Source organism: Lissotriton helveticus, chromosome 3_1, assembly GCF_964261635.1.
Source record: "Lissotriton helveticus chromosome 3_1, aLisHel1.1, whole genome shotgun sequence".
Taxonomy (NCBI): Eukaryota; Metazoa; Chordata; class Amphibia; order Caudata; family Salamandridae; genus Lissotriton; species Lissotriton helveticus.
In genome coordinates this window covers 615,085,012-615,229,190 of record NC_136061.1, presented here as the reverse complement: position 1 = coordinate 615,229,190, position 144,179 = coordinate 615,085,012, and positions in this window count along the sequence as shown.

Genomic DNA, 144,179 nt, shown 5'->3' with positions numbered 1-144,179 from the left:
GTTATCCAGCTCAATGGCACTAATTCTATCGACCTAAGAATGAAAAAAGACTGAGTGGCCACACCAAGATTACAATTTATGGTCCTGACATCAAACACATATTCCTGGAGTGGATACAAATAGTATGCTCAAGAAGGAAAACTTAAAAGAGAGTGAGAAAGGAGGAGAGGTCTGAAGGCAAAGATAGATACAGTAGACCAAGAATGTGAAGCGAAGCGGAAAGCAGAGATGCAGAGATTGAGAGTGCAAGAACACAATGAGAATGAAAAGTGGAAAGAGGAGAAAGGCAAGGGAAGAAAAGCAGACAGGAGGGAATATGTGAAAGGAAAGTGAAAGGCAAAGAGAGGTAGGTGAAAAGTAGGCGATGAAGAGGAAACATGGACAAATGGCAGCCAGTGAAGGAAGAATGGAGAGAAGGAAATGAATGAGGTGTGAAGAGGAGAAAGAAAAGCCGATACAGGGGGAGAGCAAGAAAAGAGTATACCTCTGCTTTATTACCTATAGAGTAATTCATTATGTCAAGTTGAGGGCTTACAGGGCTGTATCATTCTTTGGCTTGTCTCACCAACGCATAACTGTGCTGTCCAAGACACACAATAGCAATTCATTAAATGTGTTAAGGTTTTATGCCATCAAAAGATTGTTTGTGGCATCACAATTGGTACTCCTGCTAAAAGATAAAAGTGTCAGTTAAAGGCCCGAGTTCAGGGCAGAGGTGGCACAGCAGAGCTGTGAGTGAAGGGCCACGGCCCAGCCAGTGAGAACTACGGATCAGGAGAGAGCAGCAGTGGCAGAGACCTGGGGATACGCTGCTGCTCTGGAATTAGCAGAACATCTGTGTTGGTTTATTGTGCTGTGTCTGTCAGGGTAGAACTGGAAGCAGGCATGAGGTGCCTCACAAGAACTGAGCTCGCAAGGTCTTCCAATTTTTTTTATCAGTGTTGTGTAGGTTCCTAAACTGACCTGCAGCATTAGGGGCCACTGATGAGACCAGGACTGCATATCCTGGGCACAGACACCCTCTGAAATATCATCACTTGGTGCAGGTAAGACTGGGCCCCTCCCACCTCTGGGCTTAGGTACATTGCACCGGCAGCACCAATAGCCACTATGGCCCTGCTATCATCCATGAGGTCCACTTTATCTTGCTTCTGTTCCTCACTGTTCTGCCTGCTTGATTCCAGTTCATAATGTGTATTTTGTGAAACGCACGCTCAGTCCTCTATTTCCAACTGAAGAATACTCATATTGTCTACCTAGAGGATGAAAGCCTGCATGGCCTTGCCAAGTGCAATGAATTCATTACTCCACTGACTCACCAGACCCTGCATCTAGGCACTCTCTCCATCATCATATAACTCAGAAATTGCTGACTAAACTGTTATTTTCTCAACAGTGCCTAGAAATATTTTAGGCTAATAGAAATACCAACTCCCTAAGCCCCCTATCTTAAGTGTTTCATCTTTTCTATTACTTCCCTGGGTTTTTGAAACTCACCCTTCCAAAAGTTGAAAGATTTGCAGCATACACTATGTCTCAGTTGCTATGTCTCACAGATTTTCAAAGTTTTGATTATAATAGTAGCTCATACTCCTGATTGGCATGAGCCTTGCTTGGGCACCCTCCACACTGAGCTAAAGACAGCCCAGCAGCCATGGAAAGACTGTATGTAGACCCTCTGCATGACTGGCATGAAAATAAGGAAAAACACAATCTCTACGCGCAGCACACTGACATGGCTGTTGTTGGAAGCTCCCATTGCCCCTGTACTACCAATAAATATCACCACATGAACAACACTATTGAAGGTGCCCGCCATTCAAAATGTATAGCGCTATGAGAATTACATATTTGGCGGTACAGCTTCAAAATTGTGCACCGAAAGTGACATCACACCTTGCATGAAATGGTACCCTGGATTGTACAGCTCCTAAGAAGCAAGCTGTAGTGTCTTAGAAGAACCATGGGCATGTTTTGGAGGATAGGAGGGGAGAGTGGCAATAAGGGGTTCACGTTCAAAACCGGTATCACGTTTTTTTCCCTGCATATATATTTAGCACTATCTCGACTGAAGGTATTGGAGCGCTTTACATAAGTGACCCTGGCTCAGCAAGAATGACCTCCGTGCAGAGGAGCATGCCAGTAGTGAGCAGCATGTAATGCCAGGTGCAAGTGAACAGTTGTGCTGAACGGTTTCAGTTTCTATTCTCTGCCGTTCGCTTCAACTGCATGCACTGTCCAGGGGCACGTAAATGAAAGAATCTCAGACCTGCTGGTGTATGGGATCTGCGCTGAATTAGGCCAGGTAACTGCAAACTTCGGGTAAGTGGAGAGCAGAGCTTGAGTGGCACCGCAGGAACTCACAGCCCAGCTAGTTGGTAGAGCACCTGGCTCTGCCGTCGCACATGTATACATCTGCATGTGCATGGTTATCGGGGTGTCTGTTATTTTGCCTTTGTGCCACTTTTATGGTTGTTGTTGGCCCTTCCAGTACATGACCTCAGCTGCTTTGGTTTAGGTGTTAGTGCTCTGCACACAAAGCATGGGTGTTGCCACTCCTCCTGCCTCGGTGATCCGTTGTTTCCGTGACCGGTTCCTAGCCTGATTAAAAGTAAAAACAAGCACAAGACTTAGCAGAAGAGCCCAAAACAAGACAAGCCCCACATAACGAAGAGACCGTGTTAGATTTGAAGCATTCTGCCTGCATCAGATAGGAATTCCACTGCTGAATGTTTATGAATGTATAATTCCGTCCACCCCAACATAGCCCCGGCCCTGAGAAAAAAGTACCAGTGCTCAGCACCGGAAAGCACAAGCACAAATTAAGCACTGCATAAATGGCTTGTTATCAATAGTGATGTGCATGTGTCCCAGTATTGAACAAACAGCAAAGCAAAGCAAAGCAAAGAATGTCAAACACAAAGCAAGCGCCCCAAAACAATGTAAATAAATATTCAAAATTAAAAAATGGTGGCAAAGAACTGTGAAATCCTGAAGGAATGGTGTATTGAAAAATGGGAGAGAAAGCACATGTTATCAGAATATGGATGTATTCGTAAATTCCGCTGCAAGAGCAGTCAGGTCTAATAGTAGGTCCTCTGCCAACCAGGGGACGCTTACTCTTTAGACTAGAGAACAATGTATGTCATACACAGCATTTAAAAGGCACGCGTCCCCAGGAAATATGCAACAGTGGCAGCAGTGGTGGAGAAATGCGTGACCCTCCAGGAAAGGCATTAATAGAGGGGTGCATGTTATAAAACAATAAGAACAGATAGAAAGAAAAAGCTTGCCACACTCGTAGTAATATACAGAACAGCTGTAAAGTCTTAAGAGGCCAGGGGACTTGCGCTGTATTCATAATGTAGCCATGCAAGGGGAGCGCTGGGTCTGGAGAGACTGCGCTGCCCAACTTACCTGCACAGAGGTTCATGTCCTCCAGAGTGTTGGGGTCCCATAAAGAGGAGAAAACATCGCTGAATAGATCAAGAAAGACGCGCCCAACGTGACGCGGCTATGGGGATGCATCTTCCCGGTGGATCCTGACTGGTGCTGGTCCTTTTTGCTCTCTCCTGGTTTACTATCCTTCATTCTTGATGTTACGGCTCTGTGGGAGTCAAGTATATGGCCTGGCATTTTTGGCTGGAAGTTTGTGCCTGTATAAGCACAGTACAATCCTGAAGCACACCGGGATGGGCCCACAGAAGTCTAATACCTTGTGAGGGACCCGTGGCACACGAAGGGCCGCTAAAGATCAAAGTGAAGAATTAACAGCGCTCCAGATGAAAAATCCAGGCCCTAATTTGGCACCCATACCTCCAGCCACTGAGTGCAAAACTGGGAGCCACTAGACGTTAGTCTATAACAGAGGTGAATATGCAGGAGACTGCTTCAAGCAAAAATGATAGTTATCATCTGGGAATTTGGACTGTACGCCGCAGACAGATACTATCTTTACTTATGGAATTCCTCCAATAAACCTACTGTAGCACAGACCAAGCCAAGAAAGGATCTGGAGCAAAGCGTGGTGCACCTGTTATCCAAATCTACAAAGCTTTGTCTGGCTGACAGGACAAGTAGCCAATGGGCCAAGAGTAGCCCACTCACGAAATGGGTTACATCGATGGGAGAAGTTAGATCAATTATCTCTCATCTATCTGTGACTCTTCTTGGACCTATATATGGGAATCAACACCCTGAAATCCAGGCTCTGCACAGGTGCTCAACCCAGAATGCTGGCTCTTCCTCTAACATATCATCGAGGACAATATCGGGCCACTCTTTCTCACCTACAGTCAAGGAGTCTGCAGGAGTAACAGAAGAGGCTGTACAGGAACAAACTCTAAGATCAATTATGTTAGCCCTGCAGGCTCATAGGACTGAGGCACAGACATACTATTATCAGGCAAGAGTAGACACCGTGCAGTTGCAAAAATGTCAGGAGGAGGTTACAGGCTGGATCAATAATCTTACAGCGGATGTCAGTGAACTGCAGCAAATTGTGGCTTCTAGTGAGGAGACAGTCATTAGGGTCAGCTTAGATTCCTCCAAACTAGGATCGAGGACCTTGAGAATCAACATCAGAGGAACAATCTTAGGATCTTTGGGATACCAGAGGGCAAGATAGGCTCAGATCCTCAACAGTACATGGTACAACTATACAGAAGGGTTTTCCCAGATCTGAATGACTGGCCCTGGGATTCTCAAATACAACGTGCCCACTGATTCCCACTCAATCACAATGTTTCTGGCTATAAGGGCTCACAGTCTCGACCTATGCTGATGTACATTGGAAACTTTCTTCTGCAGCCCGACCAACATCCTTGGTCTCAATAGACGGCATGACATTAGTAGCCCAGTCAGATCCATTCAAATCCATAATGGTCCGGCGATGAAAGCTTCGTCAATTTATAGACCCATTCAAGGCTGCTGGCGCACAAGCTTTCCTACAGGAACCTGCTCGCCTCAAGATTGTAATGGACGGGCTTGTTCAGATATGCTTTTTGGAAGAGGATGCAACACAGGCACTTGCTCGACTAAAAGAAACAAATATTTAACATGTTTAACACTCTATTTACATACTTTCACTGGCACTTGCCGCATTTTTCTTTCTTTCCTTGCTTTCTTTTCTCATTCTTTTACACTTAGAGGGTTTGGGTAGGGGTGGGGTGGGCTGGTGGGGGATCTCCCTGTTCCTTCTTTTCATCAATGACCCTAAGTTGGGGTGATTCCTTCCTTAGGACTAAGGTTGGGTGGGGGGCTCTGGGAGGGTGTTGGGGTAGTGAGTAGTGGATCTAAGCTGATCTATTTGGGGTACCCTCTGTCGGCAGGTGGGTTTAGCTACAGCGGCATGGGGAAGGGAGGAGGAGAAATAGGTCACAATTTACTGATTTCATACAGGTTGAGTTTATTAAAAGATATTCTAGGTTTATGCTGGAATATCAAACAACGGGAACCCATCTGTCTTTCTGGTGTATAGATGGATAAGGCTACGCAAATTCAATGTATGTGTTGGAATGTGTCAGGGATTAATGCATGGGTAGAGTGACAACTGGTCTGGGAGTAGATCGGATATTATGAACCAGATTTGGTGGCATTAACTGAGACGCACTTGACATATAAGGATAGAGCCCTACTTAGGCAGCTGATTTATAACATAGACACCTCTACATCATGACCACATCAATTCGGGGGATAGCTCTCCTTTCCTCTAAAATATTTGATGGTTAAGTTTTAAAAACAGCAGTTGACCCAAGGGGTAGATGGGTATCAGTACAACTTGTTATATTCTTTTAGATTTGTGATGTGTGTTGTTAATGGGCCAAATATTGATGACCCTAAACATTTTTATACATTTTCATTTGAATTATTGGATTGGAAGGAAGAACCGATCTTAATGGGAGACCAATTATGTAATGAATTATGCCATTGATTCCATCAACCACTGGGTGAGGTCTCTTAAACCCAGAACTAGGATCTCTCTAAATGACCTGATCAAGCTGTACGGTATTTGCGATGCTTGGCGGACCCTTTCTCTATTAGAGCCCGGCTACACATATTATTCCCACCTACATAAACATTACTCAAGGATAGACATGGTCTTCACTAAATGCGCAATGCTACATAACATGCAGATGTCAGTATGCCCAAGGGTAGTCTCAGACAACAACCTGATTTATTTTCAGTTTTCATCCAATTTGAAGTGGGACAAGCCAGAAAGTCCTAGGTTTACTTTCCCCCGGCACCTACTAACTAATACTGAATATATACAGACTTGTTCAGGCTTACTTGGGGAGGTTTTGTTCAGTAACAGAGGATCTGCTTCCCTACAAAAGTCTGGGATGCTATGAAAGCTTATGTCTGTGGTATAATGTTCTCTCGCAACAAAGAAGAGGGAACAGGGGTGAGGGCTTTTTAAAGAGGTCCATGGTCCAGGCCCACCTGAGTCATGCTCAACAAGAAGGTTTGGAGCTGTTCCTCTAAGAATAGGGCCACCAAACAGGATTAGTGGTGGATGGTTGGGCTGTAAGGGGAATAAAAGGAGATGTGGGGCAGAGTGAAAGGTGATCGGGAGATCCCGCTTTTGCGGAACTAGGGTCCTCACACACCCAGCAAGCTAGGTGTCAAGATTCATCATTTGGACCTGCTCCTCGTTGGACTGGCGCTACAATGTCCAACGGGCACTCGCGAAGGGGCTCTTTATCGGAGATCTTTTGTTCCTTGGCCGTATGATGAAGTGGGGGTGTTTGGCCCGTGGTAGTGTAGATAGTCAAGTGGTGCAGTGAGTGCGTGGATGATTAAAAAAGGTTAGATCGTCCAAGTAGATATATTTATTCTGGTTGGTAATCCACCTTAGTAAAAAACAAAGCGGAGTGGCAGTTCCCTCGGGGCGGGATAGTCAGTTGCTAGACTGCTCTACTCTCTGGGTCAACATGTTTCTTGCCCTAATGGTTAACAATATACCGTGGCAATTCTTCAGACCGTGATGTGTATAAAAAACAGTGCAAGTGATAAGTAAAATCTACATTAAATGGTGCTTCTAATGAAGTGTTACCAATCAGTTCTCACTACATGTAAACTAATCATGCAGTCATTCTAAAGGTACCTGTGGAGACAAGGAATAAACAAAGAACATAGAGGGTCATATGTGTGTAGTATACCGTAGACATTTGCTCCATGTCTCCCAGGTAATGTACTCCTCTTTTATGTAGTACACAGTAGTCATTAGTGTAAATACAGATTGGGTGTATATAGATACACGATAAACTTTAAAATGCTCTCTCTCTCACTCATATCCCATCCTCCATTGTAGACACTACTAGGTGTCCATCCACTCTCAGTGTGAAAATAAAAATAATACGGTTACCCCGGTTGGTTCTGTACTATCTATAGGTAACAAGTGGTTAAGACACTCACCTCCCATATTGGTGAGGGGTGCCTCAACAGGGGTAAGCAGGTCTTAACGGCGCCGCAATAGTCGGTGCCCTGCAGGGGGAAGCAAAAGTAGGCGTTAGAGGTGCCCAGTCCACCGTTCCTGAGAAGGAAAGGCTGAATCCCAGCGCCTAGATGGTGGCAAGTGCCGACACAAATCCCCGCATCCAGCGGCCGCACTAGTGCAGACCGCTCGAAAACGCCGGCATCCGCGCCCGCCCCACCAGCGTTAGTCACTGCTCCACCCACTCAGCAACAATAGCAGCAACTGTGGTTATACCCTCGGTTGATGGACCGTGTCCAGAGCTAGTGTGGAACTTACTTGTGCCTCCTGTGGTCCAAATGATCAGATCTACCCAGCTGCCAGCCCCTGGGTCGTAGGTGCAGGAGCTGCCTATGAGGGGCCATATAAAAGGTGGCCGAGTGCGTGTCGGAAACAAATTCCGCGCGTCTCTGAGGGCATGGCCTAAGACGCGAACTTCCTGCTGAGTAGTTAAGGACAGCAAAGGGATAGTCCCGGTCGTTCGTTGTGGCGGCCATATTGTAATGTATGTGTAATAGGTGGAAGATGCAAAGTACACTAGGGCTACTCAAATGATGGCTAGGAACGGTTAAGTAAGCCCGTTTCAAGGTCCACACTAGTTAGGTGGTATAGTGGAATACAGGATAGGAAATAAGTACCTATTATTATTAATGAGACCCCCATAATTGTATTGTAGTGGATGGGGGAGGGTACGTGGGGTGGCATTGTGTGGGTGCATACAGATCTAATTGCACTCATGTCTACTTATTAGAGAGACCAGTATATTGTCCAAGAGACCTGTATTGGGATGTAATCACAATGCTAGTGTGGTGTGATGTCGGCTAGGCATGGACTTCGTGTAGTTGGTCCCTATTCTCTGAATACCCCGGTGTCGCTTGAGCTGCCTAAATGGCGTGGGTGGTGTCCCAGAGTGGTATGATGTTATGTTGCACCTAGGGGCTATTCCAATGTTATCAATGTGTTATTCAGAGAAGGGCCAGTGCGGTCCGAGGTGCGAAGCACTCCAAAATCAGTGGTAACTGATTAATACAACAGTCATCCCTATGTAGATGTATGGAAATTAATGGTGGTACATACGGTTCATCTGTTGTTCAATGATGACCAAGGGATGTCCTCATTGAGTCCATTGGTTGATGTGGATAAACGGTGTATCCATCGCTGTTCCGTTCCGAAAAGTGTCTGTTGTGTGCTACCAGGACGGTGTTCAAGGATCACCCAATAAAGTGAATCTGGGGTGTGTCCTTTTTCATGGTTTTGAGTGTATAACTTGGTTGTAAGCCTGTGGCTCCTGATGTTACTTTTGTGTTCTGTAATTCTTGTTTTAACTTGTCTCATGGTCATCCCTATGTACATATCGCCACAAGGGCAGGTGATTAAATAAATGCACCTGGAGGTGTTGCAATTCGTGTGGTTCTGTATAGTCCAGGTGAAATTGTCAGCCAATTGGATAATTTTGGTTACTTGTGTCTGTTTACAGACCGTGCAACCACCACAAGGTAAATGTCCTTTGACGGTGGGCAAGCCCCAGAGGGTTTGTTGTTGGTTACCCTGTTTAGCTTGAGATCTTTTGTGTATCATCATGTCTTTTAGGTTCTGCGTTCTCTTGAAAGCAAATCTGGGCACTGGAAGATTTAGTGTGCCAGTATTCAGTATCCCCCAAGGTGTTTCTTGATTATCCTTTTGATGGGTGTCGAGTTTGGATTGTATGAGGTAACACAAGTTAGTGCCTCAATCTCCTCTCTGTTTGACTGCTGAAGGAGTGTTTCTCTGGGGTTGTTGAGGGCCCTTTTGGATGAGTCCCTGACCAGTTTATTTGAGTAGCCCCTATTCCTGAGATTGGACTCTAGGGTTTTAGCCTCTGTTTTGTACTCATTGGTGGAGCTGGTGATACTTCCGGGGGAACCATCCCATTGTGTGGGGTGAAGGTTGATGGATTTCTGAGATCGGAGTCGTTACTCTCTTCAGGGGGAGACTCGCCGAAGAAAGCCTTGAGGCAGATCTTTCTCAGAAAAACCTGAATTTCACAATTGTCCCTGAATACATCGGTTCCAGGGGTGGGTACATAGCCCATCCCTTTCTCTAGTACCTTAGTTTCAGTATCTGTTAAAGCTCTGGATGATAGGTTGACTACCAGGGTCTTCAATTCCGTTTCCCCCTGGACCGGCTCCTGGTTTCCATCGGTGGCACTGTCTGATCTTGCCACTGTATCCCTTTGAGGCCTCAACTAATAGAGGATACTCGTCGGATGATGGCACTGACGGGAGTAGGAGAGGCTCGAGTGACAGCAACTCCAGCTCTGAGAATAGAGGAAATAACAATCAGAAAAGGAACCGTCATTACCCTAACATCAACTACTCCAACACACCTCAATATCTGGGACCGCGATTACCTGCACAGGCAAATACCCATGTACCCCCAGTGTCCCCTGCAGTATTACCCCTTTGATAACCCCACTTTTTTAGGCAGAGGTTGGGTCAGAGGAAGAGGGCGCAACAGAGGAAATCCCAAAGGGATACAGTGGCAAGATCAGACAGCGCCACCGATGGAAACCAGGAGCCTGTCCAGGGGGAAACGGAATTGAAGACCCTGGTAGTCAACCTCTCATCCAGAGCTTTAAAAGATACTGAAACTAAGGTACTAGAGAAAGGGATGGGCTATATACCCACCCCTAGAACCGATGTATTCAGGGACAATTGTGAAATTCAGGCTTTTCTGAGAAAGATCCACCTCAAGGTTTTCTTCGACGAGTCCCCCCCTGAAGAGAGTAACGACTCCGGTCTCAGAAATCCATCTACCTTCACCCCACACAATGGGATGGTTCCCCCGGAAGTACTTACATTTGAAAAAGCAGTGCTCAAAGACTTAGGGGTGCTCCCAAAAAAACGACCTTACGACAACCTCTCCAAAGCAGAGCGAGCGGCAGCCATATCTCCAGCGGAGGACACTAGCATAACTATCAAGCTAGCAGACAAAGGGGGTGCAACGGTCATTCAGTCAACCAACGACTATGACCAGGAATGCAGACGTCAACTTACCAACAACAAATATTATACATTCATCCAGTCAGACCCCACACAAAGACTTAGAACCGAGATCATGAGTATGGTGGTGGAGGCTAAAACCAATGGGTGGATATCTAAGAAAGAAGCTGACTTTTTGATCACTAAAGATCCCAAGACCCCCTACTTCTACACGCTCCCCAAAATCCACAAAGGCACCACTCCTACGCCTGGGAGACCGATCGTGTCTGGAATAGGGTCACTCCTTGAGCCATTATCCAGATTCTGTGACTACTTCCTCCAACCAATAGTGATAAAAACACCAGCATACATACGAGACACCACAGACATTCTCAACGTCATAGAAAGAACAACTGACACATCCGAAATTGATCTACTAGTCACACTTGACGTAGAACAACTTTACACCAACATACCAGAAAGAGAGACACTAGAAGTGGTAGACAGTTGGTTAAGGAAGGAGGATTGGACTTCACCAACTCCAATCTCCTATATTATGGGATGTGCCACCATTGCCCTTACCGAGAATTTCTTTGAATACAAAAATCAGCTCTTCCACCAGTCCCAATGAACATCTATGGGGAGCATTTTTGCTCCCCGTGTGGCCTGCCTCTATATTGCCCATTTCGAGGAACAGGTGATTATGGGTAACAACAACCCATATATCAATAACATCATCCTATGGAGACGGTTTATCAACGACATCCTGATTTTCTGGAAGGGTGACCGTACGACCTGTGAAGCATTCTGCTCATGGGTTAATACACAAAACCAATACCTCAGGTTCACACACACCATCTCTGAAACCAATATACCATTCCTAGACCTTGACATACACCTAGCAGAGACAGGTCTGAGCACTATATTATACCGTAAACCAACAGACAGACACAGTCTGTTACTCTACCAGAGCTATCATCCCAAAACCCTTAAGGAGAACTTACCTTTTGGGCAGTTTCTGTGCCTCAGGCGCAACTGCAGCTCCACCAATAAGTACAAAACAGAGGCTAAAACCCTAGAGTCCAATCTCAGGAAGAGGGGCTACCAAAAAAACTGGTCAGGGACCCATCCAAAAGGGCCCTCAACAACCCCAGATAAACACTCCTTCAGCAGTCAAACAGAGAGGAGATTGAGGCACTAACTTGTGTTACCTCATACAATCCAAACTCGACATCCATCAAAAGGATAATCAAGAAACACTGGGGGATACTGAATACTGGCACACTAAATCTTCCAGTGCCCAGATTTGCTTTCAAGAGAACGCAGAACCTAAAAGACATGATGATACACACAAGACCTAATGCTAAACAGGGTAACCAACAACAAACCCTCTGGGGCTTGCCCACCGTCAAAGGACATTTCCCTTGTGGTGGTTGCACGGTCTGTAAACAGACACAAGTAACCAAAACTATCCAATTGGCTGACAATTTCACCTGGACTATACAGAACCACACGAATTGCAACACCTCCAGGTGCATTTATTTAATCACCTGCCCTTGTGGTGATTTGTACATAGGGATGACCATGAGACAAGTTAAAACAAGAATTACAGAACACAAAAGTAACATCAGGTGCCACAGGCTTACAACCAAGTTATACACTCACTACCATGAAAAAGGACACACCCCAGATTCATTTAATTGGGTGATCCTTGAACACCGTCCTGGTAGCACACAACAGACACTTTTCAGAACGGAACAGCGATGGCTACACCGTTTATCCACATCAACCAATGGACTCAATGACGACATCCCTTGGTCATCATTGAACAACAGATGAACTGTATGTACCACCATTAATTTCCATACATTTACATAGGGATGACTGTTGATTCAATCAGTTACCGCTGATTTTGGAGTGCCTCGCACCTGGGACTGCACTGGCCCTTCTCTGAATAACACACTGATAACATTGGAATAGCCCCTAGGTGCAACATAACATCATACCACTCTATGACACCACCCACACCATTTAGGCAGCTCAAGCGACACCGGGGTATTCAGAGAATATGGACCATCTACACGAAGTCCATGCCTAGCCCACATCACACCGCACTAGCATTGTGATTACATCCCAATACAGGTCTCTTGGACAATATACTGGTCTCTCTAATAAGTAGACATGAGTGCAATTAGATCTGTATGCACCCACACAATGCAACCCCACGTACCCTTCCCCATCCGATACAATACAATTATGGGGGTCTCATTAATAATAATAGGTACATATTTCCTACCCTGTATTCCACTATACCACCTAACTAGTGTGGACCTTGAAATGGGCTTACTTAACCATTCCCAGCCATCATTTGAGTAGCCCTAGTGTACTTTCAGGCATCTTCCACCTATTACACATACATTACAATATGGCCGCCACGACGAACGACCGGGACTATCCCCTTGCTGTCCTCAACTACTCAGCAGGAAGTTCGCGTCTTAGGCCACGCCCTCAGAGACGCGCGTAATTTGTTTCCGACGCGCACTCAACCACCTTTTATATGGCCCCTCATAGGCGGCTCCTGCACCTACGACCCAGGGGCTGGCAGCTGGGTAGGTCTGATCATTTGAACCACAGGAGGCACAAGTAAGTTCCACACTAGCTCCGGACACGGTCCATCAACTGAGGGTATAACCACAGTTGCTGCTATTGTTGCTGAGTGGGTGGAGCAGTGACTAACGCTGGTGGGGGCGGGCGCGGGCGCCGGCGTTTTCGAGCGGTCTGCACTAGTGCGGCCGCTGGACGCGGGGGTTTGTGTCGGCACTCACCACCATCTAGGCGCTGGGATTCAGCCTTTCCTTCTCGGGAACGGGGACTGGGCACCTCTAACACCTACTTTTGCTTCCCCCTGCAGGGCACCGACTATTGCGGCGCCGTTAAGACCTGCTTACCTCTGTTGAGGCACCCCTCACCAATATGGGAGGTGAGTGTCTTACCCACTTGTTACCTATAGATAGTACAGAACCAACCGGGGTAACAGTATTATTTTTATTTTCACACTGAGAGTGGATGGACACCTACTAGTGTCTACAATGGAGGATGGGATATGAGTGAGAGAGAGAGCATTTTAAAGTTTATCATGTATCTATATACACCCAATCTGTATTTACACTAATGACTACTGTGTACTACATAAAGGAGGAGTACATTACCTGGGAGACATGTTATTGACTTGGAGCAAATGTCTAAGGTATACTACATCTATAAACAAAGGGAGGAGGACCCCACACAGGCTTGTAAGGGACTGGGGGGAAAGATTAGTGTCAAAAGCAAAAAGTCCCAATTACAAAATGGACATCAGAGAATATATCCAGGTTCAGTATTAATACTGAGGGTATCTAGCTATAGACAGCATGCCAGTTTAATAGGCGGGAAAGGCAAAGATACAACAGGACATAGGGGACAAAGGTTCAACGATGTACTTCAGGCTAAAAAGATATCTGAGACATATCGCAACAGAGAATATTTCAGGCTATAAACATATCTGAGACATATTGCAACAGATGTTTGGTAAAACTATTGTTTCAAATTTATTAACAAAATCAAATAACACAATCAATTATTATTCATGTACAAAATTAAAAACAATTAAAAAACCATGTACGCCGAAGGCCTTGCAAGCAACGATTGATGGCAACCCTTTACCCACAGGGACACATCCCTGCAGTGGTTGTGTAAACTGTGCAAGTATCATCAAAGGGAATAAAATCACAGTAAATGATAGATCTGTAAATATAAAAAGCTTTATTAACTGCAGGACCAAAAATGTAATTTACTTAATCCAATGTCCCTGCCAGAAATCCTATGTGGGAGAGACATCCAGGGAAATCAGGCTTCGCTTGAATGAACATCGCTCTGCCCTCAGAACTAATAAAACTGGAGCGCCCCTCACTGAACATTGGAGGGCAGCCGGCCATGGGATTGATGATCTGAAATGGTGTGGACTAGAGAGGGTAACTATGAGCAAAAGAGGAGGAAACTGTAATGACAAAAGGAAGAAAAGGGAACAATTTTATATGTCTACCCTTAATAGTGTGAGAGGTGGGCTTAATTCAAGAGAAGATTGGGAGAAAATTATTAAGTGAGCCCTCCAGCTCTTACGTAGACACTTAGAATTGGGAACCCGTGAAACTGCAGAGACTAATTATGGTCCCCCTAATATCTAAAATCATGTTGAGCAACATGCAAAATTAGTATATTAAGAGTAATAAAAATCCCCATGGGTACCATTGAGATATTTTAACTGTGGTCACCATGATACTTCTAAAAAATGTTCATAACGCAGTAAATCAGGATGCGACGAGTACGAAATCTCCCACTGAGATTATCGAGTCTGACTAACTTAATGGTGTCACGCCGATACCTAACGGTAATCAACCTTATACTTTCTTTGTTTATATATACTAAACAGAACTAGTATTGAATAATAATTGAACATCCCTATGGTAACAAATAACAAGAAATACGGCTAGTGTACACGTGAATAAAGAGAACAACATACTCTATGTAAATAGGGCGGTCTAATTAGAAACGACACAGCCTCTTCAATACACAACATTTGTTTAAGATATGGACAATAATTGAACATCCCTATGGTAACAAATAACAAGAAATACGGCTAGTGTACACGGGAATAAAGAGAACAACATACTCTATGTAATAGGGCGGTCTAATTAGAAACGACACAGCCCCTTCAATACACAACATTTGTTTAAGATATGGGGCGTTCTGATTACGTTAAGACACAGTAGAGTGACCACTGCAATCACTCGAGATAACAAAGCGGTAGTATTCTATTTCCAGTATAAAGTATGCAGCAGGCGCGGGAGAAATAAAATACGAGTGCACATCGCTATAGGAACGCATTGGTATTTTTAACCAATGAGAAGCGATAGCCTAAATGTCCTGGACCAATCGTAGGCTCACAGAGCAGACAGTAACAAACATCTCCATAGAAACGCATTCAGTTGCTTAACCAATGTGCACTCACGACGGAAACGCCCTTAACCAATACGCGAGCAAAAGTGAATAAACAGCAGTGACGCGGTGGAACCCTAGCAACAGTATCCATAACAGCTAATTTTTCCACCTATCGGGGAAAGCGGAATGCGCGCCCTAATAAAACACGGCAGACATTTAAACCAGGAAACACGGCGGCAATTATTCATTTCATTTTCGGCAATCGACCGGAGGTGACGGGCTGCCAGGAGAAAGGAGCAGGGAGGCCGACTACATTTAAAACGGTAACAAGGAGAGCAACAAGATTAACCTAACCCAGGGAATATGATTACCTATAGACGGGGCCCTCTGTTGATAGTATAGATCGTGAAGGGGATAAAATAATGATCATAAATAAAACGCGCTGATTTCTTGAGGGGGGCACAGTAAGTTAAATAGATTATCCCTGTGATAGATAAACTAAACAACGCAAGGTAAATCTATAGCAGCTATGATAAACAACATATGATATAATAAGAAGAGCCTATCAATAATATTTGCACTATATATTTACAGAGAACTACACAGTCACGTGATTATTTCCAGTCAAGTGATATGTTGCACGCTGTTCTTCGATCGTACCAAAGAGGATCAAGATAGCAGCGGTGTTTGAATCCCTATTTATCTGGTAAGGGATGTGATGAGAGTTAAGATGATCCCAGTGAACACTAGCAATTCAAAAATTGAACATGTGAGTGATCAATTGAATTTTGCAGGTAAAGAACCGCCCCATTGATAATCATTACGGTGGCTCCTCCTGGCAGCAATACCCAACAAGAATAGAGCAGACCAACAGGTATATGGTTAATTGCACTAACATCTTTTAATAATAGATGTAGGATGATCTATGTAATGACATGCACTAAGGGTAACACTTATGTCTCCAGGTCCATAGACACGTCCTGAAGCCCGCCTATCAATACAGATGGCCATTAAATGAATATTGGGCCAATACCTAAATCAAAGAGGCACGGAGTGATGACAATGCTTATCTGGGAATTATTAACAACCAGGTAGAATAATAATAAAAACACCAAAGGATGGCCGACTAAAAATAAATATCTTTTGTCTAGATTTATCACACCTGTTAATTGAATACGGCAGATGGTGATTCTTCCTTTTCTGATAAACCCTTAGAAAACGTCTGGGATAGTCAGTACCCTCCAGCAGAGCCATTTTTACTTTTCTGGAATAAGGTAGGCTGACTTTAGATAATGTTTTGATAATGAAATTAACAGCAGTGGAATATTGCATTCCAAGGGAAAGGCAAACAAAGTTGAACTGTGGAGTAATGCAAGATAAGCGAGTAAATGTTGATGACCCAAAGGGGAATATGTACATGATACCATGAAAATAACATTTTTTGATGTAAAAAACGAAGGGCTTACTTATCTGGGTAATATGTACAAAACGGTGATAAAAAAGCAGATGTAACTGTCAATACATGAAATGTGATAATATGGAGAACGGAGATAGTGTTGTATTATGATGTATTAATGTGACAATGGATGGTAATTCTGTGTTTCTTAACTGTTTAGAATCAGTCCTGAAGAAGGTGTTCTAAGAAAAAAAACGAAACGCCGCGTCGACTTTTGTGATTCTTTTCGTTTTTAATTATGTTGTATAAAAGTCAAAAACATTTTTTTAATATGAGGTACAATTGCCCAAATTGAACATGGTTTTTTAATTGTTTTTAATTTTGTACATGAATTATAATTGATTGTGTTAATTGATTTTGTTAATAAATTTGAAACAATAGTTTTACCAAACATGTGTTGCAATATGTCTGAGATATGTTTATAGCCTGAAATATTCTCTGTTGCGATATGTCTCAGATATCTTTTTAGCCTGAAGTACATCGTTGAACCTTTGTCCCCTATGTCCTGTTGTATCTTTGCCTTTCCCGCCTATTAAACTGGCATGCTGTCTATAGTTAGATACCCTCAGTATTAATACTGAACCTGGATATATTCTCTGATGTCCATTTTGTAATTGGGACTTTTTGCTTTTGACACTAAGGTATACTACACACATATGACCCTCTATGTTCTGTGTTTATTTCTTGTCTCCACAGGTACCTTTAGAATGACTGCATGATTAGTTTACATGTAGTGAGAACTGATTGGTAACACTTCATTAGAAGCACCATTTAGTGTAGATTTTACTTATCACTTGCACTGTTTTTATACACATCACGGTCCTGAAGAATTGCCATGGTATATTGTTAACCATTAGGGCTACAAACATGTTGACCCAGAGAGTAGAGCAGTCTAGTAACTGACTATCCCGCCCCGAGGGAACTGCCACTCCGCTTTGTTTTGTACTAAGGTGGATTACCAACCAGAATAAATATATCTACTTGGACGATCTAACCTTTTCTAATCATCCACGCACTCACTGCACCACTTGACCATCTACACTACCACGGGCCACACACCCCCACTTCATCATACGGCTAAGGAACAAAAGATCTCCGATAAAGAGCCTCTTCGTGTGTGCCCATTGGACATTGCAGCGCTGGTCCAACGAGGAGCAGGGCCAAATGGTGAAGCATGACACCTAGCTTGCTGGGTGTGTGAGGACCCTAGTTCCGCAAAAGCGGGATCCCCGATCCCCTTTTACTCCGCCCCACTTCTCCTTTTATTCCCCTTACAGCCCAACCATCCACCACTAATCCTGTTTGGTGGATGGCCCTATTCTTAGAGGAACAGCTCCAAACTTTCTTGTTGAGCGTGGTATAATGTTACAATACGTGACTGAACAAAATAGAGCTGCAATTGAAGAAGCAATCACTCTCCGGCAAACTATTTGCCAACTAGAGATACAAAAATTTCTAAGGGTGCTACAGATGAACATCAAATATGTTGACAACTGTCAGAAATGCGATGTCAGGTGGACGTAAATTAAAAGACTGGTAGCGGCCAAATATGTAAAATATAGACAGCTTCAGTATGAAAATGTGGAAAGGGTTGGCCGAGTTTTAGCATGCCAAATCACAGAAAAAAACTAAGGGTAAATTTCAGGTCATCAAGGGGTTGGATGGCAAATTTTATACAAAATCCAAACTTATTTTGGAGCATTTTGCTGGGATTTATAGTAAGGTTTACAGCCAGTCACAGAAGTTCAATCAGCCCAAGTGTAGGGAATATATTCATCAGTTTCACTTACCCTTTCTTGCGGGTGAGAAGGCATACCATTTTCAGACAGGAATTTCAAGTCTGGAAGTTGAAGGGACACTGATGGCTCTACCCTTGGGCAAGGCAGAAGGAGACGGCGCTCTCCAGATTGAGTTTTATAAGATATTTGGGGAGATATTGCGTGTGGTATTTTTCTACATGGTGCAATATATTCAGGCAGGGGGTCTATTCCGTATAGCTGGAATACAACTAACATTGTGGTCTTCTTAAAAAAGGACAAGCAATCTGACGATTTGGGTACTTACAGGCCTATTTTGCTGATTAATGCAGATGCTAAATGGTTTGCCAAAAGTTTAGCCTGCTGGCTTGCTCCACTGATGGAGTTGTCCCGGGTAGAGATACTACTGAGCATTTGGTATTGCCAGAAAATGCAATCTTAATATGGGTATAATACTACTTGATGCAGAGAAGGCATTCGACTCAGTGTTCTGGGTCTGCTTATGGATCATGCTGTCTGCCTTTGGTATAAGCGACAAATTTATTTAAATGATCCAGGCACTTTATATGGCACCACACGCCAGTTGCTTACCTGGGAGCTATTCTGAGATTTTTTGCATCTACTGTTGGACAAGACAGGGGTGCCCACTAATGACCCTTCTTTTTGCCCTCTACATTGAACACATAGCAATCTGACATCCTTTGTGGCATGTCATCCTCGGAGCAGAGACGGGATCCTTCACCATCAGGTGAGGGGGATGGTATTCCTAGGGGATTTATGGCTACATATATATAAATATATATCTATACGCATATACATGCTACACATACAGATCTAGGCTGGGAAACATCCTTTACAACGAAACTTTTACAACGCATTGCACTGGGGGGCGCTCTAGGATAGGGAATAGATTTAATTTACTATCCAACACCTTCCCTACTATCCACGGGGACTGGAGTTGGACTAGTAAATTAAACTATTCACTATCCAGCACCCCGAAGCGCTATGCGTTGTAACAGCATGCGTTGTAAAAACTGTGTTTTAACAGCATGCGTGGTAAAAGCATGCGTTGTAATGTCGTAAATCCATCTAGGCTAGGTACAGTTAGGCAAATTACTTAGGTCACACATTTTTAGGAGTATGCAAGTGCTACTGTTTTATCTGAACTGTTTATGTACATCTTCTTAGCACTATGGTAAAAATGTATCTACTGGTTACTATATTGGTACTTGCGATTTCTTTTGTATGCTTCTGTCTCCTAATTGTCGCTGCAAATATGTTTACACAAGACTGACGCTGGACCAATAAATACATATTGAGATGTCCTTATCGCCATCCTGTGTATTTTCTGAGAATAAGCAAGCACGAATGACTGAGCAAAAAGTACTGTACTGTTTTCCACAGTCCCTGAGGATTCTGGTTGTCATATTCAGTGGTTACCAGAAACTACCTGCACCACTGTAGAGTACAGGGGGGTGGTAGTGGCACTGTAGAGCTAGCTGGTCTAACGGCTGACATATCCTATGGGGAGAACCGGAAGCGGTTTGGACCCTAAGCCCTCAGTTTAGGTCATCCAAAACGCACAGGTCCTGGGGATTCCTAGGAACTCCAAGACAAAACCACCAACCAGGAGGTCGACAGAGATGCTGCACCGCACCCCAAATACAGAACAACTAATTAGATGAAGCGAAAAATTACAACCTTATCAGCAAGGTACGAGAAACAGAGAACTTACCATCACAGACGATTGAAGCATACTTTGACGCATGCTTCGAAGGCAACTTCTAGTTGTAGGAGTTGTCGGAGGCAGCCTGCATCGCAATTGCCTGAGCAGCACATGTTGACACAATGGCGGCAGAAGAGAGCATGAAATACAATGCAGCCGTGTTACTGAAGCCACCACCCCTTTTAGATACTTCTATGAAACAGAACATTAGTGCCAGGTGTGCTGCGTAGATTGAAACATTTGATGACTTCATAGATGTGTAAGAAGATGACAAAAAGATTATGAAATATTTGACAAATCTTGCCGGTGAAGGAGTGAAAGAAGTGTTAAAGAAAATCTCACAGACTAATGTAAATAGTTACCAAAAAGTAAAAGAATCGATAGAGGCCAAGTTCAATCCAATGCCAAATGTCGACTATGAAAGGCATATCTTCAACAGAGCACGACAACAGGTTGGTGAAACAGTGGACGAGTTTGTTGAAAGACTTGATACACTCATTATACACTGCAAGTTCTGTGACTTCACTGACGAAAACGCTATGCGCCTCCGAGTCATTGATGACTGCCTTTTAGATTCATTTAGAAGACGCACGCTGAAAGAAACAAACAGTCTAGAGAATATGCTGATGGCTGTGAGAGCAAAAGAACAAGCAGTCTGACAAGCTGCTGACATGGAAGCACACAATGAATCGTCACGGACTGTGAAAAGCAAGCACAAGCACAAACAAGATACTTGTAGTTGACGCCTTCAACGAAAACAAAACTCTGCTTCCTATATGGATTCTCATTTTCCCATGAAGGTAAATGTACAGCCATAGGACAAGTCTGCAAAGGTTGTGGAAAAGAGTACCATTTCATAGCTGAGTTCCGAGCTAGAGAAAAAACAGGTATGTCACAACGGCAAGAAAAAATGGATGCGAGAACATTCCAGAAGCATTCTAAGCACGCCCCTAAAACCAAAAAGCAACATTAGCTGCGACAAGTAGAATCCAGGCAAAATCAAGCTCAACGTCACTATCGAGTACCAGCGAAGAAGATGGGTGTGCACTAAGGATACAGTGTGCATATTTGTCGTTAGCTGACTGTAAAGGTCTTAGTTCAAAGAAACTACCCCAAACAAATTGACAAACTTCATTTGGACACTATCCTAAAATCCCTATGAAAGTGAACAATCACCCAATAAGTTTCTTCATAGACAGTGGTGCTTTGATTAATATCATGTTAGTGGAAAAGTTTAGTAGCCTATCTCCGTGCCTTGCCTCACACAGTCAAGCACAATGGTATGTACCTGGGCCACTTCTGAGCCATTGCAAAGCCAAGGGTCATTCACAGTGACAATGTGACACAAAAAGACATCAGTGAAAGTCACCATTCATGTTCTACAAGGGACTTTTTGAGTGCACGCTGGCTTCGTTTTGCCACCACTGCTGACATAGGGTTGATATCCCTCAACTAAAATCTCTGTGCTCAGTCTGAGATCATAAGCCGAAAATATAAGTACAGCTTCATATCAATGAAGACATTCACCCTTTTGCTCAGCAGCACTTTAGAGTTGCTTTTCATCTACAAGAATCTGTAGAGAAATAGTTGGAAGCACTCTCAAAACATAACATCATTGAACGCTCCACAAGCCCCACACCATGGGTTTCGCCCATTGTAGTAGTACCAAAAAAGGACAGTAGTGTAGCTGTGTGCATTTTCAGTGATATGCACCAGGCAAACAAAGCAATTGAGATGATCATGCAATTGAACAGAGTCAAATCGTTTTGCCGTCTTGACCTGAATAAAGGATCCCATCAACTCGAGTGAGAGGAGAACTGCAGGTATATTACTACCTTTTTCATTCATGTTGGGTTGCTCAGATAAAGGAGACTGTGTTTCGGAGAATCTTCAGCTGCTGAGATATTTCAGGATGTTATTCACCAAGTAATCCAACATGCTATCAATTACAGTGATGGCATACTGGTTTGTGGAGAACACAGAAAGAACATGGTGACGCTCTTATTCAAGTGTGCCAATTATTTGCTGATGCAGGTCTCACTCTGAATGCTGGAAAGTGTGAGTTTCACAAAACCACATATTCTCTGATGGGAGAAGGACACCAGATGCAGATAAGGTGCAAGCACTGTCATCAACTTGCCTCCCCCCAGGATTTTACCATGCTCTGATCTTTTCTAGACAAGGCCAGTTATTTCTAAAGATACATTCAGAACTTTGCTACAGTGAGTGCCCCATTGAGAGACTTGACAAACCGAAATATACAGTTTCTGTGGTCTTGAAATCCAACCAGAGTTTCAAAGGCATTAAACCTGTAGCTGTTATGGCCTACTCTGACCCCAAGTTACAGACCGAAATAACAGTTGATGCGAGCCTGGTAGCGGTAGGGGCAATCCCTGCTCGCCAAAATGCCCATTCGAATGCTCAGAAACACATTGTGGCCTATGCCAGTTGTAGCCTGTCTAAAACGGAAGGTGAGAGTTTGTCCGTGGTGTGGGCCTGCGAATATTTTCATGTATTCCTCTATGGAAAATGATTCACGGTCATCACGGATCACCAAGAGTTACTTACAGTTTTTGGAATCCTGAAGGCTAAGATGCCCCTTTGCATTGAGAGGTGGGGGTTAAGACTGCCAGAGTACGACTATGAGATTTTGCACAAACTGAGGATATATCAAATCCCGACAGATTGCTTTCATGAGTGCCAATATATTGTTACAGTCGGACATCCAAGACAGCTGAGGCCTGTCTCAACTTTGTTGTGAGATCCAGCACGCCAGCAGCTCTGTAACAAATAATTGCTGCCACCAATGCAGATAGAGACATGACTATAATCAAGGAAGTTATTGCCACGCAATCATGGAGGAGAAGTTCCCAGCTCCTCGCTGAGGATGTTAAATTCCGAAAGTTCAAAAATGTACAGGATGAGTTGGCAATCACCCAAGAAGGTGTAATACTGCGAGGCTCGAGAATCGTCATAACTGAAAGCATAAGACAGTGGGCCACCGGGCTGGACCACGTACAACACCGTGGTATTGTAGCCACAAAAAGAGCTTTAAGAGATTGAGTGTGGTTACCTTGGCTAGATGAGCTAGTCGAGAAGGAGCTGAAGGCATACCACAGTTGCAATTGTTTGTCCCCCACGGTGATGCAGCACCCAGTAACAATGTCTGACCTTCCTGCCAATGTCTGAGAGAGGGTTGTAGTTACCCTTTTTGGACCTTTATGCAATGGACACTGTCTCTTGGTGGTCATAGATGAATATACACATTTTCCTTTGGTGGAAGACCTATCTTTGACAACCCATGACCAAGTCATAGAATGGTTTGATGACATTTTTGCAACATGGGGTATCCTCTAAATCCTCAAATGTGATAATGACCGCCCTTCAACAGTAAAGAGTTCAAAGAATTTCTTGCCTGCCTCTATATCAAACACCAAAAAAATAGCCCCCTCTGGCCCCAAACCAATGGTGTAGTTGAACGATTATGGGCACCCTAAGGAGGATCATTCAATGAGCACCCATGGAGGGGATCAATTTGAAGCAAGCCATGGCCCAGGCTCTCCGGGCCTATAGCAAAACACACAAGATGATGGACGGAATGTTGCACATTGGCAAAACATTCACCCTCAGTCACAGATCTGGGTTTAATCCATCGTTATTTTGCTCACCATGTCACCCCAGTTCAGACATGGCCATATGCAAATCAGTTTCACCCTGTGCCTCATGGGAACAGTCCAGCCCGAACTGCCAAGCCTTGTCTTCCCTGGACCGGAATCAAGCATCCTAGGACCGGTTTCTTGCTATCAGCCGTCATCAGCCAGGATAGCTTGCCTCCAGTGGCGTAGTGAGCACAGGACCCGCGTCTGGGCATACCCTTCCTACATAGGGCGAACGGCAAAACACACAAGATGATGGATGGAATGTTGCACATTGGCAAAACATTCAACCCCAGTCACAGATCCAGGTTTAATCCATCATTATTTTGCTCACCACACCACCCCAGTTCAGACATAGCCATATGCAAATCAGTTTGACCCTGGCCTCATGGGAACAGTCCAGCCTGAACTGCCAAGTCATGTCTTCCCTGGACTGGAATGCAGCCTCCCAGGACCGGTTTCTGGCTATTAGCCATCATCAGCCAGGATAGCTTGACTCCAGTGGTGTAGTGAGCACGGGACCCAAGTCTGGGCATACCCTTCCCACATAGGGCGAACAGCAAAACACACAAGATGATGGAGAGAATGTTGCACATTGGCAAAACATTCACCCCCAGTCACAGATCTGGCTTTAATCCATCGTTATTTTGCTCACCACGCCACCCCAGTTCAGACATGGCCATATTCAAATCAGTTTGACTCTGTGCCTCATGGGAACAGTCCAGCCCGAACTGCCAAGCCATGTCTTCCCTGGACTGGAATCAAGTATCCTAGGACCGGTTTCTGGCTATCAGCCGTCATCAGCCAGGATAGCTTGACTCCAGTGGCGTAGTGAGCACAGGACCCCCGTCTGGGCATACCCTTCCCACATAGGGCGAACAGCAAAACACACAAGATAATGGACGGAATGTTGTACATTGGCAAAACATTCACCCCCAGTCACAGATCTGGGCCTATAAATCATCTCCTGACTCCACAACTGGTGAGAGCCCAGCCCGGCTACAGTCTGAATTCACGCATGAGGTGACCCCGCCAGCAGGTCCGCTCAAGCACCTAAGGCTATGTCACCGTTGTTTGATCAGGGTGGACCTCGATCACCTGAGTCGGCAGACAAGTGCATGTGCATTGACGATTAATAAAGTAATGTGATTTTAGTGATGTCTGCCACTTGTATTTAACAAACTTGGAGATGTAGCAAATTGATGTTATGGGCACTAGGATCCTCATGGTTATTGGCGGACTCTGAACAGGAAGTACGTAATAGGTGGGGAGGTGTTAGAATGTGGATAGTGAAAAATATGTTGTAATGCACAGTGCATGAGTGTATGCTGAAGAATAAAGTAATGCTTGACTGTAGCTCTCGTGTTGCATAATTCATCTGCATGCTCCTGGGCTGGAGCAGACACTACAACACTTTTGTAGATGAGAATGACATAGTGATATTTTTCTGTAATCACAGATTGATTTATGCATAGTAGTAGACCATAATGCTGCACTTCCTAAGTACAAAACAATTTTTTGCACATCATATTAGATTCAGTTTTGACCTTGGTTAATGGTTTTACACCATCTTTATTTTCTTGGTTGGGTTATTTGAGTATATACAAGACACACCTTGTAACCTAAGAGAAATTGAATGCACATCTTTTCCAGCCATGAGGGAGTCAATAGACTAAAATATCCAATGATGGCTGGATGTGTTTTTCATGTAACTTATTAAATGTGATGAACTGAGACTTTATGCAAGGGTCTTGACTTGGATACATCTGAATACTGATGCTATATGCCTTTACTGGCGTGCGCACGTACTTTGGATACCACTCCACATGCTATTTGCTATCCAATCCCTACACCAGGCCAGTGGTGTCTGCAGGGACCTGCTTATTAGTGTTTTACTGCCCTTCCCAAGTCAGGAAGCTTTAAAGGGGTATGGTTGGCTCACTCGACAGGGTTTCATTCATTCTGGAATTTTAAGCCTCTCACCCATCCTGATAATGCCACGAAGGTGTATGTAGGAAAGCTCTAAACTAGCTGCCCCAGTATGTTTCCAAGAATTTGCTGAGCCGGTTAAGACAGAGATTTGGGGATTCAGGCTGCAAGAGATTTTTGACTTTCCGACCCCTTGAACAGGCTAAAAGTCAAGGCGCCTGATTGTAAAACGTTTTTGACTGTCAATATTACATTACATTTCATTAGTGGTAAGCAAAGCAAATCTAGATCCAAACATCTTTAACTCCTATATTATGAAAGCAGATTTATAAAATTAGTAGAGTTGGTAATGTGTGAGAAGAATATGTGTACATATTTGTCGTGCAAGTGATTTGTGGGTTATTTTTATGCGGTTGTATTTTTGTTCTGTATTATTGCAATGTATTATTGCTGTTTTGCACTCTGTTTTGTTTTACCCATTTATGTTTTTGTTGTGTTTTTATTTTGCCTTTTTTCACGAGATGGTATAGTGTTCTGTTGTGTGCTCCAACTAAGGATGTCAAGAAATGCTGCTGCATTTCCAGAGAAAACTAAGACACTCCTTTAAAGTTCCAGGGACAACCATTTACCAATATACATAGTGGTAAAATGTTCCCACTACAGTTCTTCAGTTATTTAAGACAAAAGTCAGCTTAAAAATACGGAATAAACCATGTATTGAATTTGCTCTTTAAGTGATCACTTCATTTTATACCTCACTTTGAGTTTCAATTTCCTTATGTACTCTTTCATTTCTTGACTTTGGATTCGGTTCATCCATTTAACAGATGACTGCAAATTTCCATCATCTTAGATGAAAAAGTTCAAGGGAAATTTGCATTTATTTCAAACTTTTGTAAATAGGCACCATGCTTGCTTTAGAATTCCAATTTGTTTTTCTTAATGGCTATTTTAGTTTTTCCACGGTCTGCGTGTGTTCCATTTTACCTAACGGCCCTAGCATTTTCTCCAAAACCAGCGTTGAAAGTCAGCAAATCTCATTATGGCTGACAGAGGAATATGTTCAGTTTGTCTAAGCCAATCAGGTATAGCTCTTCTAGGCCAATCATACTGCAGAAGTTTGAGAACAGGCCCTTAGCCAGAAGTATATTTAAGGCGGGCATGGCCATCAGCTATAACCAAACCTTAAAGCTGTGCTCTATAGGTGCATTCTCTCCCGAAAAATGGTTGTACTACTAAATAATGACCCCTAGAACATCGTGATACATGAATATCAAGGACGGAATATTGAAAGGCAAGTGCATATAGGAAAGTTCAAATATACTATTCCCAACACCATGTCTACATGCCTGTAAGAAATAGATATATTGTGTAGGTTCATATATGTAGCGTAAGGAATAGAAAAATGACACTTACCTACCTGTTGATATTTTCGATTCGATATTCTGACATTGAAATTCTGGTTTTGACATTCAAGGTGCACACAGTGTGATTCTATGTGAAGGAAAGGGTACATATTAAAGTACACTCAATCGGCTTTTGACAATCCAACATTAGATCCTATCAATTTGGTGGGATTTAGAGTACAAGGATGTAAAGTTGTAAAGTAGGCTGACTGGCAGCTTTGTGTGTTTTAAGCTTAGAAGTCTGCCATGCGCACTAGAAATGAATAATATTGAATTGCAGAGTGATTGTTTGCCATTAATACAGGTGCAGATAAAAGTCAAGCTCCCGAAAAAACATAGTTAACCGACTGCCCTATTTAAATGTACACTAGAAAGCCAAATCACCGCCTTAACAGAACTTCAACTTCTCAGCAAGTAGGTTGTACTTTTTAGGGACTATACTAGCAAAGGTAGACATGGCTGATATGTATTAAAAGAGAAGGTGTTCACACTTCTCACAAAGAGCACATAGGGGCATATTATCAAGGGATTTATCTGCACTTTTTTTACTTTAAAAGCCAAGAAAGCGGAGATAAAATTATCTCCCTATCAGCAACAGGGTGCTAACATGCAAATTCGCATGTTAGCACCCTTTTTCTCTACGCTTCCCCTTGCATCTCTAATGAGATGCAAAGGGGGCGTTCCAGAGAAAAATAATAGGAGAAATGTTGTAAGCGACATTTCTCCTATTATCAAAGAGTTCGCTAACCCTGTTAGTGATAAAAAAAGCAGCGCTAACCGCGGTTAGCACTGCTTTTTTTACACCTGGTATTTTCGTGACTTAGCCATGATATCCTATGGAAGGTGGATATCATGGCTAAGTTTGTGAGCCCCTATTATCAAGCTAACCCCAAACTTCGAGAGATTATCGTTGGTTTTCCAGCGATAACCTCTCATTTGGCAGTCAGCGCAAGGATTTTTATCACTTCTGAGATAAACCTTGCTAATAGCAAGTTATATCTGCGATAATTTCCGGCAATGCTTAGCGTTAAAAAATTCATTGCTAAGCATCGTTAGCGATAAATATCGCTAATTGTTGGTAATATGCCCCATAGTAACAAATACCAAGAGGGTGCCATTGTTAAGCAATTTTCAAAAAAGCAATGTGGGTCAAGTAACCATGGTTAGACATTATTAGAGTTTTAAAGACAACTATGCAAGGTGATTTGTGGACCTTATACAAAGGTACTTTTTGAAAATAAAGTACAAAATCGTGCTTCAAAATCACATTGGGCCAGATGTATTTGACAAAACATGATAAGCTAATGAATTCCAATTAAAATCACCAATCACCTTTTGTCTTTAGGCTCTCTCTTACTTTCTCTTTTTAGCCCCTATCTTCTAATCTCTGCCCTTGCTGCCTCCATCAACCTTTTCTGCACTTCCCTTTCTGTTTGCTGCTGCATCTTTTTTCTCATTCCAGTCTCTCCTGCTCTCTCTTGCATTTTATATTTACTCTCTTTTCTTTCTCTTAATCTTCTCTCCTTTTATAGAACATCTCCTCTCTATCGCCTTCTCTTTCTTCTTTGTACTTCTCAACATTGTCATCAATGCTTGTTGGACAGTACTGTTCCAATTTGGTGGATTTTAACACTCCTTTAAGGCAGATGACCTGTTGACATCCACCACACTACTTTCACAGTGAGATGGACATTATGAAGTCATCCACAGTACTGGGACAGAAAGTGTATCTGGAAAAAACACCAAAACCGTTTTATTTTCTTAAATCAAAGTCGGTACACAAAGGGAATGCTTCCCAAGACTCCTAAGTTTAATTGTTCTTTTGCTGTGTTGCGCAGCATGCTATGCAAACTGATGTTACACAGCAAAACGAAAGTGAAAGCAGATTGCGTGAATGTACTCTGCGGAAATCCACGAGTGGCTGACCACCCAGCATTCCTACACTGCTCTCGATAATAGTAGTACCCCACTTGTGTGACCGAGCAATTACCCCATAAAATGAAAGGCTCCCTAAGGAGCTCTTAAAGAGCTCTCTAAGACACAAGATAGACCACTATTTTGCCTTGCACATCGACCAATTCTGGTGATGTGGATAGTTGTGGTATTTTAGCTAGGACTTGGTCGGCACCGGGTCCAAATATTTGTGAAAAAAAAATACCTAGAGAAGTCTGGGGTGGTGTAGTTTAAGTGGATTCCCATACTTTTTCCTACCCAAAATGGCCTGCAAATTCCAAAATTTTGCTAAATCGCCGATTTGTCTCATATTTCTCTGTAGGAAAGCAATCCCACACTGCCCCCAATAGAAACAAACCCCCAAATGTTGCCTTAATATTTTGAATTTAGTGCATTAGTTACATGGGACCTTATAACAGCAATTTATCTGTAATGACCATAATTAGATCAAGATAAAGCAGAACTTCACAGGATTGAAAAAAGTTCAAAGAGCTAATTACATTATTCAAAAATCAGAATATGTTAGTCGATGTTCTGCAGAGATGTCTAGTGGGGTCAATTATTATAATACAAATTTATTCAGCCTCAAATGCCCTGATTAGGAATTCCATATTACTTGGTCGAAGGAGATGAATCCTTAGTGTGTTGACTTTGGCAGAACCTATCTAATAAAGTTTGATTTGGCATGCAGAAAAAAATGTATGTCCACTTTTAAAGTAGGGAGAGGTATTCAGCGAGGGTGCCTCTTAGCTCCTTTATGGTACTCTTTGTTCATCAAAGCGGTGGATGATGTTCTGCAGTCTTTGCAAGTTGATGCTACCTGTGCCGTTGAGTGCCCCATGCCACTGATGCTATATGTGGACAACGATGTTTTGCTATCTAGGACCCCGGTTGTCCTACAGAAATTGATGAGTGCTTTTGGGAAATTTATGTGATCTAAAACAATGGTGATCAATGAATCCAAAACTTTCACTATGGTTTGTGGGAGACAACCAAAACAAAATGTAGATTGTTCTTTATAGGTAATACCCCACTTGTAAATATAAACTCTTTCTGTTACTTGGGTGTTTTATTTTCGAGTAATGATTCCTGGGCACAATAGATATTTACTGTCAAATTGAAAATGAGTAGAAATTCCCATGGAATTTTCAGGCTATCAGCTAAATTGGGCAGTCAACCAATTAGAGGAATGGTACAGATATATAAGGCCAGAGTGGTGGCTACGGAGTCCTATTGCTGAAATATTCCTTTTCCGCCTTCACCCAAGAGAACACATGACTGTCGTCCTGCAATCACTCCACTGCTACTTATAGCAATAAAGGCAACGTTCAAGGCACTTTTACATTATTCACAGAGCATTCAAGGAAAAGGACAGCTATACTTACAAGCTAAACTTGAGCAATTCAAAGAAATCAGGACACTGTACTCCGGGTTTGCGCCACTTATCATACAACCTTAACTCAAGAAATCCATAGGAGGCACTGCTTTCTCATTACGAGCTGCCAAGCTCCTGTAAACCCTACCAGTCATCATTAAACGCAGTTAGGAGCCTACACATTACAGAAGACCGTTAAAAACATGGCTATTTCTAAGACAACTACACCCCCACACATCCCTGCAACAGATTCGAAATACAGTTGCACACTTAAGCTCAGCTTTCAGCTTATGAATTACAGATCGGAAACAGCACAATCAGCAAACTACTTTTGATAGGCAGGTAAGTCAAGGAGAGCTGACCTATGCTTGGCTGGGGTATTATATAGTTTTGTAAGTCCATACATAATGGTTCTCGCCCTCAATGATACTAATACCATAACACTAAGCAGTCAGCAGCCAACTGTAACTTACACCTCTTTCATTATCTGCTACGAGGGTTGCCAATCACCAATACTGTGCAGCCAATAAACCAGCCATCACTAAAGTCACAAGCATGGAATAACTTAAGAGATCTGTGCACACTGTGGATCAATGGAAATACTTTAATCTAGTCCTTTACGGCAGGTCCCAAATATTCATACACTATGACTGCTTCTTTACATCTCACAACGGCTTTCAAATATGAGATGATAGTAACAATACACACTTCTCTCTCCCTCCAACAATGCCAGATTTGGTGACGAATTACACACTAGTGGTCATATTTACTAAGCATTTGCCTTGGGCTTGCTATACCTTTTCTTTGCTGCAGCCCAACGCAAAATCATTTTTGGTATTTACTAAGCAATGCAATGGCACCTTGTTTCCCTTTTACTCTAGTAAATACAAAGTGATGCAAGGCAGTGCTTTTTGCTGATTTGAGTTACCTTGCATTGTGAAGGCATTTTATGGGTGGAGCATGGTTGTTTTCCTACCTTCACCTACCAAATTTGAAGCATTCCCTAATTTACTAGAGCTTGTAAACTTGGGGGGGCTTCAAAATGGTAATCCTTCCCCAGTGAGGTGAAACAAGGAGAAATGTATTTATTTATTCCTGTTGCTTCCTCATTCTATGTGTGCTGCACTGTTCACCACACATAGAAATAGGTATATGCCTCTATGGATTGTGTTTGTGCAGGAAGATATCCCTTTCTGCACAAAAACAATCTTAATTGCAATGCAATCAGCCTTGCACCATGGTGCAAGGGTACCTGTGTTGGTGCTAGGCAGCAGACAGTGCATCAACATTAGGAGACAGCCGAAATGCGCCATATCTTTGTAAAAATTGTGAATTTCTGCTATCTTTCTTTCACGCTTCACAGTGCAACAAGCTGTTTTGCTGTTTTGAGTTGCATGAAATGTAAACTAATTTGCCCCAGAATGTCTGATTGGACAACGCAGTGCAGTAACCAACTGAGCAGACTATAATATAAAGAAAGACCATACTGGGACCCACAGAGCTGTTCAAAGCTGCAAGTGTACTGAAAAACCATAAATTGCACATCTTTATCACACCTCATCATCCACCACACTCCTACATGCTGCATCTCGAAACATAATAACCACACCTCAGTGGTCATCACATATGGCATGGAAACACATCCCACATGGGGTCGCAAAACAAAGACAACACCGTTCTAGCCACATACCACCCCATTTAGCACAGCTTGCTGCCCATGTAGGCAAGTGTTTCAGTGCCACACATATGGGTAGATAGTGCTATACAAATGCATGTTACAATACAATATTTATCACTTGTGCATAAACAAGATTTGTTTTGATCCCATTAAATTCTTTGTTTCCATTATTTCAGAATTGCAAAACAAAATGTAATACACATTCAGTTTTTCTAACCGCTGGTATATGTTGAAATATTTGCACAGTTCATTTTCAGGTTTTTACATTTGTTGGTGAATTAGAATCAAATTGACATCCTACAGTATTTGTTTTACACAACCTATACACAATGCCATTGGAATTATGTTATTCTGCAGGTGCGGAATTATACCATTCTGCGGCCGTGGTCCTTACCTTGTAATTATGAGTTTACCTAATTTGCCACTTAATCCATCATATGCTGCATCTTCTGCAGATTTTAAGAAACACCACATTTTGTTTCTAGCTCAAACAGATAAAAAAGTTACAAAAAAGTCGCCACCACATGCTGCTGTGCAGTAAAAGGTCATTTGGAAAGGTTGATTGGCCAACTTTCAGTTAGTTACAGTGAGCTGAATTTGGATATGGAACTGGTCCTAATAAAATGAAACCTTTGTCCAGAGAGGCCAACGTGTAAAAATGACAAACATAATGAAGTGATACTATCGAAAAATGTGCTGCATTAAGCTGAATGATTTGTATTTTCTTGCCACATAATTTAGTTAAAATTGCCATATAATTTAGGCCTTCACTGCCGCCTAATTCTTGTGGCCCTGTCTGTCCCACACACAGATTGTCACATAGATCACTTTACAAAATCTTCTCAGTTTGCAGTCGAAGGAAGAAACGAATACGCATGAATTTGTCAGAAGACAGCCTGACATTCATTTAACCTGTCTTGGAACTCACATCAAATGTAACAAGATCAAATTAAAATTCGAATGCATTTTTATTGCTCACCCTCTGAACTCCAGCACCTATATACAGTGCTAGGTGCCTTGTTCCTTTGTGGGGGGCGGGGGGAGGTCAAAGATTCTTATGGAACGGCCTGGCTCCCAAATGCCCCCGATGGACCCCCCTGCTCGTAGCTAAGGTTTGATTGAGAATCTGTTTTTGTGATTCTAAAACCTAGACATTGCCCATAGGAGGTTTGTTTTGTATCTCAACAAACCCGATTTGATGTGCATTCAAAATTTTGTGTTTAAACTCGCTTGAGAACCAGCCTTTCAAGCTGGCAGTGTTTCTTTTTTTTTTTAACAAATGTTAAAAAACAACTAATGCATAGATTTACGCCAAACGAGGCTACGTTCTGTCTTTATGACATGCTTGGTGTCATTCTACCGAGTATTTCTTGCTCTAGTGGAGAGTAAAACATTTCTGTGAGATTTTAAATAGACAACACAACTTCCTGGACCTACTTTCATTTTACACTCACCACCGACCAATTTACATAAAACTTGCATAAAGATTCTGCGGTGGACATGACAAACTGTAGAAAATGTCATGAGGATTTAATAAACATGGAGAAGTTATTACACAACAAATCTGCCTTATGTATACCACCACTCTATTGCCCCACAATAGGCAATAGAACCTGCCCTGTTGGTGTGTTCATTGTGCATTTAGTTTAACATGATAGAAAATCTCAAAATGATTCAGGACTTTCCAAAATTTCAGTTGGTGTACCACATTTGTAGCTGTGAGAGCTCCCCTGGAATGAGACGCAATACCTCAAGGTAGCTAGGGCACAAGAGTTTGCTGTATTCTCAAGACAAGATCGTGATGAAGGATGTCTATTCTGTTTCATAGGATTTCCCTTTGTGTTTCACTCAACGTGCGATATTTTCCAGTGCCAACAAGTTTGCAACCGATTACAAATTTGACGGTGTGGCACCGGGTCTGCCACACAGCTACGCCGCCAAAGCCATGGTCAGACTCCCACCAGATTAGGAGTTTCCTCCTGTCTGGTGGGGTTTGTTTTTGACATTCACACGGCGGTGCCCTGAAAATTGCCACCGCAGTGGGAAAGCCAAAAACAGTTCCTGCATGATATGGACTGAAAAGTGCATGCCATGCAGGAACTGGTGTGCATGTACACAGGGAGTGAGGCACAAGAGGGCCCTCTAGGGTCTCCTTTGTTTAATCACCGCCACGGTTTTCATTGTGGTGGAACCACTATGACAACCGTGAGAGAATATGCTTGGTTGGACCGTGGCACTCCCACCAGTCATATTACTACCTCCTGGCCGCCACAACACCACCAGGGAATGGCGGTTCCCTGGTGGCTCGGCGGGGCTGTGGCAGTCCCACAGCCCACATCGTAATAGGGTAGTCGGGAGACCACCACCGCGGCGTCCCTGCAAGTCTGATGGTCCGTGGACCACCAGACACAGAATCAGTGCCTTTGAGTCAAAACCTCCTGTCTCTCCCACTTTGCAAGAAATGTCTGAGTGAATACAATTAAGACGATAGTCATATCTTTGCCTCCCATTGATTGGCGTAAACTCTCTCCTTGGTACTGGACACACTGAATTACCACGCTCGGAATCTGTTCTTCAAATGCCCACTTTTTTTTTTTTTTAATTGCCTCCACCCAGCATCACTCCTATGTATGGCAGTGGCATAATAGGTGTATTAATGTGCCTTTTGCTCCACACATCCTCCAGTAGTGGCTGTTTCCATATATACTACCCTGCCTTTTTATCTGGGGATTTACATCATGGTGTCAGTGTTTTGCCTTGAGCATCCTTCATTTTGGTGCCTTGGGCAGAGATGTGGGCTCTGTTATAAAGATTTCCCCATTTCTTGTAAGTAACAGCCCTACTGAGTTCCGTTTGCCAACATTTCTGTCCCCATGTATTCTTTTCTGTGGATAGCTCTAACAACTATTTATACAATGAGGAGTTATGTCTCCCATTCTTCAGCCATTTTTAAAAAAGTGGTTAATAGGTGTAGGAAATCTTTTAGGGGTCCTGAAGCTTAACAGGAGCCTAGGTTAGCCAACTATTTCTTGGAGTCACCTCTTGAATCTTGGTTCGAGTGAGGTTCGCTTCCACGAATGGGAACAACAGGCACAGCCATCTGTGCAGGTCCTCGGGTGCAGCAGGTGCAGTCCTGTCTTTGGTCCAGCCCCTGTTTTTTGGGTCCAGGGGCCCAGAAATAATTATTGTGTGCCGGCTACATGTGAGTGGTTTGCATTCTTCTAATATTTAAGTCTTATATCTCTCCAAAGGGACCTTATCTAACTCAGACTGTGTTGCTAGGGGGAGATTTTAATGGTGTTTCAGATTCTGCGCTTAATAGTTTTAACCCGGCCCTGGGAGATCCCCCGGTATCCCGATTGGCTCGGACATTTACTAATTGGCAGAAGGGGGGGGAGGGAGAGGGGGGCTGGTGGATTCCTGAAGGCAATTGCACACTGGGACACGCAACTTCTCTTTTTACAACAGCTTGCATGAACTTCATTTTCATCTTGACACTTTTTTTGTGTTCCCGACTATACATGGTGCGATTCACAGTGCTGAATATTTATGCAGAACCATTTCAGATCATAACCCTGTATTTATCTCCTTGAACTGGGAACGTGCACGCTTTTGCACCCTGATTTGGCATTTACGAGTGGAGGCCCTAGATGATCAGGTCTTTAGATACAACACTGGAGATGCGAAACTGCTTATTTTGAGGATTACGCAGTGACGAGTTCTTAATTGAGTGAGATGCTTTTGATTGATTGAAATCCTTTATTCGGCATTACAACAACACCATAAAAGTACAGATTAAAAAATTCATAATAACATTTCATTAATAGATAAGATAAAATGGTGAGTACTATTTACAACATCATAAGGCTACTCCCCACCCCTGAGTGCGCACAGTTTCATCTGTCAACGAGAGATCTTAGTCTAAAAGCACATCTTAAAAAATTAGTGACACAAAATAAAATTAGGGGCTCTCTGGCTTCTTTAAAAAAAACAAGGGCATGTCTTGCTGATCTTAACTTAGCCTTCTTAAATAGATGTATTAAAAAATGGCGCCTCGGTATCCGATAAAAGGGGCATAAAAGCACAAAGTGAAGGGTGTCCTGCGGAGATCTGTGATCGCAGCCGCAGGGCCCCTTTGCCTCAACTGTATGCGTAAAGCCGTCTGGTTTAGCTAGGAGGTGATGGAGCAAATTAAACCTAAACCGCGTGAGCAAGAACCTATCTTCTGAGTTATAAATTAAGGAAAGATAAGGTTCCATGGCCTGATACGGTTGCATCTCCCTGTAAATCCCATCCGAATATTTATCTTTTTCCATGGCTTCACGGGTCATTTCGTTGTGGTTGCGCAACTTCTCCTTTGTCCTCGCAAGATCGCATGAAGTGATACACCTTGGTTGTGTGAATAGATGCCCATATCCTATGCTCTCAGCGGACTCTTTCACGTACTTCAACCAGGGGATGGTTATTCCCCTGTCTCTGCCTATACAGTCTGCAATTATCAGCTTTGTCAAATTTGCCTCCTGGTTCAGCCAAATTTTTATCCAAGCCAGGAGGTGTTTATTCCTTGCCCTGTCCTTCAGATACAGACAGCCTAATTCTTCATGGACAATGGATGACGGAACACATTGGGGGACTTTCAGGAGCCTCCTGAAGTGCTTATTTTCCAGTGTCTGTAAACTGCTTGAGTCAGACATGCCCCAAAGTTCAGCACCATACAAGGTTTTAGCCATTGTAATCGCGTTATAGAGTGTCAGCATTTGGTCCGGGGCCCAACGGCCCAGTCTGCGGCCGAACTGCATGACCGCCCCTACGCTTGCAGCTAGCCTGTTTCCATGTTCCTCAATCAGGGGTTTAAAATTAAGATTTCTGTCAAATAGTATTCCTAAGTATGAGAAGGTCTGCACCTTGGCCAGGCCAGTTGTACCTATAGTGTACTTAAATTGTTTGACCTTTCGTTTAGGGCCCAACTCCTTGATGTAAGATTTTTTCAGGTTGGCAGATAGGTCCAGCCCAGCCATAAACTCGACAAACCCGTTAATCAGACGCTGCAGTCCCCTTGGCGTGCGCGCCAAGAGCACCGCATCGTCTGCATAGAGCAGTAGTGGTATGGGTCTGGTTCCAATTCTGGGCATATCTACTTTTAGGTTTAGCAGAAAACTTTCAAGCCCGTTAATATAGATGGAGAACAGGAAGGGAGCGAGTATGCACCCTTGCCTAACCCCACTCGTACATTTAAAGGCCTCCGTCTGGTCACCCTCCAGGTTATACCTCACTTTTGCTGTGGTGTTGTAATGCAACCTTCTGAGAATATGGATAAGGCCAGGGTCGTTCCCCAGATCAGCAAGTATTGCCCACAGTTTTGATCTATTCACGCAATCGAACGCTGCGGCCAAGTCCATAAAGGCTAGGTATACGTTCTTCTGGCTGGCTACAGTGTATTTTGCAACCAGGAGGTACAAATTCAAACATTGGTCCGTTGTAGACCTCCCAGCCCTGAAGCCATATTGCACCTCAGTGAGTATAGAGTTCTCCTCTTCCCAGCCCATCATACGATTTAGGATTGCTCTACCCATGACTTTAGCTGTAACGTCAATCAGTGAGATGGGCCTATAGCAACCTGGACTGTCCCTATTGCCCTTTTTAAAGATTGGAACAATTACAGCGGTTGACCAAGAGCGGGGAAGGCCCACAGCTATTGCCTCATTTATCACCCTTGTTACCAACGGGGCCCATAGGTCAATATTGCTCAAAAAGAGGTCAGGCGGTATCCTATCAGGGCCCGGGGCTTTATTTCGGGTTAGACCCTTTATACCTGCTTCTATCTCTTTTAGGGAGAACTCGACTCCCCCTACTAGTATCTCTCTACAGTCAACTTGGTCTTCTGCTGCCTGAGTTCCCCTGTTGTACAGCACACTAAAGTGTTTAACCCACTGATCAGTTAGTACATTTGATGCTATGTTGGGGTTCTTGTTGTCTTGGAAGCAAGGTCTATTGATTATTGCCCAGAACCTCGAGGAATCTCTAGACTCTGCTGCCTCGCGCAGGTCTTCCCATGTTTCTGTTTGGAGAGCTCGTTTACGCCGTCTGACTTCCATTTTATAGTGTGCTCTACATAGGGTCACCTTTGCTGTATCCCTCGGCTTTGTTTTTAGGGCTTCTCTCAGTTTACTCTGGGCAGAGGGGCATCCTCTGTCAAACCATCTGGGCTTATTATTGGTCTCCATCCTTTTCCCTGGGGCTTGCGTTAAACTGGCCACCAGACAACCCAACTCCTCCAATGACTCTACCACCAGGGTCCCCTTAATCTCCCAATCAAGGCATACCTCCAGTTGCTTCCTCCCTTCTGTAACTAGTGATTTATAAAAACTTTCGGGATTGAGCCTAACCCATTTCAATCTTCTGCCTTGGTCTGTGACTCTTTCCATCATGTCTGGATTTGACTGAGATGCTTTTAAAACATTGGTTAGGAGTCGGTGTATTTTAGAAGTGGTTGGAGCGCGTAAAGCATTAGTAAGGGAGGTAGAATCTCAGGAAAAATTGCTCTAGAATCTTGAGCAGCAGAGGGCAGGAAATCCTGCTCTTAAGTCTCCATTACTAGAGGTTAGGGAATTACTAAATGCCCAAACACAGGGCCATATTATCAAGAACGGAGATAACAATATCGCCACTTTAGCGACAGGAAACTGCTGCTAAAGCGGCGATAAGGGGCTTGATAATATGCCCTTGTGAATTATTATTATTAATAATATTAAATTAGTTTTGTAACGCACGCAGCTACCCAAGAAGGGTTTCTCGGCGCCTAGCACACAAATTGCTAGAAAAGAGCAGTCAAGAACCATTTGCTACTAAAAAAGCCAGGTTTTCAGATTTCTTTGAAAACTGAGATAGGACGGGTCATTGTTCAGGGACACCGGAAGAGAATTACAGATTTTAGGGCCAAGACAAGAAAAGGAACGGCCTCCCATTCTTGCAAGTTTAAATCTGGTAATCACGCAGTCTCCATGGGCTGTAGAGCGCAGGGGACAAGAAGGAATGTAAGGATGGATGAGCTCTTGCAGATACGCTGGTGCCACACCTTGTTTGATTTTAAAGATGTAACACAGGGTTTTAAATTTAATTCTTTGATCAATTCAAAGCCAGTGAAGGTCACGTAAATACGGAGAGATGGAAGCATGTTGAGGAACTTGACAAAGAAGGCGTACTGCAGAGTTCTGGACTACCTGTAGCTTTCTCAATACCGTTTGGCAGCTACAGAGATAGAGAACATTGCCGTAATCGAGGTGAGAGGTGATGAGTGCCTGGACTACCGTGCGTTGGGTTGAGGCAGGAAGCATCCAAATGATCTTACGAAGCCACCTCAAGATCGTGAAACAGATGGCAGCAACATTCGCCACCTGTTGTCTCATAGAGAGCCTATCATCAATAATGATGCCCAGATTACAGAAATGGGTGACAGGTAGGGAAAAGGAACCCATTTCCTGAGGCCAATGGCGAGAGCCCCATCGGTCCTTGTGCTTCCCCAGGATAAGGACCTCAGTCTTATCCCCAATTAACGTCAAAAAGTTAAGGCGCTTCCACTCTGTCACTTGCCGTAGGCCGCACTGAAGGGCAGATGTCGTAGCGTCTTTAGTGGTGGACAGCGAAAAGACAAACTGCGTATCATCCGCATACGAATATAGGGAAAGACCCGCCTCTTCCAAAATCTCTGCCAGAGGTCTCACATAGATGTTGAAGAGCAGGGGGCTTAAAATGGATCCCCCTGGGACTCCACATGCTGATACGCAGATCTTAGATGACGCCTTAGCAGAAAAGACTTGAAAAGTGAGACCATCAAGGAATGAAGCAAACCAGGATAGGGCAGTGCCGTCCAGCCCAAGAGACCTAAGGGCGTTGAGCAAGATGTTATGCGACACAGCGTCGAATGCGGCACTCAAATCTAATAGAATGAGTGCCACAGTTTCCCCTTGATCTAAATGCTGGGGCAGTTTCTCCGTGATCCCAAGCAGAGTGGATTCAGTTGAAACGTTGCCTCTGATCCCGGATTGTGAATAATAAAGAAAGCCAACTTTGTCTATGTGTTGTGTCAGTTGAGTATTGATATGTTTCTCCAAAATTTTGGAGAAAACCGGAAGCAGAGATATAGGTCTGAAGTTAGATAGTACAGAAGGATCTGCTCCGGCCTTTTTCAACAAAGGGATGACCATGGCTCGCTTCCATTTGGGGGGTACCAAGGCCTCCCGCATAGAGGCGTTAAGAAGATCGATAAGGATGCCTTTAGATGTGGCAGAGAGCTGACAAAGGATGTTAATAGGCAAAGGATCAAGAGGGGACCCAGATTTAATACTGTTTAAACAATTTTGAAAAGACGTCTCTTCAAATGGGTGCCAGGAAAAAATCTTGGCTATCTGGTCACAATTACTGTGATATGTAGGGTCCAATGCAGAAGTCATACTACACGAGGAAGAGGAAGGAGCAGAGAGTGACTTGTAAATGAGTTCGAACTTCTGGATAAAGAAGTCAGCAATGTTGTTACATTGATTTTCATCAAGGACAGGAGTGGGAGGGATAGTATCAGAGCTAGATAACTTCTTCACTACCGAAAATAGAGCCCGATGACGATTGGATGCCTTAGTTATTGTGTTAGCAACATAAAGAATGCGTGCCTCTTTACATGCCGAATGATAACTTTTAAGAGCAGCTTTGTAAGCATCTTTAAAAGTTAAAGAATACAATCTCCTCCATCTTCTTTCTAGTGCTTTCCATTTAGACTTAATAACTTTTAGATCGTTTGTAAACCATGGGGCAGGGGGGTGATGAGTAAAGCTGCGTTTGGGTACAGGGAGCAGACAGATGCCAATGGCATTGGTTAGCCAGTCCGAGACAGCAGTATTTAATGAAAGCAAAGGTAAAGTGACATCAGGTATGCTAGTAGACAGAATAGTGTTAAAAGACTCCATATTCAACTTGCCCCAAGGTCTGAGACTACCTGAGCTAGTAGGAGGGCCACTACCCTCGATATAGAAGGCTGCAGATTAAATGGAATTATTAAATTATCGGACCAATCTAACCGGAGCGCAGGAGTACTACAGTCATAGCACAGATTAGACAAAATTGGATCCAGAAGGTGTCCCGCCTTATGAGTAGGGCCCTGATTGCATAACCATAGGCTTAGAGCCTCCAGATCAGATAAAAAAGTGCGGCAGATGTTATTCTGATTATCTTCTAGGTGAAAGTTCAGGTCACCTAGAATTGTAAAATTAATAAAGGGAGCGATATGGTCAGGGAAAGTGGAGGCCCAGGGGCCAGGCTTCCCCGGAGGGCGATAAATTAAAATGCCAGACAAGGTCAGCTGAGGGGATACCGAGAGTTTAAACAAAGCCGCTTCAAACTCTGTGATGGAAATAGCTTAAAATTTACAAAAATGAGTAGATTTATAAATTATAGCAATCCCCCCGCCTTTGCCTGTGTCACGATCTTTTCTTGCAATGACATAGCCAGGAGGAAGAGTAGTGGCAATGTCGGAGCCCGAACTAGCATGAAGCCATGTTTCAGTCAGAAAGAGTGCATCTGGAGGTTCAGTACTCAGAAGGTGAAAAATATGCTGCTTATTTCTGGCCAGAGAACGACAGTTAAGGCTTAAAAAATACAAATTCTGGCGACATGCCATTTTGGCAGAGGTGGTGCTGTGACAGACCGGAAGGCCAGTTCTGGAAATGGTGTTTATAAGACGCATAGGACCCAATGTAAAATTGCATTGAATGCAAGTAAAGCCGCTATAAGGAGGAGTACATACAGCGCATTTAGGAGAAATATATTTACTAAGTCTGCGAAGTTGCGCAGCTGAGTATGTAATTTTCTTACTTACAGTGATCGCATTTTGACCATAATTTCTGGCCGCTGAGCGCGGACGGGCGCGCACGGGCGCAGGCGGGCTTGCACCTGGGGCGCCTCCGGCGCACCATTGGCACGCGCGCTGCCCGCTTGCATCTGTCCACTAAAATATAGTCAAGGACCATACAGTGCGGCTCGAATGTCGCTCGAAATGATACCAGCGAGAGGTGTCATAGAGTATGGGATCATTCAGAGCCAGGCAAACAACTACCACAGGTACAAATTAAAAAACGATTTTAAAGCAAGAGCATTCCAAATGAAATACAACAAAAAAGTATATATAGAACTAGGGCCTAGATGTAGGTAATTTCATTTTACCACTTCTTAAATACCGAATTTTACCGATTCGGTATTTAAGAAGTGGTAAAATAGAGGGGGGGGGGGGTAGGTATTACAGAATCGGTAAATACAGAATCGTTAAGATTCGGTATTTACTGATTCTGTAAATTCCGATTCGGTAATGCCCGTTGATTCCTATGGGTATTGAAGCCCATAGGAATCAATGGGCATTACCGAATCGGTATTTACCGATTTGGTAAATACCGATTCCAGCAAGGGTGCAGGGGGTGTCACTTTGACACCCTCTAGCACCCCAAATACAGGCATGTGTGCCATGTGGCACACAGACATGCCCTAAGGGCATGTCTGTCTGTCACATGGCATAGGTGTGCATGCACACATGTGCATGCACACCTGAATTCGGTATTTTACCACCCAATTGGATTGGGTGGTAAAATACCGAATCTGAAAGGCCTTTGGGACTCAGAAGAGTCCCACCTACATCTAGAAGTTACCGAATCGGTAAAATACCGATTCAGTAATTTACCGATTCGGTAAAATTGGCCCCCTACATCCCAATAACCCATTTACCGGTCGGTAACGGCCAAAATCGGCCGTTACCGGCCGGTAAATGGCCACCTACATCTGGCCCTAAGTTCTTTGTGAATTAAAATTTTAGTGTGCAAGTATGCGAAAAGGAAGTTATTTTTAAAAGAGAGAGAACACAAAACTACAAATAAAATTAGCGTTTGACACGCATTTAATGAGCAAAATGTAACTCACACTCACAGACTGCGCGCTTGCATCTGTCCACTAAAATAGAGTCAAGGACCATAGAGTGCGGCTAGAATGTTGCTCGAAATGATACCAGCGAGAGGTGTCTGTGCGGCTAGAGAGGCTGAATGTCAGGGGACAGCCATACCATAGAGTATGGGATAATGCAGAGCCAGGCAAACAACTACCACGGGTACAAATTTAAAAACGATTTTAAAGCAAGAGTATTCCAAATGAAATACAACAAAAAAGTATACATAGAACTAAGTTCTATGTGAATTAAAATTTTAGTGTGCAAGTATGTGAAAATTAAGTTCTTTTTAAAAGAGAGAGAACACAAAATTACAATTAAAATTAGCGTTTGACAAGCATTTAGTGAGCAAAATGTAACTGACACTCACAGACTGAATTCCCATAGAAGCCCAGGTTGGATGTCGTGCACACCAGAACCTGGGCTTCTATGGGAATTCACAACGGCATATTATCAAGCCCCTTATGGCCGCTTTAGCAGCAGTTTCCTGCCGCTAAAGCAGCGATAATGTTATCGCCGTTCTTGATAATATGGCCCTCAGCTGTTTTTATTATAAGGAATATCTGATTAGGATGCATGCTCAGCGTGATAAAAAAGGTCCCCTTTTGTGTAGCTTATTAAACCAAATATCAGACACACTTTGGTCTTGGAGCTAGACTCAGACAGAGGTGAACCCCTATATAGGCCATTATCCATGCTTAATATGGACTGTAAAATTTTAAGTCGAATCCTACTGGCTCACCTTTAACCTCATATGAACTCTTTGTTCCACATAGATCAAGTGGGTTTAATTCCTGGGCGTAATACAGTGATACATTTCAGGAGACTCATCTCTCTTCTGAATGAAGAGTTGTTAGACAAACAGTTGGCAGCTGTAATGGCAAAAGATATTGAAAAGGTCTTTCATAGTCTAAGTTGGGGCTTCTTGTATCAGATAATTGTCAGAATGGGCCTAGGTCCTAGGTTTATTAATTGGATTACGCTCCTTTACACGAGTCCCACTGATCAGGTTCGCTCTGGCAGAACTATAACTGAGCCTAATATTGTGGGATGTGGAACTAGACAAGGGTGTCCATTTACTCTTCTATTATTTGCAATTGCAATAGAGCCTTTGTCTGGGTTAACAGGTTAGAGGGTTATCCCATTATACAGTGTTATATGCTGATGACATGCTTCTGTTCCTGAGGGATGTTGGAGTCGAACTGCCAGGCTCAATAAATGTATTGATGCGCTTTGGGCTGTTTCTGGTCTGAACATTAAGTAGCAAAAATCCCAGTTGTTTTCAATTAGTGGTGATGTTATCCCTCCTCTGAACTTTTGTGAGCTTACCTAGAGCTCTACTTGCATGGTAGCCGCTGTTCAAACAGGGGGTCTCTACTATGTGGAACCTGTTTTCCCAGCATCTCAGTCACGGAGGACTACAGCGCCCACCAGGCATAGCGCGGTAGCGCTACTTAAGGTGCTCGTCAGCCCGCGGCCAGTGTAGCCGCTGCTCAAACAGGGTATCTCTGCTACTTGGAACCTGTTTTCCACGCATCCCGGTCACGGAGGACTACAGCGCCCACCAGGCATAGCGCGGTAGCGCTACTTAAGGTGCTCGCCAGCCCGCGGTGCGGGATGCGCGTGGGCGAAACCCGGGCCAAGGGCGAGCCCGTCCACGCCCGTCCGAGCTCGGAGGAGGCATGGCTGGGCCTATCCTCTAACATCTGTCACTGGGATCCTTACCGAATAACACCTTTGTCTGGATTTACAGGTTAGAGGGTTATCCCACTATACAGTGTTATATGCTGATGACATGCTTCTGTTCCTGAGGGATGTTGGAGTCGACCTGCTAGGCTCAATAAATATATTGACGAGCTTTGGGCTTTTTCTGGCCTGCACATTAATTAGCAAAAATCCCAGTTGTTTTCCCTTAGTGGTGATGTTATCCCTCCTCTGAACCTTTGTGAGCTTACCTGGAGCTCTACTTGCATGGTAGTCGCTGTTCAAACAGGGGGCCTCTGCTATGTGAAACCTGTTTTCCCCGCATCTCCGTCCCGGAGAACTACAGCGCTCACCAGGCATAGCGTGGAAGCGCTACTTAAGGAGCTCGTCAGCCCACGCCCAGTGTAGCCGCTGTTCAAACAGGGTGTCTTTGCTACTTGGAACCTGTTTTCCCTGCATCTCCGAGGACTACAGCACCCACCAGGCATAGCGCGGAAGGGCTACTTAAGGAGCGCGCCAGCCCGTGGCGCAGGACACGCGCGTCCGAAGCCCGGGCCAAGGGCTGGCACGTCCACAGCCATCAGAGCCCGAAGGAGGCTGGGCAGGGCCCATCCTCTAACATCGGTCACTGGGACCTTTACTGAATAGACCTTTGACTGGGTTTACAGGTTAGAGGGTCATCCCATTATACAGTGTGTATGCTGATGACATGCTTCTGTTCCTGAGGGATGTTGGAGTCCACCTGCTAGGCTCTATAAATGTATTGACATGCTTTGGGCTGTTTCTGGCCTGCACATTAATTAACAAAAATACCAGTTGTTTTCACTTAGTGGTGATGTTATCCCTCCTCAGAACCTTTGTGAGCTTACCTGGAGCTCTACTTGCATGGTAGCCGCTGTTCAAACAGGGAGTCTCTGCTATGTGGAACCTGTTTTCACCACGTCTCGTACCCGGAGGACTACAGCGCCCACCAGGCATAGCGCAGAAGCGCTACTTAAGGAGCTCGTCAGCCCACGACCTGTGTAGCCACTGTTCAAACACGGTGTCTCTGCTACTTGGAACCTGTTTTCCCAGCATCCTGGACGATTACAGTGCCCACCAGGCATAGCGTGCAAGTGCTACTTAAGGAGCTCGTCAGCCCGAGGCGCGGGACTCGCGCAGGTGAAGCCCGGGCCAAGGACAGACCCGTCCACGCCCGTCAGAGCCCGGAGGAGGCTGGGCCCATCCTCTAACGTCCGTCACTGGGACCCTTACCGAAGGTATTGTTATAGTTGCTGAAGTACTATAAGCAATATGAGAAAACGCAAGGGCCGTATGGACCAATCAGGGGGAGGGGTAATGGGAACGCTGGACGCCTTCATAAACAGGGCTGAGTCTGTCTTCACACAAGAGATCAAGATAATGGGACGGAAGCTCTCATTGGACCATTTACTCGGCCAGAAGTGCGTTTCAGTTGCCACGATTACTGAGAGCTGTGTCCCCCTCATTAATCCCCGCAAAGTTGCTCCAGCCATTTATGATGACAGAGATAAGTGAAACCTCTCCCCTCAAGCAACTAGGGAACACAGATGGATTACGGGGCAGTCCTCAAACCATCTTCTTAGATGATACCAATTCTGAGCCCCCAGTTAAAAAAAGAAGGGGGTGGTTTGGTCAAACCAAAACCACTGAAGATGACCAAACCTGGTAAAGCGGGCAAACAAAGAGGGAGCGGGGAAGTAGGGCCGGGCCCACCCCCTCAATTGAACTCTACTGACTCGGTCATTCTTTCCCCTCAGGCATATGATGACGATTTTTGGAAGAGAATGGAGACCTTGGTAACTGTCTTTCTAAATCCCCTTCTATTGAAACTCAGTCATATTGAGGAGAGACTCTCTCGCATTGAGGATATGTTTAAGAACAAATCTCGTAGGTGCACTCATTTAGAAATAGGCATGGGTATGGGTATAGCACGTCAGCATGTGGAGCAATGTACATGGGTCCAAAACGTAGAAAAGAACCAACAGTCTCAATGATATCTAACATCTATTTACCTGAATATCCCTATACTGCCTGAGCCCCAAAGAGCAGTCACTTGTTTGCAAGGAAAGGAGCAGTTATTGCAGCAAAGTCAGCAGATAGAGATCACTAGGGTCAACACGAGGGAGCTCACACGCATGCCTAATTCACATCTTAGCATCAGCCTTAACATTAGTACGAGCAGCCCAAAGACATTCCCATGGGCACTAACCAGGGGGGTTGGACGAAGTAGCGAAGTCGAACAACAGATAGTGCCCAAACAGATTGTGCAACATCTAACTCCTAAACCCCTGCACCTTCCCCCGGCCGCAGCTTCGCTCGTTATAGTGTTGGCCAAAGTTCCCACCCTGAAGGAGGGGCAGGTCAAATCAACTTCACAATTGATGGACAAAGCCCTTCATTGGCTATCCCAGCATACTAGTGGATCATCGTGGAGGTGGGTACCTCTTGCAAATCAAATCATAATGGCGAGGAGGATAGAATGGGTGGGGCTCTCACCTAAATCACTGGAAGGGGATTGTATGATAATCAATTTTAATAATTGCTTGGCATCAAGTTCTATTCTAGCTCAATTACAGGGCAACCCTCCAAAAGGCACTCAGTCATTGCTCTCTCTCTACATTGTTTTTATAGGCCATTGTTAGGCCCTGCCCTAGAATTTAGGGTGCATCCAAGGGAATTTAGGGCAAGGCCTGGCACTGTAAATGAAGTAAGGCTCCCCTGTGAGAATAGATTTGCCCCACTCTCTGATTTGAAGCAATGTGATTGACTACATCTCCACTCTACCATGGGGCAGGTAAATTTGGGTGACGAAATATCTGACTCCCCTTCAGTATTTTTTAACTGTGAGGTGAGGCAGAAAAATGTATATAAATTCAAGATAGCATCTTGGAACGATGATGGGCATTACATGTAAATTGGCCACGTTCATTGGGAAAATATCTGGCAGGGACAAGATATCACCTGCTTACAGGAGACATGGGCTACGGAACCGATTTTTATAAATGGGCACAGTTCTTTTCAGACCATGGCATCTCCGTCAGCCTCAGGCAGGGCAAAGGGAGGCCTTTTAACCTATATCCCTAACACAGCCCTATTAACAATAAAGAAGTTTGTAGGGGAAAGCCTATACTTTCATCTTCTTACTCTCGAGCTTCCCACCCTAGGCACCTGCTTGTTAATAAAATATTATAACAACAATTTTGGGAGTAATATGCACCTTGTGGTTGATCAGGTAAATAAGGCAATTGACCAGGCTTCAAACCTAGGTAAGAAAAATGTCCCTTTAAATATTATCTGGTTGGGGGACTTCAATAAATGTCCTTGTAAATTCAATCATGACTGAGTATGTGGCCTGGAGGACACAAGTGGTAACCCGGCCTATCACTTTTCCCATAGCACCTATGGAATGCGTTTGAACCAGATCCTCATCCTGAAAAACATGATAATAATTAGCGAGGTCTCTATTTTGTCAATCTCTCCAAGAAACCATTCAGGCGAGCAACACAGGAATCAATAATTGATTTTATATCGGCCACTACCCCACTGAGCGATAGTTGCAGATATTTAGATGCACAATTTATGACCTATAGCGATCATGCGATTCTAACATGTGAGATCCCCCTTAACCTTAAGGAAGCAATTATTCAACAGGGAATAGACCTGCCATTATTATCCAGATGCATTGGTTACCAATTACGATGGGCTGAGATAGTCAAGCTTAACCCTACCCCTGAAGTAATAAGGTCTACTTATGACAACATCGTGCGATGTCTGGATCTAGGTAATTCCCCTTTAGCCCTGGTATCCTCCTTTACTGAACTTTTAGGACAGATAAAGGGGATGTATGACATTACAACGCAGGCATTTACATCGCATGCCTTTACAATGCAAGTATCACAACGCAGTCCATTACAACGCATAGTGCTTTGGGGTGCTGGATAGTGAATAGTTTAATTTACTATTCCAACTCCAGTCCCCGTGGACACTAGGGAAGGTTATTGGATAGTAAATTAACCTATTCCCTATCCAAGAGCGCCCCCCAGACCAATGCGTTGTAATAGTTTGCGTTGTAATGGTTGCGTTGTAAAGGCTCTGCGATGTAAAAGTTGCGTTGTAAAGGTTGTTTACCGATGAAGGTGGTACTTACACAGAGCAAAACAGAGAAAGCTGTAAAAACCAAGGGATGGTTTGACTCACCCTGTTTGAAAAAGCTGAAGGCTCTCTTGACAGCATTGAGAGCTAAACCCAGAAACCAACCCACAATCATCTCACTTCGAAGTGATTATAAATGTGCTAGAAGGGAAAGGGAGAGGACCATGAGGGAGAAGGCCTGGCTCAAACTTGAACAGGCTTCCACTACGGGCAGTAGTAAAGATTTTTGGGAGGTAATTAACGCCCCTTATTTTAAAATGCAAATGGATTCTACTTTGGATACTAATGTTGGAGAGAACGACTGGGTGGTACATTTTGGAAACATCTTTTCGCCCAGTGTTCCATCCGTCTCACCATCTAAATCCTCCGCTGATTCCATTCCTGTCTATTTAACATTTACGCTGGAGGAAGTGAGGAGTGGGCTAGAGGCGTGCAGTGCGGGGAAGGCCCGGGTCCTGATGGGCTCCCAATAGATCTTTTTCAGGTGAATGAAGGCCTGTGGGCCCCCCTGTTAACCAACACTTTTAATAATATAGCAATAACAGGCCCGTCCCTCTCGTGGTCAACCAGTGTGATAGTTCCGATCTACAAAAAGGCCAATAAGGGCAATCCCAAAAAATACAGACCAATATCCCTCATCGATACTACAGCGAAACTTATGGGACGCCTTCTTCTTGTGAGATTGGAGACATAGACACAGGACAGGGATATTTTAATGCAAACTCAATATGGGTTTCAGCGAGGGATGGGGAACGTAGACCAGTGCCTAAACCTCTCTTTAATTATGGATAAATACACCGGGGCAAAGAGTGGGAAACTGTATCTTGCTTTTATGTATTTATCTTCGGCATTTGATTGTGTTTCCCACTCTAAGCTCTGGTGTATAATGGAAAATATGGGGATTGATCGGGCCATAATAGATTTAATTTGCCAATTCTACTCTAATGCTTCGGCATGCATTAGTTATGGGAAAAATGGTGAATGTACCCGTTATTTTAACATCTCTAGAGGGGTAAGGCAAGGCTGCGTCCTTGCCCCATTTCTCTTCTCTATTTACACTAATGGGGTTGAGAGGGCCCTTGGGGATGCAACCTTGGACTTCCCTGTTTCAGGTTCAAAACGGCTGCCGGTTCTTGCCTATGTGGATGACGCTGTCCTGATGGCCAGAAAAGGGCTAGGTCTCCAGTCCCTTATTACAGCTTATGCTTCATTTATGGCTTTGCTGGATTTAAAAGTTAACCAGTCCAAGTCATTTGTAATGGTCGTCAGGGCTGGTAATAGAGAGGAGCAACCCCATTTTAATATGGATTCTGATCTAACTACTGTGGTTGAATCATTCCCTTACTTAGGGGTATTATTCGGCAATAAACAAGCATGGGCACAGCTGGTCAAATGAAGAGCCTTGGGGATGGAGAGAAGTGTAGGAGCAATAAAATCATTTCCCCAAAAATTGGGGCAAAACCAATGTATTCCAATTAAAAAAATCTATTATGCCAAGGCAAAGTCAGCAGCTACCTATGGAGCTGGGGTATGGGGTATGGCATCTATTGAGCCATAGCAAATTATCGAAAACAGATTTTTTTTAAATCCGTGGTCTCCCTCCCAGAATCATTCTTGAATTATATAACCCACAAGGAACTAGGTCTGTCGTACATTACGGACTTTATCAGACTGGCCCCACTTCAGCTTTGGCTTTCCATCTGGCACAGGGACACAGTGACCCTAACCCAAAACGTAATTAGAGATATTCTAAAGATGGATAACCACGGCAGGATTAGGTGGCTGAAATATGTGAAACAGAAGTTAATCACCCTGGGCTTGGTGGAGCTTTTTGAAATCCCTACAATGTGCAAAAAGATGCCCAAACAGAAGTTGGCAGACACCTTTATGCGCCTAGCTCAATATGTCCTAAATGAAAGGAATTATTGTAAGCAGGCAGCCCTCATGTATCAATTAACACCATCATGGTTAGAGGGAGGATATTTTTACTTAGAAGATATTCCCATTGCTCACCACAAATTGCTCCTGCTGAGGTTCCGTCTAAGCCTAGTACCTTTAATGTTAGGGTTCCCATAGAGGACTTTTAAATATTTGGAATTGTCCCTCTGTCCTTGTGACTTAAAATCCCCCAAAATGACCTCCACATTTTATTTTTTTGTGGCTTTTATCAGAGGCAAAGAAATCATATTATTGTACCCATTTTAAAACAATACCATTTTAAGCAATGTCGGGTTGCCTTATACTTTTTTAAATCCTTGCCTGATCCTTTAGTGTGTTTTCATTAGCGTCATTTTTGTGGGCTTGTAGGAACAAAAGGAGACATGTGCAACTGTAAAAAGGTTATGGACCGTTTTATTTTATTTTGTTTTTTTCACTGATATAGCTCAAAACTTCATTGAAGAATGGATAGTGTGTAAAGGTATACCCACTTGAGAGACAAAGGAATTTTATTGCTTTCTATTTCTCTTTTGCGAAATGTTGATATAACTTTTCATCTGTATCTCTGTGAATACTTGCCATGTACTTTTTTGATCTTAAATGCAAAGTTCGAATAAAGTTTTAGAACGAATGAACGAGCATTCAATATTTAGGAGTTAAAATAAATCATAATCAACAAGACCTACTGGATGGCAATGTGAGAGCAGCTATCCGAGCCCTACGTAATAGTATAAAGCTTTGAATTGCATTTCTTTTATCTGTGGCTGGCAGAATAGTGGTGGCTAAAATGGTGATGTTGCCTAGATTGCTTTATTTAGTTTCAACACTACCACTGTTTGCGCCTGGCCAGCTGTTCCGGGATATGGAAACTATTATTGTAGCCAATTTGCAGGACATGTAGGCCCAGAGTAGCCTTGACTAAAATGCAGCAGCCTATAACAGAGGGTGGCCCAGTTGTACATGATTTTGAGTCCTAATATATATTGTGTGCAATGCATCAAGTTGTAGATTGTCCTGCGTCGCATTGTACCTGCGTCAGGTATGATTTATGCTGGGCAGGTGCTCCCACGTTAAAAGCCACATAGAACTGATGCAGTGAAATTTACAACCTTTCACTGCGTCACTCTACGACTTGTCTACATCAAAATCCCTATGCCTTCTCAAACAAGGCATAACGATTGATGCAGGCCTTCTAACATGGGACTTGCCTCTGTGTTCGAGTTGCGTCAGTCTTCTGACCAACTGCAGCAATGCATCACTGTAGCGCCAAAAGATGCATCAATCTTTCTTACGCATCTGTGAATCCTGTTGCTCTGGAGGTCTTTATTGTACATATTACACATCTACGGCATCATTAGGGCATTTGCTGCAGGTGCAAGAAATCTGACGCATTGATTCCGATGCGTCAGTTCTACTAAATATGCCCTGAGGGTGGCTGAAGCAATGGATGAGTCAAGTGATGTAGTAAAGAGCTCACCAACAATACAAAGTCAAGTTCAAAGTCAAGCTCAAGTTCACAGTTTGAATCCAGAGGCTGTGAAGATTTTGATTTTGAAGCTGGTGAAGACAATGAGAAAAATCAAACAGAAGGAGTGAAGTTTCAGATTAGTGAAACCTCAGATGAACTACCAGAAATTCCAGAAGTCCAGTTTCAAAACAATCATCAGAGTGAACTTTTGTAGTCTAAAAGACAAAAGCTTGTGTGGGCAACAACAAGAGAGTCTCTGATCCAAGCAGTAATAAGTTGTAGTTGAAAATCAGAATTACAAAGGCCCCAAAGGAAAGACAGAGTTTACTGTGAACAGTGCAGACAGAGACAGAGACAAAGATGATCAATGTTCAAATTCAAGTTTGAGTTTGTGCACAAGTCGAAGTATTGCTGAGAATAAAGAGACATAGATAGTTGCTGAAAAAAACCAGTCTGAAGTAGATCTTCCAAGGAAAAGAAATTGTAAAAGGAAGCATTGTGACCAAGAAAGAAAATCGGGGAGACAATTATTAAAAGTTCGACAAGGAAGAAAACATGCATCGCTTGAATGGGTGTATTTAGGTACTGTTTCTGAAGAAGAAAATATGAATATTTATTGGTAAATTCGTGGCAGTACACATTTGGGAGTGAATTAAAGTGAGTTGGAGACAGAAGAACCACAGAGAACTGTTGAATAAAAATAATATTAAAACTGATGATTAAGAAACTTTGACAAAAAATCACAAAATTGTGAATTTCGCTAATCTGAGAATCGGAAACTCAGGTGCAGCTTGATGACATCACAACCAGGAAGTGTGACTACGCATGCTGCACCTGAGTTTCTGAATCACAGAGAGAAGGAGTGTTGGAGAGGGAGCTCTGCAGTGTTTGAAAAAATGGAGGACACAGGAGAAATGCCCAGCCAGGACACCCCCCAGCTGCAGCAGGCTGACAACCAGATGAAAAGAAAACAAAAATTCTCTGAAGCTGAGCTGGAAGTGCTCATTCAAGAGATGGTCACAAGCCATGAAATGCTGTTTGGCAAAAATCTCTCAGGGTGCCTGAGACAAGGAAGAGGCGCATTTGGGCAGACATCCAACAAAAGGTGAATGCTTTTGGGGTAACACACAGGAGTATGGAAGACTTAAGGAAGCGCTGGTACGACATGCGCCAGCGCTCCAAGGAGAAGGTGGCTGCCAGGTTGGGTGAAGCCAGGAAGACTGGTGGAGGGACCTCCACTGTCACTGACTCAACACCTTTGGAGGTACTGTTGGAGGGAACCCTACTTCCTGAAAGCGTCATGGGCGTGGCCGACCTGGACAGCTCTGACCTCCCGGGACCAGGACAAGGTAAGAGGCATGCCATCACACCCCTGGCCCTCCCCCAACTACCCCCACACACCCAGCAGCGACCCAGGGGCAGAACAAAACTAGAAGGCCAGTGCAGGTACACAAGCACACACTGCAATGCATTATTTGAGATGTAGTCACATGCACATAACAGTGGTACATTTACACCAAGCCAATCACTAAATGCTTGTGCACATCATGAAAGGAAAAAACAAGATACATGTAATCCCAAATAGTGATATTTAATAATTTACAAGTGCAAGTCAGAACAGAAAATAAATGTGTGCTTTTACGTCCACAGCATCAACTCCAACACTGCCAACAGCAAGTGAGAGACAGGGCAATTCCCCTACAAGACCAGCGGCTGCGCACGAGGATGAATCTGAGGACGAGCTTAGCCCAGTGAACCCACCCAAACCCCGAAGGTGGAATGTTGTGCGTCCACTACCCCCTTTGGAGGACGAGGGTCAGGACACTGATGGTGATGGCCAAACTGATACCACACAGCCAGAATAACAACAGCACCAACATGCAGAACCAATTGCAGCTGTCCCAATTAGGCACAGGTCCCATGCTCCCAGCAGTGGTGCAGATCCAGGGGATGGGTCCCTTTTTGCTGGCCTGGAACTCAACATGTTGAAGGTACAGCGTCTGCAAGCAAAAAACATCAAGTCACACCAAAGGGAAGTCAGGGCAGGCTTCAGGAACATGACGTGCCATGGAGGCACTGTGTGCCTAACTCAGGGCCGACCGTGCAGCTCGGCATAGGGAGATGCAGTGCCTGGACTTCTATACCCGGGCTGTGAATCGCCTGTCCTCTGCCACCAGTGTATTAGCTAGGCGCAGCATCTGCATGCAGCGCGAGGTGGTGCACAATAGCCAGGACGTGGCAAGGGCCCTACTCCAGGTCACCACGGCTGTGGATGAGCTGCGCGCAGTACGCACGACTGGGCCAGGAGTCCTGACCCCCACTGATGAGGACGTCCTATCAGTACGGAGCAGCACCCCCCCCCCCCACCCACCATGGAGAGGCGGCGTAGTGGCCGTAACACCAGACCTAGAGGTCCAAGTGAAGGAGGCACTGTGCATCCCGAAACAGGGGCTTCCTCCCGCCACCGCTGTTAGTGAGGAGATGTACATGGGACCACAGGATGGGTGCAGCTACCCACTGCACATGGACACTTGCCACTGATGGGATATTTGCACTGTGCAGGAAAATGTGCAGGACATTTTGAAGGACATTGTGTATCACTCAGCCTGTGTGACGTTAATAATCCTGATGTTAAGGAATTAAAAACACAGTCTGGCAAATTATATATAACATTGTGTCACTTTGTCTTACCTAGAAATAGTTGCGTGTGATCTCATCCTGCCTCTGGCGCCCAGCAGCTGCACCATGTACTCCGGCTGGCATGCGTCCTGGAGCAGGACATCTGATGTGTCAGATTCACTGAGCTCCACCGGTTTGCCTTTCCTGATGGCGATGTTGTGCAGCATGACACATGCTAGCACTATCTTGTAACAGGTCTGAGGGCTGTATTGTAGTGCCCCTTCACTTTTGTGAAGGCATCTGAATCTGCTTTTCAGTATCCCAAATGTCCTCTCAATGGTTGCTCTTGTTGCAAAGTGGGCGCTGTTGTACCGCCGCTCCGCTGCATTGGCCGGATTCAGGTAGGGCGTCAGTATGAAGTCACGGACCGCATACGCACTGTCACCTGTGGCGTGGGAGGTATATGGTTAAACACTGTCCTGCACATGCTATCCTTAACAAGTGTGGCCTCTGTTCAAATGTATTTACCTAGTAGATAGCCCTCGCCAAACTCCCCATTTGTGAGTCTACGGTGTATCCCACTGTGGCGGAAGATGAAAGAGTCGTGGGTGCTGCCAGGGAATTTGGCTACAATGTCCGCGAGGATGTGTTTGGCATCACACACCACCTGTATGTTCAGGGAATAGTAGGATTTGCGATTCCTGAACACTTACTCATTCTGGGAGAAGGTGAATATTGCAACTTGTGTCCCATCTATGCATCCTATGACGTGGGAAAATTGGGCTATTTGATAAAAGTCCTGTTTGGTCTAGTCTAGTGTCTGTAGGGGTGCTTGGGAAGTGAATGTAAATGTAAATGTAAATGTAGTATACTTGTAAAGCGCACAGCTGCCCCAGCAACGGGGCGTCCCGGCGCTGTATAACTCTGGGGAACCCGTCCTGGCTTTCCCTGTGGGATGGTCCCTTGCTGGGAGTCCCCAAGGTGGAGCCAGGCATCCCCGGAATTGGTGGGGCCGTTGTGGAGATTAGGCAAGCTAATGCCCAGAGTTGCCGAGTGGAACCCCTGATTAGAGTAAGCACCGAAGCGAGAATTATCGAGTCCGCTGACCAAGGTCCACGACCCTGCCGCGTCGGGAATTGAACCCTGGTCCCAGGCTGACTTCTGCTCTCAGGCCTGCCGCCTCTAACCAGTGAGCCACACTACTCCACGTGGTGTGGAAGCCTCTGTACCATTGCATCAAGGAATGCGTGGAAAAAATGCGAAAGTGCACTCTGTGACACCCCTCCTACAGAGGCAATCCCCCCGTAGAAACTACCAGATGCCAAGAGGTAGAGTGAGCATAGGACCTGGATGTGGGTGGGGATGGAGTGTGTCCTGCGTGTGGGGAGTTCAAGAAAGGGTTTGAGTTCCTCAATTAAATCAAGGATGCTCTCTTCATCCAGCCTGTAGTGTGTATGGATGTCCTCCTCAGTGTGCTGGAAGATGGTAATGCGCGCACGGAATATCCTCTCCTGGCGTCTCCTCCTCTGTGCAGCAGCTCTGAGTCGCAGCCTCCTGGCTATCACGTACAGCCCAGCCATTGTGGAAAAAGTCTGTTTCATTGTGGGACTCCTTATATAGTTTGCACCTGGTTACCACCTGCTCCTACTTGGTGTTAATTGCGATTCTCTAAAATACGAATTTCGTGTATTCGCAAATTGCGATTTTTTCATACATTCCATTACGATTCCTTATTTTGCGATTACCCCATTTGCGAATTTAGCAAAATCTGCTATATCGCAAAATAAGGAATCACTTGGAAAATCGCAGAATTCTGGGTCTTGCAAGGTAAGGAATCGCTATTTTAGCGATTCCTTATTTTGCTATGAGATTGTACTTCATACATTGGAAATAGCAATTTTTTTGTCACAAACGCTATTTTTTGCGATTCGCAGCGTTTGCAACTAAAAATTTGCTTCATACATATGGCCCTATATGTCTGAAAAGAAGATGGGATACAGCAGGTGCTGTAAAATTGTAGGGCGCTGATACTACTAATAATAGTATTGGTAGTTTTAGTGGGGCTGTTGTTGTGCTTATGCTCTCCTATGGGGTATGCTTCAGATGGTGTTATTAATGCTAATGTTGAAATTATTACTAAAATAAATGTATTAAAACATGATGAATCAGGACTCAGAGAGTTCTTAGTAGGTTTAAAGATAATGTCTATACTAATATGATAGGAGAATAAGTAGATATAATGAAGATTAATGGGTATTATGTGTGTGTTTCCTTCCTATGTCTGCGGGGAGGAATCCACTTATGTGCCCATACCAATTTCAAGTTCGTTATTATACAGTGTTTGTATTGCAACTTTTATCCAAGACACATTTCTTTCTCCATTTTTGACAGATTTTAATGTGTCTTACAAGAATATGCCTATTAGAGAAGATAACAGAGAAATTAAATATGGCATGTTTTTGAGAGTGATTGCACAAAACATATATGATACTCACCTCGTTAAAGATTATGTGTGTTTTTTGAGTAGACATTAGCAAGATTTTATTAGAGAATATAAGGAAAGAGATGAAAATGTGGGGAGAAACGGGGAAGAACAGAAGATTGCATTGTAGGAAATAAAAGAAGAAAGGGAAATTAGGTTGTCTGGTTTGCATCTTAGGTTGAGAATTGATCAAGAAAGGACAGGAGAGTTGTATATGGCGAGGTGATGTTCCTCAGAAGGTGCTAAGGTGGAATTTGTAGGGGAGAGTGTGTGATAGAACTTATGAAGTTAGTGGAGATTGATTAGTGAAAACCCCATTCTGAGGAGAATTTACTATGTTTGTGGGGAGACAAAGAATTGGGTTGGTCATGTTATCTAGTTTTAGGGCCTTATTACGAGTTTGGTGGTCCTCCTGTCGGCCCACCACCACTGCGTCGACAGGAGGACCACCAAGCCTGCTCACCGGATTACAAGTGTAATCCATGGCAGGTGGGCGGTGCTGCGGCCGTCTCATGGCAATGGTCTGTTAGGCTCATAAGAGAGCCTTAACAGCAGACCGTTGCCATGACAGCACCTGCAGCATGTTCCTGCATGTTATGGCATGCACCATATAGTGCATGCCACACCATGCAGGAACAGGAATGCAAATCCAGGGGCCACAACTTGCATCCTCCTGCCTGCACCCCCATGCCCAGAAGTAGCTGTGTTCCCTGTTAGACCCCCTCTTCCTTGCATGTCTGCCGCCTTTTTTATGGTGGGCCATGAAATGGCCCTTTGCAGACCGCTGGCGCAGTGGGATCTTTGATCCAGATGGAGCCGGCGATCTCGTTGTGGTCCGACCACCACACTCACAATACGGCAGGACGGACTGCCACCTCGAGTACGTATAAGGCCCTTAGTGTCTCCTAGTGCTTATTATATGGATGAATTGAATGATAAACATAGTTTGAGAAGGGTGAAATGCAGTTTTGAACAAATAGTTTTAGATATATTAGGTGCCATTATTCCTTCCATGGGTGTAGCCATGAATGATGTGAAAATTAGACGTTTGTTTACAATATTAAATAGACTTGCTGTAGATACAGCAAGGTCTTTTAAGCTAGTATATATAGAAATGGTAGTAATTAGGGTTATGGTTATGTAAAGTTCTCTTGCTTTAGATATTATTTTGGCAAAATAGGGCGTAGTCTGTAAAGTGATTAAGGCAAAAAGGAGTTGCACATATGTACTTGATAATAGTAAGGCCATTGATTCTTCTATTACTAATATGACTAATTAGACTCATGAGCTTGGGTCTTTAGAGGAACCAGGCTTATGGGAAATTGTAGGCTCCTAGTATAGAGAGTTATGAAGAAGTTTTGATAAGGTTGGTGATGGATAGGTAATATAGGCGGGGCTGTTTTCTGTCAATTCTAATTTCTGTAATAATCATAATGATTTGTAAAATCATTCTTTTCCTTTTGCTAAAACTATTAGAGTGTATGATTAGTAGATATAAGAATAATTGAAAAGGTGAAAATAGGTTATAAGTGATGATTACAAAATAATGAAAGGTGGGAAATTATTGAAGTTTTTTTCACATGGGCTATTTTGTGTTGTAAATATTTTTTGCATATTTATGATTCTTATGATGACTATAGACATAACTGATAAAGTAGTATATTCTTTATTTTAGCATTGATAAAATTCCATAAAAAGTCATGTATCAGTAACACAATCAAATTAAATACAGATTAGGAGATATTAACATTACACTACATTACATTGTAACTGATTAGTTGATGATATTGCACACAAAACAAATAAATGGTTATATTTAGAAGTGTGATTAATAATGTTGTTTAGTTATGTTACATTTTCATAAAGACAGACATTTTTATTAAGATGAATGCAGTTCATTCTGCTTTTGCTAATTTCCCCTCTCAATGTCTCCCTGTGAGTCTTCTCTTCAGTTTCTGAGGACCACAGTGCAAGGCGAAACAAGCAACTATTTTCCTTAGGGACCATGTATTGTGAGTGAATCTTTCCATCATGTTCCTTATGTAACTTTTTGAAGGACACTTCCGCTGAAAGTGCCAATGCAGGCTTGCTAGCACATCAGCCTTTGTTTAAAAATGTTTCATATTGCATTTACATCTCTGGGCTGCTGTTTGCACTGGAAGCTAACAGAAGATGCTTGATTAGTCTTAAAAATGGGTTAGTGATATAAACCTTTAAAATGTCGATCTCATTTCAGATTTGTCTAATATGTGGTAATGCTGGTCATGCTCTGCTGATTCACAGATTTGTGCTAATTGTTTATGCATAAAATATGTGTAAAAAACCCTGGTTTTAAGTTGAAGTAGCAAGAATTTTGTTTTCCCCCTTGGAAGTCTGTCTGTTTATTAAGAGATTTCCTTACCCTACTAGAAATGCTGTTGGTGTTCTTTATGAACCTGATATTTAGAGACCTTTTGAATGATTTCTGATTTCCGACTTTGTACTATGTATCGACAACTTCATGGCATGAATTGCATTATTCTCTAGAGCCTATTCAGAACTTTTTGTAATAAAACTTTCAAACTTTTTATCGCTCTGTAACTCAGTTCTTGAGTGGTCCCAGTGACTAGTTTGACTTACTCTGCTAATTTTATTGGGCCTGATGTTATGGAGGGTGGTGTATTTTAGCACAAGTTCATGCTGGATCCGAATGCCAGAGGTACATTTTGGGATGATCGAAATATTGGGGTTCATTAAATTATTGGGGTTTGGGCTCCCACACTCCCAAATGGAAGTTAGCACTGTTGGCCAGAGAAACACCATGATAACCAATGGCACCACTGGCCTTTCCACAGTGAAAACATAAGTTTCATGTTTTTACTGTCAGGGCATAGTAAACACAAATGGAACATGCCCTTTTTAATACTAAGGCCTCTGCCTGGTGGGCTACCAAAGCCTTCATTAGTGGTGGCTTATTAATATTAAGAAGGAAGGATTTAACCTGGCAAAAGGGTTTATATTGCCATTTTTTGGTGAGTTTGTATGTGCTTGACAGGGGTGCAGTGGCAGACCTACCGTCACGTTTTCACCTTGTCACTGCAGTGGTAACACAATTAAGTGCTGATGTCCACTAGTAATATTTAACTTACTAGCTCTGGGTACATCTTGTACCATATAATAGAGACTTGTATGGCATTTAAATAAGCCAATCAGGTGTTAGCCAGTTGTACACATACTTTCAGTGCGCAGATGCTGGGGCCTGGACAGCAGGGCCCTGCACACTACAGAGTAAAAGAAAACAGAGGTATCGGTCCAAACACTTTTTGGGGATCATGCAAAAATAGGTCTTTTCCTACATGGCCTGCCTGAAAGGTGATAAGTAACTCTCTCTTATCCTGGCAATTATCCACATTCAAGTGGAAGCACTTGGAGAGGCCATATACATTGGTATTGTCACTCCCAGGTCTGTGTACCACTGTAAAGTACAGGGAAATGGACCACTTCAACAGTTTGCGGTTCTCTCCTTTCATCTGGCTGTGGTCAGTTTGAGCTTTGAAGCGAGTCCCAAATAATTGGGGTCTTAGCTTCTTCTGGATCAAACCACAGCAAAGGCTTCACTCTCAATGGAACTCCAATGTTGTTCTCTGTGAAGGAGTCTCCTACTAATAAAGGCAACAATTTTTTCCTCGGCCTTATCATTTATCTGTGACAACCCGATCCCATATTCTGAAGCATCTGTCTGGACAATGAACTCTCTGCGGTAGTCAGGTGCTTGTAAGACAGGTATTTTGCACATTGCGTCCTTTGGGATGTTAATGGCCTCCTGACAGTCTTCAGGCCAAATCAATTTCTTTGGCTGTTTCGTAGAGGTGAGTTCTGTCAGGGGTGCCACAATAGTGCCATACCCCTTAACAAACCTCTGATAGTAACCAGTCAGGCCTAAAACGGCCCTGGCTAGGGGTTGGGCCTTGGAAGGCTCCAAGACTCAATTGTCTGGATCTTGGGGTGGAGAATATGTACATGTCCAACTACAAGGTTGCCTAGTTACACAACATACCTCTGCCCTATTTGAAATTTGCTTGCCTTAATAGTCAGGCCTACCTGCTGCAGGGCCTGAAGCACTTCCTTCAGGTGTGTTAGATGTTTCTTCCAGGTGGAGATGAATACATGAATAGCTTCCAGATATGCTGCAATGAAGTATTCCATCCGATGGCAGGTGGATTTTTCAGGCCAAAGGACAATACTTTAAACTGAAAGTCGCACTCTGGAGTAGAAAAGCAGACCTCTTCTTGGCTCTGAGGGTGAGAGCTATCTGACAGTGATCTAAAGTAAAATTAAATGTGCCTAATGGTAGGCCCCAACTTGTCAATCAGTTCATCATATCTTTGGATGGGAATCAGTCTTGGTGATTGCATCAACGTTTCTGTAGTCCACACAGAATCTCTGGCTTCTCACATTTTGGGTTGGGTTTAGATGCCAGCAGGCCCAATGATTACTGGAGGGCTCAAACACCCCTTGCTTCAGCATCTTTGCAACTTCAGCTTTGATTCTAGTCTTTACTTGGTTAGACAACCTGTAGATGTTAGTTTTGAAAGTTAGACTGTCTCCTGTGTCTATTAACCCCTTCGATGCTGGTGACGGAACCGTTCCGTCATCAGTCACGGCTGAGCTGTGCTGATGACGGAACGGTTCCGTCACGACCACACCCTGTTCTGGAATGTCCAGCACAGGGGCGGAATCGGCGCCGCGGTCAAGGTGTTAAATGAACACACCATTGGGTTGGATCTTGGGTTAGAGTAAACAGCCCCGCAAACTGTCCCAGCAACTAGCAACAGTCACTCTGCTGTTGTTCAGTCACAGTGCAGCAGAACACAACTCCATCCACTGAGCCATCTCTGGAATTACTTTACAGAAGTTCCTCTTCCTCTCCACCATCAGTCACCATGAGCATAGTCATGTCAACCCTGTCATGGTGGGGTTATAACCGGTTAAAATGGATCACGCTGTGAGAGTGCCTAGGCCCACCAAGTAGGTGACCTTTGCATTCTTTTGCAGTGCAAGTTAAGTCCCAGTCCACTTGTCATTCAGTGTTCTAGAATCCACAGGGTCTAATACTTGCACCTTCTAACCTTCCTGGTAATCATCGATGAAGGACTTCTGATCATACCACTTTTTCAAAAACTCCTGGCTGGCCTCCAGATTATTATTTGCCTTCTTCATATACTCTGCCGTGTGAGACCTCAGGCCTAGTACATAGTCTATTACATCTTCCTTGGGCTCTTTAAGGGGCTCTTGAGGGGTTTCACTCAACCCTCTCTAACCAGCCTCGAGGGACTTCTCATAGGGTGCCCAAACAAGATCTTACTGTGTATGCAGTGCACGTCCTTTTGTGGAACCTCTTTATAGGCAAAGAGACAGCATTGTAAGGGAACATCCCAATTCCACTTCAGCTTGTCATGCAAACCCATGATCATGACTTTCATGGAATCTCTCAAACCATTTGTAGGGGGACATAAGAGGGTGGTGAACTTGCAAATCGCACCACATTCATTCCACAAAGCTTTTAGGAATGCAGACATGAGAGTGGTGCCCCTATCAGAAATGACCTCGTTTGGGAACCCTACTCCTGTGAAGATGCCAAGTAGAGTTCTAACCATGGCCTGATCAGTTAGTATCCCAAGGGGAATGGCTTCTGGATATCTGAAACACAGTCTACTACCATCAAGATAAATTTGTTCCCAGGGTTCCAGGGAACCACCCATGTCAATCCCTACCCTCTCAAAGTGGTCACAACCACAAATAGGGGTATTAAGGGAGTCCTTGGTTCTCCTTCTGTCTTACAAGCATCTTGACAGGTAGCTCTAGGGACAGAATTCCTTTACTTTGTTTGGTCCATGGGGCCAATAAAAATGATTGACTAACCTTCTCCAGGTTTTGTTCTGCCCCAGATTTCCAGCCCAGGTGAAGTCGTGGGCCAGGATGGGAAAGGATGCCTTCTATTGCTGGAGGACAAGCAGACTCCTGGTTGCCCCTGGTTTGGCGTCCCTTCTCTCCCTATATAGCACTCCTCTTCCCAGCACACCAAGTGGGTATGCTCTTTTGCTTTTCAGTCTGCTGACGAAGGCTTTCAATAGTTGAACAGGCCCTCTGTCCCTGGCAGGTGTTCTTCCTAGAGGGTCTTCCTGCTCCCCCTACAACTCTTCAAGCTATAGCAGGTCCCTCAGGGCAGCACTCTCCCCTTCAGGCTCCATGTGCTTTCCCTGAGGGCCAGACTACTTCTGTGGCTCGGTATTTCCTGAGGTTGGTTTTCCAGCACTCTTGTCTCTTCTCTAGCTTCTAAAGATCTGAGTCATTATTCCAGGCTCCAGACTTCCTTGAGATCGCTGAAATTCAGTTTGGGCCCTTGTGGCCACACATACCCATTACGGTAGACCACACATTTCTGCATTGGTCTTCCTTTTAAACATCGGCCTAAGCAAAGGTTTCCAAGTCATTTCCCAACAGACACTCCACTGAGGTGACAGGGGACACACCTACCTTCTTCAGGCCTGTTACCCCTACCCACTCAAAGTTTACCATTACCAGATAAGCTCCTGGAAAACCTGTTTATCCACCACAGTGGTCACACTGGCACCTGTATCCCTCAAAGCCTCTACTTTAGCCCTGTTGATTTCAAGCCACTTCCTGTACTTGCCCATATTGGGAGGTGGGAGGTAAGGCTGCCAAGGCTTCAACATCCACACCTTCCACAGACACTAAGGTGAACTATGTGTAAATCCTCGTTTGCTCTGGTCCACCGACCATCACATCCCTCCACTGGCAATTCCCTTGTACTGTCCACCATTGAGGGCTTGTTAGTGCAGACTGAGTCTCTCTTCTTGTGCCCTGGCTTCCGACAGTTGTAGTGCAATTGGAGGATCGTAATTCTTCCCCTGATACCCCCTCCCTTTTGGCTTGGAAAAGTCTTGAGCATCCCTTCTTAGGAAGATGCGTGGGTCCCTTTAGAAAACTCCTCTTTTTATCTTTGCCTCCCTTTTTCACCTTTTGGGGGCCTGATCCCCTTTCTTAGGAACACCCACGAGACATGTTGCACACCCCAGTGCAAATCCATTGATCAGCTATTATTCCCAACTCTCTTAGGCTGGATAGCTTTGAATCTACTAGATGCTTGTGTAACTTCATTGAGGAACAGTTAGTAAGAACACATTCGTTCACAATTAATTGTACTTTAGAGGTAATAACTTAATTGCCCTTTACCTAACCTTGTAGTGCCTTTACGGAATTGTCGACCAAGTCTACCCAGGCCTCCCAACATTTCTTCCTGTATTCCTCTGGGGTAAAACCATACTTTGCTATCCGGGCCTCGTTCACGTGGGGAGAGGAACCTGCTATATCCTCCTCTAAGGTTACCAGTCTATCCCTCCCAGTTTCTGGGACTAGGCCCCACAACAATGAACCCCAGTGCTGTGGACATAGATGTCTCATCTTGAGAGCCCTCTCATATGTAGCACACCATTTGTTTATGTCCTTCCTAACCACAAATGACTGCACAATACCCTTTGGTAGTCGAGGCTCCTGTGACCCTTTTGTAGACATTTCTTCTGCTGCCACTGTTACTTATGGGATCCAGACTTAGGTTGATCTTCATTTCTTCTAAGGCTAGCTGTTATCAGTCAAAGTTACCTTCTTTTCCTCCATGCATATTAGTACCAAGTGAGCCTCCAACTCCCTTTGTCAGAGGCATTGGTGCTGGGTGAATACTAGCTTTAATTTCAGCCCTGAAAGTGCCTCTTTCCAGGCCCTAAGGGGCTTTCCTCCATTTCCTTTTTAGTGGTGTTATTCTCCTGTCCTTGGACAGGATCTTTAGCTCACTGATCTTGAGGGAGTACAGATTGTCTAAGTCCAACTCTATGCTTCTCTTACTTTTAAAAAAGTGCAAAAAATGAAATCAACAGAAATTTGGAGAAAATACTTAGGTGGTCCCATGAAAAAGTACCCAATTAAAAGTAAAAGTTTGCTTTATGTCAATTTGGAGGATTATTAACTGCTCTGCTTATTAGCTGTGCGGTACTACTAAACACAAGTTATGGATCCCACAGCTAAAACATGAATGTACGAAAGTGTATTATTGTATGGTATGGTTGGGGGACATCAACATCTAATAATGCCACAATCTTTACCAGGTCTAGTTAGGTTTCTTTTATAAAAACCCTTTGCTCAGTCCAGGTTAGCTGTGACACAGAGCAGTCAGGCTTAATCAAAGAAACAACCAAAAGGCATTTAGAAGTAGCAAAGCAGCCAATAAGTAAAAAACACAACATAATAAAAATACAACACCAATTTATAAAAAAGACTAGCAGCCCATCCCGACGTTGCCCGGGAGCAATTAGGCTTCAGGGCCCCCTCCCGCCCCGCTTTTGTAACCTGCAGACGTCACTTTTTCCTCCTGTAATTAACTTTGCTTCAGGGCCCCCGCCCGCCCCACTTTTGTAACCTGCACACGTCACTTTTTCCTCGTGCACACGTCATCCACCCCTTCCCTCCACCTGTTTCATCTAAAACCCCTCTGGCTACACGTCACTTTTTCCTCCTTTTCCTCCTGTAATGCACCGTTTGTCTGACATTTGTAGTGCACCGTTTGCCTCCTCTTTCTTGTCCTCAGGCTTCCCCAACCGCCGCCTGCCCGTCCCGTCCCCCGCCCGGCCCGTCCCGTCCCCTGCCTGCTCCGACCCCCGCCTGCCCGACCCCCCGCCTGCCCCTACATGAGTGCCTTTACCTCTGCCGGCGCTGCTCCCGCCTGTCCGCTCGCACCACCGCTCCTCCCCTGCGCCATGTCCGCCGCTCATCCTCCCCCGCCGGTCCTCTGCTCCTGACGTCACCGCTCTTCGGACGCCGCTACTCCCCGTGCTCCTAACGTGACCACGCACGTCGCGGCCGGCGCTACTTTTGAGGGACTACTTTTTTTTTATCTAAAATTTTAAATAACGTTTATGTTTTTTAATTTATGTAGCCTATAACCATCTACACACCCTGCCAATTTCAACGGTGTAGCGGGTGTGTAGATTGGCGCAGTGGTTCCCGAGTTTACCCGCCTCAAAGCCTGAAAGTTTCTGCTTTATTATAGTAGTATAGATGTAATCTTAAATTAGACACATAAATGACAAAAGTCTATCAAGGGAAATGGAGGTATGATTTTTCAAATGTAATTATTTTTAAAATATAACATAAATCATTGAGATTGGCTGCTACGGCTACTACTTTTAGTATGGACAGGCCCCAACAAGGTGGTGTCAGTTGCAGGTACCACTTAGGTCTAAGGAAATAGTTGCTAGTCGCTTCCAGCAGTCTTAGAGTCCCCAGTGTCTTTTTCTCCTGTAACGCAGTCAAGCCAAGAAGTGGCCCTGATGCTAGTGATGTAGAATGCTGAGAAGAGGAAATGCTGAAGACCCAGAAGAGATGTGGTGGGGTTTCCTTAGCTACCCTGGATTTCATAAATTATAGGAATGCACCATCCTCAGGAATTGACCTTTCACAGTGCAGAAGGGATGTCCAGACCTGTTCCAGTTACCACTGGTCAACCGGTCTCCCAACTACCAGTAGTTACCAGTGCAGTTTCATATCACAATGATGGATACAGTAGTTGAAAAGTTGATCTTGTTTTGAACTACACCACGAATACCTCAACTAATTAGTCTATCCTGCATAGGAATTGTATATTTCGTCCTGTATGCTCTAGGCATTGATTGTGGAGAAAATGGTGCTTGGGTAAGGTAGGGCCTTGTTTGACCGGTAAGTTTACAAAAAAAATTCTATTGCCTTTTATTTTAACAGCTGCGTTTTTGAGACACACCAGAAGGGATAATCTAGGTGGACCTTTAGAACCATCTTAAAAGGGCAGTCCTCCTACCACACCAAACTGGCAGTCCCCTTGCTCTACTTAAAGTCTGGCTAAATGCTAGGTTTCCAGTGATGGAGCCTCCTCTAACTCTGCCATCAAAAACCTATGAAATACAGCCTGTAAGGTCATAGAGACAGTTATCCTGCCCTATTTATTAGAGTTCTGTGCCCAGGTACTCAAATCACTCACTAGCCCCCAGGCACAGGGAGAAAACTAACATGTGTGTCAGTGCTTTTATGGGCTTCAGTGTTGCATGAAATACAGGCTTGGTTGCATGTAGCATGTGTATGGATTTCAGGGATACAGGTCGTGGCTTATGTATGTTACCAGTGAATGAGTTATTCTCTAACAGGATTGTCTGACTCTAACACTTCATGCTACTCAAGCCTAACTCATTGGGGACAGAGTGAGAGACATCTGCCAGGTTTATTTTTCTCCAAAAACATTGGATCTCCCTTTTGGAGTTTAGAGGATCTAAGGGTTGTTGTCTCAATAAACTATGGGTAACATGACAAAAATTAAGAATCAGTGGTGGCTCCTCCTCTAAGGCAGAGGACAGTCGCCCCACAGCTCTGTGAGCAGTGGAAAAGAAATATAAAATGATAATTACACGAAGGGATTATCATTTTATTTTCCTTTGCTACTCCAGGCGGGGTGGGCTCTCCGCAGAGGGAGCAGGAGTGATTTGCAATGCCTCCCTACATGCACATGACACTTTGACAAGCCCTCTAGGGGCGGCCAAACAGTCATGTGTAGTTGGCATGTTCTCCATTGAGAACATGTCCAGCCTCCCCGGGAACTGCCTAAGTGGGCAAACAGGCCGCTTAGACCAATAATGATGCTGCTCCTGGAGCAGAGCAATTGGTTGTCAGAGTCAGAAGCCTGGGAGCTTCTGGTGCAGGCTGCAGGCAGGAGCCAACAAGAAGATGGAGAAGAGACGTGCGGCGAATGGGGCCGCAAAGAAGGTACGTTTATTTTTCTTTTCTTTTTTTCATCCTAACTCCCCCGCCCCACCACCCCCATTCAGAGGCAGCTGCCACTGTTAAGAATAAACTCCTGCTTTGGCATATTTGTATCACCAAGAAGTCCCTAGTAAAGTGCACTGAGTGTGCCTGGGCTGCTACTAGTGGGCCTGCAGCACTGATTGTGCCACCCACATGAGTAGCCCTAAAATGGTGTCTCAGGCCTGCCACTGCAGTGCCTGTGTGCAGTCTGTGAACTGCCATGTCCTCTTGGTCACTGTCCCTACTGACCAGGCCTAACCCTTCCCTTTCTGTACACATTGGTCACCCCTATGGAAGGCCCAAGGTACTCCACTGGGCAGGGTGCAGTGTATGTGAAAGGTAGAGCTTGTACTAGTGCAGGTGACATGCTCTGGTAGTGAACTACAGCCATTTTCATTTTTCACTATTGTAAGGCTATCTTGCCCATAGGCTATCATGGGGAATGCTGGCTACAGTGGCTACCAGCATTTCTTCCCATAGGAGCAAGATAGGACATAAATGTCTGGTATCCCTCAACTCAGAATTTAATAACACATCTTTAGGAAAGGTTGTTTTTAAATCCTGTGTTAGTGAACAGCACTTTTAGAAAGTGGATTTTCTCTTGTCTGACCTTTCTGTGTGCTTTGGCCTATTTGTGAATTGCCTGTCTGGTTTGAGAGTGACAGGGGCTGGGGAGCCCCCAGGAGGCTGGCTGAGTCATCCGTAGGCTGAATGACTGCATCTGCATCTTGAGCGGTGGGAGGAGATAGCACCTGGGCCTGAATAGGACTGTGCCTGCCCCCAACAGTGCTGGCTCCACCTCCTGTGGTGCGCCTGATGTCTCTGCCCTGCACTGTGAAAGGAGAGAAGGAATCATGTCAACAAAGTGCTCCAGGGATGTGCTTTTCCTCCACAATGCTGGCTCCACCTCCTGCTGGGCGGCTGACGACCCTGCCCCTCTCTCTGAAAGGAAAGGAGATGCCAGGAAAACGAAGTGCTCAAGGAGCAACCAGAACTGGTTCAGACGGGGCTCAGAGCCCTTCTGCACAAAAGGAACAAAGACTTTTAAGGGTATAAGTATAGGACCCCAGACTACAGAAAATTAGATCATCCTGGAATCAAGAAGGAACCTCTGCCAAGGAGAAAGCTGAAAATGAAGAAGGAAGACTGTCCTGCTGTTGCTCTGCTGGACTGACCTGCTGTTGCTTTGCTGCCAAGGAGAGGGGAAGGACTTTGCTTTGTGCTGTGTCCCCTTGCTTGTAGGAATCTCCAAGGGTCTGAGAAGAGCTGGCTCCATGTTAAGAAGTCCCAGGAACAAAAGGACTTCACCCCCAGCTTCCCTGAACTCTACTGAGACAGTTCTGTCCTTCCTAGAGTGCTTGGGCCAGTTGTGGTGCCTCTGGAAGTTGTCAAACCTATAAAGACTCTCCCTCAAGACCCATATATTCTAAGGATCAAAGTCATAGATTCCATCTAGGGCACTACAAATTACCAAAAAGACCAATTAATTCTTTTTAATTTCTTATTTCATTTTCTTTATTGATCTTTATCATTCTTGTAAGTTCTTTTTCTCTTTTTTCTTTTTTTAAAAAGTTATTTTCTTTTCAACAAACAATTATGTTTACAAATCAAATACTTTTCTTATTCAAAATTTACAATATTACAAAATTATTTGCACATAAAACCTCTAACAATTAGCATTCATACCTGGGTAGAGAGAACATGCAACCGCCTCATACATACTCCATACATACTATTCACACAACACACTCTATCTGTACGAGTTGACACGTTTCAGTTGTTTATCTATAGATCACAATAGATTCACTACGTTCCGTAGGATTCAGTAATAGACTTGGTCAACGCGTTTCGGTGGGGTAAATGATGTTGGCAAACACCTTCTTCAGGACCCGTCAGAAAAAATTTGCATAGAGATCTCTAACCCAGAAATATTTACAAAAGAAATATATATGTAAGAAAAACATTTAAGAAAATTTTGTTTTGGTACAGTGCCCCTATATTAATACATTATAGAGTAACATCCGTTTGGACCCAAGTGACACAGACATCTTATGCTCAACATATCCACAGTCCCACTCGTACCACACCGGAGAGGGTTTTTTTTGGATTGCTTACATACATTCTATTCGAATTTTATGCATCTTTACTATTGGCATCTTACACATTGGCCCTACTTACTTGGGTCAAGGCAGATATCAGTTTGACAGAGATGGTACTTTTCCAACAGTGTTCACATATTAGCACCTTATACGTTGGCCCTACTTGCTTATGTCCAGGCAGATATTAGATTGACCGGGATAGTACTTCTCAATCAGTGCTAACATACTTGCAAGCTTTCTTATCAGAGGTAATTGCCCACACTCACTCTGGGCAATTACACAAATTCTACTTCCGATAAGCATATTGTCTATTTCTCCCTGTTCGTAAATCCTCTAGTTATATACATATATCAGAGAAAAGGAGATTGAAAATTGCATCACACTTACTCCTTTCTGTTTATGATGCTTTTGTCTTTTCCCAGCTAAAAAATCTTGTTTATAATTTCTCTTTTTTTCAGCCTTGTGTTCCAATAGAATTATTACCGCTTTATTCTATTCTCTTTATATGCTTTATCTATAGTCACCTTCTTACCTTTTTACAGCGTACGTGAAGTATAGATTCAGTGTGATTTTTAGTTCTTTAGTTGTTCACTCTGTCTAAATAGATAGGAAGCATAGAAATCCTAATTAGCCCTCACTATATAGACACTTTCTGGTATCTTTTGCAATTAACTCTCCAATATGAGGGTACCTTTTATCAGAATTTCTTCCGTTGTATTCGTGTCCATCCAACCATTAGATATTTGTCTAGGATTATTTGCCCTTATTTCTTTTCCTTTTTGGTTATCAGTCCCAAACTTTTCCAGGCTGCTCAATAATTCCTAGAAGGACGTATATGCTTGTTGTTAGTATCAATATGGCTTCCCATTTAAACATTATGCTATTAACGGACAACTTCTGTTGTATCCTTAAAAAATGGCAAAAAAGTTTTTTCTCTCCTCCCCTCTTCTAGCCAACAATTTATTTTAATATCTCACTTTTAGGAAGTAAGTTAAATGCCTTTTAATACTCAAAAAAAGGCACAACAAAAGTAATAACTTTTGTACACTTTCTTATCCTATGTGGCAGGGCCAGTGGATTTTTTGGCATCATTTTCTTTTAGTTTACCCACTGAATAATCAATATTCTAAATCCCACGTAGTTTATCAATAGCCTCAACAAGAGTTCTGGCTTCTACTTACTTCCTGTTCCTATAGTCATCCGAGCCCATGACACAGCATCCGTCCACAACTTCGGATTGCTGCTCACTGACTCACTCTATTTATACAACTGCTGCCAAGGCCTAATGCACTCATAATTGATTCATTCCAGACACCTGTAACAATTGTCTGGAGAATTCAAGTGTAATACCTGATCACATGTTCAGTTTAAGCCAATCCTATTTGCTGAACACGAACAGATTCCTACAATAGTTGCTATGAGAAAATATCCCCCATTTTGTAACGGAGGCATGTCGTATCTCCCGTAATGCCCTATGTTCGTAAATATTCCAAGAGCAGCAATTTCAATTATTTTATTGGATAGGGGTATAGTCTATTTTGCTCCAACATTAATCTAACATACATCTGGGTATTTGGTTTAATTTTTTCATCAGCGTAACCCAACATCGGATGGTTCTGATACGGTGTATGATATCTCACAATATTAACTTTGCGACTTTCACAGAGCATATCTGTGGTCATCACAACATCTTTACCCTTGTTTTTATGATTTCACAGCTATTATAAACTCGAAATAGGACAGACATACGTCGGCCATCTTAGGTGTTCTCACGCGGATTGTAGTACGATAATATAATGTGTTACATCATGTACACATTTAGAATAGTTTCAGACTCGTGATTCTTACTTATTTTTTTTATATTAATTATAAATTGGAATTACTATTCTAACAGTCGATTCAATAATCGACTTACACTATTCACCAACACAATTCTGACCGTGCAGAGTTCTAATATAACATGCTTTCTTCTAATGTATTATATTTAAGGAACTCAAAGGTATATTGCTGTTTCTTTTAATCGCTATGTTATACTATTATGCCTTTACTATTCAAACAAGATAGAAAACGGACTAACTAGTGTTGGCCATCTTTGGTGAACTTTCACAAAATGTTCTAGTGAGATATGTATAACAAATCCATCCTTCTTACCTAAAACGGTCCGTAAAAATATTAACTTATCCATTCAAATTCAAAGCTTCGAACGGAGGGCTCCTATTTACATAGCCTACCAATTATCTCAATTAATCGTAAGATAACATTTCTAAATGTCAATTACAAATGGCCCTTTCCAAAATGTTTTTTTGCAACATATGTAACATGTATGTCAACATTTTTTAGGGCATCCTCTCATTTTAGTTGTGGCCAAGTCGACTTTTTTTTATATATATCTGTATAAGTAGGGTGGCTACTATATCTTGATTTAGAGTACCCACAGAAATGCATATCTTTTATGCTTACCTTAAGCACCTGAATAATTTCTCAAGTTCTTACATAGGCTGTTTTAATGTCTGTCTCTCCCACTTAATATAATCAATATGGATCCAAACCATCAACTACTCTTCATAAAGCTACATGGGCCATGCTTTCAATAATCGTTGGTCGCAAATTAACCTTATACCCAACAAAGTACTGCAACTGAATGGTAAAATATGTCACTAACTACTTCCTTACCTAGTCCTATTTTCACAAATACTTATATATAAGATGTAATGTTGTAATTATTAGTCTAACCCCCAATTCCATCATGATTTACAGTGTACAACACCTGGTCAAAGCATCATGAACCGCAATTCCAATCGCGCAGGGAGACAAGGCAGATATTTATACACTGTATCCTTCCACATAGCTACATTACCATGTCCTGGTAATGTTCCACTGTATTTCTTGATTTAATCATTGTTTCACGCTGTCAAGAGTGAATATCCAGAAGGTTTTCCTTCTTTTACGGATTTCCTCCGTTGGTGTTCCATTCTGTCCTTTTATTTTTTCAAGGATACACCATTTGATATCCATCTTTGAGTGTCCTTCAGTTAAGAAATGCTGGGTCAATGGTGCTTCTTTCCTCCTATTTTAAATCTTAGCCTAAATTCTCGTGCAGTTTCACCTACATAACAGATGTTACACGGGCAGATAAGGGCGTAAATAATATTGCTGCTCCTACAATTAGTAAGGTCCCTTAGTTTAAATTTCTTATTCTGATATTCAAAGCAATCTGTAACCATAGCTGAGTCTGGAAGTTGTACCTGTGTTGGGAAGCTGAAAACCAAGATTTTAAAGACTTTCTGCAAGTTTTATCGCATTGCTCGCTTGCTGAGTGCATCCAAGTAAGTGCAAGGAAAGTCCTGCAGCTACGAAGGCCGAGATCGTTGCAGCGCCTGTTGCTGCTGCCAGAGTCGTTGCATCCTTTGTTTGCGGGCCGCACCAGTCCGGTGCGGGAAGATTACCATCTCTGCAAGTATCGTTGTAGAGCCTGCCGTCATTGGGTGAGATTGTTGCACCGCTTGCTTGCGGACCGCATCACGTCGCTGCGAGAGTCGTCGCAGAGCCATCGCATCGAGGGGCTGTGAGAGGAGAAGATTGACGCTGAACCGTGCATCGTCGCGGCACCGGAGATCGTAGCCGCCCCGATGATCGTCGCATAGTACTTTTTGCGAGCCGCTTCCACCAAAACCTCTGCACCGGAATCCACGCAAGGTATCGCATCCCTCCCCATACAGACTGGAGTCATCACAACACGCCCGCTGCATCCAGCGGGGTTATCGCATCGCCTCCCCAGGATCTCAGGAGTGACGCATCACTTGCTTTTCAACGCTACAGCTTTCACTTGGAACTTTTGTTGCATCTAAAGGTACTGTTGGCTAAAACGTGACGCAACTGTGGATTATTTTAACGCAACCTTAAGAAACCTTTTGAAACCATATTCTTGAACTGTGTATGTTGGATTTTTGCCGTTTTGGTCTTGTGTAGTTTAGATTAAATGCCTTTTTTTTCTAAACTGTTGTGGAGTCAGTTTGTGGTGTTTTCACTGTGTTACTGTGAGTGTTGGTTCAAATACTTTACACATTGCCTATGATAAGCCTGACTGCTTGTGCCAAGCTACCAAGGCGGTGAGCAGGGGTTATCTAAAGGGTGTTTCCTCCTTACCCTGACCAGAAGCAAGGGTCCCTATTTGGACAGTGGTACTTACCTCTGCCAACTAGAGACCCCCAGTTCTAACACTCATATTTTCAGAGGGCCAGATATATGACGGTTTTTAGTGTGCGCAAACGGGTCTTAGACCCGTTAGCACACGCTAAAAACCATGGGCCCATGTCCAAAAAGTATTTTGCGATTCGCATATGAATTACGACTTGCAAAATTCTGTTTTGCGACTTGGTATTTGGAAGGGGCATTCCCTTCCAAATAGCGACTCCAAAGCCATATACTGATGTTTTGTGACCCCAATTGCAGTCGCAAAACACTTGCAAATTACCACCTACTTCAAGTAGGTGGTTATGCATTCGCAAATGGGAAGGGGTCCCCAGGGAACTTCTTCTCCTTTGCAAATGCATGCAAAATTATTTTTTAGGGGCAGGCAGTGGTCCCAGGGACCATTGCCTGCCCGTAAAAAATGAAATGAAAGCTTTCATTTTTGTTGTTTTAAATGCATCCCACTTTCCTTTAAGGAAAACAGGCTGTATTAAAAAAAAATACTGCTTCATTTAAAAGCAGTCCCAGACGTGTTGGTCTGCTGAGCCCAGCTGGCCGCCATCCCTGAGAGGGCTAGCCATTCCAAATGGGACGCAAAATGTGAGTGGCTCATTAATATTCATGAGCCTCGCATTTTGCGACCCCATTGGGAATCGCAAACAGTGTCCAAAACACTGTTGTACGTGCCAAATAGCGAGTCGCAAATTGCAAGTCGCAAAAGCGATGCAAACTGCGAGCCGCTATTTGGCAGGTCGTACATCTGGCCCTAAGTGCTTTTCCCCTTGCCTAAACAACATCTGCTCCACTTGCCTTTTATGCATGGTGAATAGAATTCCGGCCCTATACCTGTATAAGGTGAAAGTTGAGCTTTTGGCACTTTTTGGGGTTTAGTTAACTTCAGTGATGTAACATCCTAAGATGCCATCCGGATCAAAGGTCATACAAAAGGGCTGCCTTTAATATCATCTATTACAAGGAACAAGAATCCCTAACAGTAAATGAATAGCAACAAAATGCATATAGATCAAAATTGAAATCCATATGATCTGTCCAGCCGGACAGGATTTAATAACATAAATAGAAGTATAGTCAGTCAGTCTTATACAATATCAAAGTGGAACACAACCTGTGTCCTACTACTGTGTAGAGACAATAGTGACATATACAAACAAGTGAGGCAAGAACGGACGGTCTGCATAAAATCCAAATTTGGCAGACAATTGCAAGAAGAACACTTTGTGATTTTAGCTCATAATACAATTAAATCATCAAGTGTCTTGACTATACTTCTATTTATGTTATTAAATCCTGTCCGGCTGGACAGATCATATGGAATTCAATTTTGATCTATATGCATTTTTTCGCTATTCATTTACTGTTAGGGACCCTTATTCCTGGTAATAGTTTATACACCCAAGGTCTCCTACCTATCGCTCCTTTGGGTACCCTTGTTTCTTATAACAAAATGTCTTTAATATCATCAGCATCAAAGGTTTGGCAATGCAACCAACGCCAAGCATTACTTGGATTCAGAGGGCCTGTATGTAACCTCTGATACTCTTAGCATTTGGTAAATCAAGGTCGATGGTTCTCATTTCAGTTTCAGGACTGCAAAATATTTCACTGCTTCGACAGCTGAGAGGCAGCTTGGGAGTCTGCGTTTACCAGTAAATAGCACACATGTTTTGAAGAACAGAGAGAGTTTGCCCACAAACGACATATTGGACACAAACCTGACAATAGATAAGAAACACAGACTTCCAGCAAAGCTGCTGCCTTTCCTAAGATGCCTTTTTGTGCCATTGCCATACCCGTTGACACAGCCTGTTTTCACATCATGAATTAATGAAAACGAGTTTATATCGTGCAACTGCTGCTTCATAGGAGCATCCTTGCGCTTTGAGTAAGTAGAGTAGGGACGGATTTACACCTCACCTAACAGATGTCTTCATCTGAGCCTTAAACAGACTTTCGCTAGGGATAGGAAGAAGTAGGATGGTTATGTTATGGGGGTTTCATAGAGCGCTGTAATACCAAAAAGGCATCTCCGCACTAGTATCCCAAAATCCTGAGCACAAGAATGGAGATATGAAGTGAAAAGCATAATAGTTAAAGCTACTAGACAAAAGAAATATAAAGTAGACTGTGAATTCAAAAAGCCACGTTTTTAAGTCCTTTTTCATTTTAAAAGTTTGGATTGAGATCTCTAATGGTAAGGAACCACCATTTAGAGGCAGATTAGGAAAACCTTCTCCCACCCCAATGAGATTTTCTTATTATCTGTACTATTACTTTCTTGGCAGAAAATGACCGCAATGTTCGGGAAGGGAAGTACCACTTAAAAATGTCCTGTAAACAAGATGGCCCGTCTTGATGTAGTCCCTTACGACCCAACAAAGCGCTTTGAACTGGATGCGTGTCCGGATGGGGAGTTAGCAAAGTTCCCTAATAGAGGTGGACATTGAGCAAAACTTGGGAAGATTTAATAATATTGCAAACACGATAAGATGAAACCTTTCTGACACTCACCACCAGTCACTATTAGATATGAGTTAAATCCATCATCGTTGTTTAGCTCACTTCACCACCCCAGTTCAAACCCAGCCATATGCAAATCAGTCTTGTCCCTGTTCCTCATGGGAACATTGCAGCACTCCGTCCATCATCTTACTTTGCTTGCTAAGATTTAATAATACTCTGGCAGCCACATTCTGGAGAGTCTAAAGTGTATTGAGGATTTGTGTTTGGGATCTTACAAATAAGGCATTGCAGTAATCGATTTTTTAAATGACAAGTGCTGAGATTAAAGCTTTTCTCAATTCAAGCGGAAGATATGGTAAGTTTTTAAAACAAAATCTTTAGCATGAAAAAAATAGGAAATGATTACCTGATTTGAATGTTCAATAAAAGTTAGTCCATTGTAATACATAATACCCAGATTCCTAGCCTTCTGTACCAGAACCAGTAAAGGTCCTCAATATGGCGGCCACCAGGTGGAGTTCTAGAAGGTGTCATAGTTACTAAACAACAGCACCTCTGTTTAGTCAAAGTTACGCTTAAAAAGTTCAAATTCATCCATTGAGCAATACTGTTCATGTATGTACTCATCTGAAGAGCTACTCTTTCTGGATCAGATAAGACAGATAGTACTAATTAGGTATCATCGGCGTGAGAACACACCGAAAACCCAAAGGAGCTAATCAAATGAACAAATGGGGGTAATATAAACATTAAATAGGGTTTGACTCAAGGAGGGCCCCTGAATAACCCCACTGGGAGACTTAAAAGGAGTAGAAGTGTATCCATAAAGGGTAACCACTTGCTCTTTATTGGTAAGAAAAGACCTAATCAAATTAAGAGCTGTTCCTTTTATGCGTATTGTTTTGAGGCGTTTGACTCAGGAATAATTATCAACCATATCGAATACGGCTGATACGTCCAATAGGACCAGGGCCGCACCATCACCTTTGCCGACAATAGACATAATCTCTTCAGTGACTGCCAGAAGGGCAGACTCTGTGCTATTTTGTCTAGGCCTAGAGCCGTGTGGAGTAGGGTCAAGACAATTATTAGAGTCTAGGAAGAAGATGTCTTGGTACATTACTTTCTCCAGTATTTTAAATGGAAGTGGTAGGTGTGAGATGGGCCTATACTATTTTTCTTTTTAACCAGTTGTAAGATTGAGGCTTTTTTCCAAGCTGCTGGAAAGCATCCCATTTCCAAAATGTTATTCATGATTAAGGTGAGGTGAAATGTAATTGTGTCAGAGACCGACTAAAGCACCTCAGGAGGACATGGATCAGTGGTGGATACAGTTTTGATGGTTATTAAGCAAGAAGTTATTTGATCTACTGTGAGATATGTAAATATGCTTAGGACTGAGGAAGAGTCTAAACAGTATTTCTCTGGGGCTTTCTTAACATAAGTAGTTGTGAGAATGGGAGATAGAATGGTTGTTTGATTATTATAATCTTAAAATATGTTATTGACTTTGCAATAGAAAATGTTTCCTATTTTATTACAGAGATCTTGGCTAGCTGGGGCATTATTTTCATTTCCAAAAGTTGCGAGAGCTTTAGCTGTTTTAAATAGCTCCTTTGAGGAATTGTGTGCTGCTTTTATTTATTTTGTATAAAAGTTTATTTCAGCTACTTTGATCTGAATTATACATTCCTTTAACAGTTTTTTATACTTTAGTTTTTCATGTGCACTGTATTGTAGTTTTTCATGTGGAGTATATTGACAGGGCATTCCAGAGGCTGAGAGCCAGAAGGGAGAAAGGGCTTTCCATATTTTAGGACGCACAGTAAGTTATGATTAGATGGGGGAAGTGCCCTAGGAGGCAGATATCTTTTGAGCTTATCTTAAATATAGCTAGGGCCCTTCTGATAGAATGCTTTCTGTGGGAGCATGAGAGTTTAAAATTTGATTCCGGATTCAATCGGTAGCCAGTGTAGTTGTTTAAGAGCTTGCCTAATAGAGTTTCATTTGAGGATATTCAAAATGAGCTGATCTGCAGCATTCTGAAGGGCTCCCAGATAGAGTACATTGGCATAATCCAACCAGGAGGTAATTAGTGCATGTTCAAATCCAGGTGTCTGGAGGTAGATATTTTAGAGACCTCCTTAAAGATTTTAAGAGCCCTAAACAGGTGGCAGTGGTTGCCTAAACCTGGGGTTTGAAAGAGAAAGCTGTATCCATCAACATCCCTGGATTTCTGACTACTTGGATAGAGAGGGTGCCTGCCCCACCTCAGGAGGCCAACGTCTCATAGCATCAAGTGGGAATGAAGTGCCAAACATCAGAAGTTCTGATTTATCAGAGTTGAGTTGTAGGCAGCAATTGTGCATCCAGTGAGCAACAGACGTGATACATCCCAGAAAATCACTAACCACAGTATCATTAAGTTGATGATAGGCCATCATAAGTTGTGTGTCATCTGCATAAGAGACAATCTTCATAACCCAGCTTTTTGTTATTGTGTCAATTTGGGCTATATAGATGTTGAAAAGAGTCGGGCTTAATCTTGAACTCTGAGGGACACCACAACTCGTGTCTGAACTCAGAGATGAAGGGTGATAGAAATTCTGCTTGCTGCCTATCGGCTAAGTAGGAGTGAAGCCGTTCCAGGGCTCAGCCCATAATTCCTGCCTTCTCCAATCTCTATGCAAGGATCTAATGTGACGCAGTGTTGAAAGTGATGGAAAGATCGAATAAAACAACCACCGCTTTACAAACCAAATAGAGATTCCCTCTGATGTGATCGCCAACTTCAAGTAGGGCTACTTCAGTGCTAAAACCAATGTGGAGGCCCAATTGAGTAGGATGAAGAATATTATTCTGTTTGACATGCCTGGTGATCTTCACCAGGGATTCCAACAGCTTCCCAAGAACTGGAAGGTGAGAGATGGGCCTATCGTTGCTCAAAATGAGCAGATCTGTCCAGCTGCGCAGATCTGCCCAGCTCGTCATGAGGCACAGTGCAGCTGTGCTCATGACCAGCTGGGCTTGTCATGACTCCGCCCACTCCAGGAGAACATCTGCACAGGCATTGAATTAGCCGTGCGGGGGAGTGGTGCGGCCGTTTTGACGAGCCCAGCTCGTCATGCGCACAGCTCCACTGTGCCTCATGATGAGCTGGGCTCGTCATCAGCAGGCAAGGGGTTAATGTTGGTGAGCTGCACGTGAGAAAAAAACCTCCAGTTGGTAGAGTTTTCCCACAACTCTGACCCCCAAGCAGAGCGCCGAGTGGACAAAACTCCGAACTCCACCGGTGGAGTGGAGTTTATCGCCCACCCCATGACAAATGTCAGGCTATGTTTTTTGCTGCTTATTCTTTTAACATGAAAATTGGTGTTTACTTTTCTTTATCTAATTGCAAGGCTAGAAGATTTTGTAAAGTAAACTATGTGACAATCTTGCTGGTGTGATAAGAAATCTAACAACAAGATGTAAATACCTATAAGTGAAATATCTTAAAAAACAGAGAGGAAAGCACGAATTAAGCACATATTTTGAAATAGGAACGAAACAAAGATTTTATTAGGATCAAAACAAATCAAGACACTACATTTGGTGAGGCCCAAATGACATATTTGCTGACACTGCCTTTCCACAGATTATCATTTGTTTTATATAGAGTTTTTTAAGTTGTGAGAATTTGGGTTACTGGTTGACGGGGGTGAAACCCTTACTGAAGCAGCAACCACAATCCTTGTCAGGGTGAGGCACAAGCAAACCCCAAATTAACCTGTTCTCAACCCTCTGGTAGCTTAGCACAGAGCAGTCAGGCTTAATTTACAGGTAATATGTACAGTATTTACGCATATATAGGCTGCAAGCTGGCGCAAGCGAGCAGTGCTCATTTAGGAAGGTCAAGTGCTGTGATTATGAACGGATTGAAAACTCTGGTAGGAATTTGCACAAAAAACGGGAGACTGCTTTTAAGGATATTGTTTTTTAATAACTGAATTTGGAGAAGGGAGTGTTGGAAATTGAATGCATTTTACGTTTGCTGTTTTTGAACAAAACCACTGCTGGACGGCATTTTCAACACAACTGAGGTCAGCGGTCTGGTTGTTTTTGGCATTGGTAGCAGGACGGGGGTACATAGGCTGCAAAGTGGTGCGACTGCGCTGAGGCCCGTCTGCTCCAGTTAGCGTCCCGGAAGCGGCCGGCACCATCCATGCTGCCGGACTGTAGTTAGAATATTGGCTGTAATTTATAAGAAGAAAGTACTTTGATAAGGAAGTATGGGAGATTAATCCAAAAGCTGATAAAGAGATAATTAGATCTTGGGAAAAAATTAGGGGAGAGGTGCTCCCAAGAAAAGGGTATGGGAGAGAAGAACTGGACTAAAGATTGGGCCCTCAAGTGTGGTCCTATGAATGCCTGTTCGCATGCACATGAAGACTACCTTTTGCGTGACTCAAAAGAATGGAACATGCTGTTTATCACAGTGACCTGGATTCCTAAGGGGCAAAGAGTGTACTCGGTATTTACCTGCCCACCAGGTTACAAAGTAATAAACCAGCCTAGAGTTCACAGAAGAAGACATTTGTGGTAGGGAAATTCAGGGTTTTTTTCAGAAGGAAAAGGAGGAACAATTTTGTAAGGAATTCTTTGCTACAGGTCCCAAGGTAATGCACTAAATGACTTTCAAGCCCACTTGAATCTGATATCAAATCTATCCCTGACCCACTCTAAGCTATTAGTACGAGGAGACTTTAACATCTGGCGTGAAAATAAATCTCACATTCAAAACAATTACTTTCTTACCACATGTGAAACTTCAGGATTAGAACAAGCAGTTAAGGGATCCACACATTAAGGAGGACACACTTTGGATCTGGTATAAGCACCTCAAAACAAGGTAGTAGTAGAGGAGGTGGCACCAATTAGTTGGTCAGATCATTATCTAATCACCGTTAAACTAATGGAGCTCAACCAAAAAGATTACTCTGAAACTACTAAAGACGAGGTACAGGGAAAGGGTGTGCGAAATTAAGGAACTTGGAAGGAAGAATAATTTGCAGTACTCCACATTGCTTTCTGGAAGAAGAGGCTGTAGACACTAACTATGACCACTTGCAGAATGCAAGTTTTAGGATGAGCCTAAAAACCTGGCTCTTTCCTAAATAAATTAGGCCAGAGTATGCCTCCTTTAAAAGACTAAGATTATGATTATGACCACAGCCTTGATCTTACTGTTGAACGCTGAAAGCACCAAGATGCCTGCCAGGTGAACACCCGGCTTTACAAATGACAAAGACAAAAAAAAAATGGTATTTATCAATGTGTTATTTCACAGGCTGGACACCTTGGTCGTGCCAGAATCGTTGAGACTTAGAATTGTGGATATAAAGGACACATTGGGATGCTAGTCCTGTAAGAAATGTTCAGGGGCCTGATAAAGCCTGGGACAAATTGGCTGTTGATATAATTGGTCCTTTGAGTATGGTGAACAGTCAAGTATGGTATTGTAGTAATTAATTATTATTCTTGATGCCCAGAGGAGGGATTTGTGAGCAATATCACAAAAACCCCAAAGTCAGTAGGTGTTGGAGAATGTGTTCTTCAGAGACTGTGTATCGAACGAAATCATCATGGACAACTAACCACAATTTGTCTCTAAAGAATTTCAGCTTTTTTTTTATAAAGATGTAAGCGTTATACACAGTACTACTTTCTTGTATATTGCAGGAGTAATAGTTTTGTGGAAAGGTGTAACACGACGGATTAAGGAGAATATTCAATTGTTTCTGGTTAGTGGTTTGAATTGGATGCGGGAAATAAAAAATAGATTGTGGGCAATCCGCACTACTCTCAGTCAGACACTAAGGCCTCTCTTTCTATTGTGTTAAAGGGGAGATGGACTGGTTAAAAAATGAACAGATTATGGATGGAAAACAATTTCAGGTGCGTGATGATATGGGGTGTGTGTGAAAAGCGGAAGACACAAAAGAAATGTGAGGGAAAAGGGTTTCGGTTGTTCAGTGTACAGGAAAGGGATTTGGCAGAGGCGGCCAGCACAGGTAAGCGCGGTGTGGTGGTGGGGTGGCACAGGGCAGGCGCGGTAGAAATAGGTGTTTTATATTTATTTTATTATACCTATTCCATCATCTGTCGACTTACCCCTGCTCCTACCCCGCCCCACCGCCCACCAGCCCACCTTGTCCTGGCCGCCACTGGGATTTGGTGAGAGTAAAGAAACCTTTTCATTGAATGAAGGGAAGTACTTGTTTCTGTACGCCGAGAGAGTAGTTAGGGTGGGGTAACATCCTGTGAGATTGGAAGATGGACATTTTTGTACATACTGCCTGGAATGCCATGAAAACAGAAAGTTGTGTTTCCAGATATTCCGGTGGAAGTTCCCAGATTGTCTAAAAATAGTTCTCCTTCAGTAGGAATGAAAGATTTCATACTGGGAATGCAATGTGGGATGTTGTTCTGCCAGAAATTTTAGTAGTTGGCTGTGCCATTTAAAAAAAAAATCCAATTTTTTTCCTTAAAGGGAGGAAAGATGTGTTGGACCTTGTAGAACACAGTGATGCAATGAATAGAAACATGTCATGCCGTAGCTTAGGAATGTTGATCCTACCTTAGGAATGCTTCCATTTGAATGGTCAGGGAGCAGTTGTTGTGGTCCTGCTTCAGCGCCAGAACCACTAACAGACGCTCAAGTGAACACGGCTTTACTTACCTAATTGTTTAATGATGCATGTTTTCAGCGAGCACAGTCGCTCTCATCTCCTGTTAATGTTAGTATAAAAATGGATGCAAATAACTTCTACGCTAGCAGATTGGCTTAAATGCATTTTTTCTGCTTGTATAACTTGTGTTCTAAAACAGACTGACGCAAAAGTTCAGTGATCAGACTTTTTTTTTCTGTTTCAATAAATAGGTCTCCTCTACCTAATGAGAAAGCAGTGACTGAACATGAAAATTATAATCTTTTTTAAATCCTTTGTGAAGACATCTTTTTGACATTCTTTACGACTGACTCGGTAATTGATGTATTAAAAGTGATCACACCTTATAAAATCCGTGTCTGCTGAGTGAATGTATTAGGGTACAATATATTCCATCTAATTGGGACTTTTTGGGGAATAACCTGCTGATTTTGATGCACAGCGGACCAAAATCGTCATGTCTGATAAATATTGAGCCTTTTCCCCTGAAACATATTGGCAGGCTTTGACTTGCTGATATTCATCACAAAACTCATAATCGTGATATGTGTGGGGATACCAGTTACTGCAGATGCAAGGAGGGCATATGTTGAAAGTGGAATTACAGCAATTCTACTGTTTTCAACATCTACACAACATTCACACACCTCCTCCCTCCCCCCAGTACTCTAGTCAATCACCGACCCGCTACAGTTACCTCACACCCCTCAATCCCAGGCGTAGATCACTCCTCTTCTTACATCCCCCCACCCCCACCCCCTGCCCCCCAACATAACCCTCCCCTCCCACTTCCAACTGGACTCTCAGAACACCCCACCTCCCTTAACATCACTCCCCCTCCCCACAACAGGACCATCTCCCATTCCATCTCCCCTCCCATTCTCAGTCCTCACCACCTCACCTGCACCCCCGCCACCCCTAGCCTACACTCATCCCTCAACTTCCCTCACCCTCCTACCACGTACTCCCGGCCCAATAACACCAACCCCCTTACTAATCCAATCATACCCCTCCCCCCCAACTTTCCTACCCCTCCTACCACCAACCCCCTCACTTACACCACCAACCTCCTCCCTAATTCAACCGCACCACTCCCCCCCAACCTCCCTCCCCTTCCGAACACCAACCCACTCACTAATACCACCAACCCCTGCACTATCACCACCACACCCCTCCCCCACCACTTCAGTACCCTAGACACTTACTCACCCTCAGTGCCCATCCCCAACACCTTTCCCAATCCCACGCTGGACATGTTTATGTCCACCCTCCTCCAAGTCAAAGAAGATCTTCACACCCTCAAAGAGTTACTCTTCATACACCCCAGACACCCCCTACCCACCACCACTTCCCCGCCTAACAAGTAAGCATGGGCGGATTTTGCGGATTCGCAATCCGCGAATTTGCGGATTTGCGGATTTGCGGATTGCGAAAATACGCGAAATCCGCGAATCCTCGCGGATTTGCGTATTTTTTGGGTGTGTGTGTGTTCGCACGGGTTTCTGCAAGTTCGCGAGGGTTTTGTACAATTTCGCAAATTGCGAACTTACTTGTCGGGTCGCCAGTTTTGCGAACTTGTTGTTTCTACGTGCCCAGCCTGTTTGCTAAGCTTTCTTCATCACTGCCACCCTCTGTCACCACTGGCACTCTCTTTGGTCACCCATGCCACCCTCTGGCTCACCCATGTCACCCTCTGTGTCATCACATCACCCTCTAGTTCACCAGTGTACATTATTGGGGCAAAGCAAAGCACTGCCATCCTCTGTCAACACTGGCACTCTGGTTCACCCATGCCACCCTCTGGCTGGCACACCCATGCCACCCTCGGTGTCATCACAACACCCTCTGATTGACCAGTGAGTGAACACCTGCTAAGTGCTTTAAGTTTTGCAAACAACAACACCTGCCCTGCCCCAACTGACATTAATGAAGGCTGGCACGTGCTTGTCTGCTCCCTTTCCTTTTTGTTGCAAATGCAATGTAAATAAATTTTTTTAACAGGATGCAATGGCATACTTGTAACTATTCTGTGACTGTCAGAGCAGGGTCACACAATAGTTGCAAGTAGGCAACCGGATTCTGGAGGGCCCCTTCAGGAAGCACTACAGGTAAATGGTTACAAATGATGAGCTCGAACTTTTGCACCTGCTCGTTCGTTTTGCTTTTGCAAAACTCGTTTTTCGGTAATTTCGCCCTATTCGCGAGGCGCGGCGTAGTGCGAACTCGCCCGTGGAAGCCGCGAACTCGTGCGAGTTACCCCAAGGTTGAGTATGGGCGCCGCCATTTTGTTTGCCTGATGTATTTCCGTTTCCGCCCGCTATGTGTAATCTCGCGCAATGCGCGCCTTGCGAATGCAAGTTCGCACGAGTTCGCGAGCGAACTTACTTACGCGCACGTGATCGGGCCGCCATCTTGTTTTTCATTCATTCCTATGTGTCTGGGTATGGTGTTTCTATCCTCTGTATATCTCTGCCATCCTTTGTTTGTTTTAATATTTTTTTGATCTATTTAACTTATTTTCTATCCCTCTATTTTTCTAGATCTATATTTTTGTGTTTTAGGCTACTTTTGTTTACTTTTCAACTACTTTTTTAAACTTTTATTTCCTTCTTCCCTACTCTTATTCTTTTTCATTTTGTCTCTTCTTTACTGCTAACACCTGCCCAGAACATGGTCAAGACAGCTGTCAAGCTGCCCAAGACGGCCACCGCAGCCCGTGCCCGGCTCCTGTGTGGTCGCTTGAGGGCGGAAATGGTGGTGCCCCGGGAGATCTTCAGCCCTGAGGAGGTGGGCGCACTTGTTTTTTATGTGCAGCGCCGTCTCCCCAGGACCATCGCGGCAGGCGGCAGGATCGCTGCTGGTTACACCAACAGCCAGGAGCGACGGAAGCGGTGGGGGCAGGTGTGCCGGGCCCTTTTTAAGATCACGGGGGTCCAGCGCACCTACAATCAAGTCACCCACCGCTGGACCGACATCCTGGACCGAGAGCGTGACCTGCTAGACGTGCTGGGAGTGGAGGTCCCCGGGCTTGGTGAGTAGTAGTAGCAATTTTTTCATCACTCACTACTCTGTTTTTTCTCCTGCTCTGTGTGACTGTGTTATATTGCAAATGTTTGCTTTAATTTTTTTACAAAGAGCAATAATGCTGCTGGTGATTACATTGATAAGAGAGGTAAATTAATATTTCAAAATCTTCTGTGCATTTCAGGTGCACTGTTCTCCTTCTCTGTGCCGGTGCCACTGCTTATTTGTTTTCTATTTTGTGTTCATTTAATTGGGCTGAGTAATGTATGAGTGTATTTTACAGAACTGCGTAATGCTAGACACAAAGGGGCAGATTTACAAGCCCCTTGTTCCACGTTTACACTGCCTTACCTGACGCACAGCGACGTAAACGTGGCGCATCCCTGCGAGTCATGTACAACGTGATGCATCTAAGGAGATGCGCCACGTGAAGGCCTGGGCCTGCGCCACAATGGGTGCGTTCCCACGCAGGGGGGGGGGTGAGGGGTGGGGGGTGCCGGTCAGGCAGATGTGTGCCTCGCAAAAGTGCCTGCGTGAAATCTACAAGATTTAACGCAGGCACTTCCGCGACGCTGCTATGTCAATTCTTTATGCCTGCTTGCTTGAAGCAGGCGTAAGGACTGATGCGGTATGTTGAGTATTGGGCAGCCCTGAGCACTGCTATAGTTGCATCGCGCCCGCGACGCGACTCTAGAGATGCGCCCCTCTTTCTTCACGAGATGCGTGACGCATCTACCTACCCTTGCGCCAGGGTTTGCCGCATTGTAATAGCGGCGCATCTGCCGTGACGCAAGGTTAGTTTTGCGTTACGCATTTGTTCTGGTGCACATCTGGAGGTGTCCAGCTCAGAACTCGTAAGTATGCCCCTAAGTGTCAGATTAGCAATTACCTGCGCATCCCTGCAAAGTGTGCGGCACGGCAGCACCACCCATGGTGCGCCGTATTTACAATGCGGCACACCATGGTCCCAAAACGTCACCGAAGCGTTACGCATCGGTGCCGTAAAGGCGGCTCATTGATGGAGTTGCGTTGCAACGATGGCGCAGCTCCAGCAATGCTGCGTCAAGCCGTAAGTCTGCTTCATGCAGGCGCAGGGTTTCAGTGACGCATCATTGTCCTAAATGACTGATTGAAATTTTATATATTCTCCATAGCCACTTTTAGCATGCGTTCCTGCGCAGGAACGCCCTCCCTTGCGATGGAATGCTCCCTAATGGCGCAGGGCTTTAGAATGGGATGCATCTCCCATATGCGTCACGTTGTTAATATACGCCACACCATGGCGCCTCTCTTGTTGTGGCGCTGCGTCACAAAATTGACGCAAGAATGGAGAAAAAGAGCTGCAAGGGGCTTGTAAATCTGCCCCTAGAGTAGAGGCTCAGGTGCAGTCCTTCCTTTGTAGCCCTCTTTTTGGATGAAATAGTAGGTTCTTGTTCTTTCTAAATGTTTGATTTGGTTGACAAGGACATTGGCAAGCAGCAATCATCAATGTTTTCTGTTAATTCTTTCATGTTGTACGTCAGGTCCGCCCAGGGGCAAGCGGACCGAAAAATCGGATGCAGTGGCTCCAAAGGAGGAGGATGCAGGCCAGGGCGGCGAGTGCTCCTTTGCTGGCCCCAGTAAGTTTTCATTTAAATATAGAGGACCTATTGTTGTCCAAGCATTCCTAATGTAATTGTTTCGAAATAGTGTTTAGATAGGAGCAAAATCAATAATACTACTGTTGCAGGGACAATTCTCCACAAACCGAACTATGGACACCAAAGACCAGAGTAATAATATTTCAGAGTGGCGTGTTTGGCACACTGTATAAATAAACCTGGTAGTGTCAGCAGCACGGACTCCTCCTTGCAAAAATTGCAAAACCTTTCGCTCAGTCACTCTAGTCTGGAGGACTAAAAACCACAGAGTCTATTCAAGTTTAAAAGCTTCATTAAAAGTTTAAGTAAACACATATATTAAAATAAAGTTAGTTGGAAATGGAAAAGTGCTTGGTGCTGAGTTGATGAGTAATGGATTGGAACACATTTCTTGTGGTCGAGCCGAGCTTTCACCTGGTTTGAAGTTGATGTTGCTCTTGTCCTTAGAAGTCCAGTTTCTGTCTGTTCAGAGAAAAATAGTGTGTGTTAAAATTAAGCAAGCATTCAACAATTGTGACAAAAAAATTAAGCAAGACAACAGCTTTCCCTGGAAGGAGGGACATTTTTACTTTAGACTAGAGTAGACAGTCAATTAATTTTTCTGTTGTTTTCACATTTTTTCATTCATAGACCAAATACTAGTGGAGTGGTGTAATCTAACATTCTTAAATCTACTTTGTAGGTGGAACATCTGGTGGCGGGGCCAGCTCGGATGTGGTGGTCATCATTGACTCGGAGTCCGAGGATCAATCTGGGGAGGAGGCGGCGCTAGAGGAGTTGGACCAAGAGCAAGAAGTACAGACTGTGAGGAAGGAGACAGTGGCGGTGGCGAGTACAGGTAAGCTGGATCATGGTACTATCTGACTCTTAGATAGGATATGATGTGTATCCAGTGGTGACCCAGTGACAAATTACAATATGGTAATTACAGCAGGCTGGGACCGACAGACAGATAGAGGCAGAGACAGAGAGAGAGGAAGACAGAAGGAGAGAGAGAGAGGGAGGGAGCCAGAGGGAGGGTGAGGGAGGGAGACAGAGAGAGAGAGACAGCGAGGTAGAGGGAGACACAGGGAGACATAAAGAGGGAGACAGAGAGAGAGAGAGAGAGAGGGAAACAGACATATCGCCTGGGCTTCTGCCAGATCTCTTTCATATGAAAGAGCATCAAACCAAGGATACAAGTGAGTTGTGGGAAGGGAAATGGTGATTCAAGCGCCCCCCCTTGCCCCTCTCTGCGGACGCCCATGATACTGGCTTGAATAGTTTTGTACTGCGCTGGCTAGTTGCTAGTTGTACTGTGACACAACTTCCTGCTGAATTATTTTGTGTTAATCATATTCTTAAAGAGCATTGGTTACATATTATGTCTTTCTTTCTTCATATAGTTGGCAATACTAAAACCTCCAAACCAACGAGGAGTATGCTGGCTGTACTGGCCCGGCAACGGAGGCTGGAAGCAACTGTTGCCGAATATCGGCGGCTGGTGGAACTGGAGGGGGACGACACGCACTCCAGTGCATCAAATCTAACATCATCTACATCCTCCTCCGTTACCCCACGTTCTGCCGGTAAGCACAGTGCTCCAGCGAACCGGAGCCGTGCTGGAAGACGCCACCGCCGAGCAGCAAAAGCTGCACCTCGCAGTACTGTTAAGGGTCGCTTGCGCCGTGCACTCCGCAGAGTGTCCGACCTAGAGGCGGAGGTCCAGAAATGGAACAAATATCAGAATGTGGTGGAGGGCCTCCGCCTAGATCAAGCCATCCTCCAGGAGAAGTATGATGCCCTGGCCCTAAGGCATGATGCCCTGGAGGCCAAACTTAACAGCTTGCATCCCTAGAGTGTCCCTTGCCCCTTTTTTAGAAACTTTTGGGGGGTGGGAATTGGGAGTTGGGTTTTTGGGGGACTTTTGAAGGACTATTTATTTGTTGGGGTTAGGGAGGGTCTTGCGGGAGATTATTTTGTTAGGGATATAAATATACTTTTTCAAACTTTATCTGAGCATACCTGTTTTTTTACTACTTTTGAGCTTGGTGGTGGGTGGTGGTTTTGCATTAATTTCATTTAACTGAACACTGTCATCGTGTTGGTTCACGTGCAATAGGCCAAATGTTTTCCAAAGTAAATGCCTGTCACAGAGTTGGTTAATTCAAGAGCCCTAGGACTTTACTGCTAGTACCACTGTCACTCTCTTGCCTCTCCGAATACTCCATTATACTACCTCCCATCCAAACGCTTATCTTACCTGTAATTTGTGTTTGAGGGCTGGCTCCACCTGGAATTCACAGAGTCGTAAAGCGTTCTGCAGCAGGGCCACAACTGGAGTTTCCCGGCGTGGATTTTCTGCAAAGCAAAAGCAATCAACATTAGAAATGTGGCAGCGGTGCTCACACAACCCAAAAACCTAGAAGCCCCAGAGACAGCACCCCTGAGACAGGCAAGCGAGCAATAATAACGCCTACACGTTCACGTGCAATAGGCCAAATGTTTTCCAAAGTAAATGCCTGTCACAGAGTTTGTTAATTCAAGACAAGAGCCCTAGGACTTTACTGCTAGTACCACTGTCACTCTCTCGCCTCTCCGAATACTCCATTATACTACCTCCCATCCAAACGCTTATCTTATCTGTAATTTGTGTTTGAGGGCTGGCTCCACCTGGAATTCACAGAGTCGTAAAGCGTTCTGCAGCAGGGCCACAACTGGAGTTTCCCGGCGTGGATTTTCTGCAAAGCAAAAGCAATCAACATTAGAAATGTGGCAGCGGTGCTCACACAACCCAAAAACCTAGAAGCCCCAGAGACAGCACCCCTGAGACAGGCAAGCGAGCAATAATAACGCCTACACGTTCACGTGCAATAGGTCAAATGTTTTCCAAAGTAAATGCCTGTCACAGAGTTTGTTAATTCAAGACAAGAGCCCTAGGACTTTACTGCTAGTACCACTGTCACTCTCTCGCCTCTCCGAATACTCCATTATACTACCTCCCATCCAAACGCTTATCTTACCTGTAATTTGTGTTTGAGGGCTGGCTCCACCTGGAATTCACAGAGTCGTAAAGCGTTCTGCAGCAGGGCCACAACTGGAGTTTCCCGGCGTGGATTTTCTGCAAAGCAAAAGCAATCAACATTAGAAATGTGGCAGCGGTGCTCACACAACCCAAAAACCTAGAAGCCCCAGAGACAGCACCCGTGAGACAGGCAAGCGAGCAATAATAACGCCTACACGTTCACGTGCAATAGGCCAAATGTTTTCCAAAGTAAATGCCTGTCACAGAGTTTGTTAATTCAAGACAAGAGCCCTAGGACTTTACTGCTAGTACCACTGTCACTCTCTCGCCTCTCCGAATACTCCATTATACTACCTCTCATCCAAACGCTTATCTTACCTGTAATTTGTGTTTGAGGGCTGGCTCCACCTGGAATTCACAGTGGGGGACTCGTCAACGTTAAGTAAGTTTCTTCATTGTGCAGAATCCAGGCATCAGCATTATGGGTAATGGATAGGGTGAGTCTGGAGGAGGAGGACTCAGGATAGATGACCAGGACTGAGTTCTTGTCAACTAACTGTTGTGAACCTGAGGAATGCTGCGGCATCAAAATCAAGACAGTTCTGTTGATGGGCTTGTTGTTTTATTGGTTGATTACAGTTTTGTTGGGAATGTGATGAAGCACTTGCTAAAGAAAGACAGACACACAGGAATAAAAGTGAATAAGGAGGACTAATTACAATTAATGAATGATTGAGTCATTTTCAGAACTCGCTGTCAGGGAAGCAGAACTCGTCCTCATACTCTGCTAAATCATCAGTCGGGATTACTTCTGGTAACTGAGGAGAACTTTCCTCAGGTAGGGCGGTGTCCTCTTCTTCCTGCGTGCATTCTCGTACTCTGTAATCTGGTGGTATGAAGTGCTGGTTCATCTTTATCAAGGTGAGCCGCTCCACATTTGCGGGCAAGAGGCGGGACCTTTTGGAAGTCACAATGCCACCAGCAGAACTAAAAACACGTTCTGAGGACACGCTTGCGAGTGGGCAAGACAAGTAATTGATAGCCAGGTTGGTGAGCTCTCGCCATATTTTTCTTTTCCCATGCCAATACGCCAATGGGTCCTCAGTAATATTGACCTCTGTTGAGTCATCCAGATAGGCCTGCACCATTGAAAGAATTTCCTCCCGGATTCCTGTACTTTGCACTTCTGTGTCCTTTCTAGGACCAGGAAACCCTAGCTGAGTTAGCCAACTCGCTTCAGACATATCGCCTGCGCCTGGTGCAGATGATACGGTTGCTGGTGTGGTTAACGGCTCAGAGGGAAAGTCACTCACTTCTGCCACAGGCACAGATGCAGAAGTGCTTTTTTGGGACGCCTGATGGCCTGCTGATTCACTAGTAGTACTGTCTTCTCCTACAGTTTCCTTCCGCTCTATTTCAAAACGAATGGCTGACTGAGCTAGCCAACCTTTGTACTCTGTAACATCCGATGTTTCAAAAGGAATTATTACTTTGCCAAACAATGGCTTTTTGTAACGTGGATCCAGAATAGTAGCACAAATGTAGTGCTGTTGTTTCTTGATATTTACAAGCCGTTCATTGCTAACTAGGCGTTGTAATAATCTCTGCGCCAACTCATGTGCTTCGTTCTTTCCAACGTCCTTTAATTGTGAAGACACCACCTTGACTTGGTGGATTTCAATTAGCGCTGGGACGCTCTCGGGCAGCCATGCGCTCTATAAATCTCCAAAACAAACAAACAAACAAACAAACTTGGTGCTCGAGCTTCAGCAACAGTGGGATAGCTTTGCTCAAAGAACAGTCCTCCCTGCTGACGTCACGCGTGAAGACCTCAAAAGGCTGAAGCATGTCTGTCAGGCTTTTAACTAGCTGCCATTGCTCCACCGCTAGCATCATTTCTGTCGTATCACCACCCATGTTGTAGAAATACTCATTGACTACTTGAAACAGCTCATGCAGACGCTCAAGCATGTAGAAGGTTGAGTTCCAACGTGTTGCCACCTCCTGGATAAGTGCTTTCACTGGCATTCTACGTTAATTTTGCTTGCGCCTCAGCTCCTTCCGGGCCTTAAAAGAATGGTTGACATGTGTGCATATTCTTCTGCAGATGGTCAGTGTTTTGTCGACTGCAAGTTCTTTTTTCAAAAAATTTTGCACAACAAGGTTGATACAGTGCGCCAAACACGGCACTCTGAAATAGAAACCGTCCGCCATGGCCTTAACTACATTACTGCCATTATCTGTAGAAACATAACCAACCTTGCAATGTCTTGGGCGCAGCCATTGCAAGACCTTTTTGTTGAAGTCAGCCAAAATGTTGACTGCAGTATGACTTTTCTCCATGCCAAACATGGCTAATGTTGCATGTTTACGAGCACCCTTAAAAATCTCGACCAAGTCACCACCTGCATTTATCTGTTTTATAACCCCCGAAAAAGAGACCCAGTGTGCAGTGATGCACATGTAATCAAGGGTTTGGCAACTGGTCCACATGTCTGTTGTCAAGTGTATAGTGTGAACAGCACTCTTCTGCAAAGCTGCCCCCACCAACTCAAGCACCTCTTTGTGTAGTGCTGGAACAGCAACCCTGGCAAAATAGTACCGGCTAGGAACCTTCCATTTAGGGGCCAATGTTGCCACGAGTTCAAGGAAACCCACACCTTCGACAAACGAAAAAGGGAGAAGGTCCACCGCTAGCATTTTTGCCAGCTTAGTGTTATACAGGCGTACAGGCGGGTGGTTGCGTTGAAATTGCGCATCTGAGGAGAACATGGCTGAAATGGTGTGCTGGACAAATTTACGGGATGATGCTGATGCCTTCTTCGACCCACTTCTGATCAGTGTTGACATTTTCCGCATTGGTGTGTCTCCCAGACTCTCAGTGTGCCTGCTATGTGTTACGGAGGGTGTGGTGCTGCCAGAGGTACTGGGTGCAACCGGACACATGTCTGACGCTTCTTCTACCTCCCCATCATCTTCAGATGAAACACCTACTATGGGTATATTTTGGCCACTTTCCCTTTGGGATCGCTTTCCCTTGACGTTTGCTAGGTGCGGAAACCATTCGACAGCGTGCTTTCTTTCAAGATGACCTATCTGGCCTCCGGTTCCATAGTTGGTACCAGTCTTACCACGGCTAACGCTAGTCTTACAAATGCAACAAACGGCTATGTTATCATACTTTTCATGGACACTAAAAAAGTTCCAAACTGGGGACTGGAAACTTCTGGTTTTGCCGCACGAGGTGATACTGCTGCCAATGCCAGATGAAGCAGTGGTGGATGAGCCTTGCAGACATCTACTGGGTTGTGCAATTATTGCAGCAACCTTACTTGAGGGAGTCGAGCTGGATGGAGTCCCCCTCTGGGTAGAAAATATGGGAGCTGTAGGTTTTGTTGAACTTGTGGTACTACTTGACTGCGTTGGTGGTGCTACCAGTGCCACGTCGCCAGGGTCACGCTCTGCATGACGTCGGGATAGGGTATAAATGTCTGTCTGCTGCATGGCCGGTGTGGCTGGACTGACATGTGTGATGACTAGGTCATTGCTGTCATCCTGTTCAACAACATCAGAATGCACCACTTCATCAAGTCCGACGTTCGGATCCATAAGTATGAGCTTTCCGGGGCCCTTCCTTTTAACATTTGATACCTTTCGCAGCTCATGGTGTGCCTCCCTCTCAGACGTCAGAGATGGTTGCCAATCTAGATCCAGATCATCATCTGATGGAGCGGGGCTTGAAGAGGAACTTCTACACACCCTCCTTGATCTTTTCCTTGCTGGGGAGCTGGGAGAAAATGAATCATCAGGAGGAGTGGCTTCGTCTTCCTGACATGATACCCCGGCTCCAAAGTCAATTTCCTCCTGTGCCCCTACTTCTGGAAGAACAACCATTGTGGGCACTTGCACCGCTCCATGCGCCGCTACATGGGCATCTTCACTGACCTCTACTTGCAAGTCTCCATGGACCTCTCCTTCTCGGCCTTCTCCTTCTCGGCCTTCTCCTTCTCGGCCTTCTCCTTCTCGGACAGCTCCTTCTCGGACAGCTCCTTCTCGGACAGCTCCTTCTCGGACAGCTCCTTCTCGGACAGTTCCTTCTCGGACAGCTCCTTCTCGGACAGCTCCTTCTTGGACAGCTCCTTGCGCATGTACTTCTGCTTGTACTAGTAGCCCATGCAGTTGTTGTTGCGGCTTTGGTTGTTGAATAGTACTTGTGAGATGAGTTAAAACCTGTGTTGATGGCGTGCTGCTACTTTCTTGCGATGATCCAACATCACTGGTCGTTGGTGATTCAACAACTAAACAGGCTACCTGTGCAGCACTCATGGTGGGCCTTTGTTTTTTTTGTTGTTTTTCCCCAAAAAATTTAGTGGTCGAGCCACCAGTCTCCTTGGTAAGTGGTGCCACTTGCTTCTTCTTCTCCTTAGTAGAGACATCTTTCTTGCAAGAGGACCTACGGGCACCTCTTTTTGGAGCCATCTTCTTCAGATGTCGGAACAACAGGCCGCAGCAGCACTTCTTCCTGGCACTGATGCTCAACGATGATGCAGAGTTTTGTGCACCTAAAAGCAAACGAAGACAGAGGAACATCAGTAAATATAAATGTTGCATATGTAGCGCTTGAATAAACAGTTTGCAAGTAGGCATTTATGAATACACACGTGCACACCACACAATATGGAAATTTCAAAATTAGGATTTGCTAAATTTTTGGGAAACAGGAATTTAACATTGATCCAAGAGAGCACACACACAGAGGGTTGTACTTTCTAGTACCCCTGACTCCGCCTGGGCACAATGGGTGAAAGCAAGGCACAATGGGTGCAGGCCTATGTCTCAAAGCTCACTGCCTGCCTTCAAAATGGCCGCTTGACCCCCCATCCACATGGCCAGGACCATGCCTCAAAATGGCCACCACCAACATAGCCAGCACCCAACCCCTACTCCAAAAAGTGAAAACACACAACACAAATCAAATCACCACAATCCAATGCCATCCATCAATTTTCAGAAGGCTTATGCTGCCTGCTGGTGGTTTTCCGGTGCAAAATTGCAATTTTTACAATTTCGCGAGTGCGAGATTGTTGCTTCACGGCGCGAACATGGCAAAAACCCGCAAAATCCGCAAACAGACCGATTCTGGGCCACCCTGGGCATAATGGATGACATCAGAGCACAGTGGGTGCAGGCCTATGGCACAAAGCACACAAACTGGCTTACAAATGGCCCCTAGACCCCCACCCACACGGGACCAGACAATAAAATGGCCCCCACCCACATAGCAAGCCCCCAACACCACCCCAAAAAGTCCTAAAACACACAAAAATCAGCACAATCCAATGCCATCCATGCCCTGGCCAGAATCATGTTAAAAAAAAATTCAACAAAACAGTTGTATCATGCATGCACCCATAAATAAGCCTGGTGGTTTTCAATTCATGTGCAGCAGAATTGTAATTTTTACAATTTCGCGAGTGCGAGATTGTTGCTGCGCGGGACACGAGCAGTGCGAACACAAGCAAAAACATCCTCAGCTCACGAACTTGCAGATTTTCCCCCCAAAAAAAGTCGAAAAAAAAGCAACACACACAAAAATCACCACAAACAAACAACATCAACTTACTTCTTTGTGTTCTTTGTGAAATCAAATTTCGAATCCAAAAGTAATCCAAAAGGCCTCAAATCCAAATATCCAGCAGCAACCACAAAAAGTAATCCTTCCCAGTCAAGATCGAAATCAAAGTGGCCAGGAAATGGAGGAGCTTGCTGGACAGGAACAGGAAGTTGGAGACTGGGGCACTTCCTTCACCCCACCCCTATGGGAGGAGCTTGCTGGACAGGAACAGGAAGTTGGAGACTGGGCCACTTCCTTTACTAATTTTTGTACTTTCGCTAGTGCGAGATTGTTCCTGCCCGCGCCGCGGACCGCGAGCAGCGCGAGCAGTGCGAACACAAACCAAAAATCCGCTTCGCGCGGATTTGCGTATTCCCGCCGCATCCGCGAGAGTTCGCGGATTGCGGATTCTCCGAAAATACGAAAAATCCGCGAGCGTAACGGATTTTACGCCCATGCTTACTAACAAGTCCCCCACCCATTCTACTCACCCTCTCACACAAAACTCCCCACACTGGACCTCAATCCCCGCTCGCAATCCCACCAACCGCTCCCGATGCACCATCAATCCACTTTCGGACCACGACATACGCACACTCCTCCGCTCATATGACCCAGTTCCCCAAAACCACATAGCCATCACACACCTTTCCATCCCCACTATTCATTCAAACCCCATTAGGCACCCCACACAAAACAACAGAGGCTCCGTCCCTAATAACCTTAAAAAAGTCCCCCTCACTCTAGAACCCTCTACCACCCTTTTCACCCCCAGGCTAAAGTGCACACTACTCAACTGCAGATCGGCCCCTAGAAACTCCTCCGACATCGCTGATCTCATCAAAACACTGGACCTTGACCTAACCATTCTGACTGAAACCTGGTTAACTGAATCTTCTACACCTATCATGGACATTCTAGTTCCCCCAACTAACACATCATTAGATTTGACAGGTCCGGCAAGACAGGCGGTGGAATCGCATGTATTTATAGGAGCAACCTCTCAGTTACTAGAGTCACCTCCCCCTCTCTTACCTCCTGTGAATACATCTGCCTCGATGTCATCAGCGAGGGCAAACCTGTATGCTCTCTACACGTCATCTACCACCCTCCTGGGGACAACCTCATCTTCACCCAACAACTCATGGACACGATCTCAACCAATTCCGGACGGCAAAACACTCAAATTTTCCTTGGTGATTTCAATCTCCACTGGAACGATCACAATGACGCGGTGGTAAATAGTCTCAAAAATGTCCTCAACGCTCTTGACCTCACCCAAATCTGCAACAGCCCGACCCACGACAAAGGCTCTATCCACGACCTTATCATCTCCAAAGAGGACTCTACCCAACTTTGGTCAATCCAACCCTGTGACTGGTCAGACCACCACATTATCACATTCTTCATCAATGAAAAAGTTAAATGTAACCCGGCCCAATCCACCAAATCCAAGGTCTGGAAAAGGGACCTGAAGAAACTCAACCCCAACTCTTTACCTTCCCACAGCTGCAATCTCCTCCTTCCCCCTACCGGCGCTTCTGACGTTCAATCTCTGACCGACCACTACCTCAACTCTATGACTTCAATAATCAATGAGGCCGCCCCCTTGCAACTGAAAAGAATCTCCACTAAGAACTCTAACCCATGGTACGATGGTAGACTCAACGAAGATAGACGGGCTATGCGAATGGCAGAGCGCACCTGGAGATCAGCCCCTTCGGCACCGCACCTTAAAACTCTTAAGAAAAAGAGAAATGCCTACTTTAGGAAAATCAAGCGCTCAAAATAAGATTTCTTCAGCCTCCAGCTCGACCAAGCAAAAAACCGGCCAAGAAAACTGCTTGAACTAATCAAAACACAATCCAAGGAACAACCCCAACAATCACATAGCACAATGGGCGATGTACCATCATGTGAAGACTTCTCTGCTTTCTTTAAGCTAAAGACTGATAACATAAGGAGCGATCTCCTCAATGACGTAAACCTTTACTCCAGCCCCCACAGCATAACACCCACTGAACCAAAAAACAATGCTGCATGGTCTTCCTTTGACACCTATTCAGAAGAAACAATTGACAAACTGCTCGGCACCTTGAAACCCTCTAATCACCTCACAGACCCCCTTCCTGCTAACGCTGTAAAAGACTTCATCCCATTGCTCCTCCCACCTTGGACCAAAATTATTAACAGTTCACTTCAACAAGGACTCATCCCCGACTCCCTCAAAGTGGGACAAGTCACGCCTATACTCAAGAAACCAACAGCTGACCCTACTGACCTAAACAATTATCGTCCTATTACCAATATCCCCACCCTGGCTAAACTGTTGGAAAAATGCGTACAACTCCAATTGACTAAACACATTGATCAGTTTGACCTCCTCAAGCCCCATCAATCAGGCTTCCGAGCAGGACACAGTACGGAAACTGCTATGACACACATAATTGATGACGCCCTCCAAATCCTGGATCAAAACGATACCTGCCTCCTCATCCTACTTGATCTCTCCTCAGAATTTGACACCGTCATACACGAGAACTTACTCGAGCTGTTAAACACCATAATGGGTCTATCTGGGACTGTTCTCAAGTGGTTCACTTCCTTCCTGCATAACCGGTCTCAGAAATTCAAGAGCAACAACTTGATGTCCCCACCTGTGCCTGTAACATTAGGCGTCCCACAAGGATCTTCCCTATCCCCAACATTGTTCAACCTAGTCATGGAGCCTCTCACCACCTTGTTACAAGCATCTAATGTACACTTTCACATGTACGCCGACGACACCCAACTATATCTCAAATTACAATCCCCCGAAGACATCAAACTTCTGAACTCAACGCTCAGAAACACCCAATCATGGCTTGCCGACAAACACCTCAAAGTCAATGCTCTGAAAACTGAGTTCCTTCTGATCTCACCTCCCGCGAAAATCTCCACCACTCAAACTTGGCTTAAGCACCTAACTGCACTCAATGTCCAACCTACCATCGTGGACTCCGCGAAATCCTTAGGCATAACTCTTGACGCCAATCTCAACATGCAGCAGCATATCAGCAAGGCAACTAAGGGAGCTAATTTCCAAATCAATACTTTGAGGAAACTTAAACCCTTCCTCCCAGCCAAAGACTTCCAAACTGCAGTACAAGCCCATGTCATTCCTTGCATAGACTACGGAAGCGTCGCCCTCTGCGGACTCCCCCTATCAACAACCGCACCCCTAAGAGCCTCTTTGAACGCTGCAGCGAGACTTATCACTGGATCAAAAAAACACTCGCATATTTCCCCTGACTTAAAATCCCTGAACTGGCTGCCTTTTGAAGACAGAATACATCTGAAAATTACCTGCATGACACACATGGCTGTACACCACAACTCACCCAGCTACCTCACTCAGAAGCTGACAATATCAGGTGGCTCAAAACCACTAGAAGCACAAAAAATCTTCTTCTGAAACTTCGAAGATTCCGGAAGGAAAAAACTTATAAACGCTCCTTTTCAGGAATGGCACCCAGAATCTGGAATGCACTCCCTCCAGAAACCAGGCTTATCTCCTCCACTGCATTTTTTAAGAAAGACGTAAAAGTTATCCTCATGGCTAAATTCACCTGAACTTTTACTTTGGATCTATTTGAGACTCTGCACCTATTTGTACTATTTGTTTATCTGATTGTCTATTTGTACTCTTTGTTTATCTGATTGACTATGCTCCTTCATGTACCTACCCTATTTTGCTACTCATTTATTACCTACATTTATTCTGGCTCAAAAGTCTGTTAATCTCTCTCTTATTTTTCTTACCCCTTGTTTTTGTAAAGCGCTCTGATATCTGCAAAGATCTTGTTAGCGCTATATAAAACTTTCAAAATAAAATAAATAAATCTAGTTATTGCTCTTGAGTAGAACTGCATCCAGCAGTACTGTGAATGATTTCTGAAATGAATCAGCAGTGACTGCAATTGTGGGATTATAAACCACATTAATATTGACATCATCGATGATATGAATGAAGTCACATAGAATAGTTTTTTTTGTCATATATTTGTTGAAAGCAGGATTACAGCCTTTCTCCTATGTATGTATCAATTACAGAGATTTCTAGCTGTTGAAAATTATATTCCAGTGGAACGAGTGGTTGTTGTTGTGGCTCCACCAAAGAGACAGGCATTGGTAAAGACAATGGCCCCAATTCACAAAGGTAAACTTAGACCTGAAGTTTAAGTTTAGACCATAAGTCTAAGGGGGTTATTTACAAGCCCCTTGCGCCGACAGTGTGTCACTTTGTACATGGTAAAAAGTGACGTCCGGGCAGCACAAGAGGCTTGTAATAAGTCCCTAAGTTTAGACCTAAAGTCTAAAGTCTAAGGGGCATGTTTACAAAAGAAGTAACAGAGCAGTTAACCTTGTTGGCTTAACGCCAAACTCCACTGGTTCTGAAACACAAGACAGCACCATATTTGGGTTTCTCTAAATTTAGCAGCCTAGTGCCAATGGATGCCCCCTTGCACCATAGAGCAAGGATTCCTGCATTGAGAGAAAGGATTGTTCATGTGCAGGAAGGTTTCTCTTCCTGCACGTAAACAAACTGATATGGTGTTTTGTAACTTCTATGTGTGCTGCACATAGAAACAGCACAAACAAGGAGAAATAAACCATCTCTCTTGTTTCGCGAGGGTAAGACCAGGTTTTTCCTGGTCTTAATTTTGGCACTGCCCATATTTACACCCCCCTTGTAAATATGGGACAATATCAAAAATGGGTGTTGCAGTGGAACGCCGCCACAACATCAATTGTCCGCCCCTTTTACGCTATACATAACTCTGCCTAGTGGCTTAACACACCCTTGTAAATAAGGCAGAGCCCATATTGCTACAGGAACGTCACAAAAAATTTCACAATAGGAGCTTGTAAATATGCTCCAAAGTTTAGACCTGAAGTCTAACTTTTGACCTGAAGTCTAACGTCCGACCTGAAGTCTAAATTTTTACCTAAAGTCTAAGGGGCATATTTACGAGCCTCCTGCACCGCCGTTGGGTCACTTTTGTGACTCAACAGCAGCACAAACCACCACATCATATTGTGAGGCCACGTAAAGCCACTTTGCATGGCTGTGATTTGCCTCATTGATATAGAATAAGGCAAGGCAGCCCAAATCGCTCCGTTGCCTTACTCTGCACTCGGGAGACCTTCCATGGGTGTTTTGGTGGGTGGTCTCACGCAACACCCATGGATTTTGACGCATTCCCAGATTTACAAGGCCATGCAAACCTGGGAATGGGCCAAAAAGTACAACGTACAAAGGGAGGCTCAACGGGGAAAAATAACTTTATTACTCCTTGTTTGTTTCTCTGTCTATGTATACTGCATCCCAGGATTGGTTTTGTGCATGAAGGTGCCCCTTCCTGTACAAAACCAATCCAGCATACTATCGCAGTCACCCTTACACCATGGCACAATGAGCCCTCCTTTGGGGCTAGGCCTCCAAAACTGCACCAGCGGAGGGGAAAAGGACAGGAACGTGCCATATGCCATAGATACTGCGCAGTCCTGCCCTTTCACTTTGATACTGTGCAGCGCAGCAAGGTGACTTGCTGCCCTGCCCTGTCACCCTGCACCAAATCCTGGTAGGAAAGTTGTTTCATAGATGAATGTCGGGTTGAACTTGTTAGTTCATGTAAAGCGTGATTCAAAAGTTATATCATAAATTTTCACGTGCATAAATGCATGGCTGACTCATAGGGAATCTGTGTAAATAGCAGTTTCAGACACCCATCATTTAGATTAACCTAAATATTTAAATATGCACTTGCACAGTGAGAAATAGAAATTTGGAAAAAAAATTAGGTATATCCCCCGCAGGAGAATACATCTCTAGAGGGTAAAAATCTTATGTGTCTATATACAATCTCCTGAAGTACATACGTGCGACATGACCAAAGCCAGCGGCTTTATTCAAATGAATTTTTCAAGTTTATGCTACTGCAGAGGCCTGCACTATTGTAACAGAATGATTGCCAAGGCTCGTTAGAGGAGCACCTCTGAGGAATTTTAAGAGATCCTGGTGACCTATGTGGCAGAGAGTTAGCCAGTGATTCACATAACTTCAGTAGTGTTACACTCAGGTGGTGGAGAGGTGAAGAAGAGATGACAGTAGAAGAAGCATGAAAGGATATTTTGACCAGCATGCTAATGGTAACTACAATGCGTAGGACTGGACTTGACACATTTCTAAACCTCACTTCCCTTGAGCAGATGTGCTAGGGATCCTAAATTACATACCTACACACACAGGTGTGTCTGGGAGCCTACATTTATTAGAACAAAAGGTAATGTTGAGGGATAAACCGTGGAGTATGTCCGCCTATCCAAATTCACTTACACATAAATGCTTCAGGTTGTAGTGTGTAGGGTAGGGGGGCGTGGCTTACGCACCGTTGAGTACAGACGGCTCTCCCGTGAGTTCCGTCGAGCTACGGACTTTCATTTAACTCCTACACCTCTGCACCGCCAACGAACGCCTGACATCGCAAGGTTTCCACGGCGGAATATGCCCTGCCCTAAATGAAAGCGAATTCGGCGACTTTTATGCCGTTTTCCGACAGCAACGCACTTTTGCGTTTCTCTTCATCCTCGGGACGCGGGCGGCCGCCATTTTGAGCCTCCGAGCCTGCGTCCTTTTACCTGCTCTCCAGCTGACTCCTGATGTCGTGGCAGTCTTCCTTAGCATGCCTGTAATGTGCTGAATACCTCTCTATTTGCCACTATAAGGTATGGCGCAGCAATTTTTTTCCAGACAGCGTTATCAGTGACTTATCTCCTCAGAACATTCGTTTTTGTGGTTATGACGGCCATTTTCAGTGCTGGATTTGACAGGCATTATATTCTGCGCCATCTGCAACCATGACTGTATTTTATTTACCTGAATGCTATCCACCTTTTTTTTTCTCTCATTTTTTTTACCTTGCTACATGGCAAACTCGCTTAGTTAGAGAGCATTTTGTCCTTCATGTGAGGGTATTTTTCAACCTTACTGTGGATTCTGGGCATTCAATGTTGGTGTGAGTTGCAGTTGCCATTCCTCTATTGTTTTAATGCGATTGTGGCCTTCAATTTTGTGCTTCTGCGATTCTATATCTATATTATTGGAGACTTTCAGACCATTTTCTTCAAGTAGTCATACTATTCCTTTGACTTTTACAGTGCTATCCAGTCGTCGCAATGTCTCATGACACACATTATTAAATCAAACCACACAGGCACAAAACCAAAGAGACCCAAAAACGACCCCCCTTCTCCTATCCATACGTCTCCTAATCCCGTTTTTGATTCCATTCTAGAGGAGGTACAGGGTCTACAGCCATTCATGTCTGCTACTAATGAGAAGCTTAAGCAAATTGAGGAGAGATGGGTCGTTATGGAGGGTAAAGTCCTGAACCTAGAACAGCGGGTCAGTGATATGCAGGAAGCCTCTTCTAAAATTCCCCAGTTGGAAAAAGAGATTCAAATGCTCAAGCTCCACACGGAGGACCTTGAAAATCGCAATCGAAGAAATAACCTGCGCTTATATGGTATTCCGGAGAATGTTGAGAGATCAGACATGGTGTCGTTTGTTCGAAAGTTCCTGCATGATCTTCTGGACCTCCAACCTGCGTCTCATCCCCTTAATATCCAGTGAGTTCACGGCCTAGGGCGCCTCACTTCCAATGCTTCTTAAGCCTTGTGGTATTATTGTATTATTTCTGGAGTTTACTGAACTAATGACTGTGCTTAAATCTGCCAGACTTAAGCATTGTCTTATATGGTCGGGGCATAATATTTTTATTTCACAAGACCTTTCCAATGCAACCAATGCCCGACGAAAAGATTTTTTGATTCTTCGTCCTCAAATGCGACAGCTGAATATTCAATATGGTATTCTACATCCATGCTTATGCAGGATCACGCTTAACGGGCGTACGCTCTCCTTCGATGATCCCCAGAAGCTCCATGCGTATCTACAGACTGTTTCCTCACCTGACATGCACACTAATGTTTGATTTATCTTTTGCAGGCCTGAATTTGTTGTGGTTAACTGTTTGCTCTGGCTCTGCCATGATCCTTTTCATGTGTCATCCTCTCTCTTGAGGTTTCATGGTTTCTTCCTCTTTTATGCCCGTTCTTGCTCTTCTGCTGCTCAATGGGACCCGTGTCCTCTTTGGCGTTTCCTTGCCCCCGATGTATTGGCTCTTTCTGTCCTCTCAGACCTGGCTTTTCTGCCTTGATCTGTCTTCTTGTTTCTTTCCTGTTGCTCCTTTCTTTTTCTTTCCTTTCTTTCTTGCTTTCTCTTCTTCTATATTCCCCCTCTGACTTGGGCACTCCGCTACTTCTTTCTCCTTGGACAGTCTCTGTTTCTCGTACTATGGCTTCTTTGGTTCTTGTTGTCAATCATAGTAATTTTGGTCATATTGAATCTTCACACTGTACATGTATTGGGTATTTTATCCCGGTGTAACGTTTTTCTTTGCTTTGTCCACTCTTGTAGATGTTTGCCTGCTGTTTGTCCACCCCACGTGTACTGCCCCATCCCTACCTTCCACCATGTGTAATTTTGTGATGTGGAATGTTCGAGGTCTTGGTCATCCTGTTAAGCGTCAGAAGGTATTGTCTCATTTATCCAAAATTAATTCTCAAGTTGTTTTTCTCCAAGAGACTCATTGTACAGATGTTGAATCTTCTAAGTTAAAAAGGCATTGGGTGGGCCAAGTGGTTTTCTCTCCTGCGGTTAACAAGAAAGGGGGTGTTGCGATTTTGTTCCATAAAGGGTTGTCGGCCTAAATGTTATCCTCCCAAAATGATGACGGGGGACGCTGGGTAATGGCAAAGGTTGTGATCCAAAATAAGACTTTGGTTCTATTAAACCTTTATGGTCCAGTTCGACCAGATCCCAAATTTTGGAACAATATCAAAATCCTTATATCTACTATGGACTGCCCAAATATTGTAATAGCTGGTGACTTTAATCAATGGTTAGATCCATTCTCGGATAGGCTCTCATCTCACAAATTTCAACCTGATAAGATTCATAAGTGTTTCCAATCTGCCATTGCCTCGCGTTTCCTTTATGATGTATGGAAAATATGTAATCCTGACACCCTTGATCACCCTTGATCACGAAGACAGACCTCTTACTGACATCGCCAGGGAGTCTGAGCGCTAAGAGCAACAGAGCGTGTTTGAGACAGCGCTGGTGCATGCGTTTAACAGCGCAATTCACTGTAATTTTTAAATACCCGTTTTACTATCTAATTTGATTTATGTGCTTTCTACCCTGTTTTTAGCCCACTTACCCTCACTATAATTGTGAACCACCGCATTTTGCGGGTCCTTTTCTCCCCCGGCGGCCATCTTGGGTAGGGAGGTTGGGACGTTTGGCGGCGCCATCTTTGTTGCCGCACTAGCGTTTACAACAGCGCTATTTAGGGCGGGCAAACCAGTAGCTCTGTCTTGATCACGAAGACAGACCTCTTACTGACATCGCCAGGGAGTCTGAGCGCTAAGAGCAACAGAGCGTGTTTGAGACAGCGCTGGTGCATGCGTTTAACAGCGCAATTCACTGTAATTTTTAAATACCCGTTTTACTATCTAATTTGATTTATGTGCTTTCTACCCGGTTTTTAGCCCACTTACCCTCACTATAATTGTGAACCACCGCATTTTGCGGGTCCTTTTCTCCCCCGGCGGCCATCTTGGGTAGGGAGGTTGGGACGTTTGGCGGCGCCATCTTTGTTGCCGCACTAGCGTTTACAACAGCGCTATTTAAGGGCGGCCATGCTAACGCGCAGCGCTCGCGCGCAGCGGGAGCACGCCGGAGTCACGCCAGAGTCCAGCCCGTCTGCGCCCGTCCGCGCACGAACGGGCGCAGGGGCTGGGAACTCTGGCGATCGGGTCCCCTTTACGCGGGACGATTTGCTCTGCTTGAATGGAATGACTCATTCCCTAGACCCAGTCACGGTAGCCAGACTAAACGACCTGGGTATTTATACCCTGAACACAGGTAAATCAACTGCGGACCACACCCTGAAATTGGTCAGTCTAAACACAAGGTCCATGCAATGTCATTGCCTTGAAATTTTTACCTTGCTTCAGGATGAAGACATCGACATTCTGACTCTGACTGAGACGTGGCTTGGGGATCACTCGCTCCCTGATATAATAGCCGCTGTTCCGCCTGGCTACGATATACACTGGCATAACCGCGTCGGAAATGCTCGTGGAGGGGGGGTGGCAATTTTGTTTAAAAAACACCTCGTAGCAACCAAAATTTTGGCTGACATCCTAGATCGGGCCGACACTCTTGCCGTAAAATTTATGTTTAACAATCTGTGTTTAGTCATCTTTACCGTCTACCGCCCACCTAACTCTACTTCGGCTTTTAATGATGTCTTCATGGCTACTATGTCAGATTTGTGCTCCCGGTACAAAAATATAATTGTCACAGGGGATTTTAACCTTCATTGGGATAAGGAAAAGAAAGACTCCGCAGTGGAATCAGTAGAGACTACTATGTCTTCCCTGGGCTTTAGACAATTGGTAAATTCCTTTACGCACATAAAGGGTCATATTCTTGACCTGATATGGACCTTAGATCCTAAGATCAGCGTAACGAAAATACTCCCTTGTATATGGTCAGACCATCATCTGATTTACTGCGAGGTCCCTATTGATAAGAAACTTTTGCTATTAGGGTCTAACGTTAAAATGTGCCGCAAATGGAAAGATGTGGACTTAGAATCCCTGACCCTCAAACTTGCAGGTCTTTTGCAACCTATAATCCCGGATGCTAATATAGATCAGGAGTGCAATGCCCTAATGGACTGCTTAACTGGAGCAATAAATCAGATTGCCCCTGAGAAACCTAAAAATATCAACAGCGGGGGGAAAGGCGCACCTTGGTTTACCCCTGCTTTAAGGGAACACAGGAAAGTGCTACGCAATGTTGAAAGAATTTGGAGGAGGAAAAAGGATGATACCTCCTACGAGGACTATAGGAAATTGTCTCATGTATATAAAAAACACATACAGGAAGCCAAGGCCTCTTTCTATGAGAAGCGGATTAATGAAGCGGACAATGTCCAAAAGGAAATTTTTAAGATACTCACTGAACTGACGAAGAGAGCTCAAGTCATAGACTCTACTATCAGTTGTGATGTCTTTTTGACATATTTCTTGGATAAGGTTGACCTTATTTTAAAAGAGATAACAAATGTCACCCCTGACCCTATAGGTCCACAGATATTCCAAACTCCAGTAGGAACCTATATGTCTAAATTTCCTCAGCTAGACGCACTGGGCTTGGAAGTCCTGATGAGGAAAGTAAAGTCAGGATCCCCAGCAGATCCATGTCCCCCAAGTGTATTTCGCCTAGCTCGCCTTAGTCTAGAGGATCACATCCTAGCGATGTTGAACAAATCACTAGACATAGGCCGATTACCAGCCAGTTTTAAGGAAGCTAGGGTGAAACCACTATTAAAGAAAGCGGGGGCTGACCCCAAAGTGCTGAAAAATTATAGACCTATCTCCCAGCTGCCATACCTATCCAAGGTCTTGGAACAACATGTGTTGACATCGCTGACCTCGTTTCTGGACATTAACCATCTTCTCCATGAGATGCAAGCAGGGTTCCGTGCACATCACAGCACCGAGTTAGTCATGCTATCGGTGCTGGATGATCTAAGACTGATGGCTGACAGTAAAAAACCTAGCGCACTGATACTTTTAGACCTGTCAGCAGCGTTTGATACTGTCAGCCATCCCTTACTCTTGGACAGGCTGGCTGGCTTTGGGTTCAGAGACTCAGCATATGACTGGCTGGAATCCTTCTTGCTGGGGAGAACCCAGAGAATTCAGCTGGGAGATATGGTCTCAGGAGTGGGAGAACTTACCTGCGGGGTCCCTCAAGGCTCTGCACTGTCCCCCCTCCTATTTAATTTGTATCTACAACCCTTAATAAAAACTTTGACCGAGATGGGTTGCCGCGTATTTAATTACGCGGACGATACACAGCTACTTCTAAGCTTGGAGGACACAGAACGAGCCCAGCTACAAGCACAGGAGGTACTTCGATATACTGTCAAATGGATGTCAAGTAACCTCCTCAAGATCAACCCCGAGAAAACTGAGGTGTTGATCGTTTCATCCACTTGTTCGCCTTGGAGCGACCTGTATTGGCCACAGGAACTGGGCTCCATCCCTAAACCAGCCGACTCGGTAAAAAGCCTTGGCATCAAGATAGATAGTGCCCTATCAATGAAGAGCCAAGTCTCTACCGTGGTAGGAGTCTGCAACGGCCTTTTGAGACAGTTGCGTAAACTAGTCCCACTTCTGTCCCAATCTATGCTCCGCACCGTAGTCTCGGCTACTATACTCTCGAGACTCGACTACGGGAATGTCCTTTACTTGGGCCTACCAAAGACACTAACTAACAGACTGCAGGTGGTTCAAAATGACGCAGCACGACTTATCTTTAAACTGCCGCGGAATTCCCATGCTTCTCCGCTGCTATTGAACCTGCACTGGCTGCCAGTGATACAAAGGTCCATCTTTAAAAGTCTCTGCATAGCCCATAAATCCATCTATGGCCAAGCCCCTGCATATGTTAAGGAAAGGTTGGAGATCTATCGACCTGAAAGAAGACTGAGATCGGCTGAAGCACAGCTGCTAGTATGCCCTCGGTTCAAACTCGCCACAAAAGGAGGCAGAGCATTTTCAGTTTTGCTGCCAAAAATCTGGAATGAATTACCTGAAGCCCTGCGTAAGGATGGTAACAGGCTTCATTTCAGGAAAACCCTAAAAACCATTCTGTTTAAGGCAGCGTTGAACTTAGTTTAGTCTGCTCCTTTCTCCTAAAATGTTGGTTAGCTGTTATGTTTTTATGGTCAAAGCGCCTTGAGACCTGTCGGTGAGTTGGCGCTATACAAGCACATACTAACAATAACAATAACCCTTGAATATACCTTTTTCTCTAATGTACATCATACCCGTTCTAGGATAGACTATATTATGGTTAGTAAATCCCTCTTTCCCTCACTTCAAAAGTCTGATATTGGGTCCAATTTCCTGTCAGACCATGCCCCGGTTCATGCGACCCTTGATCTTACCCTAACTTCCTGCAATATTCAGTCGATGGAAATTCAATACATTTCTATTGTCTGATGCTACGTATGTTAAGGAAGCTACGGTTTTTATTAATGAGTTTTTTCTCCTTAATGACCCTTCTGACAACTCCATTCCTAATAATTGGGACGCTTTCAAAGCTGCTTTTCGAGCATTTACTATTTCGTATGTTACAAAAAAGAAGAAAACTAATAGACTCAAATATGAAGACCAACTCAAGAATATTAAAACTCTTGAGCACTCGTATTTTTCCTCAAAATCCAAGGATGCACTTCAGAGTTTAATTAAAGCTAAGTCTGAGTTAAATAAAATTGCTACAGTCGAAGCTTGTAACACCCTCTTAAAAATTAAATCCAAATATCATGGGGGCCAAAACAAAGCGGGTAAAATGCTGGCAAACTATCTCAAAATCAAATATGAACGTAAAACGATTGGCCCTTTTTTTAATGATCAAACTAATAAATTGGTTTCCTCGGATGAGGGCATTGCGGAAGTTTTGTATAATTATTATCACAACCTTTATACAGATGACACTCACCCATCAAACTCTAACCTAACTTCTTTCTTGGAGAGTCTCCCCTCTCCTCCTTCACTCCCCGACGAATTTGCCCAACTAGAGACAGACATTTCTCTTCAAGCAGTTCTTCAGGCCATCTCTTCCCTCAAAAAATCTAAAGCTCCGGGTCCTGATGGATTACCTATTGAGTTTTATTCTACATTCCATAACATATTTGTGCCCAAATTACTTCAACTTTTTAATTCATTCATTTCCTCTGCTAAGACCTCTGGCTCATTCCTGGATGACCTAATTTTTATCATTTCCAAACCAGACAAGGATCACTCCCAATGTAAGAATTATCGCCAAATGTCCCTGATTAATTATGATTGTAAAATTTTTGCTAAAATCCTTGCTTCTCGTCTAGATGCCCTCATCCGTCTTTTGATTAAAACTGATCAGGTTGGCTTTGTAAAAGGTAGATTGGCTTCTGACAATGCCCGTATGTTTGCTAACATTATTTCACACAGTAAATCCTTTAAATCCCCCCTTGCAGACCTGTCCTTGGATGCAGAGAAAGCCTTTGATCGGATCAACTGGCAATTTATGTTTCGATCCTTGCAATGGTATGGCTTTGGTCCCTCTTTTATTTCCTTAGTCAAGCTCCTTTACTCCTCTCCCCGTGCTAGTATTTTTGTTAACAACCAGTTTTCTAGATTTTTTTCTTTGTCTAGGGGCACAAGACAGGGTTGTCCTCTTTCTCCACTACTGTTTATTTTATGTCTCGAGCCTTTTTTGGAACGTATCCGAAATAACCCCAATGTCCATGGTTTCAAACTAGCATCTGTTGAAACGAAAATCTCTGCATATGCGGATGATATCCTAGTTTATATGGCTAACCCGGACTCGTCATTACCACATTTCATGGATGAAGTTCGTTTATATTCTTCCATTTCAGGTTACAAACTTAACCTATCCAAAACAGAAGTCCTACCCCTAAATTCCGTTTGTTACCAATACATGTTTGACTCTACAGACTTTACTTGGTGCCCCTCCAAAATAAAATACCTTGGTATTTGGTTTTCCTCTTCTCTTGTTGATACACTTAAGTTCACCTTTGATTCCCTTGTTAAGAAACTCCAGTCCCTTCTCCAAACCTGGTATCCCTTATTTTTGTCCTGGTGGGGTAGACTAGATACTATTAAAATGATGATTACGCCCCATATACTTTATACTGTATCTATGCTCCCCATAAAAATACCTTATTCATATTTTGCTCATTTGAATTCTATATGTTCTAAATTTTTAAGGAATGATAAAAACCCTTGCATTGCTTTGCAAAAACTCATCCGTCCCAAAAATGAAGGAGGTGTCCGTTTTCCCAACTTCAAATTATATCACTCTGCCTTTGTGATCAAACAATCCTTCTCTTTAGCATATGATTTTTTGACTTCACCGGTACCTAGATGGGTGGTGTTTGAACGTTCCCTCTTAAAATACTTTTCCTTTCAGCATACTGTCTTTATGTCTAATTGTTCCTTTTTAACCAAACACCCGGTACTGAAATATTCTCAATCGCTGTTACATGACACATTCTCCAAAGACCTGTCCCCCCTCCAATGCTTCTTATCGTCTATTGTGTGGTATACTAAGTTTCTCAAATATAAGGGCAAGTCTTTTTATTATAAATACTGGAAAGAGAAGGGGGTTTCTTTTGTGCATCAATTCTTTTCTAATAATTCTATTCTCCCTTTTCATGAGTTGCAGAATGTTTATCAACTGCCCATTTCGTGCCTACAGGAATATGTCAACATAACTAATGCTATTCAATCTCACTTAGCATTCCTTTCACCACCCGATACTTTTCCCTCCTTTTCTCCCTCGTCACCACTTTATCCTATGTTTTCCCTACTCCAATCCAAAGCTGCTCTTTTATATAAATTATTGGTCTCAAATGTTTCTGACCGCCCCAAGTCCTTTACTGAGATTGCCTGGGAAGCTGATTTGAATGTCTCGATTCCGGTTGATGTTTGGGATCGTTTATGGTCCAAACTATTCAAAGTTTCTATTGCTGCACGCATAACTCAATCCCTTTTTTTCATTTATCATAGAGTTGTTTTTACGCCTGTAAGTATTTTCCAAGTTTTCACCTTCATCACCTTCTGTATGTTGGTCTTGTTCTTCCGCAACTGGTACACTTAAGCATCAACTGTTCGAATGCCCCTCTGTCTTCTCAATTTGGAAATCTATTTGGGATATATGCATGCAAATGTTTCATTGTTCTACATCATTCATGTTAGCAAATGTATTTTTAGGTTCTTTATCAGATGACATAGATATTGTCTCATCTAATGCTAAGTTACTTGATCTGTTCATTGCTATTGCATTTAAAGTGATTTTATCTTGTTGGAAAGATAACTCCAAAATTTCTGTTAATACTTGGTGGAATTTCATATGTGATGAGCATAGGATTTCTGTTGCTTCATCTTCTTCTGTCTCTTTAAGCAATAAATCCGATCTCCTATGGCTCACCTTTGTTAATTACCTCTCTTCTTCCCATCCCATGTAAATTCATGACTTGTTTTATATCTGCATATTCCCCCCTTCCACCTGGCTTCTTTTTCCCTTCTTCCTTCTTCCTTCTATGCCTTATCACTCCTTCCCCATCCCCGCCTCTTTTCTTTCTATCTCTTTCCTTTCTTCTTCTTTACTTTTCTTTTCTTTCTTCTTCTTCTTGGTATTTCTGGATTTTTAATTCATTTTACTGCCTCATGTTTTAACCTGTCATATTCATTCATATTATTGTATGGCTTTTGTATGAGTTTTTGTTAAAACTCAATAAAAATTTCTTAAACTGTAGTGTGTAGGGTAGCTGTGTGCCGGCTAACTGTGGGAGAAATCCTATTTAAGGACGAAAGCCCTCACCCATTCAAAGAGTGGCGTGCTTCATCACATGACTCCCCTTCATGTTGCTACAGAAAAGGGTGCCAGCATTGGCTACCACCCTCTTTAGAGGGTAGATCTTCGGCAGAATAAATAGGAGGTGCACTCCTATGAATATGCTATGTTAAATTGAACTTGCAAAGCGCATGTTCACCAAATGATTTCTTGGCACAAGGGAACCACAGGAAAATCCAAACCTAACCTGATGCACAATAAAAAGGAAGTAGAGACCAATAGGCTGGCCTAATCAGCCAAGTCTTCAACTGATTCCTAAATTTCAAGTAATCAGTCTGGTGATGTATTGGTAGCTGCTGGGAGTTCCAAATTGTGGGAACTTGTACAGAAAACCTAGCTCTGCTTATCCTTTCCCTGTGAAGTTTTGGGATAATTAATAGATTTGAAGAACAGGAACGAAGATTCCTAGGTGGTGAATGTTTTATAACTCTGATTTTTAAGAATTGAAGACCCTTATCCCAAAATTCCTTGAAGATAATACAACAGGCTTTGAAGGTGATTCTGTGTTCCAGTGAAGATTCCATTACAGAATTGATATGACAATTTCTAGGTAGTGTATAAATAAACCTGGTGCCTGATGTTGTCCAATCTGCAATCTTTATAACTGGCTTTTGGGAAGGCTTAGATATAGTGAATGTCTGTTATCAAGCTGAAATGTAATGAATGCTGTAACCACCAAAATGAAGGCATTATGGATAAGATACCTGACAAACCTTTTGATTTTCCTGTGGGACTCGAACCATGTTGATATTTGTTGGAAGCCGGAATCCCCATCCCGCACCACTGTCACCAAGAGCAAGACCCAGGACTCTCCACTCGACGTTAGGCCAAGTAAGGACACCATTTGAGATAGCCCTGCTTACCCCTTAGTAGCTTGGCACGAGCAGCCAGGCCTATCGCCAAGGCACGAGTGTACAGTCTGTGCAACCACGCCCACAGTAACCCCCTGGTGACACCACAAATTGACGAGTTTGATTAAACAAGTATAAACTTTATATAATAAGATATACGATCAGACCACACGATATAAAAGCCAACATATAGTAAAAGGTAATATTCGTTCCGGCTGGCTGGTAGGTTCAAATCCCAACCACAGCTTTCAAAATGTTATGCTGGTGGCAATGCTCGAATTACACACGTTGCAATGGACAAACAATAATACACTGCGTAACGATGCAATCCTGTGCTGGGCAAAGGCTAAATAATAAAACACGTAACGATACATCCCGGTACCTTGCAATGGGAGAAATAATGCAATGTGTACCGCTACAATCATGTACTGCGCAAAGAAGGAACAATGCAATGCGTCACACCCCAATCACGTACTTTGCAATGAAGAGATAATGCAATGCGGACAGCTACAATCATGTACTTTGCAATTAAAGAATAATGCAAGGCGTAACTACAATCATGTACTTTGCAATGACGAAATAATGCAATGCGGGCCGCTACAATTCTGTACATTGCAAGGTATAAATAATGCAATGCGTAGCTCTACAATCATGTACTTCGTTATGCAGTAATAATGTCAGGGGTCATAAGACAAGTTCGTTAGCAGCAATATTCGCAATGTGTATTACGACAGTCAGCCTCTTCGATTGCTGTTGCCCCCCCACATGGTTCAACGATGACTTAGAGTACAGCTTCTTACTCTGGCTCCAGTACTGCCACACCTTTCGTCAGTATGGGCCCTCACTCTGAGCTGAAGAACAGGCTCATGTCATCAGAAGGACTGAGAGGCTAAGAGAGTATCCCTCTGAGCCCGCACCCAGCCCAGGTAGTGATCCACGTTATCTGGGGCGCAACCCCACTCTCCTCTCCTCGTTCCGCGAACTGGGCCTTCCGTGCAGAACTTTTTCAATGGCCTCAGTGGCTCGGCCTAGCAGCTTAGCTCCTCCGGGACTGCAGGTCCGGACCGCGACTGTTAGGAAGGTCTCAGGTGGCCGAAGGCCACACGTACCCCACACCCCAAGATTACTTTACTCCGGGTGCACGTTCACTACCGCACCCTCTGGGTCACCTCTGGCACGAAGCCACACACACAACGCTGATGGGACTCCACGTTGACTCCGAGTGCAAACTCACCAGGCACTCCTTCCTGCGGTCTCAGTTGGCACCAAGACATGCACACCACGTTGCAGAGACTCACTTTCTTCCCATGCACACGATGTTCAGCCGATCTCCTCCACAGTCCCAGGTTGCACCACAACATGCACACCTCTTTACTGAGACTTACTCCAACTCCGGTGCCCCAATATCCAGGCGCTCTTTACCACTGCCTTCAGCCGGACCTCGACATGCTCACCGTGTCCGAGCCTCACTTCTCCTCCCGTGCACTTGATGACGAGGCGCTCTTCACCAACGCCTACCGGAGCACCCCAACAAACACCCTGCACATCTGAGACTCACTCCACTTCCAATGCACACGTTGATAAGGCACTTCTCACCAATGCCTCCTGTGCACCACGACAGGCACTCTGCATGTCTGAGACTCACTCCACCTCCGATGCACACGCCCACCAGGCGTTCATCACCAGTGCCTGCAGTGCATCCCAACACGCACCCAGCGTTTCCAAGTCTCACTTCAGCTTAGGTGCACACACCGACCAGGGGCTCTTCACTAACGCCAGCAGTGCATCACGATTCGCACCCAGCGTGTTCGAGACTCACTTCAGCTTCGGTGCACACGATGACCAGGCGCGCTTCACTAATGCTGTGGTGCACCACAACACACACCCACGCGTCCGAGACTCACTTCAGCTTAGGTGCACACATTGACCAAGCGAACTTCACTATCGCCTCCTGTGCACCATGACACGCACTCAGCGCATCCGAGTCTCACTTCTCCTCCGTGTGTGCAAGATCACAGGGCACACCTTCTGAGGGCCTCAAGCTGCTACAACACGTGCTCACCACGTCGCTTGAAACTTCTCCGGAAACTTTTATGTTCCTGTGTTTCCAAACAGGGAACCAGCTCACCTCGGGCCCTTGGGGTTACAAGACACAGCACAAAGCACAGTCTTCGCCATGCAGGGGACCCTGCACACCAAGCACAGTCCCAACAGACTCTACCTTGGTTAGAACAGCTGTTCCCTCCTTAGCAGAGGATCCTATTGACCACAAAATGGGTCCAAGCCTTTTCAGTCTCAATCCATTTCTGTTTCATTCCAACGTTCAGGGGTTTCAGCTCTCAAAGTTATACCCCGTAATGTCTTTGAAGTTTGTTGTGCTCAGAGGTCCCTGACCCCTGCCTAAATCAGTTCTGGGTGTCTCCCTCCCAGTGTCACCTTTCTCCCTTTGAGGTTGGGGGTCTAGATCCTTAATCACTCAGCAGGAGATGGGTCAATTGGTTTTTAGCACCAACCCAGGCCTTTTCACCTCCCGGGCTTCTCCTCCCCCTACCCTTGAGATGCAGGGCAGCCTGGTGCCATCTCAACCCCTCCCCGGGTCAAGACCTCTCCTAGCTCTTCTCACCGCTCAGATCAAGCCAGTCAATCCACATTCAGCAGAGACACAACTAAATGCTTAAAGCACAAAACTCAGCCACTTTCTAAAACAGTGGTTTCTGAACACACAGAGACAAACCACTTTCATAGAAAGATGTGTTATGATACTGTGAGTTCATACATACTATATTTCACCTCTCCATTTTAAACTGATAGGAAACTAGGCTAACAAAACACACTACCCAGCCTCCCCCATTCTGTCCTATGGGCAGGATAGCCTTTCATCAGTGAAAATGAAATGGAGTGTTTTTTCACTGTCAGGACATAGCACACACCTCAGTATATGTCCTGCCTTTTACTTACACTGCACCCTGCCCAGGGGTTAACTGGGGCCTACCACAGGGGTGACCACTGTGTATGAAAAAGGGAAAGTAAGGCCTGACAAGTGGCTGCACTTGTCAGGACAACATGCTAACTAAACAAACTGTGCGCAGACCCTACACTGCAGGCCTGAGTTCCCTTCTTTGCACGCCTTTGCATTACTAGCCCTGGTACACACAGTGCACATCACTAGGGACTTTACAAGTAAGGCAAACATACCAATCATGGCCAACCAATTACCATCACACTTTACATAGGGAACACTTGTACTTTGACACTGATCAGCAGTGGCAAAGTACAAAAAGCATCTAAATTGTCAACTCTATGTCAGGAAAACGATCTAGGGTGAAGGTAAAACGTTTTGGGAACTTTATCCAAAAAGGCCAAGTCCTACAATATTACTGAGCCTATCTGGGGTTTCAAGGAGCGCTCACTGTCAATGATGACGCATAAGCTTTATGCTGATGTTTACGGGGTCGGGGTTCCCCCATTTTAGAAGGCCAGGCAAAAGGATTCCAAGTTTTGATTTTGTTGTTCAAGATATCAATTTAATTTTTTTCAGCATTAAGCTTTTGTAAGTTATTGCCCATTAAGTCCCAGATAAAATGCGTGAGAGATTGAAAGTTTCTCTGAGGCTCAAGGGATTCATCCAGTCTGAAAAGTAGCTGGGAGTCACCAGCTTAATTGTGTACTTTACGGTTCATCTCGCCCACAGCTTGAATGAGGGGTTTAATATAGGTGCGATGATAAGAAAAGAGCCTTGAGGAGCCCTACACTCCAACTGGGCCGCCAAAAGGACCTAACATGACTGACTGAGTGTAGTTCTTCAAAAACGACCTCACCTAACCAAGGGCTGAGTCAAGAAGCCTGTCATCCTCCACATGCCCCATCCAACAAATTGTGGTTGACCGTGTCGAATGACACCGATAAGTCCAACAGGACTCATGCAGAGATTAGACCTTTGTCACCATCTTTTCGCATGTCATCCACTAAAGAATGAGCTACTGATACAGCGTCATGAGCTGGATAAAACCCCGCTTGGCTCACATTCAAGAACTGGGAGTTTTCGAGATGTAAACAAATAGTCTGTGCTACATAGGCTTCTAATAATTTGGCAGGTAAAGGCAACAAAGAAATAGGTCAGTAGCCTTTCAGAAGTAACGGATCTTCACCTTGTTGTTTTTATGTAAAGGAATTACTATTGCCTCATTGAAGGGCATTGCTACACTTCTTTGAGCAAGGGAAGAGTTTAAAAGATGCAGGAGATGGCCTAATATTTTGAGGCGATAAGGCTTAAGGAGCTTAGGGGGCACGGGATCAATTGGTGAGCCAGACTTTCCTTTTAACATTAGTTCGAGTAAACGTTCTTCAGTGACAGCAAGAAAGTTAGAATGAGTAATAGGGTTCATGTCTGGTACGGATACCAGAGGCTTCCTGAAGCCTGCCACAATGCTGTCTTTAATTGTTTTAATGTGATCAATAAAGTATGTATTTAACATATTGCAAACATCTTAGGTAGGAGCTATTGGCAGTAACAGTCGATCTTGTTTAGAGACTTCAGCCACATTTCTGAAAATATCCTTGGATTTATTAGCAGAGTGCAAAATTGTATTCGTAAATAAGACAGTCTATAATATTAAAGCTTTATAGTCCTTCAATCCTTTAAAAAAAAAAAAAAAAGAATTGCATTAACAAGGGCATAATCTCTACGCCATTTCCGCTCCAACTGGATGAGCTTTAATTTAACGTGTCGGAAAACGTCTGGGAAGATTCTGTTAGTCTGATCATTTTGAATTTACTTAAGGGGGTGTTTATTTCTAGGATTTGTAACCAAAGGGAAATCTCCTTTTCCACTAAATGAACAGCTTCACAAGCACCAGGCACGGTATCAATGAAAATTGAGCGGACTCTTTCCTTGTCTATGCGCGACCAGTTTTGAACATACTTTTTGCCTCTGACTTTTTTGTAATTTATTTGTAGACCATCCAAGAAAAAGTTGTTAAGAAAATGATCAAACCAAGGACGGGGGGGACTTTTAAGCTTGTAAGTGGGAGGTGTGTATATAGTAGAAGAAGAGGTACAAGTAATGATAGAGACAACATAGAGATCGCGTAGAGAATGAACCTGCACCACACAGTTTACATTGTGAGTGAACACTGCAGACAATAGAACTGATGGAGCAGATTTCATCTGCAGTCAGGCATTGTTTTATTTTTTGTGCATCAGACTGCATTTAAGTTGCCACACACATTTTTGTGCTAGTTAAAAGCATGGCACATGAAAAACAATGAAAGTGAGGCCTATTCAGTCTAACATGCTTGTGCTGCATTAACATGTGTTTTTACAGTGTAGTGAAAAGTGGCCTTTTTAGCTTTGAAGATTAATAGAATGTGTTTTTCTCTTCCCAGCCCATCCCATGCAATCTAAAATTAAATATTTCTGTCTTAAAAGACTTTGACTTGTTGCATATTTTGATAAATATGTTCAGTTAAATAACACCTCTTTTTATAATGTGTGTGAATTAACAAATGCGCCAAACACTACACAGGGGACTAAATGCTTTTTGCATGAAAAGCTATCTAAAACACTAATGCATGTTGCTGTGTGCACTATATTAATTGTGTGTGCTTTTACATTTTACACTAAATGCATGAAAATGCTATGTTACACATTTATTTTGCATGTTGTCATAAATAATAGAAAAGCTGCTTTTCACTAATAGCTTGGCTAGGTAAACATTTATAAGGGGTATTAGTATGAGGGAGGGTAACATAATGGGCTGATTTACATGAAATTAATATTATCTTTGTGTTTGTTTTATTTTTGGGGCCTACACAAAACATGGCTGCCTGTGAATCCATCAAGGCTATGGCTTGCAATTTAATGAGAAGGGAGCATGCGCAGACTGTGGCAGCTTTCCTCATGACAAGAAGTGAAGGACATCTTAAACTGCACATTCTTGTCATTCTGCCAATGTACCAGTTAGTTAAAAGTGTCCATCTACTGCGCTGAGAAGGAAGGAAGGATGAATTAGATTGAAACATTTTTCCTAGTAAATGTTGCAAATGTTTATAAATGTAGTTATTCATGTATGCTTCTTTTGTTAAGACTAGTGAAGTCAGGTTTTTAGAATGAGTCAGGGAAGTGTGACCTCATGCATCATGACTGACCAATCACGTAAAGGTTTTACTGAAAAATGTTACATCTTTGTGTACTCTGCCAATAATTATGGTATAAATACTGTCCTCTCTGGATGGGGGCTGGCACTTCTTCTTTTTCTCAGCTCAGCTGGCTTCTATGGGTTAGGTACGAGAAACGTCCCTGGAGATTGCTGAAGGGCGGGCTTGCGTCCGAGGAGTGTCAGGGGGAGGTTTCTTGCTTCCACGTCATATCTTGGCACTTCATGCCACATTCCTTTGAGGCCTGTGAAGGGCGGGCTGCTTTCCTCTTTAGACACAGACAGACAGAGAGTGCAGTGGATCAGGATAGGATTAGATGCTAAACTTTAAGTTTATGTTTTGACTAATTAATTAGGTCTGAAAAGATTTATTTGATTTATGCATTTATTTCTCTTAATAGCATATTTTTGCAAACTATTTAAGTACTGATTAGCTTTGCAAGACTATTTTTCTTAGAAACTCTTTAAGACTTTTGCGCCACATTTTTCATAACTACATGTAATGCTTATATGCAGACTGTAATGTGTTCTGTATTATTGATATTTTTCCTGTTTTCCAAATTCTGTAACCTGATTGATATTTTACTAATGAATAAAGGGTCAGAGAAAAATTAACTTTTGATTAGAAAATAAAACTTTTTTTCTTTTTCTTCTCATGTTTTCTTGCCCACTTGTCTCCTAATTGCTCAAGCCCATTGCATTTAAAAAAATATTTTATTTCTGCAATGTGCAATTGCATTCCTGAAGAACACATTTTCTCATTTGCTTCATCATCCATGTGTACCCTGAAACCTTTCTGAAATGGAAAACTTCCTGAAACATCATTTTCATATTTTTGAACCAAATCTGTCAGTCCATTATGTGTAGTTAATGCACATGCAGCTGTTTCCATACTCAGGGAAATTAATTCTTTTTCCTGACACTGGTTCACATTTTCATTATTTAAACAGCAGGGACAGTTAATTTCTTCATGTTCAAATGTTGAATTTAAAACACTAAGCTGTTTCTCTTTTTCAGGGCCTGTGTTGTTATGTTCTCCCATGTTCTCTATATTTTTAATCACTGCTGCTTCCTCATAGCAGGTTTGAAAAATCCAATTTTCAAATATATTTATTTTATCCTGGGCTGCAGAAGTTGTAAATACCATTTTTCCCTCACCTTTTAGTGCTTGGGGTAATTTCTGTTCACTAATCTGTGAATTCTTAGTTTCTGAAATAAACCTTTCCATAATCACCTTTTCTGCAGCTCTTTCAACCTTTTCAGTAGGGACCATATTAATTGGGACAGTCATAATTTTTCGAGGCACTATCTGTACATCTGCAGTTTGCAATTCTTGGACTGAATCAGTCATATTTAAAGCAGTAACACCTGGAGGTATCATTGTCAGTACTGAATCAACAGGTAATGGGTCAATCTGAAATGTCTGCACATTTCTCTCAGTCTGTATTTCTCTCTGTTCAACAGAAGCAGTAGCCCCTGTAGTATTTACTGGTGCACTATTTTCAGTCTTTTTCATGCAAACCACATAAAGTGGAAGACACTCAGTTAACAATTCATCCATTATTTCATCCCCTGAATCATTATTTATTTGAAGCTCTTTGTCAGCATTAATTCCCTTCTCCTGTATATGGTGCTTTACCTTTTTATCCTCACTTGCTTTCTCTCTTGCTGTCTTTTCCCACAGGCTTAAGGCCTCAAATTGTGCAGCTTTAGATGGTGTCTTTATTTCACATAAGACTTCCCTTAATTTGTCAATTATTTGCAATTCAAAAGTACTATCTTTTGGAAACCTCAAAGCACCCTCTTTTTCAGTAATCTTGCACCATTGTTGAACCCACATACATGTGTTTTGTCCCAAACTGGTAGACATAAAATGCACAGGTGTTCCTTCAGGAGCATCACCAATAAAAAATGAATTTTTCACTTTACCTCCTAACAGCTTCTTTAAACCTTCAAACAGTTTCATTTTTGCAATAGTTCAATGCAATTTCTTTTCTCCAAATCTGTCAGTCTCAATTTTAGTCAGTTTTACTCCTACCACTGACCCTCCACAAAATCTTACTTCAATATTTCTCTCAATCAATAACTCTGTTAGTAACAACATAAATACATTCGCTACTCTGTCTGTTGTGCTAAATAAAGGATAGATTTATATTCACTGCGAGTAACACATTCCGCTTACCGTTCACAAAGTAAGACCTTCCGTTTACTCTCCAAACACTACAGGTAAATCCCTTCCGCTTACCTTTCACTCAAGCTCAGAAGAACCTGCTACTCCTTTGGACTTATCCTTCAGGATATATCTTAGTCCAAAGTTTCACCAGCGAACCCTTTTGCTGTCAATCAAGCTCAGAAGAACCTGCTACTCCTTTGGTGTGACCCTTTCTAGGTGATATCAGACCAAAGTTTCACCAGCGAACTCTTTGCTATCAATCACTCACACAGAAAATAGTCCCTAATTTAACACTGCCAGCCCTACCTAGCTTCTCAGTGTTATTCCAACAGACGAGTAACCTCAGTGCAGTGTGGCTTCCATTTACCACCCGCTATTCCTTCCCGGGATTCCACAGGTGTGCATACCTGCGTGTTCCAGACAACATAGAACAAGACACTAACTTAACATGAAGAGTTAAAACATGTAATCAATAACCAAAAAAGTATGTCCTATGAAATTACCAATATAATCAGTAACACCATCAATTCAAAATGAGCAAAATATCACCAACAGTAAAAAATCCTTACTATTTTCAACACTTCAAAAAACACATGCTAGCATATTAACAACATTTCACAACCCTATTGATACTCACACCACTTCTTGCATCACCTGCCAGTACTGCTTTGCCAGTCTTCAGGTTCTGAGCATTGGAGTCAGGAATCAGGACTTGGACATTTATCTAACTTGGGCAATTATTTTATTTCCCTTCTTAAGGTCAATGATCCATTAGTTGAATAGTTGATGGTGAAATCAATAATTACTAATCACCAAACTAATCAATAATGACCATCCTCTGCTTACTAAAAACTGATGGAGAGCGGTAATTTCTTCTGGTAGTTTCTCAATGCAAAACCCTCATGCTACCTCTAATTTACCGCTCAAAAGGTGTTGGGCCCTTCACACCATGTATTACCATCAGGAGAATTTAAATAAAGATGAACAGTCAAAATACAATTATTATTGTAAGCCAATAAAGAGAGTTGTTGAGTATTTTAAAGGGTTTTCTTTTCTAATCAAAAGTTAATTTTTCTCTGACCCTTTATTCATTAGTAAAATATCAATCAGGTTACAGAATTTGGAAAACAGGAAAAATATCAATAATACAGAACACATTACAGTCTGCATATAAGCATTACATGTAGTTATGAAAAATGTGGTGCAAAAGTCTTAAAGAGTTTCTAAGAAAAATAGTCTTGCAAAGCTAATCAGTACTTAAATAGTTTGCAAAAATATGCTATTAAGAGAAATAAATGCATAAATCAAATAAATCTTTTCAGACCTAATTAATTAGTCAAAACATAAACTTAAAGTTTAGCATCTAATCCTATCCTGATCCACTGCACTCTCTGTCTGTCTGTGTCTAAAGAGGAAAGCAGCCCGCCCTTCACAGGCCTCAAAGGAATGTGGCATGAAGTGCCAAGATATGACGTGGAAGCAAGAAACCTCCCCCTGACACTCCTCGGACGCAAGCCCGCCCTTCAGCAATCTCCCGGGACGTTTCTCGTACCTAACCCATAGAAGCCAGCTGAGCTGAGAAAAAGAAGAAGTGCCAGCCCCCATCCAGAGAGGACAGTATTTATACCATAATTATTGGCAGAGTACACAAAGATGTAACATTTTTCAGTAAAACCTTTACGTGATTGGTCAGTCATGATGCATGAGGTCACACTTCCCTGACTCATTCTAAAAACCTGACTTCACTAGTCTTAACAAAAGAAGCATACATGAATAACTACATTTATAAACATTTGCAACATTTACTAGGAAAAATGTTTCAATCTAATTCATCCTTCCTTCCTTCTCAGCGCAGTAGATGGACACTTTTAACTAACTGGTACATTGGCAGAATGACAAGAATGTGCAGTTTAAGATGTCCTTCACTTCTTGTCATGAGGAAAGCTGCCACAGTCTGCGCATGCTCCCTTCTCATTAAATTGCAAGCCATAGCCTTGATGGATTCACAGGCAGCCATGTTTTGTGTAGGCCTCAAAAATAAAACAAACACAAAGATAATATTAATTTCATGTAAATCAGCCCATTATGTTACCCTCCCTCATACTAATACCCCTTATAAATGTTTACCTAGCCAAGCTATTAGTGAAAAGCAGCTTTTCTATTATTTATGACAACATGCAAAATAAATGTGTAACATAGAATTTTCATGCATTTAGTGTAAAATGTAAAAGCACACACAATTAATATAGTGCACACAGCAACATGCATTAGTGTTTTAGATAGCTTTTCATGCAAAAAGCATTTAGTCCCCTGTGTAGTGTTTGGCGCATTTGTTAATTCACACACATTATAAAAAGAGGTGTTATTTAACTGAACATATTTATCAAAATATGCAACAAGTCAAAGTCTTTTAAGACAGAAATATTTAATTTTAGATTGCATGGGATGGGCTGGGAAGAGAAAAACACATTCTATTAATCTTCAAAGCTAAAAAGGCCACTTTTCTCTACACTGTAAAAACACATGTTAATGCAGCACAGGCATGTCAGACTGAATAGGCCTCACTTTCATTGTTTTTCATGTGCCATGCTTTTAACTAGCACAAAAATGTGTGTGGCAATTTAAATGCAGTCTGATGCACAAAAAATAAAACAATGCCTGACTGCAGATGAAATCTGCTCCATCAGAACCATACATCTACTAGGGCTGAATAATCGTTTAGTTGCATGAGTCAAGGTATAAACCCCATATCTAGAGCTGACATGTGGTGGACCTAGACACCAAATGGAAAATATAGTTGGAATAGTTATGTTTTGTTTCCATGCGTGGTGACCTCAGTATGAAAAATACTGTGATGCAACTGGCAGAGTTCATGTCCTACCAAACTCGCATTTTCTCACTCAATTGAGCAGTGGGGAAAGTGCCCAGCCTGCGGGCTCCGTCTGTGAAAACCTTCTGACCTGGCAGACTACCTGCCATGGGGCCACTAGGTTACAGGGACGATAATCACACCGTGTTGAGAGTGGGATAACCATCACTGATTTCCCTAATGTATCCGCTATTTCATGCATGGCAGACACAGGTAGAGAAAATGTAATATAGACCCCACACGCAGGAAGAAAACTTCCTACAGGAAGAAAAGTCCCCGCTGGTGGCGGCATTTACATTTTGTAGTCAGAAAGCAAGCTGTGGCATTAGAAGTTTATTTTCTCAATGCAAAAAAAAAAAAAAATGCAGAGAACATTTTACCCATGACCCCACAGAGAAAACCCTTCAGTCTTGCTAAGGGTGCCTCGGAGGCTCCCTTTCCAGAACAGAATTAGTGATGGATATCTAAATAGGGGGAGCTTCACACCAGGGTGGTGGAGGCCATGGCTTCCACCCATCAGGAGGACATGTGGGCCATCCTCTAAGGTCTAAATGACCTTCAAAGTGACAAGTTTCCAGTACAATGATTGTAAAATGTAATTTTCTACATTTAGAAATTGGTAAACTATGTACTGATGGAATGAAAGTACAAACACATTTACATTGACAAAATGATATGTCCACAGAATGTAACATAGGACATTAACCAGACCCAGCCAGATGGTCCGGCAATTCTTCGAGGCCCATGGCCTCTGCCACCTCAGGGGAGGACAGTCCGCCCTTTTTAAAGATCCTCACCTGCAGGCTGGATAATCTCTGCTGTGAATAGCACTGCAGATTTGCTAGCAGACGCCATTTTAAGGTGCTTTCCTAGTTTAGAGAAAATCAACTCCCAAAGCAGGAGTTAGTTTTCTTTAAACAAAAAAACAAATGGAGTTTTTTCCCTGCTCGCTGGGCTACCCTGCATTTTCACTACCTATGTCCACCAGTCATGATTGGGGGCTAGTGATTGGGGCATGTCCACCTTGTGGCAGATGGACTGCCAGGAACTAGCAGAGGCTCTCTCTTCAGTGTAACTCTGACGCTTTGCCTGAGTTTTAATGCTGAGCATGTTTAGAGAGGTGCTAACAGGGATATCACATACTCAAGGGCCAGTCAATATCTTCAAAAACATGAACCATCATCCAATATGAATAGAAAAATCATGGGCATAGATCATAGGTCTTAATCAAAATGGTATGACATATATTTTCCATTTATTGCTGTTATTGACTGTAATACACTGTTTTAAATTCACAGGTCCTCATTTACAACAATTTGATGCAAAGCAACGCTGCACGTCACTTTGGTGCGCTGCCCTGCATCAAAAGGAAAGGGCAGGAATGCGCCATCACTATGAGATACTGCGCATTCCTGTCCTCTTCCACTGCCCTGGCCCACAAATGGCTACCTAACGCCAACGCAGGCACCTTTGAACCATGGCGCAAGGGTGCATGCTTTGAAATCAAGTTGTTTTTGTGTAGGGAGGGGCACTCTCCTACACTAAAACAACCGTTGCGCCACCCATGGGGAGGCGCGGGGTTGTGACGCATTCCCAGATTTATGATATGTTGTAAATCTGTGAATGTGTCAAAAAGCCATTGGAGGTGAGTGGCCTTGGTATGCCTCCCTGAGGCAGTGTGAGGCATCACAGTGACTTGTGCTGCACGGCCTTACACCATACCTATCAGGCCATGAAAAGCCACGCAGGGTGCCTTTCTGTGGCCTTGTAGATATGGGTCTGCACTGTGCGCCACCAGAACGTAAAAAAAAGGGATGTTAAGGCGGCTCACTGGACTTGTAAATAAGCCCCACAGTTTCTGCAGAGGTAACACTCTTGCTCTCAATTCTTCTGTGAGTAAAATATGTCTTCCATGTCTATGAGCATTTTTTCCTAAAATGGACACACAATCATTTTTTGGGGAATTCATGTTGTCAGTTCGCATGTAGAGACATGATTTATATTTTCACTACAAATACCATGTCTGTTTCACTTTCTGATCAAACTAGCTTCAGTTAAAACTTTGCATTGCGTTGAAATTTGTTATCCGCCATGTAATCCCTCTTACGTTTCACTACTGTCTATGTTCATATATTTTGACAGTAATGATATGCAAATTAATTTTAAAAAACTGAGTAACTTTCTATCTGTTCATTGAAAGCTATGAACAATGACATTCAAACTCCTAAGAAGATTTACCATTAATTTCCGTTTAGGAAGTGATGGGAAATCAGTTTAAAAAACGGAGCTATTCAAAGAAATGTTGTCAAAATGACACAATTGAAAGAGACATTGGTACTAAATATAATAATATTGATTTGATGAAAGACAGATCTGGACGTGAGCGTCTGCACTCTTTAATGATTAAATATACTTTGGATTATTGTCTCGGGTCTGTTAGACAGATGGAGTCATGTAATGTGTCAGTTAAGACAGTTGAAATGTTTACAAACTCCTCATTCGCTGCCATCACCTAAATGGTTGCGCTTTCATGCCTCTCTTTGCCTTCTGCCTCTTCATCTCCAATTATATTTATGGTTGTTCCCCTTCTTTTCTCCTCTCCTTTTGTCCCTGTTTCTATCGCCCGTCTATCTATGTACCTGTTCTTGTTTGTTCCCTCTCTTCCCCTGTCTCACTTTATCCCTGCCTACCCCTTCTATTTCCTTTTAAACATCTCATTCTTTTGTTTCTTTGTTGTCTTTCTCCATATCTCTTTCAACCTGTTTCCCTTCACGTGTATTTTTCCCCTGTGGAAAAGTAAATTTTGCCATGTTCTGTGTCCCTACGCCTCATCCATCATATGTTATGTGTGCATGACCAATATGCATATGTTATTCCCCATGTCCGATTAATGACGCAATTCCAGTTGTGTCCACCTCTAGTATGCTATTTTCCAGTCCTCGTGAATACTACGAATATCAGGCCTATGTAAAGTAATGTTGCCACGTTTCCCAGTGTGCACGTTATTCCATTATAAAGTCCCCGTTTCCAGGCCTCAAAAGGGCCCGGACCACAGATTCAGCTCTTGTCTCCTGAAAGCCTCGCTGAGGAGCGATACAGCCCCCACCTGTATCCTCGACCCTTCACTTACTTCCTGCCTCGCAGTGCCCGGTGCAGCTTGGCTCTGCCTCTGAGTCTGCCAAAAGTATGTTATAGTTCCAGCTATCAGTTCAGTCCTCCTCCTCTGCATTCCTAAGCTACTGAACTGCATCAATAGTTTCCGTCATTGTCTAGCCTTCTCGTCTCCACGTTAGAGAAATACTGTATTTAATGGTCATTTAGTATTCTTCATCACGCACTTCATGTAGAATAATGCATGGTCCAGTCTTAGAGTCAAGTTAGCTTTTCCCCTCATGACTTCTAGTTTATATCAACATGTTCCCTAAACATTAGATACCAGATAGGGTTTAGGTACATGTCGCTCCGACCCTCCAGACTCTAGTCTCTGCTCCTAGCACAGAGTTCATAGCCCCCAGCTTCTCCTAGTAACACGTCATTGCTAGTTTTCGCGCACCATTAGGTGAGAGGTCCCGGCTCCTTAGGTAGCCCCCTCCTATGTTTCCGCCCATTCATGACATATTCTGTTACGTTTGCATCACATGTCTATGTATACTCCCAGTTACACCTCTTTTTACTGTTATCTTTCGCGACTGCTACGCGTCACACCTTCTGCTCCACCCACTGCTACGCCTACTGCAATGTAATGCTATGTGTTCGCGCTATGTATATATGCCTGTGTTTTGTTATTGAATGTTAGCGCGCTCATCCCAGACCTAGCCCAGCAGCTGCTGGGCCTCTTTTCCCCTGCTGGGCCCCAGTTGTCCTGCTGGGCCCTGTCACCTCTGTTCTATGCAGGTTGTCCTGATCCTGTCCTTATGCTGTAATAAACCTGCAGAAACTCCTACTACCTCGAATCTTGACTCTTATTTTATTGAGCTATCTGTTATTCATTCATTCATCCAAAAATAGATCCGGTATTATTTATTTATATACCACATAATGGCGCCCGAACAGGGACTTGCCCTTTCCCCACGCGTCGGTGAAGCCACGCCGACCCCCTGACCCTCTGCAGTCGTGACGGAACTCTTCTGCGCAGTGGCAGATATTTCTGCTCAAGTATCCCTCAGGCCCACGGAGGAGACGGAGGAGGCGGTCCAGCATCCGAACGAGACGGTGGAGGAACGCGGCGAGTCCCGACCAGAGCCCAAGCCGAGAGTCCAAGGTCCGAGGTATCCGGAGGCCCACCTGTAACTGAAGTCCGAAGTCCGAAGTTCGTCGTCCGTCGTCCAGTCCAGTCCGAGGCCTTCCGTTCCGTGCTGCCCGGTGAGTACCATTGCTGGGGTAGTATCTAGACAGGACCAATCTAAATTGACTCCTGGTCCGTGGGTTGGTGGTGCCCAGACTCACAAACGAAGTGTTCACCTAGGTGGATACGGGTCTTGATGTGTCCCTTTATGGGACCGGTATGTTCCGCACTGTTACAGCAGTGCATCCAGTAACTCTAGTCTGTTCCGTTCTCGAGAAAATCTGTTCTCTTTCTGTTCTCAGTATTCCAGGTAATATTCTGTTCGAACTGTTATTTATAATGTTCTTCATGTAATTTACTGTTGTGGTATGAGTGCGATGTGATTTCGTGTTTTTATTGTGTATTGTATTTTGTCCAGATTACAGTTCAGTCATGCCTATATTTTTCCAAGTTACGTCAGTTAAAAACTAGAAAGGGTCTGTTAGAGGAAGCAGTTCCTGTCCCGCCTAGGGACAGTCCAGGTCACTTTATGTATCAGAAACATGGCATAAGCGCCATATTGTATCTAGATTTATGGGTAGAGTATACCAAACAGTTAGAAGAAAAGTATAGATGGCCCGTATCGGGTACATGGGATGCCGAATGTATCATGCGAGTAGAAGAAGCATTATGGAAAAAGAAAGCCAGACAGTCACAGAAAGATGCCATCGAGTTATGGCGCAAGGAAGCTCATAGAAGAACGGAAAAGGAAGTCAGAAAGTCAGAGTTAAGTAGAGAATCCCAGGAACGAGCCCAAGAAAGAGAATTAATCGAGATAGGTGAACAAGTCAAAGCAGAACAGTCAGACAGACAGAGGCATGCCCTTATTAAGGGTATGTATCCTCTCCTTGCCGAGGGCTTGCCAAAAGCGACCCCAGAGGCATCTAGTAATTTCCCGCCACCATTAATTCCGACCAAGCTACGTCACAAACCGACCGCAGCTGATATTTTTATTTCGTCCTATCTGGACGACACAGTCCCAGAATATGCAAATCCTGTTCGCGCTCCGCTAGTCCCTGTAAATCAGGCACTTCCCGCTCTTCCAGACACCGGAGTACCTGTTACGGTACCCCCGGTCCAGCCTACAGTTCCATTTCCCACTCTGCCAGGACGTAGAGCCTCAGTAGACGACTCCAGTCTAGGGGCCGCAGGAGGAGCTACTCCTCAAACCCCGCCGCCACACAAGCGTTTATCGGCACTCGAATTACATGCTCAAGCATCACAGCGTACTCCTAAAAGTAATAAGTCTGTTACAGAAATCAGGCAAGCCCTTAACGAATGTGTTTATGATCCAGTTCCAGGCGAATATACTATGGTTTTATATTCCTTACGTGTAAGGAGAGTGACCGAGTATCTAGTCACCTTGCCGAACATGAAAGAAGATCTAGACAGAATATATCGTTTCATCCGTACAGGGGATGATCCAGAAAGTATTGGCGAGATTATGTCTCAAAGGAAAGCCGAGATTCAGCTCATGATATTAAAGTTCCTGATCAATTGTCTAATAAGAGAACAAGATTACCCGTCTAAAGATCCCGCCGAAATGAGAATCCTGACAAGGTGGAGTGATAATATAGCCGAGGGTAAGCACAAGACCGTCAGTGCCATGGAGAGTATGTACAAGAAAATTCGTAAAGAAATAATAAGGTTACACGACCAGCGTAAAGCAGCACAAGTAAGCGAGAAAGAAAGTATCTCTGATCCTGAAGAGGAAGAGAACGAGAATCCCGCCAGAATAGCGTATGTAGGAAAATCCAGATTTCCAGATCGCCATTTACGTCTAGAACCCAAGTCTATTTTTCATCTAGCACCAGAACAAGGTTCTCTAGAACAAGTATTTCAAGCTACCGATCACATTCTGAAATCACGAGTCGGTTACAGTGAATTAAGTGCCATGCATGAACAAGAACTAGCCCGATCAGCAGTCCGATGGATTACTGATTCTACCACTTTTCCAGACGAAATAGTGGCACAAATGTTTCTGAAACTGCCCCCAGCCGAGCAACGACTGGTGGGTATGTATATGATCCAGTACCTCATCACTCTGTATGAGGGTCAACACTCTGATCCAGGCCCGTTACATGATATCCTGAACGAGTTACTCCAGTATAGATGGAGAGGTCTAGGTACCGATTTAATTAGTGTCATTCTAGAACAGCGCCACAAATATAGAACGTTTCTGAACCCGCATTTTGTTCATGTCTCACCCCCAGAAAGTAAGCCATTCTACATAGACAGACAGAATCCGTTACGAGAAGTCCACCCAGTCCAAGGGGCGGGTGGCGTAATGCAACGAGTGTTTGTATACACTCCAATTTCAAAGATGGAACTTCTTGAAATGAAGAAATTAATTCCCTGTCATGACAAAGATCCAGCAGGGTTCCATAGAGAATTAAAAGACATGCTCCGTATGGGAGAATACACTTACCCAGATATCATTAAAATGTTAAAGGTCCTGTTACCCGCAGGGGTGTATGAAAAGTTAAAGGAAAAAGAATGGGAGGTGGGAGAGAAAAAGATCGATTGGGCAGCTCTAGAAGCTGAAGACAAGGCACGAGTACCAGGTACCGGTCTTGGAGATAAATGTAAAGAATTACCAGAATTACTGATTCAAGTTTTACCCAGATTATTGACAACTAGGAAAGAAGACTGGGATGCAATCTCAGCCTGTAAACAGAAACAAGATGAAGATATTAGTGATTTTTATTCTAGATTCGAAAAATGTTTTAGTATCAACAGTGGTCTCAAGACAAGTAGTGAGTCATACCCTCACCTTTTTGTTACTAAATTAGTCGAGAATTCAAGCCCACAAATTAAAAATCGAGTTTTGAAAGTCGAAAGCACCTGGCAAGCAAATACTCCGTCCCAGATGCTCCAGATGCTCCAGTACCACCAGAATAGAATCAGGGAAGAGCAAGAACACGAGAGAAAACGTATGAAAGACACGAAAATGAAAGTGCTAGTTGCACAATCTGTTCCTCAAGGCAGTCAGAAGAGGGGTCCGAATCAAGCCAGTCATCCTGCAGCTCCCGTTAGAGGGAACTGCAATTATTGTAAACAGCCAGGTCATTTTATAAACGAGTGTGCAGTTCTGAAACATAATATAGCTACTGGTAAGACTAAAGAAAGACCACGTCCGCCTAGACAAGAACAAGTTTCACAGATTCCTCAGCCACAGAATGCACAACAGACAGTTACAGTACCGCAGCCTATTGCTGCAACACAGCACGTTACATCACAGATGTACCAGTATGCACAGTCTGAGTATCCAGAGTATCAGTCATATTCATGAAACAGCCTAGAGAGGGAGGTAGGCTTGCCTCTCATCGAGATACCTGTAGATCAAGAAGGTCCCTATGTTCACAGTCAAGTATTAGGGAAAGACAGAAAGTTTTTGATCGATACAGGGGCAAGTAGGACCACAATTAGTCATGCCGAAGTTCCAGGGGCTCCGCTCTCAGGCTCAAGAAATGTTTCCCTTGGATTTTCAGGAAAACCAATAGTTAATGAGATATCTAAGCCAGTCACTCTAGAAGTAGGTCCATTGTCCCGTACTACTGATCTGTTACTTACTAAGTCATGTCCAGAAAATCTGTTAGGCATTAAGACACTGAAAGAATTAGGTGCAGTTATTTGCTGTTCCCCAGAGGGAATACGTCTGTTCCTACGTAACTTTAAGGGTCACTATGTATTACGAGATTTTGATTCAAGATTGTCTAATGTTCCGCAGCATTTATGGGCGCAAGGTCCAACTGATGTAGGTTACATGCAAATCACACCCCATCGTGTGACTCTCAAGCCAGGTGTAGTGTTACCACGAATCAGGCAGTACAGATTGCCACCTGAGGCTGTAGCAGCCTTATCCAAAATTATTGACGAGCTCATGGCTCAAGGAGTAGTTGTAGAAACTGACTCCAATGTATGTAATTCTCCGATCATTCCAGTCATGAAACGTACTGATCCAAATGCACCCCCAGTATATCGATTAGTGATTGATTTACGAGAGCTTAATAAATGTATTATTCCTCAGTACCCAGTTGTCCCAGATATTTCTTCCCTGTTAACAGCCATTGATTCCGAAGCCATGTTTTTCACTGTCATAGACCTCAAGAATGCATTTTTTAGTGTTCCAATTCATCCAGACAGTCAGTTTCTTTTCGGATTCTGTTTAAATGGAAGGAGCTATATGTTTACACGCGCTCCTCAAGGTTTCACAGAAAGCCCTAGTATTTACAGTCAAGCACTCAAGAGACAACTAGACAACATTCACATGCCAACTGACACTGCCCTGCTCCAGTATGTTGATGATCTACTGATCACAGCCCGTTCTGAACGTGCTTGCGAGCGAGCATCACTTACAGTTCTGTATTTTCTAGCCGAGATGGGGCACAAGGTGTCACCTTCGAAGCTTCAATTCTGTGTCCAGCAAGTGGTATACTTAGGACACTTGCTGTCCAAGAGGGGTAGGCAGTTGACACCAGACCGTATCCAGTTAATAGCGAGTCTTCCCCAGCCCAGAACCCAGAAGGAGGTACGTGCCTTTATCGGCCTTACTTCTTATTGTAGACAATGGATTCCCCAGTATGCATTTCTAGCCAAGCCACTGATACAGTTAACGACACAGGAGGCAGCCGTATCGACTGTCCTCCATTGGACATCTGACCATACACTTAGTTTCAACGAGTTAAAGAAAGCCTTATGTCAAGCTCCAGTTCTAGCTACACCGAACTACAGTAAGCCTTTTACACTTTTCGTTACTGAACGCGAAGGTACAGCATTGTCTGTTCTCACGCAAGATCAAGCAGGACAATACAAGCCCTGTGCTTATTTTTCTAGCACATTAGATCCAGTCGCCCAGGCGTTGCCTGCGTGCCTCAAGTCAGTTGCAGCCACAGCACTAGCTATCAGACAAAGTGATTCTATAGTTTTAGGACACTCCCTGACAGTACAAGTCCCACATTCAGTAGAAGTTCTTTTAAACCGAACACAAACTCAGCACTTGACAATTGCACGTTTAACAGGTTATGAATTAACACTGTTCCAGCCACACATAGAAATCAGACGCTGCAACGTTCTGAATCCCGCTACACTGTTACCATCAGTTAATTCAAATCCAGACCCACATGATTGTGTGGAAGTAGTTAACATTACGACAAAGCCAAGACAAGACCTGACAGATATTCCGTTACCAGATCCTGACCTGACACTTTATGTGGATGGTTCATGTATGAGAACTAGTACAGGAGAACTAGTCGCCGCGTATGCAGTGACTACTGACACTGAAGTTATTGAAACACACCGTATTGATACTCTGTCCGCTCAAGCAGCAGAGCTAGTCGCTCTGACACAAGCCTGTATACACGCCAAGAACCTGAAAGTTAATGTTTACACAGATTCACGTTACGCATTCGGAGTTGTACACGACTTCGGAGTGCTCTGGCAGGAGAGAGGTTTCATGACTTCTCATGGAACCAAGATTCAGCATGGTCTCCTTATTCAAGCCCTGTTAGATGCCATACATTTACCGACATCTATTGCTATCATGAAATGCAAAGCACATACGAAAGTTACTGACCTTATTTCCCAGGGTAATGATCTAGCAGACCGCACAGCCAAGCTTACAGCACAGACTCCAGACATTCCAGTTAACATGACACATACTCCAGATCCGATTACATGCATGACAGTTAAGGACCCTACACAAGATGTCATAGATATACAGTTACATGCTACTCCCGATGAAATCAAGAAGTGGTCTGAACAAGGAGGGGTCCAGACAGATCAAGGATGGTTAACGAAGGGTAGAGCCACATGGTTTCTCCCCGACTCTATGGTTCAAGTCATTATCAATACCGCACATAGTCCAGCACATTTAGGAGAAAAAGCTATGTTAGACAGTATCCAGAACATTTGGTTCAACAAGCATTTACGAGCTGCAGCCAAGCAGAAAGTCCGTACCTGTATGATATGTTGTCAGTTTAATCCAGGTAAAAGTGTCCCGGTGGAACAAGGTGGTTTCCAGCCCCCTGACCACCCTTTTGAGGTCCTCCAGATGGATTATATTCAGATGGAGCGATGTCGAGGTTTCAAGTATGTCCTTGTAGTTGTATGCGCTTTGTCCAGGTGGACAGAAGCATATCCAGTCCCAGATTACACAGCCGCGACCACTGCCAAGCAGTTGGTTCGTGAATTTTTCCCTAGATATGGACTCCCTAGAGTCGTATATTCTGATAACGGTCAGCCATTCTCATCCGAACTCATGAAACACGTTTCCCTTTTGTTAGGGTACCAGTGGAAGTTTCATTGTGTACGCCATCCTGAAGCAGCCGGTCTCGTAGAGAGACATAATCAGACTCTGAAAATCCGTATTGCAAAAGTCTGTAAGGACAAAGGTGTGGACTGGTTAATAGCTCTGCCAGTCGCTTTATTTTATATGCGCATGGTCGCACATTCCAGATCAGGTCTGTCCCCGTACGAGGTCGTATTCGGCCGCCCCCCTAACATGTGGGGTACTCCTAGACCCCGAAGTATTACCGATGTTTCATGTAATATGCTGACAGATTACCTAGCTTCCTTGATGTCTGCCCTCAACTCATGTCGTTCACAGGTTGCCGCCGCATTTCCAGACAATACCGAGGTGGCACCGCATGAGGTCGTTCCAGGCTCCCTTGTGATGGTCCGAAATTTCGACAGATCAAGTCCGCTGGAACCACGTTGGAAGGAGCCACGTCAGGTCCTCTTGACCACCCGAACTGCCGTCAAGTTGGAAGGCAGAAAGGGGTGGGTCCACCTTTCTCATGTAAAACTTTTCAATGGATTGAAATCAGTCTCCAAAAACATTTCCAAGGATTTCCAGGATTCGAAAGATTGCCAAGACATTGTTTTAAAGGACTGTCCCGCACAAGACATTATTACAACCCCTCCCTTGTTAGAGAAAACTCCGCAACAGGAGTATAAGCTCAAATTAAGGTCTAGTAAAATAAGTCAGTCAGTTTGATTGTATAAGTCCTCCCCTAGGTGAAACGGTTAGACTGTTTCTGACATGTATAAAATAGACCCCCATAGTGAGAGAGTCAGTCGAAGTTCACTTCAATGTATCGTTTTTCTAAGTTTCATATTGTTTCTCAGCATAATGATTTCCTGCACCAGCTACGCACTTTTCCTGTGTTTTCCAGTTCCTCATGTAAATATGTCTGCTAATGCTACAGTAGAGCACACGTTTAGTGATCTGCCTCCTCACGAATATTCTTACCGCCTCGCTATGCGCAACAACACATTTATCCGTATGTTACATTACTCACACCAGACCAGCAATGCCACAAATTGTTGGGTGTGTGGTCGACTCCCCCCTTTCCAGACACCGAAGGGAGTTCTGCCACTTTTTCCTTATCCATTCTCACATAATGGTTCGTGTGGAGCATGGTCCACGTTAACGTCATCCTCAACAGATATGTCTTTTCTTAACGGTACATGTTTTCCAGACAAGCAAGGTCTTCCCCACAGAACAGGTTTAGATCTAGAAAACGAAGTATATAATTTAGGTAATTATTCGTCGAATTTCATGGTCCTGAATGTTCAGTCTGATACTACTCCAGACTTACCTGCTATTTCAGTACTACCTGTCAAAGGCGAATTATGTGTCCGTAGTTATGGTTCTGTACACATAGGTCATAGTGAATGTACTACTGTTATCAAGTATAGTGACAGTGGGAAATCTATTTTCAAAGCTTCACGGCATTCTTATTTTATTTGTGGTCAAACTGCATATGTCCGTCTGCCCCTCGATTGGGAGGGAACCTGTTACATTGCCTTCCTACTGCCACCTGTTTTTCTAGCCCCATCTGATTATCACAGAAACACACATCTAGTACACATTAGACATAGAAGGGAGTCCCCAATTGTCGATTATACTGAAACTACTCTAGAACAGTATACAGATTTCAATAAAGGTTTCTTCTTCTTTGTAGGACCTGTCCAGAATAGTAAACTGATCCGTAGGTTAACAAGAACCCTTGAAGCTGTAGTAAATGAGACTGCCTCTGCTCTAGGTAACCTAACCGAAGAACAATCTGCTATGAGATTTGTCGTTTTGCAAAATCGTCTCGTCCTTGACGTCATACTGGCCGATAGGGGCGGGGCCTGTAGAGTCATCGGATCTAGTTGCTGCATTTTCATTCCAAATAACGCGCCGTCCGTTTATTCAGCTATAACCAGACTCCATAAAATTGCCCATCTGTTACACCAAGATCCAGGCACCTGGACATGGTCCGGTTGGTTCTGGAATATAATTTCCGCATGGGGATGGAAAGTCCTGTCCTTTCTAGGTATTGCAGTAGCGATCATATTCAGCTGCTGCCTCTGTATACAATGTGGCCCTGCGATTTGCAGCATGTGTGCTACCTCTTGTATTCCTAGTCCCAAGCCCCGTTCTAAATCCCGTTCCCAGACAATTCGAGACGAGCAAATGGTACTGTATGAAATGATAGATGGTATCATGAAAATTGATGTTTCCTGATGGAAACGTAGTGACAAGGAGGGAATGTGGAAAAGTAAATTTTGCCATGTTCTGTGTCCCTACGCCTCATCCATCATATGTTATGTGTGCATGACCAATATGCATATGTTATTCCCCATGTCCGATTAATGACGCAATTCCAGTTGTGTCCACCTCTAGTATGCTATTTTCCAGTCCTCGTGAATACTACGAATATCAGGCCTATGTAAAGTAATGTTGCCACGTTTCCCAGTGTGCACGTTATTCCATTATAAAGTCCCCGTTTCCAGGCCTCAAAAGGGCCCGGACCACAGATTCAGCTCCTGTCTCCTGAAAGCCTCGCTGAGGAGCGATACAGCCCCCACCTGTATCCTCGACCCTTCACTTACTTCCTGCCTCGCAGTGCCCGGTGCAGCTTGGCTCTGCCTCTGAGTCTGCCAAAAGTATGTTATAGTTCCAGCTATCAGTTCAGTCCTCCTCCTCTGCATTCCTAAGCTACTGAACTGCATCAATAGTTTCCGTCATTGTCTAGCCTTCTCGTCTCCACGTTAGAGAAATACTGTATTTAATGGTCATTTAGTATTCTTCATCACGCACTTCATGTAGAATAATGCATGGTCCAGTCTTAGAGTCAAGTTAGCTTTTCCCCTCATGACTTCTAGTTTATATCAACATGTTCCCTAAACATTAGATACCAGATAGGGTTTAGGTACATGTCGCTCCGACCCTCCAGACTCTAGTCTCTGCTCCTAGCACAGAGTTCATAGCCCCCAGCTTCTCCTAGTAACACGTCATTGCTAGTTTTCGCGCACCATTAGGTGAGAGGTCCCGGCTCCTTAGGTAGCCCCCTCCTATGTTTCCGCCCATTCATGACATATTCTGTTACGTTTGCATCACATGTCTATGTATACTCCCAGTTACACCTCTTTTTACTGTTATCTTTCGCGACTGCTACGCGTCACACCTTCTGCTCCACCCACTGCTACGCCTACTGCAATGTAATGCTATGTGTTCGCGCTATGTATATATGCCTGTGTTTTGTTATTGAATGTTAGCGCGCTCATCCCAGACCTAGCCCAGCAGCTGCTGGGCCTCTTTTCCCCTGCTGGGCCCCAGTTGTCCTGCTGGGCCCTGTCACCTCTGTTCTATGCAGGTTGTCCTGATCCTGTCCTTATGCTGTAATAAACCTGCAGAAACTCCTACTACCTCGAATCTTGACTCTTATTTTATTGAGCTATCTGTTATTCATTCATTCATCCAAAAATAGATCCGGTATTATTTATTTATATACCACACTATGTCCATTTGTTCTCCCCGTCGTCTCCACGTGCCCACTCTCCAGTCTTCCTTTTTCTGCATCTGTGCCTTCCGCTTCTCTCTCTCTACATTCATTGGCCTCTCCTCTGTCTCTTTTGGTCATGTGTCTTTCCACAACCCCCATGATTTCTTCCACCTACTGGGTGTCCTCGTCTCTGTCCCTTGTATCCGTGCCTTGTGAGCTCTCAGGGGCGTGTTACATCCAATTGAACACACCTTCTTGTCATCCAACCTCTCACAATGCAACTTGGGCATCAGTACTGCTGGCCTCCCTCTCACACGCTGGAATGCTAACATGATGTGGGCAAGTAGGGTGGTCACCCTTCTTTAGCTTATTATGGACCCTGACTCCAGTCCTGAACTTTTTACTTACAAATGGCTGATTTCACTTTTTTTTTAAACTAATTAGTTCGATGGAGGCAACACAACACTACAAAACCCAGTATGCATTAGGTTATCACACAAACATCAATGAATGGGACCGGTGTCCCATAATGACAAGGTGGGAGGCAGGCAGCCTTTGGGTAAGCTAAAGTTGGATTGCTTAAATGCACTTATACCTCACCAATCACTACCGCTAAATGTGTATTGAGTATGTGTAGTATAATAAGAACAGTGGCAAACATGGGTACAACTGATGTCAGCAACATGTCTCCCAGAAAGAGATGCAACATCGACTGCCATTCATCAGTTCCTAGTTGAGGGAATGCTACCCTGCAATGGTGAGCTCAAAGATCAGCTTATAACCAAGTCGACAGATTGGCTGCTTAGAGGAGGATCACCATCCAGCTACAGGCTCAAGTGACAACGGTCCTGGGTAAACATTGATCACCCTCATATGAACATTCCCCCCCTTCAGTCCATTCTGGTCATAGCTGATAGCAGTTTACTTTGTTTGAGTGTGCAACTTGGGACACTAATGTTGATGACCGTGTTGTGTATTGAGGCGCTTTCATCTGCACATTGCCTTTGTGGTCATCAACCCTTCTGCAGGCAACACACCTGCCCTGTTGCTAGTTGTCCATGGCACGCTGTGCACACCCACGTTGGAAATTCCTATGCATGCAGGGATGCCGACCTCTGTAGCAGTATACTGGACAATGAGTGTTTGCTTGTTTGGGCTAGGGTGCTGCCTGGGAGTTGGAAACCTGCAAGCAACCAGGGCAGGATTGTTTTGGCCCTTCTGCCACTGTGGCAATTGTCCAGTACGTTGTAGGCTAGAGGGCTGGTTTCAGATCAATATGGGCTGTCATTACCCTGAGAGCTCCCACGTCTCTTTTTAGTCTGGACCTCCTGCTGTGTGGGACTGACTTGAACATTCTTGACAGGGGCAGGGCTGCTTTTGGTTCGTAAACCGGCCCGGGAACAGAGCTTTGAAGGAGTTCTACCTCTTAGAGCAAGGTTTTCCAACCTAAAGTGCCTGCACCCCCAGAGGGTGTGAGATGGCATTTCAGGGGATGAGAAAAAGTGGGAAAGTGTGTACTGCACGCATAATAGAAATCCAGCGAGACTTTTGTAGGTGGTGTGAACATTAATCAAACATTTCCTAGTGGTGTGGGCATAGAAAAGGTTGAGGACCCCTGTCTTAGTGCAATGGATTGTCAAGTCTTTATTGGTGCCCCTGTAGATTGTTGAGACAATACACAGTAAAACATGGATACTCCTGGTGTGTATGTGCTGAGTTAGGTTTCTGGATGGACAGGCAGGTACAGAACCATGCGGAGCTGGGAACGAACAAATTCACGAGCAGCCAATACATCATGTCATAGAGTCTTAAGGGAATCTTTAAGTAGCCATCCAGGGAATTTCATCTAGATAAAGGAGAGATACCTTGTATTCACCATCATATAAATAGACTTGGCAAACAACTATCAAATCAGTATTCACCTCTCTCTGAGCACACTTCTGCTCATATTACTCATATTCATGTTTACTGGTTTTAGGGTTAAGCGTATAACAACTGATAGCACCCCACCGAATGTGAAATATGTGAGTGTAAACACGTAAACATTGACAAACACCTGCACGTCAAGAAACCAAGGGTACAACGCCCAAAATAACGCCTCACAAATTGCAAGTTTTTTGTGACTTGCAATTTTCGCTGTGCTATTGTCGCAAAACCTATTTAGCGTGTCGCAAATAAATTGCAACTCACTAAATAGGCTTTGTACATGGCCCATGCTGTTTTTTCATACGCAAACGGGTACGCATACCTGTTTGCGCATGCAAAAAAGGTTGGCCAAATTATGTCCAGAAATGTATTTTAAAACATTTAATATAACACTTTTGTACTTTCATAATCCACTCTTAGTCCTGTAAACCAGACAGAGTTCTGAGACAGCGCATGTGACAGAGGCAAAGACATGTGAGAGAGCCTGTTAGTGTGATTGAGAATGCTATATTGAGACTGCCATGTTTAGCACAGTCTTCCTTAAGCCTATTGGGCTCACTGCCGGTAGGAAGACACTTATACCCTGAATTACTTCGCTTTTAATTTTAATATGTATGTTATAAAAATCAAGGCAAAAAAGCAACATTGTTTGGAAACACAGAGGACAGAAAAGCCTACCCATTTTGCATACATAACCTACTGCACTGGGGGGTCACATAACCTTATCTGAAGCAGCTATCACTGGTCCTCACACTTTGTCCCTGATTCTGAGTGTATGAGAGGTTTGGTACTATTAAATCCCTTAAGTGTGGATGTCAGCTAATGGCACATACCCGCTCTACCACTGCAGGGTGCGCTGACATCACTACAGTGTGAAAGTACCTCTAACCAGTGGGTCCCTGCTTGGGAATTACCACAGGAAGGCACTAGAACACCAGGGACATGGGAGAGCAGCCACTTAGGCAAGAGCTTGTGATTCCCCCTTCAGCCCTGAACAATTCAGTCTTCTTTCTGCCCCTTCTGAGGGCAAATGGGGGTGATTGCCCCCAATCTGACCCTGTAGGGGGGGGGCAGAAAGTTTACTAGTTACAAGGGAAACTATAAAGATAGAAGGTAGCGGCGGGGCTCACCAGCATGGGCATGTCCAAGTCTTTCTGCACCCCTGGGGGTGGATGGGGCTGATTACTCCCAATCTAAACCGGGGGGGGGGGAGGGGTAGAAAACCACTAGACACCTGTGAAATTTCATTAAAAAAATGTACAGTGGTGGGGCTGCCCATGGCCATGATCCTGCCATTAAAACGTGCATCAGCAGTCTTTATGCCCCCCCCGGGGTGGATGGGGCTGATTACCCCAATCTGCCCCATGGGAGAGGGGTTGCAGAAAGGCCACTAGACACAAGCAAAAGTTAGTAAAAAACAGGGGTGGAGAGTTATTCACCATGGGCATGGTCAGACACCTATCTCGAAAACTGCAGAATCAGTCTTTCTGCCCCCAGGTGTATGGGGTGATTACACCTAATTTGCTCCCAATGAGGAGGGGGGTGCGAAAGCCCACTAGACACAAGGGAAATCATGTAAAAAATGTACAGGGTGGGGACTGTCCACTATAGGCAGAAAGTTCACTAGACACAAGGGAAACTATAAAAATAGAAGGTTGGGGTAGGGCTGTCCAGCATGGGCATGGCCAAATCCCACCCCTAGAAAAATGCATCAACAGGCTTTCTGCACCCCTGTGGGTTGGATGGGGCTGATTACTCCCAATCTACCCCCGGGGGTGTAGAAAACCCACTAGACACCTGGGAAATGTTTTTGAAAAAATGTACTGTGGTGGGGCTGCCCATAGCCATGATCTTGTTATTAAAACATGCATCAGCAGTCTTTATGCCCCCACTACAGGGGGTGGATGTGGTGTGTTACACCAATCTGCCCCATGGGGGAGGAAAAGCCCACTTGACACTAGAAAAAGTTTGTAAAAACAAAGGGGGGCTGTCCACTAAGGGCATGGCCATGTCCCCACACCTAAAAAGGTGGCACCAGTCTTTCTTTTTTTTTAATAAATCTTTTTATTAAACATACTCGACATGTAGGTACAATTCCACATAGGTCAATAACAGGGAGCACAGGGAAATCAAGATACACACAGATACAG